This window comes from Ascaphus truei, chromosome 1 (assembly GCF_040206685.1).
Source record: "Ascaphus truei isolate aAscTru1 chromosome 1, aAscTru1.hap1, whole genome shotgun sequence".
Taxonomy (NCBI): domain Eukaryota; kingdom Metazoa; phylum Chordata; class Amphibia; order Anura; family Ascaphidae; genus Ascaphus; species Ascaphus truei.
This window is the reverse complement of record NC_134483.1, coordinates 281,945,295-282,089,473: the sequence shown is the minus strand read 5'-3', so window position 1 is coordinate 282,089,473 and position 144,179 is coordinate 281,945,295.

Sequence of the window (144,179 nt, the reverse complement as noted above, 5' to 3'; positions counted from 1 at the left end):
CTCTCCCCCACACACTCTCTCTCTCTCTCTCCTCCACACTCTCTCTCTCGCCCACACTCTCTCTCTCTCCCCCCACACTCTCTCTCTCTCTCTCCCCCACTCTCTCTCTCCTCTCTCTCTCTCTCTCCCCACACTCTCTCTCTCCCCACACTCTCTCTCCCCACACTCTCTCTCCCCACACTATCTCTCTCTCCCCACACTCTCTCTCTCCCCACACTCTCTCACTCCCCACTCTCTCTCTCTCTCTCCCCACACTCTCTCTCCCCCCACTCTCTCTCTCTCCCCCACACTCTCTCTCCCCTACACTCTTTCTCTCTCTCTCTCCCCTACACTCTCTCTCTCCCCCACACTCTCTCTCTCTCCCCCACACTCTCTATCTCTCCCCCACTCTCTCTCTCTCTCTCTCCCCCACACTCTCTCTCTCTCTCCCCCACACTCTCTCTAGTGGCGAGTAGATTTTTTGGTTGGGCGAGTAGATTTTTGGGTGATTTGTCGAACACTGTATATATGTATATACATACATTCACGAACACTGAATGGGTGTATTGTATGTGATTTTGGTATGTAAATGCATTGTTTTTTAATGCTCTATTATTGCATGGCTCTTACAGGTGATCTTGCTGTACAAATATGAGTTTTAATACTAGTGTATACAGTATGAGCAGGGGGTCTCCTGAGCTGAACCGCATTGATTTCAGGTCCGGGGAACCCTACTTCAGGAGATATAGGCCACGTTATCGGGTGACGGTATCCCCTAGAGAATGTAAATGTCCCGGTCACGTGACGCGGGAGCTTTACAATTGCAGGGGATATCGGCACCCCATTACGGGGCCTGTATCTCCTGAAGTAGGGGGTCCACAAGGCTGAAGTCAACCTGCTTCAGTTTAGGAGATGCCCTGCTCCCGTGGAATGTGATTACAATCCATATATGTAACAACCTGGGAGTCACGCTGCCCTCGGCGTGCTCCCCACTCACCCGCAGCTCCGCCGGGTCCTCCCGCGCCACACAAGCAGCCTCCCTCCAGGACGCCGATTGCCGCTCCACGTGTGCGTGCGCGCGTGCACGCCAGTGTCCCTATTCTAGTGCCGGTCCTGCGGGAATGCCTGGTCACGAGCCCGCAAGCGCAGCCACACGGAGGCGCGGCCAAACGGAGGCGCACCAGCCTCTTAAGAGCACAACACACCAAACTATTGCTGCAATTACATAGTTACATAGTTACATAGTTACATAGTAGATGAGGTTGATAAAAGACGTACGTCCATCAAGTTCAACCTATGCTAAATTTAGACAACAGATACTTTATTCTATATCTATACTCACTTATTGATCCAGAGGAAGGCAAAAAAAAACCCATTAAGGGGAAAAATTACTTCCTTCCTGACTCCAAGAATTGGCAGTCGGATTAATTCCTGGATCAACATCCTTCCCATGTATACTTATTTGGTATATCCCTGTATACCTTTCCCATCTAAAAATATGTCCAACCTTTTTTTGAACAAATCTATTGTATCTGCCATCACAGTCTCATGGGTAATGAATTCCACATTTTAACTGCCCTTACTGTAAATAACCCTTTCCTTTGATGCTGGTGAAATTTCCTTTCCTCCAACCTTAAGGGATGGCCCCGAGTCCTTTGTACTGCCCGTGGGATGAATAGTTCTTTTGAAAGCTCCTTGTATTGTTCCTGAATATATTTGTATATAGTTATCATATACCCTCTTAGACGCCTCTTTTCTAATGTAAATAAATCTAATTTAGCTAGCCTCTCCTCATAAGTTAGAATGTCCATCCCCTTTATTAATTTGGTGGCTCTTCTTTGCTCTCTCTCTAGTTCATAATGTCTTTTCTAAGGATTGGTGCCCAAAATTGTACTTCATATTCAAGGTGTGGTCTTACTAATGCTTTGTAAAGGGGCATAATTATGTTTACTTCCCTTCCATCCATTGCCTGTTTGATGCAAGATAAGATCTTGTTTGCCTTTGCAGCTACTGCATGACATTGGGCACTATTGCTAAGCCTGCTGTCTACAAGCACTCCTAAATCCTTCTCCATCAAGGATTCCCCCAATATATCTCCATTTAATTTGTAAGTCGCCTTTTTATTCTTGCATCCCAAATGCATAACCTTACATTTATCTGTATTAAACCTCATTTGCCATTTACCTGCCCACGTTTCCAGTCTCTCTGAAGAGAAATTACATCCGGCTCTGATTCTATTACCTTACACAATTTAGTACCATCAGCAAAGATGGAGATTTTGCTCTCGATCCCAACCTCAAGGTCATTAATAAACAAGTTAAAAAGCAGGGGTCCCAGTACCGATCCTTGAGGTACTCCACTCACGACTTTAGCCCAACCTGAAAAAGTTCCATTTATGACAACCCTCTGTTGTCTGTCCTTTAACCAGTTCTCAATCCAGGTGCATATATTATTACTGAGTCCAATTTTCTTTATTTTGTACACCAACCTCTTGTGTGAAACCGTATCAAAAGCCTTTGCAAAATCTAAGTAGACCACATCAACTGCATTACCCTGGTCTAAATTCCTACTTACCTCCTCAAAGAAACAAATAAGGTTTGTTTGGCAAGATCTATCCTTCATAAATCCATGCTGACTATTACTAATAATTTTGTTTTCCATTAGGTATTCCTGAATATTATCCCATATTAAACCTTCAAATAGTTTCCCTACTATTGAAGTCAGGCTTACAGGTCTGTAATTCCCCGGGTGTGATCTAGCTCCCTTTTTAAATATAGGCATCACATCTGCTTTACGCCAATCTTGTGGTACTGAGCCTGTGGAAATGGAGTCCTTGAATATTAAATATAATGGTTTTGCTATTACTGCTTAACTCCTTGAGAACTCTTGGATGTATGCCATCGGGGCCAGGTGCCTTATTTACTTTAATTTTTTCAAGTCGCTTATGAACTTCTTCCTCAGTTAACCAATTGGTCATTAATATGGAGGTTGTGGCTTCCTCCTGTGGCGCTACTATTGAACTTGATTCTTCCCTGGTAAACACAGAGGCAAAGAATTTGTTTAATACCTCTGCTTTTTCCTTATCTCCAATAATCTGCCTACCCTTTTGTTACATTCCTTATAATTCTGATACGATGTCTCTGTCCCTTCTGACTTAAAGATTCTAAACGCCCTCCTCTTCTTGTCCATTTCCTCCACTACCTGTTTATTTAGCCACATTGGTTTTGACTTATTTCTTTTATACTTATTACCCAAGGGTATACACTGATACGTGTGCTTTTCTAACAATGTTTTAAAGATTGCCCATTTATCTTCTATATTTTTCCCTGCAAAAACATCATCCCATTGTATTACTAGTAGATTAGACCTCAGTTTATTAAAATCTGCCTTTCTAAAGTTTAAAGTCTTTGTTGAACCCAACTAATCTGTTTTTTGATAATTTATTTCAAATGAGACCATGTTATGATCACTGTTACCCAAATGTTCCAGGACTTGAATATTTGTTATTACTTCTACATTGTTTATATGACCAAATCCAGAACTGCCCCTCTCCTGGTTGGTTCCTCAATAATTTGGGTCATGTAATTGTCTTTAAGCACCCCCAAAAACTTGTTCCCTTTTGTTGTAACGCTAATCTCATTGCCCCAGTCTATGTCAGGATAATTAAAATCCCCCATTATGCAAACATGACCCAGTTTTGATACCTTCTCCATTTGCAAAAGTATTTTAGCTTCCTCAATCTCACAGATATTTGGTGGTTTATAGCATATTCCCACAAACATTTTCATTAAATGCAGCCTTACTACTGGGCTCTAAATCTCCTCTCCCCGGAGCCCTTCTGGACCTATCCCTGTTACAGCCTTGCCAATCCACACCCCCCACCTTGCTACCCTGCCATTGGACCCTCTCACCTATATATACCCTGCGGTGTCACTAACTCGTCGGCTGAGCATAGAACTAGTTGTTCTCATCACTCTCTGCCTCCCTAGTCCTGTCTTGTCTTGTCTTGCAGTCTTCCTCTTGTACCGAACCGGCTTCCTCTTCGACTCTCTGCACCTCCGGCATCCCGAATTTGGCATACGGCAATACGACTGTCCGCACCTCTGGCGCCCCGAACTCGGCATACGGTAAAAAGATTACATCTCTCTCTCTAACCCCGGACTTGGCTAACAGTACCCACTACTATCCGTACCTCTCCTGCCCCGGCCCGGACATCCAGACTATTCTACTCTCAAGACGTGCCCTCGTGGCTGTGGGTGGCGTTATAACTTTCCTACCTCAGCACCGTGGTCCCGCCTCGTTTGAGGTGAGCACTACCTGACATTATGCTCAGCCCAACAAACATGGACACCGATGAGGTGGAGCGTACTTTGACTTCACACACTAATCTCTTCGCCATGCTAGAAACTTATCTGGAGCAAAATGATAGGCGGATGGATTTGCTTCAGCAGAGCCTTCATTCCCTTACCATTGAAGCCCGGGCTTCCAGTCTAGGACCTTCGCCAACGGCCTCAGCTCCCTCTGCAGCTGTCTTCGCATCCCCTCCATCTGCAATGGAACCCCGAATCCCGACCCCTAACCGCTATGCTGGGGACCCCCAAGGATGTAGGGGCACCCTTAATCAGTGTTTCATTCAATTTCAACTCTCACCCTCTCGTTTTGTCTCCTCAAGCTCTAAGGTCGCTTATATCATGGCTCTTCTCTCCGACGAGGTGCTGGCCTGGACCTCCCCCATTTGGGAACAACAGTCTCCCATCACACAGGACATCAACCTCTTCGCCCGAGAGTTCTGAAGGGTCTTTAACACACCTGTAAGGCAATTAACGGCAGCTTCCTCTCTCTTCCACTTAACCCAGGCAGATCATCCAGTCGCCCGGTTCGCTGTGAAGTTCCGCACCATTGCAGCTGAGACGGGGTGGAACAATGAAGCACTATCTTCGGCATTTTGACAGGGTCTGTCGGAGCCCCTAAAGGATGAGCATTCGGCGCAGTAACGTCCTACAGACCTGGAGGATTTGATCGCCCTATGTATCCGAGTGGACCAGCGTCTGCAGGAGCGGAAGACTGAGCGTTCTCGTCACCGTCTACGGGTTTCAAGGTCTCTCGTTCCACCGTTCGTTTCCCCAGCGCCTCCGTCTTTGGACGTCCTGGAACCAATGCAATTGGGAGGGAATAAGCTGTCCTCGGCTGAAAAACAACGCCGGCGCAGTGCTGGTCTCTGTATGTACTGCAGAAATTCCGGTCACTTGGTGCTCCAGTGTCTCCACAAGCTGGGAAACGCCAAATCCCAATGAGATCCCGGGGAGTCTCATTGGGAACACTGCCCCTCTCCCCCATCATCAAGGCTGTCCCTCCCACCAGGATCTTGCTGCTAGTGACGCTGTCTGGAGAGGGGTTCCATACTCAAGCACTGGCATTCGTGGACTCAGGCTCCGCAGGCAATTTCATTGATCAAGCCTTTGCAGAATGGAACAAGATTCCACTTACCTGCAAGAGGATTCCAGTGGGCCTGGAGGCCATTGATGGTCGACCACTACAGCCGGCCTTCATCACGCTGCAGACGGTGCCTCTTCAACTGCAGTTCGTCGGGGTTCATATGGAGACCATTACCCTCGATGTCATTCACACTCCTTCTGTCGAGCTGATCCTGGGTCTTCCTTGGCTCCAACTCCCTAATCCTCACATCGACTGGCCCAACCGGGAACCTATCAAGTGGGGTGCTCAATGTGCCAAGACCTGTACCAGGCTGCCCCAGAGGGTAGGAGGTTTGTGTACCATGCCAGAGGAGGTCAACTCTTACCCGTAGTTTATTTGGAATTCCGCGATGTTTTTGACAAGGCACGATCCGAGGTCCTACCTCCGCACCGATCCTTTGACTGTCCTATCGACCTGCTGCCCGGCGCAGTCCTTCCCAGGGGGCTATCTTATCCACTTTCTCTTCCAGAGACTAAAGCCATGAACAGTTACATTGCGGAGAATTTGGAGAGGGGTTTCATCCGAAAATCTTCTTCCCCAGTCGGAGCGGGCTTCTTTTTTGTAAAGAAGAAGGATGGGTCTCTTCGCCCATGCATCGATTACCGGGGCTTGAATAAAATCACGCGCAAAAAACGCTACCCGCTGCCTTTGATTTCGGAGCTCTTTGACCGCCTTCAAGGAGCAACCATTTTTTCTAAATTGGACTTATGGGGCGCTTACAATTTGGTAAGGATACGCGAGGGGGATGAGTGGACGACTGCATTTAACACCCATGACGGCCATTACGAATACCTTGTCATGCCGTTTGGCCTGTGCAACGCGCCAGCAGTCTTTCAGGACTTCGTCAATGAGATTTTCCGGGATATTCTTAACAAATTTCTCATCTTTTACTTAGACGACATCCTAATCTTTTCTAAATCCGTCCAAGAGCACATTAAACACGTTCAGCAGGTACTGTTACGCCTCCGGGAGAACCATCTCTTTGCGAAATTGGAGAAGTGCCAATTTCATCTGACGTCCGTGGCGTTCCTGGGAAACATTATCTCTGTCTCCGGGTTCACTATGGATCCAGCAAAACTAAAGGCCATTCTGGGTGAACAAGGGGATGACCCCTAAATTGGGTGCTCTAAAGAAAACCTTGCTGGCAAGTCTGAATTGTTTTTAAGTGTTAAACACGCGGAGTACTCTGTCACCTAAGGCAAACGGTAATAAGTGATAAGCAGTATGCAGTCAGTCTATAGCAGTGAGTTAAGTGACCCACACACGGACATGAAGCCTTCTAACCTGACCGGTGAGCGTGTATCCAACCGGCGGTCCCTTCTCTGGTGGGCCTCTCTGTGTTCCGTGGTCTGCGGTATCCTGCAGCACTCCATACAACTGCTTCCTGTCCGGGGATCCTGTCCTCCACTGGCGGTCCTTTCTGGCAGCCCTCGAGGTACACAGCGACCTGTGACCCCCGGATGTACCTGCTGCTGCTGCTTCCGTATCCTGTACTGCAGAGAATAGCTCCGCTCCACTGCGTGCGTCCGTCCCGATGAAGGTATAGTAGAAAAAAGAGGGGGGGGATACGAGCACTGCAAAAAAGACACTCTGGCTAGGGCATGTGCAAAAACATAGAAAAAGGCTTTATTGTGGCTAAAGCGCCATTAAAATTACATGTACACCGTCCTCTGACGCGTTTCGTTCCCAACGGAACTTTATCAAAGAGTATTCCTTGTGTCTGCCCGACTCCTCATTTATAGCCCTAATTGTTTAATTGAAGCAGGTGGAGGGTGTTGCCCATGTATGGCTTCACATGATGAGTCATTGCATTATTGCAGTCCCATAGCTTATGTGTTATTGCCTCATATACGTAGTGATGTATAATTACAGCACTCAGGGGGTTAAAAAATATATATAATAATGAAGAGGCATAACTAAAAGTCCTCAATTTCATCTTGGTTCTAACTACAAGTTGTTTTGGCAATATATAAACAGCTATGATGGTACCTACATAGGCATATAACGTTGGAGTCTGGTTTCTACAGGAATATGATACAAGGAGAATACATAAGTTTAAAACAATATAGGATACTTGCAAAGAATCCATTATAAAAGACGTCCCCATAACAGAGAAAGACACTAATAAAATAAAATAAAATCAAATCATCAAGACTGTTGATTAAACAGAATAAAGATATTATAAACAGATATAATCATAAGTACAAGACAAAAAAGAAAAACATATTATAGAAAAATAAGCAAATACATGAAAAAAATGAAAAAGACTAATAAGAAAAATTATTAAAAACCATTGTGGACAACAGACCCTCCTACATTATTATAACTGATTACAGATAATAATGCTCTTAACAGAGACTGTAGAGTGGAGATTTGTTGTTTTATTATTTTAGAGGTGAGGAGCTACATTTAATTGCATATAGGGTTTATAGAAGAATACCTATTACATTACCTGACGCTACATAATTCTACTTTTATATTTTTGTTACATTTTTGCTTATATAATACCCTCTTAAATGCATAAGAAATAGTGTATGTCATGTCATACTTCTAATTCCTATTGGGGTTATATTTATAATTATAATTATTAATATCTGGTTTTGTTTTTATCGGTTCCTCACTCTCAACTCTTTCCACCCTTAACTGTCATTTACAGGAAATGGACTAGTTCCCAGTCTACATTTAATCCAGAGGGGTGGAGACTATTCATACAGTAGATCCACATCATTTCTCTTTTATTCAACTGTTTTAGTCTGTCCCCTCCCCTCTTTGCCACTGGTACGTGTTCCAGGCCTGAAAAGGAGAACCCCTCAAGTCCACCCTTAGGGCACATATTAAAGTGTCTTGGAACGGGGTGCAACGTGTCATTTTTCTTTATAAGCCGCACGTGCTCTTGGATTCTGAGCTTTAGAGCTCTTGTTGTGCGTCCGATATAAATCATGTTGCACCTACACGTGATCATATACACCACGTGACTGGTATTACAGTTGATAAATGTCTGTATTTTTTTGGTTCCCTTAGGTGTGTTACATTTAATCTCTTTCAATGCATTTGAGTATTGGCAGATATTACACCGGCTGCATTTGTAGAAACCTTTAGGTATGTTTCGTATACCATCGGAAACTTTTGATGAAAACAGACTCGGTGATAGATACGCTGCCACGGATTTCGCTTTGCGGAAGACTATTTTTGGTCCTTTCTCAGTGATTGATTTAAGATCTTGGTCTAGTTTGAGCGTGTCCCAGTGTTTCTCCACTATTGATCTAATAATGTGTGATTGTTTACTCTGCTGAGTAATGAAGAGTGGTAATGGTGTGCCGCCTTCCTTACCCCAATGCTGGCAGAAAGAATCAGTGGGGTAAGGAAGGCGGTACACCATTACCACTCTTCATTACTCAGCAGAGTAAACAATCACACATTATTAGATCAATAGTGGAGAAACACTGGGACACGCTCAAACTAGACCAAGATCTTAAATCAATCACTGAGAAAGGACCAAAAATAGTCTTCCGCAAAGCTAAATCCGTGGCAGCGTATCTATCACCGAGTCTGTTTTCATCAAAAGTTTCCGATGGTATACGAAACATACCTAAAGGTTTCTACAAATGCAGCCGGTGTAATATCTGCCAATACTCAAATGCATTGAAAGAGATTAAATGTAACACACCTAAGGGAACCAAAAAAATACAGACATTTATCAACTGTAATACCAGTCACGTGGTGTATATGATCACGTGTAGGTGCAACATGATTTATATCGGACGCACAACAAGAGCTCTAAAGCTCAGAATCCAAGAGCACGTGCGGCTTATAAAGAAAAATGACACGTTGCACCCCGTTCCAAGACACTTTAATATGTGCCCTAAGGGTGGACTTGAGGGGTTCTCCTTTTCAGGCCTGGAACACGTACCAGTGGCAAAGAGGGGAGGGGACAGACTAAAACAGTTGAATAAAAGAGAAATGATGTGGATCTACTGTATGAATAGTCTCCACCCCTCTGGATTAAATGTAGACTGGGAACTAGTCCATTTCCTGTAAATGACAGTTAAGGGTGGAAAGAGTTGAGAGTGAGGAACCGATAAAAACAAAACCAGATATTAATAATTATAATTATAAATATAACCCCAATAGGAATTAGAAGTATGACATGACATACACTATTTCTTATGCATTTAAGAGGGTATTATATAAGCAAAAATGTAACAAAAATATAAAAGTAGAATTATGTAGCGTCAGGTAATGTAATAGGTATTCTTCTATAAACCCTATATGCAATTAAATGTAGCTCCTCACCTCTAAAATAATAAAACAACAAATCTCCACTCTACAGTCTCTGTTAAGAGCATTATTATCTGTAATCAGTTATAATAATGTAGGAGGGTCTGTTGTCCACAATGGTTTTTAATAATTTTTCTTATTAGTCTTTTTCATTTTTTTCATGTATTTGCTTATTTTTCTATAATATGTTTTTCTTTTTTGTCTTGTACTTATGATTATATCTGTTTATAATATCTTTATTCTGTTTAATCAACAGTCTTGATGATTTGATTTTATTTTATTTTATTAGTGTCTTTCTCTGTTATGGGGACGTCTTTTATAATGGATTCTTTGCAAGTATCCTATATTGTTTTAAACTTATGTATTCTCCTTGTATCATATTCCTGTAGAAACCAGACTCCAACGTTATATGCCTATGTAGGTACCATCATAGCTGTTTATATATTGCCAAAACAACTTGTAGTTAGAACCAAGATGAAATTGAGGACTTTTAGTTATGCCTCTTCATTATTATATATATTTTTTAACCCCCTGAGTGCTGTAATTATACATCACTACGTATATGAGGCAATAACACATAAGCTATGGGACTGCAATAATGCAATGACTCATCATGTGAAGCCATACATGGGCAACACCCTCCACCTGCTTCAATTAAACAATTAGGGCTATAAATGAGGAGTCGGGCAGACACAAGGAATACTCTTTGATAAAGTTCCGTTGGGAACGAAACGCGTCAGAGGACGGTGTACATGTAATTTTAATGGCGCTTTAGCCACAATAAAGCCTTTTTCTATGTTTTTGCACATGCCCTAGCCAGAGTGTCTTTTTTGCAGTGCTCGTATCCCCCCCCTCTTTTTTCTAAAGGCCATTCTGGACTGGCCCCGTCCGACCACCCTTAAAGCCGTGCAACGTTTTCTAGGTTTCGCAAACTACTACCGTCGCTTCATTCGCAATTTTTCCACCACGGTATCTCCCATCACTGCTCTAACAAAAAAGGTGTTGATCCCTCATCGTGGCCCGGAACCGCCATTCAAGCATTCAATCTTTTCAAGAAGGCTTTCGTGTCCGCCCCTATCCTCACCCACCCAGATCCTAAACTCCCGTTTACCCTGGAAGTGGATGCCTCTGACGTCGGGGCTGGCGCCATTTTGTCTCAAAGGTCTTTGCCCTTAGCCAGATTACACCCTTGTGCCTTCTTTTCAAAGAAATTTTCTTCCGCAGAATGGAATTATGATGTCGGAAACCGGGAACTCTTGGCAATCAAGTTGGCATTAGAGTAAAGGAGACACCTCTTAGAAGGCACAGAATCGACCATAATCATCCTCACTGACCATAAAAATCTGCTCTACTTAGAAGGCACGACGACTGAGCGCCCGACAAGCCCGCTGGGCATTATTCTTCTCCCAGTTCAATTATTTCATCTCCTTCATTCCAGGCTCCAAAAACCTGAAGGCAGGTGCCCTGTCTCGACTGTTCCTTGCAGAGGATAGGTCTGAAGAGCGGCTAGAGATGATAATTCCTTCCAAGTTTATTGTATCCGCCAACTACTTTGATGTCATGGACAAGATCCGATCCGAGCAATCACAGGCTCCTATGGGTCTCAAGGTCCTGGAGGGAAGACTCTACATCGCACCGCAACATCACAAGAGAGTCCTCGAGTGGTGCCATTCCTCTAAATCGGCAGGACACCCAGGGATGCGGAAAACTAATGACCTCATCCAACGAATCTTCTGGTGGCCAGGGATGTCTAAAAATGTGGAGGAGTTTGTGAAGGCGTGTGGCACATGTGCTCGCAACAAAGTACCCCGGGTTAAACCTGCAGATCTTTTTCTTCCATTACCCATCCCAGATCGTCCTTGGAACCATATTTCTATGGATTTTATTGTGGATCTTCCAACTTCCAAAGGGATGAATACTATTCTTGTTGTTATTGATCGCTTTTCCAAGCAGATTCACCTTGTTCCCTTGAGGGGTCTTCCGAATTCCCCCAGACTCACGAGATGTTTTCATCCAGGAAATCTTTCGTCTACATGGAGTGCCGTCGACCATCGTCTCGGACAGGGGGTCCCAATTCATTTCAAAATTTTGGCGAGCCTTTTCACAAAAAATGGGCACTTCATTACAATTCTCCTCAGGATACCACCCACAGACCAATGGGCAGACAGAGAGAGCCAATCAAAACCTGGAACAATACCTTTGATGTTTCGTAACCGATACACAGGATGATTGGGTGGATCTGCTACCTAGGGCCGAGTTTGCCCTCAACTCCCTACATAATGACTCCACTCAAGAATCACCCTTTTTTGTAAATTTCGGGTTTCACCCACCCCGCTTACCCTCCTCTCCCTTATCCTCTGGGGTTCCAGCGGTTGACAAACGCATCACCTGCCTAAAAAACATACTGTATGGAGGAAGATTCAGGAGAACCTAAAAGTGGCCACTGGAAGACAGAAATTCCAGACAGACTGTCATCGATGCCAAATTCCGGAATTATCCCCTGGAGACAGGGTGTGGCTTTCATCAAAGAATATAGGACTAAAAGTCCCCATTATGAAGCTGATACCCAGATTCCTTGGTCCCTTTTCCGTGGTTAGGAGGATCAATCCGGTGGCGTATCACCTGCGTCTTCCACCCTCAATGAGGATTCCCTGGTCTTTCATGTATCCTTGCTAAAACCAGCATTTCAGAGTCCTCGTTTTTCCAAGACCACTTCTCCTCCACTTCCTCTTCTGATCCAAGGTCAACAGGAGTATGAGGTCCAGTTTATTCTGGATTCTAGGATCTGCAGAGGAGGAGTACAGTACCTGGTCCATTGAAGGGGGTTCGGACCTAATGAACGCTCATGGGTTCCCCACCGAGATCTTCACGCCCCTCCACTCGTCCAAGCATTCCATCGTAGGAATCCCTCCAAACCGTGCCATGGATGCCCGGAGGTCGTCCCTGAATGGGGGGTACTGTAACAACCTGGGAGTCACTCCGCCCTCAGCGTGCTCCCCACTCACCCGCAGCTCCGCCGGGTCCTCCCGCGCCACGCAAGCAGCCTCCCTGCAGGACGCCGATTGCCGCTCCACTTGGGCGTGCGCGCACACACCGGTGTCCCTCTTCTAGTGCTGGTCCTGCGGGCATGCCCGGTCACGTGCCCGCAAGCGCAGCCACATGGAGGCGTGGCCACATGGAGGTGCACCAGCCTCTTAAAAGCATAACACCCCAAACTATTGCTGCAATCAAATGCAGCCTTACTACTGGGCTCTATAGCTCCTCCCCCCGGAGCCCTATCCCTGTCACAGCCTGGCCAATCCACACACCCCCACCTTGCTACCCTGCCATTGGACCCTCTCATCTATATATACCCTGCGATGTCACTAACTCGTTGGCTGAGCATAGAACCAGTTGTTCTCATCACTCTCTGCCTCCCTAGTCCTGTCTTGTCTTGCAGTCTTCCTCGTGTACCGAACCGGCTTCCTCTTCGACTCTCCGCATCTCTGGCATCCCGAACTTGGCATACGGCAATACGACTCTCCGCACCTCTGGCACCCCGAACTCGGCATATGGTAAAACGATTACATCTCTCTCTCTAACCCTGGACTTGGCTAACAGTACCCACTACTATCCGTACCTCTCCTGCCCCGGCCCGGACATCCAGACCATTCTACTCCCAAGACGTGCCCTTGTGGCTGTGGGTGGCGTTTTATCTTTTCCCACCTCAGCACCATGGTCCCGCCTCGTTTGTGGTGAGCACTACCTGACAATATATTATTGTTGGTAATATACGTGAAATGAATTAATTTATTACTGTTGTGTCCCGTAAGGTTCGTGTATGTCCTTTTTTTCCCACGGTTTATCTGTGTGACAGTCTATGGAAGGACTCAACCACTTCACTATAATTATATTTGTACTTCTTTTAGATATGTTTTAGTTCACAGCATAGCTATAGTACTATAGGGGTTAAGTGCTGAACTGTTTATCTGGTGAAATGAGGAACTGATTAAATGAGGGAAGCACATGTGAGAATTTATATAGTAATTACACTTTGGCGGGAACATTTCTAATACACCCTATATAAGCCGCCCATTTTCTTACTTTTATGTCGGTGCTGTTGGGAGTGAGTGTGAGATAGACTGGACTTTGTGGTATTAGGAGAGATTCGTGAGTTGCTTGTTTCTGATTTCTGAGTGAGTTGTCTTTTGTTGTTCAAATTTGTTTGATACTTTATTGTCTTGTTAGTGTGAAAGTCATTAGTTATTGTGTTGTTTTTGTTGCCTGTGTGCCTGTGGGCTTGTGTGACTGTGTGACATGGAGAGGAGGAGTGGACATGGGGGTGGTGGAGTGGAGGAGCGTGGGAGTGGTGGAGTGGAGGAGGCTGGAGGAGTGGTGGAGGAGGCTGGAGGAGTGGTGGCGGCGGTGGCTAGAGGAGTGGTGGTGGCGGTGGCTGGAGGAGTTGAGGAGCGTGTGAGAGGAGTGTCACGTGCTGGTACATTCCGCGCTAGCAGTGCAGCTACGTCCCGCGCTGGCAGTGCAGGTACATCCCGCGCTGGCAGTGCAGCTACGTCCCGCGCTGGCAGTGCAGCTACATCCCGCGTTGGCAGTGCAGCTACATCCTGCGCTGGCAGTGCAGGTACATCCCACGCATGCAGTGCAGCTACATCCCGTGCTGGCAGTGCAGGTACGTCCCACGCTGGCAGTGCATGTGTGGGAGTGCAGGTGGGGGAGGGTCGGAGGAGTCGACAGAGATAGAGGAACAGTGTCCAGCATCCAAGCATAGAGGCAGAGCAGCATAATGATGATGATGATGATGATGCTGATGATGATGATGACGACGACGATGACCCTACAACCTCCATGCATCGGGTTGAGCGGATACGCAACCCGCGTTTCACACACAGAGAGAATGATATCCTTGTGGAAGGTGTTATTGCGTCATTCCCTAAACTGTACGGCTCATTGGCAGGTAAGAGTATTAATCAGCAAATTAAGTGTACTCATTAATAATGTGAATTCTCTAAACAGTGACAACTTAAAATGTAATACACTTATTAATGTAACATTAATATGTACAAATGTTTTTACATGCATGTCAAACTCCAGTCCTCTATGACCGCAAACAGGCCACATTTTATGGATATCCCTACTTCAGCACAGCTGCCTTAATTGTTGGGTCGTTATGAGTGAGTCAGTAATTGAGCCAGCTGTGCTGAAGTAGGGATATCCATAAAATGTGGCCTGTTTTGGGCCCTCGAGGACTGGAGTTGTCCATGCATGAGCACATCATATATGCGGGAACTTAGTAGTGCTGATGTATGGATACTTTTTCAAAGATACTATTAATCATTAATCAAATTAAATCAAGTTATGTGTCTGTAACTACATGTACATTTAATTTGGGATACATATACTCGTAGTAGCTGTTCCAACATCGCTTTCATATTGCTATATTTCATATAGTGACAATTATGCAAACGATTACTGTACATTGACAGTAGCCTATGTATTTCGTTGTAATAATTTCTAACATATTTATCTTATCGGGTATATTTGCCCCAGATATGCAGCATGAAGACATGAAGGCAATGCAAAGGAGACTCATCACTAGTACTGGAACAGGACCAACTTTAAGACCTGGTGAATCCTCAGTGTAGAATCTCCACATGCCTCCAGCATCTCTCCACCTGCAGTCATATGAGCAGAAAATGTACTGTATTATGGATCACCAACTAGTATTTGGGATAGGAGGTGACAGGGATATCGGCCCTACAATTTCCCAGCAGTCCCAAAGTGAGTACTATATTAAATATGTTTCATTTATGCTTAATTCGTGGTGCTATAGTCAAGAATGTGTTAATTGCGCTAATCTTCACTGTAGTTAGCATTATGATGTGAACTAATAGAACAATTAAGCTGGTCATTATGTCAACTTTGTGTTTAACGTGCTTGTTTAATTAAACATCTATGAAGTATGTATATGGTCATGGTTTGACCATTGTACGTTTACCATAACATTAGTGATGTCTGCAATCTGAAACAAGAAACAGTAGTATGTATGTGAAACACACAGAACCCTTAAAGTTGTTGTTGAAGACCTGAGCCAGCAGACTAAAAGTGAATAGTAAATATATATATAGATATACATATATATCACAAAGGAGTGCAACAGAGTATTGCGGATGCATAAAACAAAGATAAAAAGCCCAATTCCACAAATAGTCCAAAAATTTTTCTCTTTAACAAATATATGGTAGTGCTGGGACCTGTGAGCATTGTCTGACTTCATGTCTCAAAGGCTTAGGAAACTATGTCCAAAGTGTTAAATGAAGAGACCAGTAAGTAGGGATATCCTGAAACCCTGGCCTGTTTGCGGCCCTCGAGGACTGGAGTTGTGCAGGCCTGGTATAGTGTCACTCAGCACTGTAGCATGTGCGGCGCGTGAGTTTGGCGGGGGCATGGACATGAGCTCCAGCGCATGTTTCGGCCTGTGTGTGAACCGCTGTTGTGGGCGTGGCCATGACTCCATCGCAACAAACACAATCGCTCGGGTGCGCGCGAGACAGACGACTATGCACAGTACCATTGAAGTGCTAATTGTTCGCACGTCTCTGCGTGCGCTGGAAAACACACTGAGGCCGCAGCATGGGTTTCACGGAATGTGAAAGTTTATTATTACAAAATAGCTACATGTGCAACATTTTTTTCATTACTATATTGTTCAGCTTATGTCAGGTGAATAGCATATGCACATACAAAATAACAATAAATATGTCAATGAAGGTTTATTAGATGATACAATGCATAACAATATGTTCACTGCAGAACTAAGAACCCTCTACCATATAATTAGTTTGTCATCATGTGAATTAAAAAGTATATTTTTTAAGTTATAGTTGTAGATGAGGAAACAGACTCTGATGTATCGACTCAAATTCTGGGCGACTTGCAAAATGAGGAAATGCTTGATGAGCCACAACAACTTCATCGTGTGGAGGAGCCCCAACATGAATATTCCGAGCCCCCCGGGAACATGATGTGCCTGACCCCGATTACACTACACCCCAAGTGTTTGGTGAGGGTTACAATCGGGAACTGGATCTAACAGATCCTGAAATTGAAGATGAAGACAGTGAGCCTCTACAGCCAGGTCAAGGTGATAATGTGTGTGCAGCTGAAATGGCATCATTAAAATCTGCAGAGCAACTTTTTTTCAGAGTGTGGCAGCCAACCAGCAGTAAACAAATCGTCTACTTTGTGAAGAACTGCTAAACATGCGAAGCATTTTCAACCAACAACTGGACACTCTCAAGGCAATTTCACATAGTTTAAATATTATAGCACAATGTATTGCAATGCAAATGCCCCAGCCAATGCAATTGCCAGAGCCAATGCAAATGCCACAGCCAATGCAAATGCCCCAGCCAATGCAAATGCCCCAGCCAATGTAAATGCCCCAGCCAATGTAAATGCCCCAGCCAATTCAAATGCCACAGCCAATGCAAATGCCACAGCCAATGCAAATGCCACAGCCAATGCAAATGCCCCAGCCAATGCAAATGTCACATGGAATGTTCGAAGCCCTGACACAGGCCCTGGGACTGGCACACCCAATGCAAGTGCCATATCTACATGAAATGGGAATGCCACAGCAGACATATGTACACGCTGAAGCAGCGCCAATGCCACAGCAGACATATGTACACACTGAAGCAGCGCCAATGCCACAGCAGACATATGTACACGTTGAAGCAGCGCCAATGTCACAGCAGACATATGTACACGCTGAAGCAGCGCCAATGCCACAGAAGACATATGTACACGCTGAAGCAGCGCCAATGCCACAGCAGCAAAATTTACACGCTGAAGCAGCGCCAACCAGCCAAACAACTGTTGAGGCCCCACAAATAGCAGGTGTAGCCGAAATCTGTGACACACCAAGCACTTCCACACCTACCCCTGACAATTCCACCAGACCAAGGCGTAGCAGACGGTCTTCAACCAAAAAGTTGAGCCAAAAATAGTCTAGCATATCTTATTCAATGTCCCATTACATATTCTTTGTGAGCATACAATATTTAAACCTGCTGTCCCGTTAAATTATGAACTAAGCGTATCCTAAATATCTTGGATTAGCTCTATTGTTGTTATTGCGAAGTTTATTACAAACACCTTTAAGGGACTACATTGTATGATATGTGTAATGAGAACAAACAGTAATTAATCTCCTGATTGAAGCATGTCCTGATTAGGTCTACTGTATATCCAAATTTGATTTGGTAATATTATTTGGGATACTTCATGTATGACTGATAGCTTTTAAGTGTATACACAGTGAAGTGTTCAATGCTCAATATTTGACACATTAAAGATTCACTTACTTAACAATTGTATCATGCTAAAGACACAATTTATGCCAAATCATTCCTTTAAGATTATGTCATATTTCATGTGCACATATGTAAACTAAACAGGATAGCAAGTCATGTCAACGCTAATTATGTTGACATGTGCAAGATGTAATGATTCTGAACACAGATAAACATAACAATTTTTGAAGTTCATTTTCCATATTTGCTAATACAATATTCTTAGTCAGAAATGTATGCCTCTGAGTTTCTGTGAAAAATTGAATGTGTGTGGGAAATGTATGGAAGTAGCCTGAACACATGTATGTGGGAGAAGATATCATGGACACTTATTCCTTTGTGTATCGACCTTGGACCGTGTGTAACACATTCCCAGCAATTTGATACTTTTGCACATAACATTAATTGAAAGTAAGACTGCGTTATTTTACCCCATTCCATGAGAAAACATGCCGTTAGAAATGTCAACTCTAAAGAAACCTCCGTTCTGCTACGCCTATTTAATATATTGCGCTATTCAATACCGAACACAGAGAAGAGCTGCTGTATCGGACATATTTGATCATATCTCCTCAAATTATCCTTTTTATAAAAATCATCCAAAGCCAAAAGTTTGGCGCAGTTCGATCAGACGAACTTTATCAACCAATGATTGTTTTATTTGGAACCCACCAACTGGCGGAAACAGGGGTGGCTGTTGGGCAGTGCATGCATCAAGTATGCGTATGTTTGCAATTGGCAATTTAAGAAGAAGAGCCCGAAATCGCAGACACAACTACAATGATATAGGTTCCCGCAGCGGTGCCTTAAATGTCCAGTAAAATTGATCATATTTTCAACCAGAGGTGTACAACCTATACCACAACAATGCCGGAGCTAGCTATGACGCTAACATGCATAATAACTACCTTGCTGAAGCACATGAAATGCCAGAAAGTAACTATCTGTATCCGCCTCAGTACATGACACAATATTCAAACTTTGACGGATCAAGCTGGAACACCAACGAGATGAACACACCGAAAAACCAATTGATTGAAAACACCAGCTACCTCGAAAACAGCACTTGCATGGCAGCTCCGAATATGAATGATATATAATGCAGGTAACTATAAACAATTCACTTTTAACAATCTGTGATTCTCTTGTTTCACAATGAAACGCATATGTGTTCCACCCATAACGCATGCGCGTACCATTGCGAAAATGTTTTTTTTTCTTTTTTATTTCTATTTCCGTTTTACCTCTTCTTCGTTATGTGTTTACATTACAGAAATCACGTCGTGAAGCGCAACAGATGCCGAGACATGTTTGTGAAAGAAGGTAAGATACACTTAACGATCTCCGTGCCAGATAGTGAAATGTTCAGGGCAATGTCGCATGCAATTAGAGGTAGTCCTGCGCATCCATTACATGTCATGATACAAGGTGTACGCCTCTGTGTTGTAAAGAAAAAAAAATTACGAGATTTGCTAAAATAATTTAAGACATGGCATATGTTACCAAATGGCGTAGATAGTATTAAGATTGGAGTACTTTGCGTATGTAAACATGAGGATATGTTAGATCCGCTAAATGTGTTAGTCAGTTACATAAATTATGATTAAAGCGCCAGAATCACTGCTAATATGTAACATTCTCACGGGAAATTATGTGGGCTTGCATTGTGTTTTGATAACTTTTGCAGTGTTAGTATATGTGAGAAAATGTATTTTTGTACAGGCATACTGTAATTTAAAATTGTTGTAGAATTGCATATTTTTGGGACATACTGCTCCGACAAAGTTTATTAGAGCAAAAACCGCACGGCAGGATGCGTGGCGGCAGCGTGGAGAAGCGTTGAGAAGCGGCTCGTTCGCGTGACGTCGGTGACGTCACAGTCACGTGCGTGCCCGGCTTCCCCGGCTTCCCCGGCTTCCCCGACTCCCCTGAAGGTTTGAAGTGAGTAAGCGGGGGAGCGGGGAAGCAGAGGGGCACAGCAGGAGCAGCTAGGGGGTCGGGAAGGTGTATAAATTGCGCGCGGATTGGAGGGGGGGGGAACGGAGGGGACGCGGCTGGATGCGGCTGGCGCGCTGACTATTCTCAGCACCAGCCGGAGTAAGTCCCGGTCACTTTTGCTCGAATAAACTTTGTCGCCACTGTAAGGTTATCAATATGTATTTTTTTTTGTTTCAAATGGTTTTATTAGGCATTTATACAACATTTGTCATCATACAATCAACATAGCCTAATTCGTGAACAGTTTTACAGTTTTTTGGGGGAAAGAGTAGACAACCTGAATTGTCATAGTGAGGGGGGAGCCTTCAGAGAAGGAAGGCAGAGGGGAGGGGGTAAGAAAAGAAGGGGGGAGGAGGGGGAGGAAGGAGGGAGGGGGGGAGTGGTGCCCACCCTGGCAGTCGGGGGTTCCTATTCACTTGTTTTGAAGACAAGATTTTCTACATCTCTATTCTTTCTGTCTGGGAGGACAATGTTTCTATCTGTGTGACTCCCGGCGCGCTCATCTAGTAAATAGAATCCAAGGCTCCCAAATCGTGTAGAACACAAATAGGTTTTGTTTGAGGGTAGCAGTTAGCTTCTCCTAGAGGATCACCTCACTGATCCTCTTTTTGATCATCCCTATAGCGCAGGAGTGGTTATTCTCTTCCAGGAGGCTGCTATTCCACATCTAGCCGCGGTAAGAATAAAGGAGATTAATTTCCTAGTTGGCCGGTCGATTCCGGGCATCGGCCTAGCCAATAGGAAGGTTAGTGGTTTGATAGGCAGTTCCAGGTCAGAGACCTCTTTTATCAAAATTTGGACCGTGGACCAATATTTCACAATTTCCGGGCATGTCCATCAGATGTGGGCCATGTCCCCTCTATGACCACAACCTCTCCAACATAGATCTGATGCCAGGGGGTAGATTTGGTTTAATCGTGCTGGGGTAAGATACCGGTAGAACATGATTTTATAAATATTCTCTTTTGTTGTGGTGCATATAGAAGTTTCTGAGGCTGCCTTCCAGATTTCTTCCCACGTCTCCCTGTCTATATCAATATTCATATCTGCCAGCCATTTGACCATATTGTCGTGTACTAGAGGGGTCAACGATCTTTCCAACTCACTGTATATTTCCGAGATTAGACCTTTTTGATGGGTCTTAGTTGTACAGAGATATTCAAACTTTGTGAGAGGAGGGAATTCCGGGAATGTGCATTTTTGAATAAAATGTCTGATTTGGAGGTACTTAAATGTGTCTAATTCTTTAATGTTATATTTGGCCCTTAAATCTTGATAGCTCAGAAGCTTCCCAAGGCTTAAAAGATCAGCAATCGCCCCAATTCCTCCCACACTGAGTTGGTCGAACAGCTTGGATCCGCATCCTGGTGGGAATTTTGGGTTATTTAGGATGGGCATCAATTGGGAACTAGAGGTGGACAGACCGTATCTAGTCTTACATTTAGACCAGACTTTCCACGTATGTATCGTAGCCTTTAATTTGAGGTTATGGGATTGTTTATCTCCTCTGTCCAGGCTCCAGAGGCAGGCTAATAGAGAAGGCAGTTTGGCATAATAGGACTCTATTTAAACCCAGCAACAAAGGGCTGGGTCTGTGTTCCACATTACTGCCTGTTTTAGTTGGACGGCTTGATAATATTTATTTATATCTGGTACCCCCATGCCCCCTCTGGAACGTGATGCCAACAGGATCGATCTCGCGATTCTGGGTCTTTTACCCTGCCAAATAAAGTGATACAACCTGTTTTGAATGTTTTTTAGATCAGTGCCAGGTACATGGACCGGGAGTGTTTGAAAGAAATACAATAATCTTGGGCGTATGTTCAACTTTTTGAACCTTCCCACTGATCCAAGTCTCTTTTGATCTTTTCCCATAATGCTGGGTAGTTATCTCGATATAGTGCTTGATAGTGTCTTGAAACATTAACTCCCAGATATTTAAGGTGTGAAGGACACCACCTATAGCTAAAATTTAATTTGAGTAGTTTTACTTCGGGGTCTGGGAGGCTAAGATTAAGGGCCTCTGATTTGCCGCTGTTTATTTTGTAGCCTGAAATCTTTCCAAAGTCCGCCAGTTGATTTTGAAGGTTAGAAAGGGAAGTTTGGGGGTTGATTAAAGTTAGAATGATATCGTCAGCGAATAGTGAAATGTTATAATTCGTTTTTTCAATGTGTATGCCCTGGACATTTGGATTATTTCGTATTTTGGACGCTAGTGGTTCAATCGTGAGGGCAAAGAGGAGGGGGTACAAGGGGCAACCTTGGCGGGTACCGTTTTTAATGTGGAACCTCTCAGAGTTTCCGCCAGGGAGTCTAACCGTGGCAGATGGATTCTGATAGAGTGCCCTGACCCCCTGAAGAAATTAATCTTTGAAACCAAATTTTATCAATGTTTGATCCAGGAAAAGCCAGTCTATTCTGTCAAATGCCTTCTCCGCATCCAAGCTTAGTAACATTGCCTTTGACCCTGACATATGGACATGGTCGACTATATTTATGATTTTCCGGGTATTATCCGAGGCCTGGTGGCCCGAGATAAACCCGACCTGGAAAGTGTGGCTTAATCTAGGTAAGATGGGGTTGAGCCTGATCGCCATTGTTTTGCTATACAATTTCAGGTCATTGTTCAGTAATGAAATTGGTCTGTAGCTTCCGCATTGGGTTGGGTCCTTCCCTTCTTTATGTATTTTGGCCAGATTAGCTGTTGACATTGATGGTGGGATAGGATTACCTTCTAAAAATGAATTGAATTAATTCAGTAAGTGAGCGGACAATATGGGTAACAATTTCTTATAGTAGACATTTGTGAAGCCATCAGGGCCCGGCGTTTTGGAAATTTTTGATGCTTTTACAGCTGCTTTCAATTCTTCTAGTGATATTTTAGCGTTTAGAGTGGCCTGTTCCAGCTCCATAAGGGAGGGGAGCTCACATGTATCCAGGTAATCTACTATAGGCGCTAGTTCGTCGTTATTTAGGTTAGCAGGGTGAGCCCTCAGATTATATAATTTGGTGTAAAATTTACTGAATTAATTCTTCTGCTATTTTTTTCTCATTATAAAATATTTCACCAGATCTATTTTTAATCGCCGTTATTTGAAGTAAATCGGCCTTATTCCCCTTATCATAATACCTCTGACCCGTCCATTTGACAGCTTTTTCTACACTTTCCAATTGGATCTCCTTCAAATCTGTTCTAGCAGATGTCAGCCATTTATAAATTTTCCGAGAGGAATTTGATTTGTGTTGCTGCTCTAGTTTGATAATTTTTTCTGTAAGCTCTTTAGTTAATTTACTGCTGCGGCAGCCTTTATTCTAACAAATCACCGTTTTTTCCCTGGCTTGTTCCTGGAATACGACGCTGTTCACCCGGAGCATGCCGCATTCCTTTTGCGTTCCCAGCCACGGGTCATGCCCGGCTGACGTGCGGTTGATGCGTTTATTGATAATGGTTCAGGATTTAATAGGCTGCAATGCTTCGCATGTCCGCCAGATGGCAGAAATTCATGAATTGTAATGCAGTATATATATATATATATATATAAACAACCCCTATAACCCCTAACATACACATACAGTACTGTATATGCACATAAATGATACTATAGGCCAGCGGGGGCGAGATGTGTTTGCAGCAGAGAGAGATCCGCTGCTCTCTGCGCAAACATCGGCACATTAAAAATTATTTAAAATATATTTTTATTCATAGTGTAGATGTGCAGGGGGTCTCCAGAGCTGAACCGCATTGGTTTCAGGTCCGGGGACCCCCTGCTTCCCGAGATACAGGCCCTTTATGGGGTGCCAGTATCCCTCTGCATTTAAAGATCCCGATCACGTGACCGCGGAATGTAAACAAAGCAGAGGGATACTGGCACCCCATAAAGGGGCCTGTATCTCAGGAAGCAGGGGGTCCCCGGACCTAAAACCAAAGCAGTTCCGCTCCGGAGACCCTCTGCACATCTACAGTATGAATAAAACACCCATATCAATAAACACTCGTTCCTTACCTTTGCGGCTATGTGCTATGGTAACGAAGCAGCATGAATGTATTTTTAATAATATTGTACAGTGAGCAGGGGGTTCCCTGAGCCACAAATCAAAGCTCAGGGGACGCCCTGCTCCTGCACAATATTATTAAAATACAGAAATGCGGCTTCATTATCATAGCTGATAGCCGCTAAGGCAATGAAGGGGTTAACCCACCGTGCCCGCTTTATTGTGGGTAGCGGGGGTGGGTGAAGGGGGTATTTGGCCTTTGGTGTGAGTTTAGGACTTGCGGGGGAGTTGCGGGTGCACTTAACCCATTCACGACCGTAGCAGTTAATACCGCTACGGTCATGAAGGGGTTAACCCCCCCGCTACCCATCCCGCACGCCCTAAACAACCACCGTTGGGGCTAATACCCCCATCACCCACCCCTGCTACCCACAATAAAAAAAAATCACACACAGCAGCCCCACAATAAATAAATAAATCTAAATAAATAAATAAATACATGAAAATAAATAAAAATGTATATATATATATATAAAACAACAACCCCTATAACCCCTAACATACACATACTGTATATGCACATCAATGATACTATAGGCATGAATGTATTTTTAATAATATTGTACAGTGAGCAGGGGGTTCCCTGAGCCACAAATCAAAGCTCAGGGGACTCCTGAGCACAATATTATTAAAATACAGAAATGCTGCTTCATTACCATAGCTGATAGCCGCTAAGGCAATGAAGCGTTAAGGCAGAATAGCATGTTTGTTGGGGACATTTGCCCCCAATAAACATTGCAATAAACAACATACAGTACACCCCCTGTGTATTTAAAATACATAAACAACAATAAATACATTAAATACATATTTTTAACATAACTGTTCCCTTTTGGTTATAACCCCACCTCCTTGACTGTAATCTGTGTAAGGCCCCCTCCCCCTAATTTGTCTGTTAAATTTCCCTGCCTTGAATGTAATCTGTGTAAGGCCCCCTCCCCCTAATTTGTCTGTTTAATCTCCATGCCTTGATTGTAATCTGTGTAAGGCCCCCTCCCCCTAATTTGTCTGTTAAATCTCCCTGCCTTGACTGTAATCTGTGTAAGGCCCCCTCCCCCTAATTTGTCTGTTAAATCTCCCTGCCTGTGTTCCTGTGAGTGCAGTTTATGTAAATGTGGGGAGGGGGAGGGGGATCCCGATGTGTATATAATGCAGCGCCTCACTGCCAATGGCCCACCCCGTGAGGCCTAACCACCCTCACCCACTACCCACAAGGGAGGCCTACCCACATACCATTGCCCCCCCCAATCCCCCATCCTGCCCATGGCCCCTCCGCTGCTGCAAAACAGACACAAAAATTAAAACATCCAAAGTAATGTCCCCTAACCCCTTAATCACCATAGCGGTTATTAACCGCTACAGTCATTAAGGGGTTAACCCACCCTCACCCACCACTCGGGACGCCTACATACCCTCCCACACTAACGCCCCACCCCGTGAGGCTTAACATCCCTCACCCACTACCCACAAGGGAGGCCTACTCACATACCGTTGGGGAACCCCCCCCCCACCCCCAGTACCCACAAAAAAAGCAATACAGTGACCCACAATAAACATCATTATATTTATTAAAAATACATTTCCCACCCCCTGTGCCCCCCCATAAATACAAGATTTATCCTTTTACAAACAGGGTTCATAACGCAGCCCCATGCGAGTCCCCGGTGGGCTGGCGGGGCACCTGACAGACCTACAGGGTACCAGCAGCCCTTTTCAAACAGGTTCTCGAGACCTGTTGGTGGGTCCCGCCAGCACCATGGCCCCCAGGTGGTCTCCTTGGGAGCACCGTGGGCCACAATTGGGTCCCCACGGTAGGCCCGCAGATGTCTGGGAGCCCCGGGTCAGACCCACAGGTGTCTGTGGGGCCTCGGGTGGTTCCCACGGGGGTCTGGGGAACTCACGAGTGCTCACTACTGGCCCGTGGTGCCCCCACAGAAGTGGGACCACCGCTTCATCCCCGCACCTATGGGTCGGCAGTGCCCTCACAGATGTGAGGCCACCGCTTCATCCCCGCAGACTATGGTTCTGCGGTGCCCCCACAGATGTGAGGCCACTGCTTCAGCCCCGCATGTGTCACCCGTGGAACCACCAGCCTGAAACCCGTGAGATACCCGAGGAGACCCGCAGGTGGTCTCCAGAGGTCCCACGCAGAACCACGGAACAAACCCTGAATGTAAAAAAAATAAACCTGGCCTATACATTCAATACATACACCCCCCCCCCCAACACCTACAGTACAATAATGTGCAAATAACTATTATCCAGATATGGATATTAGATTAATTGCCCATTATTAAAAACATTAACTAGCATATTCAAATAAATAAAGTACTACTGACCTCATCAATAAGAAGTCTCTGTCGCCAGCAACATGCTTGTCTTGCCCACAAAATACATAGCAAATACAAAGCCAATACATTGCAAGTACATTCAGATATCAATTAACCCCTTAAACACCTAATCGGATAATAACCGCAAAGGTAATTAATGGGTTAAGCCACACTGGCCCGATACCCACCCTTCACCCATGAATTTGTACAGTGGCTTCATCATGCAACTATATATATATTTATATATATATATATATATATATATATATATATATATATATATATATATATATATATATTGTGACAGAGTCACTGACTCAGTAGGCTGGAATAGTGAATGGAGAGACGCTGCAGCCAGTTCACAGAGTGTTAATCTCCTCAGACAGAAGGAAGCACACCTGCAGCCTAATTAAGCTGGAGGCCTGAGAGACTGCAGGTTTAAAAGCAGGAAGTGACACACACACAGGGAGCTTGTTTTTCCACAGGAAGGTGGAGAGAACTCTCCCGGCTGGGAAACCGTTGCTGTTGCTCTGGTCCCCAGTCCTGCGAGGAGCTAGGCTGCTGGGACCAGCTGGAACCCCAACCCAGGATAAAGATACAAAGCCAGGGTGTGCAGCGCACAGCAATAAGGAGGAGCAGGTCTTGCAGAAAAATAGTCCTTTATTTAATTCACGGTGTGGGACAACAGCAAACCTTCAACGCGTTTCGTTCAAGGAACTTTATCAAGAAGTGCTGTTTTAGGTTAAAAGCTACAGTTTATATACAGCTGACTGCCTTATTTTCGCGCCAAATCGTGACGTCATGTTTAATGTCTAAGCCACTAAGAATCGTTATACTCGCGCATGCGCGCGGCGCCAACAACTCTATCATAATCTCTATGGTATTCTGAGTCCTCCGCGCATGCGCGCGGCGCCAAGGTATCAGGGGGTATGCTGCTGATGTCCGCCGAGTATTCCAGCTTGTACACGTACACGGCGGACATCAGCAGCATACCCCCTGATACCTTGGCGCCGCGCGCATGCGCGGAGGACTCAGAATACCATAGAGATTATGATAGAGTTGTTGGCGCCGCGCGCATGCGCGAGTATAACGATTCTTAGTGGCTTAGACATTAAACATGACGTCACGATTTGGCGCGAAAATAAGGCAGTCAGCTGTATATAAACTGTAGCTTTTAACCTAAAACAGCACTTCTTGATAAAGTTCCTTGAACGAAACGCGTTGAAGGTTTGCTGTTGTCCCACACCATGAATTAAATAAAGGACTATTTTTCTGCAAGACCTGCTCCTCCTTATTGCTGTGCGCTGCACACCCTGGCTTTGGATCTACACCTTAATACAGCTGCACGCTCTGGAGGGGAGACTGGAGAAAAAAGAAGATTCAGTGAGTACTAAACTTGGGGCTACCTAATGAGGAAAGAGAGGGCTGTCTTTGGCAACCCACTCCTACCTTCAGGGTACCTTATGCCCAATTAAAGGGACAGTGCCATTGTAAAATATTATTATCACCCAGTGTACTCCCCTCCTTCAACATAGTCCCAGCACTGTTGAGCACCATCACAAATACGCTATTACAGGATAAAGATACAGATTGCTGCGAGGCTGGACACAGCCTGCTCCCCGGAACCGTGTTCCTGTTTGCTGCTGGAGCTGCTATAAGATAAGACTTTATTCTTATTATGCTTATTGGTTATCGTTTGTGTAGCATGTTTTGGGCATGACCAGATTAGCTGGCTGTCCTGTTAGTAAGGGCTCAAGAAGTGAGTTAGTGTCCCTAACGGGACTAGGATTTAATTTTCAAGAAAGTAGTTTCTTAAAGGGACAGTGCACCCGTACTTATTTTGGTTGTGGCTAATAAACCACTAGTGTTTAAAGTTTCCCATCGTGTCTAGCGTCTTACTGACCCCGCCGCGAGGCCGTCCTGCCACAGGTGGTGTCAGAAGTGGGATGCTACGCCTCTGGGGGTCAGTAGATGAAGATGTGTTGAGACACTGAACTCAAGCGAAAAAAAAAAGGATTTTTGCTGAAGCATGGAAGTTACAGCCAGCAAGCACTGAGTGTAAATTTTGCCCGTCGGGTATGAAAGGATTGCTGTGTAAAGCCACTGCCTTTTGCTGAAGCGAGTGAATTTGCAGCTAGCAAGTGCTGTGAGCAAAGGTTGCCCTGTCTGGTAAAAAAAGAAAGTGAAAATGAATTTTTGCAAAGAAGTTGCCCTAAGAAGAACCCAGAAGGTTCAAATATTGTAAAGCAAGAACAACTTACGTGTGTTGTGCAAAGTCTGCCTCGTCGGGCGTGAAAAAAAAAAAACGGGGTTTTAAAATGGCCGCCGTCATTTGTCAGTTTTGCAATGTACATAACCATACAAAACAGTGTCCCTTCAGGCCATATGATGATTATGATGACGACGCATATGTGGCCCCGAGAAGAGAGACGAACCCGCAGATGGAAGCTGCAAAAGTGTCCAGTGTGTGTGTGCCCAGTACCACTGATGTCTCTGGAACTAATAAAACAAAGAGAAAGAAGAAAAATAAAAATATTTCTCAAGTCACAGAGGAAGTGACCGAACCACTTGAGCCTGCGATATCAGGACAACAGGCATCAGCAAAGCCACCGAGATGTGCTGCAGTGATGGGCAGAATTGTCACAGGAACGGTGGCAAAGGAAAAGGAGGAGCAAAGGGAAGCTGAATCCTTGATCCAGGGAAAAGAGGCCTTAATTTCTGCACTCCAAACTGCCCAGCGTGATTATGATGTCTTGCAGAAACAATTGAATAGGGAGCGAGAAGCTAATGCAGAGGTACAGAGGTGTGTACTCCCAGCTATACAAGAGTATGCGGCTTTAAAGAAAACAGAGCAACTCTTGCGGAGTGAGTTGGAGGAGCTGACGACAAGCTTGAATAAAGCCAACACCGCAATTGCTAACATGGAATCAGAGAGAACAAGTCCTGACTGGAGACTGTGCTATCAGATGTCCCAGAGAGATGTGCAAAACTTCATCAAAGACTTAGAAGTTTCTCACCAAGAAGCTAGCGCGCTCAAAACAGAGCTGGGTACTTTGAAGAAAGCCAATGAGACAGTCCTAAGAGATATAGAGAATGTGAAAATGGAGAATATAAACCTGAAAGAAGAGTTTTTAAACCTGACCGGTCAGGTCAGTGATGGGACTGAGAAGCTTCACCAAGCGCAGAAAGTGAAGGCGCAATTGGCGCAAGAAAAATTAGAGGTGCAGGAAGCACTGCAGAATGCAGAGAGGATGCAACGTGTCTCCCTGGAGCAGCACACACAAGCAGCGCACCTATGGCAGAGCCAGCTGCAAGAGCTACATGCAAGTCTGCAAGCGGCCAAGGAGAAGCAGCAAGTGCTACAGGAACGGCTGAGTACCCAGTATGTCCCCACAGAACAGCATGAGGAGCTGAGGGCCACGCTGTACGCCACAAGAGCATCGCTGGGGGCGGAGCTTGAAAGCCAGGTGATTCTGTGTGAGAGGGAGCGCAAAAAGGTCCAGAGACTGGAGCAAGAGCTGGAGAAGCAGAGAGGCAACTCCATCTCCATGTGTCATTATGCCAAGGAGAAAGAAGCCTGGAAAACAGAAGCAGCGGCGATACTGGCGACAAAAACTACAGAGCTCCAAAAGATGAAGGCGGCGCTGACGCAAGCCCAGAGCAAGCACCGGGAAGAGGTGAAGGCCCTAAGAGGGGATTTGCAGGATCAAATTGAAGAGCTGCAGACGCAGATTGCTGAGCGCAAAATACAACTCGCCGAGAGGGAGGAGGTGACCGTCCGTCAGGTGGCTTGCCTGACATTGCGCTATGAAATCGAGATGGCTGATACCCACAGGCTGCTGGACGACATGGCTAATGAGAGGGACCGACTGCAGCTGGAGCTGGACAAGGTCTGGTAGGAGCACAGGCAATTGCAGGTCAGAAATAGAGGAAAAGAAACAGATTTAAGCCTTGCGCTGAACCTGCTAAGAGATGTGGAGTCGCGACTCAACGCCAAAGAGGATGAACTGGCAGCGGCACTGAGTGAAAAAAGATATGCAGAAGGACAGCTTCATGACCTGAGGAAGGACCTGGAGTCTGAGCGTGCTGGCCGCAAGTTGGCGGAGAAACAAAAGCGTTACCTGGACGAGATACTCGAGGCCCTAAAGACTGAGCATGTGGCTATGTTGGACACCGCTCAGTTGGAAAATAAGATGAGAAAGACATCACAGGTTATCCAGCAACACTCCCAATGGAGTAAATTAAAGGGACAAGAAAGAAAGGCCCAAGCCTACGAGTCTGCCGACGGTAATAGAGCGGCATCATGGGGTGCACTTAGGGTTGATAAGACCCCCACCCAAATTGAAGTTATAAAGATAAATGAGGTGAAAACCAACACTAAAAATACGCTGATGGAGAAAGGTCCAGAAGCCATCACCACTGAAGCGGAGTTACTGTCTTCACAAGAGAAGGCTAAGCTTCAAGGTAGCCCTCTAAGGAAGCTTTTCACTAGATCTGGTTTAAAGAAGCTTTCAGGCAAGAAGCATAAAGGAAAGAAGGAAGAAGAGACAAAGGCAGAGGATGTGACAGAACAAGTACCTGTCTCATTGGAGTCTCGTGATCCTGCAGAGGTAGATGGAGGAGACATTTCGCCCTCTTCTCCTGATGAGTCTATAGAGACCTCTCCTACAGAAAATGTAATGGGAGACACAGCACAGACTGTTGAAACAGAAGGTGACGGGGCCACTTCTGATGGAGAAAGAAAAAAGGAATGCATTACACCATGGGCCTCTTTTAAAAAAATGGTCACCCCTAAAAAGCGTGCAAAGCTGCCTTCTGAAAGTGACAAAGAAGATGAGGTTGAAAAAGCAAAGAGTGCTACCATGTCCTCTACTGGTAGTGCTGGTTCTGTTGAAAATCAAGAGGAAGCTAAAGAAAATGGTGAGGAACAAAAGCTGGAAAAGAGCCCGGAAGATAAGAAAAAGGTTGACAGCTCTGTATCATGGGAAGCTTTAATCTGTGTGGGTTCTTCTAAGAAAAGGGCCAGGAAGACTTCTGATTCAGACGAAGAAGTACAAAAAACCTTTGAGGAAGGTCAAAAAACAGAGGGAGAAGCAGGACAAGCACTGGTGAGTGAATACTATGAGCTAACTGAGGTCTTGGCTCTTCTACAGGGTAAGGGAGACTCTGAGCCCAAGAGGAAGAAGGCAGAGATAGCTGATAGACAGCAGGAGGCTTGGGGACATTTGCAAAAGGGGACACAACAAAGGCGGAGCTTCAACCCTAAACTCAGGACGGCACAAGAGAAAGAGGTAGAGAAGGATGAGTGTTCAGGCCCAGATGGCCTGGTAATTACCCCCAAAAAAATGCCTAAAAAAAAGGGGGAGGGAAGGGCCGACGTCAGACATTTTCGCCAAAAATGCTGGTGCACGGGAATGGTGCACGGGCCGCTCCACAGGACAATGTTTCGCTGGGTAGAGGGATATGTGACAGAGTCACTGACTCAGTAGGCTGGAATAGTGAATAGAGAGACGCTGCAGCTAGTTCACAGAGTGTTAATCTCCTCAGACAGAAGGAAGCACACCTGCAGCCTAATTAAGCAGGAGGCCTGAGAGACTGCAGGTTTAAAAGCAGGAAGTGACACACACACAGGGAGCTTGTTTTCCACAGGAAGGTAGAGAGAACTCTCCCGGCTGGAAAGCCGTATCTGTTGCTCTGGTCCCCAGTCCTGCGAGGAGCTAGGCTGCTGGGACCAGCTGGGACCCCAACCCAGGATAAAGATACAGATTGCTGCGAGGCTGGACACAGCCTGCTCCCCGGAACCGTGTTCCTGTTTGCTGCTGGAGCTGCTATAAGATAAGACTTTATTCTTATTATGCTTATTGGTTATCGTTTGTGTAGCATGTTTTGGGCATGACCAGATTAGCTGGCTGTCCTGTTAGTAAGGGCTCAAGAAGTGAGTTAGTGTCCCTAAAGGGACTAGGATTTAATTTTCAAGAAAGTAGTTTCTTAAAGGGACAGTGCACCCGTACTTATTTTGGTTGTGGCTAATAAACCACTAGTGTTTAAAGTTTCCCATCGTGTCTAGCGTCTTACTGACCCCGCCGCGAGGCCGTCCTGCCACAATATATATATACACACAGAGAGAGAGAGATATATATACAGTATATACACACACATGATGAACCAATATACAAATAAATGTAGAAGGGTTATCAAAACCATACTGTACTACAAATAACATTTCTCCATACTGACACACTACATTAAAATTAATTTCCTTTAATAATCCTAACTGATCTTACAATCTAAATCATCAAATGCCAATGAAAAACCTCACATTCCAATCAATACATTGCATTTACATTGTATATATGATGCATAAAATCTATGCACCATATACATTCTGCAAATGAATGTTAACAATATCATTGCAAGCAAAATACAAATACCTCCAAACAAGTAAACTATTTTAACCTATCAAGTAAACACAAATCAATTAGCATTCATTATTTACATCCCTAAACAATTGACAGTCCATCTCGAACAATAAAACAATTAACTAATTCAAGCCTGGAGCAGAACAATTTAGCATGTGAAAAAATATAAGTACCAACCAGAATACAAAATTTGAAACCAAGGCTAACCCTGACCACAAGCACACAATACAATACCAAGGATTACATCTATCTAATTGTAAAAAACATTATACACACATTGAAGCATAGCAGCATAGTCAAATTAATTTAAAACACATCAAATCAAGCTTTTAAAATAACAACATTTCTTACCCTTTATGTATATATCTCTCTAGACATATATACATACATACATACATAAAGTGGCAAGAACTGATATACCACAAATAAATAAATACACAAGTTAAAAAAAACTTTTAAAAAAATTACAAGCACAATTTAATACATTTCTTTAGTTCACTTACCATTACTTGGCCCCACCGACTCCCGTTGAACAGCTTACTCACGTACAAAACCACCAGGCACAGGAACCCATAAGATAATAAACCATAAAAAAATAAACATTAAACTAAAAATCCAAATCAATCCACGGGTCTTCTACTTGTAATCCATCTTCATCTGTATTCTTCTTTCTTCTACCTTCTTCCGGGGTCTTCTTCCCGTCTTCGGCCACACCCTGGCCTTCTTCTTCTGTAGGAGGTCCTTCCTCCTCGGCGGCTGGCTTCAAAATGAGACGACATAGGCTTTTAAAGGCCTATGACGTCACATTTTTATCATATGGTTCCCACGGCCCTGATTGGGCTGTGAAAACCCTGTGTTTTGGCCGATAAAAATAAAAATGATGACGTCACTTAAAGGCAATGAAAGCCCAGCCAATCAGAATGGCTTTGCTTCAATTGCCTTTAAGATGACGTCATGAAAAGAAACATGGCTGTCCTCACATGGTACGGTAGCCAATCAGAGCGTGGGAACTCCATCCCTACTCTGATTGGCTCTAGTACCATGTGACAAGCTTTCAATGACGTCACATCCGTTCTCCCCGTTCCCCCAAGCCTCTGTCACATGGCCTCATAAAGGGGCCTGTATCTCGGGAAGCAGGGGGTCCCCGAACCTGAAACCAATGCGGTACAGCTCCGGAGATCCCCTGCACATCTACACTATGAATAAAAATGTATTTTAAATCATTTTTAATGTGCCGATGTTTGCTCAGAGAGAGCAGCGGATCTCTCTCTGCTGCAAACACATCTCATCAGCGGACGGCTTCTCGGCTTCAAAGACAACAGCTCGCAAACGCCCCCATGAGTTTTTACACAGCATTGCAGTATTGCAGACAGCGGGAATAAAATGCTTAAATCACAGCCGCGAAAATAACGTAATTCACCCCGGGCGAAAACGACACAAAACCGCACATAACCGGGATAATCTGAAATTCGCGGAGCTAGCCGAGTTAGAATAAAGGTTGTCGCCACTGTAGCTTTAACTTTTTTCCTGTGGGAGGCTATTGAGATTAGATTTCCTCGAATTGTCGCCTTATGGGCTTCCCACAGGATTGCTGGAGATGTGACCGAACCTACGTTTATTCTAAAGTAATCCTTAAGGGACTTCTTAATCTCCTTTTTTATCTCGGGATGGTTCAATAAGGAGTAATTTAATTTCCAGCTATATGAGACTACTTTGACAAATGGAATAGATAGGGTCAGGCTGATGGGAGCATGATCCGACCACGTAATGGGACCGATCTCTGAGTTAGCAGCGGCCTCTAGGACATTCTTGGTTGCAAGGAAGTAATCGATATGGGAATAGGTCTGGTGCGGGGCCGAGTAAAAAAGTGAAATCTCTTTGCCCCTGGTGTTGTGCTCTCCAGATGTCCACCAAAGAAAAGTTCCCCATAATATCTTTAAAAATTTTCCCCAGTCTTTGGGATTGGGTTGATTGAGGACGTCCTGGGGTAGACGATTTGTCTTCAATCGGATTGAGAGCCATGTTAAGGTCTCCTGCTATGAGTAGCGAGGACATGTAAGCTGGGTCAATTTCTTCCAGAACTTTTTTTAGGAAATCTGTCTGGTTCTCGTTTGGGGCATAGAGGTTAATTAGGGCGATTGCAGTTCCGGAAAGTGAGCCATAGACCACAATAAATCTACCCTCTGGATCCGTCTTTATTTTTGTTAGATTAAATGGAGATGCCCTGATGAATCAGAATAGCAACTCCCCGACGTTTACTACTAAATGATGAAAAGTAGCTCATCGGATATGCGTTTTGGAATGTTTTGGGCGGGTCTTGAGATGTGAAATGCGTCTCCTGCAAGAAAACAATGTCCCCGCCTGACTTTTTTATTTCCTGAAGGGCAAGTCTCCTTTTCCGGTTATTATTCAAACCTTTTACGTTCAAGGAAACGACTTTAATTGATCCTTGACACGCCATTTTGCCTGTACTGTTTATTGAGATTTAGAATCTGTCCCTTCCCACTAAGGACAGGCGGTTTTAGTTTTATGCTTGAAGTAAGCGTTATACGATGAGAATCAGTGTACTTCTTTTCTAGCCTGAGTTTAGAGTCGATTGCAAACAAAATCCGGGCGATTACCTTAAATGTTAGGTCAGGGTGGAGGGTATAGTTAATACAAACCAGTGAATGTAGTCTCTCGCAATGGAGTCTGTTATTCCTAATGGGTCCCTCTGCTCAAACCCTGAAAGGGGTATCCATAAACCCTTATGGAATGTGAAAAGAAAAGGAGAATAGGGGGAGCAAAGGGTTAGAGCATCATAACAGCATCAACAGTAATTTGATAATACATTTTGAGCCTGAGGAAGTCGTTTTTTTCACGGCGAAACGCATTGCTCTAATTCGTTGGACATTTTTGAACTACGGGGGCTTCCGTAGCTAGCGGTCACAGCTGCGCCAGGAGCTACCATCCATTCCGACTCCGGACGCGGAGGAGAGTGCGGCCAGGGAGCGAGTGCAAACCACAGCCACAGGAGCACGCCGGAGATGAACATTTACATGTAAGTGCATTTGTTGTGGATCTTATTTATTGTTAATAAACGTTTACCATTTTAAAGACAACCTCTGATCCCCTGCTGTCATCTTACCTCACTCACTCCACCTTGCTGAACCGGGGAGGGAAGGAACCTCTGAACGGGAGGATCGTGAAGGGAAATCCCCATTTATCCCCCTGCCTGCCAGCAGTTACGTGCGCAGCACCCCTGGGACCACCTTGGACTGGCTATTTAGGTGTACACCACAGATACCTTTTAGTGACTGTGCTTACACATGGCCGTGTAAGTATTTATGGTTATTGCCATATTTTACTATTTCACACCCCCAATCCATCTTACCACTTGGGTAGACATGACTCTGCAGCAGCAAGATACCCGTACGTACCTTTGCTCACACAGGGCCGTGTGAGTATTGGATTAGCATTATCTAGATTCACTTTACCCACTTCAGAGACAGTGACCTTAATTATCAAATTACTGTTGATGCTGGTTATGATGCTCTAACCCTTTGCTCCCCCTATTCTCCTTTTCTTTTGAGTTTAGAGTCGGCTAGCCAGGATGGGTAGGAAAGGAGGGGGGAGGAGAGGGGACCCGCTGGGACAGAGTCAGCGGGGTTAAAGAGAGAACGGAAATCGACCCTGTAGAGGTCTGAAGAGTTAAAGTCCGGACCAAACTAGGGACCGGCTTGTGGGTTTAAGACCCTTGGGGGGTTGGGACTGGTGTCGACCTCCAACAGGTTTGGGCGAGGTGGAGACCATGTATATGTCCAAAATGTTTTCATCCGTATCAATTTGTGTGCGGTTGTCGTGATTTTGGCATTTATTAGCTTCAGGGGAGGGGAGGAAGGGAGGATGGGGGGGGAGTAGAGTTGGGTTTTCTGTCCCTGTTTCATTCTCTGTCCAGAAGCCTTAAGTCTAGTCTAAAGGTGGGGTATTCCCATTTTTGGGGACTGGGGCAGTAGCTGTTTTGGATGGGGGGAGGCATTGAAGGCCGGGTAGGTTGGGGTGGGAAGGGGAAGGACGGTCTATGGGGGGGAAGGGTCTGGGGGGGGGGAGAAAGGGAGTGTCAGTTGTGGGCCTTTTAGGTGCAGTGCTTCGTGATCTTATTTGTGTTCTATTGGCGATGTATCCCTATTTCGTAGGCAGAAGACAGGGGGGATTCAGTAGGAGGAGAGGTGGAGATAGGGGGGTGGGGGTTAGGGGGACCAGAAATACAGTTTACTTGAATTTATATCACATAATACACTTTTCTTGAGTTTATTTCACATACAATATAGGAATTGCATCGGTTTGTTGTCGTGTGATATAGTGGCAAGCGTCCTGTCGCATCCTTGGTCCCTTCTTAATTGAAAGGACTTTTCACATATATCGTTTATTACCCATATTGAGCCTGTTGTAACTCTATTCAGCCCTCACCGAAGCGCATTTTAGTTGTAATTCTGGGAGGGGGGGGGTGGAGGGGGATTGGGATGGTAGGGGGAAGGGAGGGGAAGGGCGAAATTCAGGGATCAATGCTCTTAGATGTTAGTTGCATAGATTACAGACATGTGGCAAAGTGATGGTGAAAACAGGCGCTAATAGAATACTAGTGTTCACTAATAATAGAGTGAAAATATAATACACATATAATGGTGTTAGATTTAAAGTAACTAGAAATAGTGCAACTGTGGAAAAAAGTATATATATTAAAAGTTGTAACCCCCTGCTCAGACCCTCTGGAAGGTACTGTCTTGGCTGGTCCAAGATGATCGATACACTTTCTCTCAACCCAGGGGGAGCATGTAGGAAAAAAACAACAAGAAAAAACACACTAAGTGCAGACAATAAAGTACAATGGTGAAACTTGTATTTAAAGCTTGGCTCTTATGTGCTGCCTACTCACAAGATGTCAGTAGGGTAAAAGCAGTGACAAGATAAGTGGAATCTGATGAGTCTTTCTGGACACAGACAGGAAGCAGCTTGGACTTGGATATCAGGTGCAAATGTACATGGAGAGATAAAGAAAAACCTCCATGGTGTAGATCAATGGTATAAAGGTAATTTAATGTAATGCTAAAAAATGTGCACTTACAAGGTTAAAATACAACAATAGCGTTTATCACTTAACAAGTGAATAGGAGTGTTAAAGATGGTTGCCGCAGCTCACCGCACCACCGACGTCCCGAAGTTGCTGTATCACAGACTTTCCATGGTTCCCTCTCCACCATGCAGTGTGGGGATCACCTCCAGCAGTATCTCCGGCGCGACACGTCACTTCCGGTGGGCACGATCAGCTCCGTCGCGTCACTTCCTGTGCCGGACCGAATTTTTTTTTTTTTTTTTTCCCTCACAACTTCCCATTACAGACCCGTCAGGATAGGTGTTGTCCTCAAGTGTCTCTGAAAACTCAGCTGAACCCGGGTGGGTTAGTCTAGGAGCCACATTTTCTACTGTGACGTTAGGCCATTGTACTTTTTAGACCCTCTGTGTTGTCTGTATCTGCAACTCTGCTCTCCATGAATGGGAACGCAGGCCTCCCCTCGGCCGAGGGCGTGGGAGGGGAGCAGGATATGGTTGGTGAGGTGTAGTCAATCCAGGTCTTCATTATGCCAGGTTCTGGAAGCATCTAGTGGACCTCGTCGGAAGGTCTCTTGGGCAAGGTGTTGCTCCGCGAGGGCGTGAGAGGCGCCTCAGTGTCGGCGGCATCAGGGAGTAGAGCGGGAGCATCATCTAGTAGGTGGAGTGTAGTCCCTTGGGTCGCGGTCGCACTGCTCACCAGAGGTACTTGTATCTTTAGGCGATACTGCGTAGGGGTAAGTATCATTGGGGGAATCCTCATTTATCCCTTGTCTGTCTCTGGCCCGCCAATCTCATTGAGGCCCTTACCGGTAGGTCTTCCATTTCACGGGACTGGGCTCAGTCTGGGTCATGAGCTCGGGGCCTCTCGAGGGCCAGACCGAGAGCTTTCGGCAGGTGCTCCATGTCGTCGGGGTATCGGAGTGTATAGTATTTCCCTTTTTTGTTAACGATTAGTTTGAAGGGAAAGCCCCATTTGTATTTTTTTTTCAACATTCTGTTTATTGTGTTTTTCAAAGTATAACATACAGTTGTCACATTGTCAAAATAAAAAGCTTTCCATGGGACAAACAACATTCATACTGCCATTCATACCAACCTGGGAGAAGGGAGACAGGAGGGTGTGGGGGTAGGAAGGGAGGGTGGGGGGGAGGCGGAGGGGGGGGGCAGAGGAATCCTTTTTGATGTACGATGTTCTCCGCTCCTGGTCCGTAGGTCAGGTGTTACATCCAACTGTTTCGGCGAGGCACCGGGTAGTGAATATAGGGGGTAATGGATCTGTGTTAGCGTCCTCCCGTGGCGGGCATACTGTCTCTCTCGTATGTGGCTGATTGCAGCTTCTGCTCGCCATCCAAGGAGAACTCACCTGCCGCTATTAAAGCCAGATGGAGGCATTGCTCACCCCTGGGATGTCTGTCTGTGCCAGCCAAGGCAACCAGACTTTTTGAAACTTTGGGCCAGTGTCGTTGACCAGACTTGTCAACTTTTCCATCTGGCAAACAAACCAAATTCTATTCCGAATTTTGTCTAATGATGGAATTGCATTCTGTTTCCACAATGCTGCAGTCTCGCATCTCATAGCCGTAGCAAAGTGTGCGATCAATTTGTTCCCTGATCTAGATACGTCTGTCGTGGGTTTGCCTAGAAGGAACACCCACGGATCTAGTTGAATTTTGAGGCCCAAAAAGAGCCTCTGTAGCCAATCTCTAATTTGGATCCATACGGGTCTAATTCGTGGACAAGACCACAACATGTGTAACAGGTCCCCCTGTTCCCCGCACTGCCTGGGTCAGAGCGGGGAAGCGCCCGGCGCAAATTTTGCCAATCTAACTGGGGTGAGGTACCACCGCATTAGTACTTTATATGAGTTCTCCTTTATGTTGTACAGATCGAACTGCTGGCTGCCGCCTTAAAAATCTCAGCCCAGTCATCGTCCTCCAGTGGCTCTGTCAGATCTGTTTCCCATTGTGTCATGAACCTGGGTTTGTGGGAACCATCACTGTCAGAACCGACCACCACCCTGTACAGAGCAGATATAAGTCCCCGTGTGTCGGTGCCTCGACCACAGAGCTTCTCAAAATTAGTTAACGGCGGTCTAATAGTGTGTTTGGTGTAAAATGCCCTGACCTGGAGGTATCTAAGAAATTCTGTGTTGGGAATGACAGTTTCTGACTGTAATAGATCAAACGGTTTAATGGTGTCGCGTCCCTCCAGGTCTTTTAGTTTGTGGAACCCCCTGTTTTGCCAAAGTGTGAAGTTTTTGCCAACTAAACCCGGAGCAAAATCTGGATTCCCGTATAATGGGGCCATTAAAGTGTGTTTAGAGGTTAATGAGTGATTAGGTTTGGCCGCTTCCCTGACCGACAGTGAGTTGAGCACGGAGGACAGAGGATCCTTTAGGTCTTTCAGTCTAGCTTTTGGGTACCAAATTAAGTTTTTGATTGCAAGTGGGGCGCAGACCTCCTTCTCTAATGCCACCCAGCGTCTCAGCTCTGGATTTCCATGCCACTGTGTGATTTGGCATAATTGGGCCGCTTTATAGTATGCCAACAAACTCGGCACTGCCAAGCCTCCTGTCTCCCTGGATCGTTGCATAATTGTCATTTTTACCCGTGGTGTTTTATTTTGCCAAATAAATTTTGTGACTGAATTTTGTAGTTCTTTAATCTCTGATCGTACCACTGGTATCGGAAGAGTGTGAAAGAGGTATAGTAAACGTGGGAGAAGGTTCATCTTAACACAGTAGATTCTACCAATCCAGGAAATTCTGTAAGTGGACCATATTTTGAGCTCCTTTGTTAAAGCCCGTAGGAGCTGTGGATAATTTGCCTGATAGAGAGTGGAGCTCTGTTTAGTAATATGTACCCCTAGATACTTTATCTTTTTCGGCTGCCATTGAAATTTAAAATTAATTTCTTTTAATTTCTCCATGTCTCTCGGCAAATTCAGACTGAGCGCCTCTGATTTAGCCTGATTGATCTTAAAACCCGATATGCTACTAAATTTTTCCAGTAGGGCGAACAGATTGGGAAGCGAGGTGAGTGGCTTTGTCAGTGTCAGGATAACGTCATCTGCGTATAGTGCCACCTTGTGTTCTTGTGACATAATTTGGATTCCGGAGATGTCCGGGTTGCTACGAATGTGCGCTGCTAGCGGTTCCACGCATAAGGCGAACAACAGGGGCGAAAGTGGGCAGCCCTGTCTGGTTCCGCTTTTGATATTAAACAGCTCTGATGGGAATCCTTGGTGTACTACCTTAGCTGCCAGGGTTGTGTATAATGCTTTAATTGCCCCTAATATTTTCCCTCTGAACCCAAATGCTCCAAGCGTAGACTCCATGTATGGCCAGTCAATCCTGTTGAAGGCTTTCTCCGCGTCTAAGCTTAGTGCTATGCCACGGAGCCCGTTGGTATTGATAAAATCAATAATATCTATTATCCTTCTGGTATTATCGGCCGCTTGTCTGTCCCTAATAAATCCAACCTGGTCTGGGTGAATAAGCCTTGGCAGGATCGCACTCAATCTGTTAGCCAGTAGTTTAGAATAAATTTTGATGTCTGAATTGATTAATGATATCGGCCTGTAACTTTGGCAATTTGTGGGATCTTTGTCCTTCTTATGTATTCAAGATATCGACGCCTGGAGCATGTGGGCCGTGAAGGGTTCCCCCGACAATACCCCATTGAACATTTTGAGCATGTGCGGCGCTAAAATCCCTACAATTTTTTTATAATATAAATTGGAAAATCCATCTGGGCCTGGGGCCTTGGAGGGTTTTAGGTTCTTAATAACCTCTACCAACTCCTCTATTGAAAAATCCTTCTGAATCGCCTCGTGCTCCAATCTGCTCAGCCTAGGGAGATCCGCTTCTCTCAGGAAAGACTGGAGTGTGGCGCTAGTTTTTGTGCTATGTGCAACCTTCTCCCCGTTATATAACTGCTCATAAAAAAGTCTAAACTCTTCCACTATTCGTTTAGGGTTGGAAGACATATCTCCTGTTTTGGTCTTGATTGCCTGAATGTTATAGTTTGGCTGCTTATTGCGGATCCGATTAGCTAGCATGGTGTCCGGCTTGTTGGCTTTTTCAAAGAATTTCCTCTTTGTCCAGCTCATGTCCCTCTCGGCCCGGGAAGTAAGGAGGAGGTTAAGTTCAATCCTTACATCTTTCAACTCCTTTAAGATATCCCCTCCACCTGATCGGCTATGGAGTATGGAGAGCTCATGTAGCCTCTTATATAGTTGGGTCAATTTGGCCTCCCTTAGATTCTTTCGTCTTGCTGCAAGACTGATCAACGTTCCCCTCAGCGTGGCTTTGTGGGCTTCCCATAACGTTATTTGTGAATCCACTGTACCCATGTTTAGTGAGAAAAACTGTCTGATCTCATCTTTAATTGTCTGCTCAATTTCTGGGATCTTAATCAAGGATTCATTTAGTTTCCAATTTGCTCCGGGACTAATGGGTCTAATTTGTGTGCATCGTAGCTCTATTGATGCATGGTCCGACCATGTAATGTCATGGATTATAGTGTCGGATATTTGGGGGACCATTCTGCCCGAGACAAAGAAGTGGTCGATCCTACTATAACTATCGTGGGGGTGTGAGTAAAACGAATAACTACGTTCGCCGGGATGCTGCTCCCTCCAGATGTCAACCAGACAACCTCTCCGTAGTCCTTCCAGCAGTGCTGTGACTCCTGCCTGTCTACCTCGCTCTTGCCTAAGGGATCTATCAATGCGGGGGTCCAGAACTTTATTAAAGTCTCCCGCTACTATAACGTTTCTGACTGCCCATCTTTGAAGTTTGAGGAAAAATGCGTCAAAGAACTGTGGGTCACGCTCACATTGGGCGTAAACGCATGCTAGGGTCACCCTGCAATGCTGCAGAAGACCCACTATAATGAGATATCGACCCTCTGGGTCACGCTTTATTCGTTCAACCTCAAACGGGACTCGGTTGTGAAATAGTATAGCGACCCCTTTTTTCTTTTCTTTAGCTGAAGCGAGGTAAAATCGTCTGAAGTTTTTGTCTATGAACCCTGGGTTTTTACTTGAGCTATAGTGTGTCTCTTGGAGGAAGAGAACATCCGCTTTCCGGCGTTTAAATTCTGCGAAGGCTATTCTACGCTTTTGTGGGGAGTTAAAGCCCTTAACATTTTGTGATATGAACGTCAGTGCCATGGGTGTGTGTATATGAAATCTAGGTCTGTAGCAGAAGGATATAACCTACCCGGGCCTCGTGTCTGCGAATACTGCCGGTGACGGCTGAGTTGAATCCATCTTGTCTTTGCCTTTGCTTTTCCTCTGGGGAGGTCTGAAGGTGGGGGGGGGAGACAACGGGGGGGGGGGGGAAACAAAAAACACAGAACCACACAAAATTCACACATAAAACCAAATTGATCCTAGATGACCTATGGTTTTCTGCCTGGGAATAGCAGTCACGCCTTGGACTCTCCCTCCCTCCTGTCCAGGCTCGTGGGGGGTAGTTCTCCCCATGCCTTCCCAGGTCTTTGACTGAGCCACGGTGTAGGACCGCAGCCCCGTCAGAAAGGCACATGCCAACAGGCGGGGACAAGGGCATTCATCTGCCCCCCTGCCTGCGATGCAACAGTAGCTGTATAATCAGTAAGCTAACTATAGTGTTAGCCAAAACTTAACCCATACTCACTATTGAGCAATCCCTTGTTAACGCAGCTGTATAGTTAACTGCCCTGTACTGCCTAAAGTGACACTCACTTGCTACCCCCTTGACTGTGTAAAGGTGTCAGCCTAAACTGCGGTTGACCCTGTCTCCCTTTGAAGTTTCAATACCTATCACTATATTTATATATTTAACCATATATAACATTTTTAAAACTTTTAGAACAGTTCCCCGAGCTCCCCCCCCACCCCCCCCCCCGACCGGAGCGCACTCTGCGCACCGGCAAGAATCTGTCAGCACCCCACCCCCCGCCCCCCACCCACTTATTTAAAGAGCTGCCGAGCTTAAACCCGGCCATACTGCTGCGGCCGAGTTTATTCGAGCATTTGCCCGTTCTCGGCCGCAGCAGTAACCTGGCGCGCGCCAGAGGGTGCCGGGCGTGCGCCGAAGACACGGAGGAGCGCCCTCCGATCGGGGCTATCTCCCTCCCGCTGCCGGGTCCGCCGGGTCCCCTGGAACCCCCTGCCATCGTCTCCCACATCGCTGGACACCAGGGCTCCCTCGGGGACGCGCGTGCAGGGGGCGCAGGCACCCGATGATGTGTGACCGCGCGTCGATGACGCGCGGCACGCCGAGGGAGTGCGGCTAGCATGCCGGGGCATCCCCAGGCTTGCGGAGCTAGCTGCACTCAAATAATATGTGCCGCCTCTGTAAGACCTCAGCCAGTCCCGGGACCTGTCACGTTGTTGTTTCCTTCCGGGATCTTGTCCCTTTCTCCAGCTTCTTCGCGGGGGAATGCGCGTACCCCCTAAGAGCCCCCTCCGTCGCCTTCCATGGCTGTCAGTGGGACTCATCCGCTTATGCGGCTGTCACTTCCGGGTCGTCCATGGTCTGGGTGGGTCCGCCCCCTGACGTCATCGCGGCAGCGTCCTCATATCCGCCCGCGAGCAGCAGAGAGGGAAGGCGTGCCCTGCAGGTGGAGCCGAGCGGAGCTCCCAGACTTCGCGCCAAAACAGCTCCTCTATTGCTCTTTCGCGCTTCTTCACCAACCTGACCCTCGTGTGCTGCTGGGCCGCCATCTTGGTGAGTGGAAACGCTTATTTGTTTGGATTTTTTTTATTTTATCCACTTTTGTCCTGTCCGCTCTGTTGTGGCGGGTTACAGATTTTGTTAAGCTGACCGGGTCATCGGGTGATTCGCAGGTGGGACGGGGGGACGGACGGAGGGGAATGGAGCCGAGCCAAGGGGAACGGGGGGGGGAACCGGAGGAGGCAGAGGGAAGCCATTCAACGTGGCCTTCCCATCCTCACCCCCATCTTCAATGGCCAACGGGGGAGCAGGCCAGGGCCCGGGGCAGGCAACATCCTGTAACTGTGATTATTGTCCTGAACCTCAGACTGGTCTCGACGGACCTGCTTTGTCTCTCCGCTGACCGCTCGCTGCTCCCACCCTCTTCCACTCAGCGGGACGGGGAGGGTATGTCTCTGGTGCCTCTGGCAGCTGCAGCGTGTCCGGGAGCCCCAACCTCTTCAGGAACTCTGGCCCATCAGCTAGATATTTCAGAGCCTGGGTCCGGCCATTCTGCACTACGACCAGCGCAAAAGGGAAGGCCCACCTGTATCTGATCTCCTTGTCTCGGAGGAGTTTTGTGATGGGTTGGAGGGCCCTCCTTCGCGCTAGTGTGACTGGGGAAATGTCCTGAAAGATGGCCATTTCTATCCCCTCGAATGGCACCAGTGGGGTAGCCCTGGTCAGACGGCAGATTTCCTCCTTGGTGGTGAAATGATGCAGGCGGAGTATGATATCTCTGGGAGGGTTATTGGGCAATGGGCGGCCTCGCAGTGCACGGTGACACCGGTCCATAACTAATTCGGCCTCAGATTTCCCTGGCATTATAGATGTCATCCACCTGTTAATCAGCCGCTCCGGGTCCAGGATTTCCTCCGGTATGCCCCTGACCCGTAGGTTGTTCCGCCTGTCCCGGTTTTCACTGTCTTCGTGGCGTTCCTCCAGCTCGGCCACCCTCCGTTCCAGCTTAGCAATTTGTGCTCCCATCTCTCCTTGGCACTAGGAAGTCTCCTCCACCCTCTCCTCCAGTGCGTTCGTGCGGTTACCGATGCCCAGTATGTCCTTTCTCAGCTGGTCCACCTCCCCTCGGAAGAAGGTCTTTAAGTCGGAGAGTAACTGTGCAATCTCCTGTTTGAGGGAACCCGTGGGCTCCTCCGTAGTCATCTCTATCTCCGGTGCGGAGTCAGAGTCAGATGCCGCCATATTAGCTGTCTCCCTGGACTTTTTTGCGCCGGTGAAATAGGTGCGCACATCTACCCTCTGCTTAGGCTTTTTGTGGGTCGCTGCCATTCTTTTGTGTCCAGCGCTGTTAGCTGAATCAAGGGTGAGATTTTATTTTGGGTTTTTATGGGTTTTTGTCACTTTATTTTGCTAAATATCGCCGGCGGGACACGGAGCACTCAGATCAAGCCTCCATCTCCGAACCCGTCGCGCATGCGCCTCGCCCCATTTGTATTTGATGCCTTTCTCTCGTAAAAGAAGAGTGAGTGGGCGTAATTCCTTCCGCCGGTTTATCGTCAGTTTAGATAAGTCATTATAAACTTGGAGCGTCTCCTCACGAAATTGAAGAGTGTCTCGCTCTCAGCAGGCCCCAATGATTCTTTCCTTGGCCGTATAACTACTGTATGTAGGCAGATTATCACATCCCGACGGCGGTTGGTATCATCCGATCTTGGGCCCAACGCGCGGTGGGCTCGGTCTATCTCTAGGTCTCGTTGATCCAGGTCACTGCATATCGTGGTGAATAAATCCGTCAGATATTCTTTGAGCTGACCAGGCAGAACCGCTTCAGGGATGCCGCGGATTCTTATATTCTGGCAGCGATCCCGGTTCTCCTGGTCCTCTAGTCCATCTCTCAGCGAGTGGATTTTGGTGCCCAGTCAGATTATTTCTTCATCAGCGTCGGCTTTATGTCTGAGGGCCTCCTCCAGTCTGCTCTCTAGAATTGTGGTCCTTTCCGTTAGCCCTGGATGTCCTGTTTAATTTCAAACACTGACTCTTTAAGATCAGCCTGTAGTGATCTATACAGCTTACCGTCGAGTTCCTCCAGGTAGGATTTAGTTATTCCCTCGTACGGGGGGGAGGCTGTCGGCAGGTCTCTCTGGCCTTTCAGGATCGGGTGGCCCAGGTTTAGCACCTCGTGTGCCAGGCGGGGATCCGCCACCTTGTTTTCGTCCTCCCGTGTCGGAGCCCTGCCGCGCGAGATCAAAGTATTCGGTCACTCCCTGTGCGGGCTGATTTTTTTACTTCTGCGACATCTCTGTTATATCAGGGGTGGGGAGGGCACTTTTGGGAACTTTGTGTGCCGGATGAAAGCGCTTTTATTGCGGGTTATATGAGCGGGTCTCCGGAGCTCTCCTGTTACCCGTCTGCTACGGATGACGTCATTGGCACGACCCTCCATCAATATGTACTTTTAAGATATTATCTAATTAGAGTAAGATCAAAATTGTCATAACACAACTGTTACTAAACAGTAACACGCATGATGTGTGTTTAGATGCTGATTAAAAATTGTTCTATAACATGTACATTTATAATTTACATTTCATATCTACTTTCACAGATGTTCACATCTCCATTCCAGTGCCATAAAAACATATGAATGGAAGGATCCAAACACACAAGAAGTTAAACCCTTGACATCCTGCAAACATCATGAATTTTTTTTTTTACTTTGTCTCATAGCATAAGTGACACCCTTCACTTTGTAGGAGAATTTAGTATTTTACACGGGCAAACATTTATATCATGTGTATTAGAATTAGTTTCACTAAACTATGAACGTTACTTAAACAAATTACAATACTGTACATACAAATTACTTCGGTCACTTTTCACAACATTTGAACATTGTGAACATAGTGTATGTGCATTATTTCTGTTCGAGATGATGTTCAACTATGGTGTGTGAACAATTACACAATGTGTTAGCCTCTATATTTAATGTATTCATGAAAGATCAACATGAGTAAATGTATCAAGCTTTCACATGTAATATGACTATTGCAGTGTGTGAAATTAACATCAAAATAATGACATTATTGTTAGTGACACATAGGACATTCAAGATACAACATATGAACATGTAATTAGCTCACAGTCATGCAGCCATCTAGAAGTAATGTATGTTGTAATTTTTAATTAAGCGTCATTTAGCCAATTGAAGTTCATCATGTGAACAATAAAATGTTGAAACATATTTACAAACACAACTCTAAATATTTGACGTGACTTTTTGGGGTGTATTTTTAAGTGTCAAAGGTGATAAACATTTAATATGTCAATGTTCAGTACTTGCCAAGTCCAAATCTAACAACACTCTGCATTGCATGATGTCCACAAAGGGTGGGTGACATTAATTTGAGATGGAAAAATAAGTTCAACACTCACATACCGTGGTCATGTTACGTTGTGTGAATTCTTGCGACAATGGCCCTTCACAGTCATAGAGCAGGATCCTATGATTACATACACACAATAAAATGTGACACACATAACGAGATGAGGATAGATTGTCTTACATGAAAATAATTATCTTACATGTCAATAAGAATCTTACATGGAAAATAAGTGTCGATGACAGTTCGGCGGGTCTCCACCCCACTGGCTGTATGCACCCTAACCCCTGCAGGAGGCACGGGAGGATCCTCCTCTATATCTTGCCTAATGTTGGCAGGAAGATTATAACGTATTGCAATGTTGTGCAAAATGCAACAACAAATCACTATGTCGGCAACCTTCTCTGGCGAATACTGAAGAGACCCCCCAGATTTATCCATATATCTAAAGCGACTTTTTAGCACTCCAAATGTCCTCTCAATCACCGAACGTGTGGACACGTGGGCCGCATTTTAACGTTCTTCTGCAACCGTTAGTGTATTGCCCAGTGGGGTCAGGAGGAGGCCCGGCTTCCATTTCCCGAGTCGCCTATAACACAGTTAAAACACATGAATGTTGAGATAGTATTTGAAAAAACTACAGCACATTGCCTATTGACTTGTAGTACTACATGAACAGGATTCACCTATGTACAACACAACTTCACTACTGTGTGATGAATCATTGAACAAAATGCTAAAGTGCCTAACATGGATTATATTTTGTGTATTGAAAATAGAACGAGAACATTTGACATATTATTCTTGTAACATGACATGTAAATACCCCAAAAAATACATATGGACGTGACAAATAACTTAACATTAGTGCAATTAGTATTACATTGACTGACCCAATAGCCAACCGTCCTCGAATTGGCCTTATTCAAATGCATGGAACACTGATGAATTCAGCAGGATATGTGAATCATGGCAGGCACCTGGGAATAGGGCTACCACACTCATAATTGTCATGTTTGCGTCACATACAATTTGCACATTCAGCGAGTGGTAATGTTTCCTGTTACGGAAATTCCTCTCAATTTCACGTAGCGGGGTCAACGCAACATGTGTGCAATCTATAGCACCCATCACATTGGGTAGCCCTGCTACATTATAAAATGCATTCTTCAGTGCCTGCCACTCTGTTTGCTCACTAGGAAAATGTATATAATCCCTAGCACGTCTAGTCAGTGCACATAGAAACTGGCTAAGGAGCAGCGAGAATGTTGGTTGCGAGAGCCCGCCTACTATGCCCACAGTTGTCTGAAAAGATGTAGAAGCAAGAAAATGTAATGAGCTCAGAAACTTAACAAGGCCAGGCACTGCATGACTCCTGTCTGTTGTTGGCTCTAAATGTTCTCTTAACACTTCATACATAGTTACATAGTTACATAGTTACATAGTAGATGAGGTTGAAAAAAGACATAGGTCAATCAAGTTCAACCTATGCTAAATTTAGACAACTGATACTTTATCCTATATCTATACTTACTTATTGATCCAGTTCCAAGATAGCCGCTGAGCTCAATATTATAGCGACGGATGACTTCCTCCTCACTTAAACCTTCTAGGGAGCATCTTTGGCGGAAGTTGCGTGGCGCCAATGTCCGCCTTACTGCAAGTTGCCTCTCCCTCCTCTCCCTCCTCTCTCTCCTCTCTCTCCTCTCTCTCCTTTCTCTCCTCTCTCTCCTCACCTTCCATTGTAACAGAATCTCACGCCTCCTCCTCACTACAAACTGCAGCACCGCCAAATTGCCAATTACCTCCATTTAACCCTCGAAGGGAAGTGATTGACATGTATCCTTTAAATAGGCGGAGTCAACAACAAATTAGTGTTAACGAGAACACGTGATGTATAGTATGAAGAAAATGTTTCTGTGAATAATACATGCAGACATTTTATTTATACGGAGATATGTCGTTCAAATGTCAATAATGATGTAATCATCCAAAAGCGATGATGCGAGCCAATATGTAATATTTGTCAGAGAAACGCCATAATCATGACATTTGTATGTTAAATGTTCAGTCATGAAGTTGTTAAATCACAAAAAGTAAATGTTTGTTTCTCTCAATGTGGGACACAAGCCTTGATTCATGTCAGCTTGTTTTGTAAACACCTGAGTATTGCTTTCACAATGAACACCCTCCTAAGATTTAAGGTTACACATTGAAGTAGGGAAAATAGATGTCATACAATGATTATTAATTTAGAATCATTTACGTGTTCTCTTTCGATTCAATTCCTGCGAATGATGTCCATATCTCCCGGGTGAAGCTTAAATATTCAGGGGAACAGACTATGACATCCAGACACCCGTGGTCACCCCCTGGGGTGCACTGGGGTGCCTGCGAACACCTATACTTCCCACAGGGACCCCCCGTACACATATAGTAAAAATCGTATGTGTACTAAAATACATCTTTGATTGATACATGTGGGCACAGGTGTTGTGTGGCTTGTGTATTATTAAAACCAAAATAGGACAGTTTTCATTGTGGTTCGAAGAGGTGGTTAATGGAGTCGGGATCATTAATCCATTAAGTACTATAGAAGTTATTAACCGATAATGTGATTAAGGGTTATGGGATGTTAGAATGTATCTTGTTATTCTTATGTATTGTTTGTAACAACAGAGGAATTTTACGAAGATAAGGATGAGGAGGGCCTTCATCATGGCAACACAGCAGGGGTAAGTGTAAAATGTATTAAATGATTTTAAAATGCTTATAGTTGTATGTGCAAAGGCTATATTATCTATATCTGTATAAGAGTTATTTTTAAAATTAATGCACTGTATATCTTAGGGGGGAGTGGCGATGTATTAATTAAAAATAGTTTTTTGGGGGTTGGGGGCCACAACATTGTTACAGCAAGACCGCGGGACACCCGGACAATGGAGGGGACACCCCTCGTCCCGGGGGGGTGCCTGCAGAAATGTAAACAAAGACATTTTTTCTAAGTCCAGCTCCTTTTGCGCCTGCCTTTAGCTGGCGCGTTTGTTTGGCGCGTTTTTTAAGACCGAATAAGTTAGCGCTGCTTAGTGAATCTCTTGTACTGGCATAAAGCAGTGCAATAGCCTGATCGTGCACATTTTGCGGCGACGTCTAAAAAAGCCCTTTTAAGAGCGATAAAGCGCAGTTATCACTGCTTAGTGAATCTCACTGCAGCCTTATCGTGACTTGAAAGCCTCAGTGATGCCAAGGTGTTAGAACTGGAGGGGTAAGTGGAAGGTGGTCCCGTGGGGTCCGACGGCGGAGCACTGCTGTGTGAAGAAATTCGGGGCTGCACACCAGTTCCAATTAAAAGTTCATTTATTGTGTGGTCATCTGGAGTTAACAGCTAGCACTCTGACGCGTTTCAGGACAGTTGTCCCTTTGTCAAAGAGTCAAAAAAACTCTTTGACAAAGGGACAACTGTCCTGAAACGCGTCAGAGTGCTAGCTGTTAACTCCAGATGACCACACAATAAATGAACTTTTAATTGGAACTGGTGTGCAGCCCCGAATTTCTTCACACAGCAGTGCTCCACCGTCGGACCCCACGGGACCACCTTCCACTTACCTGAGATGCAGGCGTGACGCACGCACACATCTGAGTCCGAGCAGCTGTTCCAGTGAGGCTCCAGTATACATCAGGGGTATGTACTTTGGTTTTCTGGGGATTTAGACAGTGCCTTTATGGTATATATAGAGTTCTGTATAGTGTCTCCAGTTATACCTGTACACCTATTTGTTTTATCATACATAGAGCCTCACACAGCTTTATAATATATGCTCACATGACCAGATAATTGCATATTTGTATACTTCAATCAAGCTAATTCCACACACAGCTGAGCCCTGAGGATTGGGATCATTCCCCATACACACAGCCTTAGAACTGGAGGGGGACTGCAGTTATCCTTGAGTACCCACGTCCTGGGCTAACAAAGGGCTATCCGGCCACAATTTGCCTCCCAGTCATTGGAAAGGGCTCCTACAGAGGTCATTTTTGACAATTTCGTTTTAAAGAAGATTTTATTTGTTAGCCCCGTTCCCAGTAAGTGTGTTAACTGTGTAAATTGTGTTACATTGTGTGTATGTCTTTTCTTGAAATAAATTACAATTTATTTTACCTCCTTGCTTTGCTCAATCCTATGATCCCGGTATAAAAGGTGTTGATAAACCTGGTCTCCCATGACAGTTACTGTATGTAATAAAAGTATTTTTTGTGTTTTTCCCTTTCCGGGCATGCAATCAAGCAGGGATTGCTAGGGTATGAATTTCAATGGGGTTTAACGGAACAACCGTTGACAGAATGTGCCTAGGAGGTTAGGGTCCAGAGTTGTCAGTTCCCCTATAAATGTACCCGGGAATCCTGCCTGATTCTTGGATACATGTAGGCACATTGTCCCGGCAATACCTCCACTTGAAAACACAAGCACGACTCACCACCAGGGTACCCTACTTCAGCACAGCCCAGAAAGGTGAATGAGGCAAGGGATAAAACATGTATTCCTGTAGCACAGGGAATCCCTAGGTTAAGGGGGTACCCCAACTAGTGCCAAGGTGACCCACAACCAGTATAGGGTTTGTTTGGTGCCCCAACCGTATATAAGTTTGGGTCCAAACTGAGTCCAAGGGAAAGTGTTTGGGGAATAAAGCAAATGGAAATAAAATGACAAAATTTTTCCTTTTCTGTTCCCTGTCCCTCAAGACTCAGAAGTGTATTAAATTATACTTTAATGTAATGTAACATGCTTTTTACATTCATAACCAATGTCTAAACAGGCTGCCCAAGCTAACCTATAGGCGCCGGTATATCTGCAGGACATTGGAGTTCAAAGCAGCCAGAGGAAGCCCTGAGGTGTGAATAGTATTTGGTCAGCGGGGAAGGACGGAGTACCAGCTCTGGAAATCAATGGCAGTACTCCGGGATGCCACTTGCTCTGCCATACCTGGTGGAGTTTGCCCAGCGGGTGGCATTGAGATAGCCAGGGAGAGAAATGGCAGGCTTGCGCGTGTCTCTTGGCTATTTCGGATTCCCTGCTGACCTGACTTTTCTAGCCGGCTAGGCTCTGATTGGCTGCTTGGGAAAGTTCCCACACGTTGATTCGCTGCTCAGTTTTGTGAATGAAACTGAAAATACTATAAGAATTGATGAGCCAATCAGATTCGGAGTTCCCTGTAGTAAGAGCACAGGCAGGCTTTTCAAAGTTCCTTCTGTGTGAACAGCAGAGCAACCAGCTTCGATTTTGAGCCTGAAAAGCTTGCCCGCCAGAGTCAGTCCCAACTTTTGCACCCAAGTTCTCAGAAACTAACGTAGTGGACGCGGCTGGGATTTTATGCTGATTTGACTTCCATGAGATTTGGACTAACTCACGGTCTGGTGGGACCAAGTTCTCAGAAGAGAATGTGGTGGTGGCATATGGAATTTTATGCCGATTTGTGTTCCAGGAGATTCTGGGCTAAATCCCGGTCGGGGTAAAACTCTCTCATAGAGTTCCCTGCACTTAGGAAAGTCTAATTTTCGACCCCAGTCCAAAAGTAAGTGTGTCTTTCTGTCTGTATTTTGTGTATCATTGTGTTTAAGCGTATTTATGCCTAATAAATTACAATTTATATAATTACTTTGTTTTGCTTAATGAATGATACTGGTAAAAAGATGTAAATAACCTGATCTCCCATGACAATCGTCCCTTGTAAAATCGCTTTCCTATTTTCAATGCCTTTTTCCACCTCACTCTCTGTAGCATCAGGGTCTGCCAATCGACACTTGTAATGTACTTCACTTTTGAGTTCAGCCAAATCCCCTTTTGTACCCCTTTCAAATTCTATTTCAAAGGATGAGTTACTGGCAGAATTTAGAGATGCCCTAGAGCAGAGGTCTGTAACCTTTGAAGGAAGAAGAGACATTTTATTAAAAAAATTCTTTGTCTAAAATTTTCTGAGAGTCGAAACAAATGAATGAATATTACACCCCCACAAGCACATGCATATACAGTACTCACACTAATAGGTATATACTGTATAAGCATTAACATATGACAAACTTACTTTAATAAGAATTAGGAAAAATAAAACATACTGTATGTGGGGGAATAAAATGCATCTCACAATAATAAGTCTCTTTATTTAGTTTTTTTCATTGTTTTCCCGTGCAAAAGAGTTTGTCATTTTCAAATACACAATACATACATAAACATACACTACCCCCCCAAATAAACACACACTAACCCCCAAATACATGCAGACACACTACCACCCCAATACACACACACACTACCCCTCAAACACACACACACACACACACACACACACACACACACACACACACACACACACACACACACACACACACACACACACACACACACACACACACACACACACACACACACACTACCCCTTCAATTACACACAAACACACTACACACCACAAATATACACACGTACACATATACACATATATATGTAGCCCCAGGCCCCCCTTGGGCTTTTAGTGCGCCTCTTATCTCCGAGGGTGGCGAGGAGTGTGGCGGGGTTCCCCGGTGCCAGGGTTTTCCCCGATTGCATCCACTGCAGGGGGGGAGCGTGCGGGGTGAGTGGCGGGTGCCAGCGCAGCATTGGGGCGGCGACTGCATCGTCAAGGACTCCTGGCAGGGCATCGCCATCTTCTTTGTAGTCGCGCATGCGTGACCATAGGAGGTACGGCGTTCCTACCGGAAGACTTGCGCATGCGCAAACGAACCCTGCGAGTGACGCCCATTAGGAAGAGGGGCTATGCAGGGACTACAACCCCCAGCGTGCACAGGAGCAAGCAGACACATGATGCCAGGCAGCCAATCGGGTTGCCAAAATCCCCTGCTCCCCAGATAGACACATTTTGCGCGCTGGGAGAGCAAGTCAGTCAGTGCCATGAGAGGATAGGGGAGGAGGTGTAGATGCAGAGAGGCAAGTAGCCTCTGCACTAGGCCAGAACCCCCCTAGGCCCCATATAGGCCCTGAGTCAAAATATAGTTTGTGGCTGCTTTAGGGACAGGCCTTAGGATAGGGACCCTGCCCCATTAGTACTGCAGTAAGGTAAGAAAGAGGAAAGCAGCGGACGGTGAAGACCCCAGAGAGAGGTCTGAGACAAGGCCTACTTAGTCGCAAGAGAGACTTTCTTCAGGGTGGGATCACCCTAAGGGACGACAGCCGGCAGAGTCCAGGACGTCGCTGAGTAGATCGTGGATCGGTGGATCCTTTGTGAAGATCTCTACGGGCCTAGGTGCTGGAGCACTGGGCAGGTATCGTTAAATAAGTGCTCCAACCAAAGTACACACACAGTAGCAGCGCTGACCACAGGACCAAGGTGGGGGTCATATTGTGGACACTACACGGGTAGAGTGCCCTAGGGCTTTACACAGACTTTGGACACGGTGTGGGGTACACGATGGAGGGTTATGCCTTGCATGGTGCGTGGGCAGTTGTGTTATTAGGAACTCTAATAGAATGTGAAGAGTATTCATATGTCAGTAAAGGTTATTTTTATTTTATACCAAGTATGTATCATTAAGTTGTGTCCTGTGAGGGACTTCTCCCACTCTGTTGGGATCCCTCTTAGGTGGAGGCATTGCACCAAGAGTATTGTAAGTATATCACCCCAGGCTCCCAGTGGCGGAGGCTTAGGCTCCTGCGAGCCAAACAGGTATAGAACAGCATTAGTAGCTTCTGTGTTCAGGGGAAATAGTGCTACATTTGGAGGCGCTGGTGAGATCAGCCCTTGGGTGCCCTACTCAGTAGTTCAATAAGTATACTATCCGAGTCATCATGTCTACGCCCACGCCACAACAAGTGGCCGACTGGGCCGACAGACTCCAAGAGCCCCTGTGACATGTAGTCGCTGTATGAGGGGTTCCCGTCCAAGTATTCATGTTCACTGTTTCCAGTGCAGTAAACACATTACCTGATTTAGGGGGAGCCCGACTCATCAGTAAGGACTACCACCCTGACCAGCACGAGAACACCCTACTTCTGGCCGTAGAAAAAGAACTATGCTCTTACATAGCCCCTCAGGTGGTGTATCTACCTGAGACCATACAGCAAGGGTGCCCTCTCATTTACCCTGGGGCAGCCTCTACTTACGCCACTCCCCTGACGGTGGGCCCCACTTCCCCTTCCAAACATGAGGGTTTAGGAGGTAAAGATATGGCCACCAGTACTCCCGTCAGACCGGACGTACCTCTACCTCGGGTAACATTCACTTCTGATACCCGGCAGAGATGTATAAGGAGAAGTTACCGCACAGGAGCTGGTGGAGATGCTAACCCAGTCCTATACGCGCAAGGACGATGAAGACGAGCTAATGGTGCAATTCAAGGCTCTCCGCCAAAAAGAAGGAGAAGATTTGTCCGCCTTTATCTGCAGGATCCAGCTGTCCCTGGGGACCCTTCTATCCATGAACATTGTATTTGCCACAGAAGTTGACGATACCGATTCAAACAGCTACTGAAGGGTTCGCTGCCTAACCACCCCATAGCCCTAGTGATGCGGGCCGCCCTGATCACCGCAGTATGGACTTAAATGCAGCACATCAGAAGACATGAGGTGCAGCTACATTTCCACGACCCCAAAAAGACTAAAGAATCCCTAAAGAGGAACACCAGGGAGCATCCGCTCCAAAAGTCAAGAAAACTCCAAGTCGGGAGGAGGAGCCTCGAACCAAATCACCCTCCGTCAAGCCCAGACCATCAGGAAGAGCATCTCCCACGTACAAGGCTCGCCCTGAATGCAGTGAAGTTGTCTGCTATGGCTGCGGTCAGAAGGGCCACTTGTCCAGGGACTGTCCAGAGAAGGATGACCAGAGAAGAAGATAATAACCCCAGTAGAAGAAGTTCGGCTCGGTCCATGGTCTACCACGTACAGACAGCAGAGACCGAAATCTCTGGAACTCCTCCTGAACCCTCCGAGACGCCCCCTGAACCAAGCCCAGTGATGAAACTCTACCATTGGTCACTTACAGTCGGGTAGGCCCTTCGGCCATCGTGCGAGTTCTATTGGAGAGAGTCTACTCATCCGCCTTGTTGGATACTGGATCACAGGTGACCATCATACTGTATACCGAAAGCTCTATGATCAGCATCTCAAACACCACACCTTGCAGTCGGTGGAGCACATGAAGGTGAGGTGGCTAAGTAATGAGGATTTCCCCATTGATGGGATTGTGAGAGTACATTTGGAGATAATCTAGCTGAACACAGGCAAGTTGCACCCCATGGATGTGAAGCGATAGTATGTCCCGAGCCCCAAGAACTGTCCAGGTACACGATTATCCTGGGAACTAACACTGACATAGTGCGAGCAATAGTCAGGGCTTACTGTACGTACGAGAAACCAATGAACTGTCCATGTCCATTCAAAACCTCCCTCCTATCCTGTGGGAAGAGTGCAACAGGATAGCTGTGTTAGACCGTCACGGGGTCCTCTTCAAGCACCGAGCCGGGTTGACCACGATTTCACCAGGGGGAGTGCAGCTCATGGCTGCCTGGTGCTGCTAACCCGATCAAGACGAGGCCGACCATGTCTTCTCCCTGAAAAGCACGCCGGAAGAAGATGCTCAGCGCAGATACAAGCTGATACCAGAGGTACGGGAATGGCCTTCCACGATTCCAGAGCGAATTGATGTATGGGTCCACAATATCTCGCCGTACCCTATGGATTTCAATAAAGATCGACGATTGGGGAGAATATACCCTGTCACAACCGTAGAGACTATGTCTCATGTGAGTACTGCAGAGGTTGCAGAACCTCCAACAGAGATGTCCTTTCATTTCAGAGATTCCACCCTGCCAGCCGAATGGAAAGATCGACTGACGACCTGGTTGGAAGAACGCTGAGCAGTATTCTCAATGGGAGAGATGGACGTGGGCTGCAGCCGAAGTGCCCACCACACTATTCGGCTGAAGGATGCCACCCCTACCGTGAACGCTCTCGTTGCATTGCCACAAGGGATGTGGACGATGTAAGGAATGTCTTGCAAGAGTTGGAGACAGCCGGGATTGTGACCGAATCTCGAAGTCCCTACACCTCGCTCATAGTGGTGGTACAGAAGAAGAATGGGTCAGTGAGACTGTGTGTCGATTACTGAACTTTAAACAACCGCACGGTACCCGATCAGTACACTCTTCCTCGCATCAAAGAGATCCTAAACGCCCTAACCGGGAGCCAATGGTTTTGTGTCCTAGACTTACGATCCGGGTAATACCATGTGCCAATGAGTGAAGAGGACCAGTAAAAGACTGCCTTCGTCTGCCCCACGTGCATGCCCCAAGGCATCTGTGGGGCCCCGGCAAAGTTCCAGCTCCTAATGGAGAAAACTATAGGCAAGGTGCTGGACCGTCTTGGTAAAGAAGGGCTGAAGCTGTAACTCGACAAGTGTTGGTTATGTCTGTCATGCCTGTATGCCCGCAGACCAAGCTAGACCCCAGTACTGAGGTGGGAACGGTATGATACCACACACCCACAGCAGTGGGAGCAAGCCCGGAGTGTGGTATAGAGTTGCTGGGCCTGTTGGAAGAGTTGTTAGAGTATACTTGCAACGCTTGGGGGTGTCCGTGAGAATAGTCGTGTCCATTAGCCAATGTCCAAGGATCCAGAGGGTAGAGTCATCAGGGGGGCAAGCCAGGTCCGTGGAAGCCAGAGGTCAGCAAATTCGTACGTGTAGCAGAGTTCAAGGGATATCAGAGAGCAGAGTGGTCCAGGATCAGCAGGGGTCAAAGCCAGGGGAATACAAAGTAACACAGGAACAGGTAATAGCAGGAGCACAGAGAGAGCACAGCATAAGTCAGTTACACACAGGGAAACAGGAAATATGCAGAGCGAGGAAGAGGTGGACAGACAGGGATTATAAAGGAAGGTGAACCAATGACAGAGAGGGGAAGAGTAGAGAGAGAAGTGGGAGAAGTTGGAAATAGGTCAGGGGAAGAAGAGGAGGAGAGAGCAGGGGCAGTCTGGGAAATGGCCTGTACGGCTTGGGAGGCAGAGACAGGGGAAAGCAGATAAGAAGCGTCTGTGCGTGCGCCCCCTGTAAGCTGGGGGTGCGAGCGCACAGTTTGCAACACGGACGCGGCCCGCACGGAGCAGGGGAAGACTGCAGGAGGAGGATGGAGCCAAGAGGAGGGGAACGCACGCGAGGCCTGTGCCCGCGCGATGGCTAGCAAGGGCAGGGAGGAGCATGCACGCGCGTCCTCCGTGGGCTGAGGGAACGCACGTACAGGATGCATCACCAGGCGCGCGGAACGCCGCGCTGCGGGCAACACACGAGGAGGAGGCAACGGGACGGATGGCACCACGGGAGAAGGTAACGGAGCTACCACCGGGGAGATGGAGCGGGGAGGATCAAGGCGAGGGTTAAGTGGACGCGTGGGTATGCGGGACCTGCGGGGGACGCGCTGTGGTAAGGGGAGAGAGGTAGAAGGTGAAGGAGAGGAGTGAGAAGGGATAGGAAGGGTGACAGGAGATGGGAGAGAGGGACAAGGAGAGGAAGGAATCTCCTGAGTCATCACAGTATCCCTCCCTTGAGGATCAATTTCCGAGTGATCCAACCACGGTTTAAGGGGGAATTTCTGGTGAAACTGGGAAAGCAACCTTGGGGCGTGGACGTGATGTGCCAGTATCCAGGAACGTTCCTCAGGACCGTAGCCCTTCCAATGTACCAAAAACTGAAGTTTTCTTTTTTTTAAGGAACTGTATTTCATACTCCTCTTGACCCATGGTGGACACTGGAGTAGGTTTCCGCGAGGGATCTGGGAAGTGAGGGCTGGACGCAAACTTTTTGAGGAGGGACACATGAAAGCCCAAGGGGACTTTCATAGAGGGGGGAAGCTCGAGGCGATAGGCCACAGGGTTGACCTTCTCCATGATCTTAAAAGGTCCCAAGAATCTAGGGGACAGTTTGAGTGAAGGAGACTTGAGCCTAATGTTCTTAGATGAGAGCCAGACTAGATCACAAGGTTTGAAAGAAGGTCTTCTCTGACGGTGACGATCAGCCTTTGTCTTCTGATTTGCTACCGCCGATCGTAAGGACTTGAGAATCTTCTTCCAGGATTCTTTCAAGTTGGTGATATGAGAGTCGGCTGCAGGAACTCCAGAAGGAGAAGGTGAGAGAGGGAGGCTACTGGGGTGAAAGCCACAGTTGATAAAAAAAGGAGACTCCTGAGTGGACTCGTTCTTTAAGGAGTTGATGGTGAATTCGGCCCATGGTAGAAAATCCACCCAGTTATCTTGTGAGTTGGAAATGAAGCATCTCAGATACTGTTCGAGAGTTTGGTTCATTCTTTCAGTTTAGCCGTTGGTTTGTGGATGATATCCTGAGGAGAACAAGAGGGAGATACCCAATCTTTGAGAGAAAGCTCGCCAGAATTTCGAGATGAACTGGGATCCCCAGTCTGAGACGATAGAAATAGGAACTCTGTGCAGCCTGAAGATTTCCTTGGAGAATACATCCGCCAATGTAGCCGAGTTGGGAAGACCCTTGAGGGGCACGAAATGAGCCTGCTTAGAAAATCTATCAACTACGACCAAGATAGTGTTCATCCCTTTGGACACTGGCAATTCAACGATAAAGTCCATTGAAATGTGTTTCCATGGTTGTTCCGGGATGGGAAGGGGTAGCAGCAGTCCAGACGGCTTATGATGGAGGGTTTTACTCTGGGCACAAACCGGACAGGCGGATGTAAAATTGAGGATATCCTGATTCATCTTGGGCCACCAGAACGTCCGTTTAATGAGATCAGCTGTCCTCTTGAAGCCTGGATGACCAACTGCTCTGGAGGAATGACCCCAAAGTAAGATTTTATGTCGGAAACGTGGGGCCGCATAGAGACGTCCTTCTGTTACCATGAACCTGCTGGGGACATGTGCTTGTGCCTTGTGGATCTCGTCCAATATATCGAAGTTGTTAGCTGAGATTATGCACTTGGCCGGGAGAATAGGTTCAGAGATTTCTTTATCCTCGGTCTCCAAGGCAAACTGACGAGAAAGGGCATCCGCTTTAACATTTTTGGTACCAGGGATATAAGAGATGGTGTAGTTGAAGCGGGAAAAGAAGAGTGACCTGCGAGCCTGGCGGGAGCCCAAGCGGCGAGAACCCTCAATATATAACAGGTTTTTGTGGTCCGTGAGAATGGCGATTGGTTCCTTGGAACCCTCTAAAAGATGTCTCCATTCCTGGAGAGCCAACTTAATGGCCAAAAGTTCACGATTACTGACATCATAATTCTTTTCTGCTGCTGAAAATTTCCGTGAAAAAAACCCACAAGGATGGAGTTTCTCTTGGGGAGAAGTTCTCTGGGACAGGACTGCGCCAGCTCCTACATCTGAGGCGTCAACCTCCAAAGTAAAGGGGAGGGAGGTGTCCGGATGATGCAGGATGGGAGCAGACACGAACGCCTTCTTGAGAGTCTCAAAAGCTGTGATGGCGTCTGGTGACCAGGATGTGACGTCGGCGCCCTTTTTGGTCAAGGCGGTGATGGGGAGAGCAATGGAAGAATTTTTTTTGATAAACTTCCTGTAATAATTAGCGAAGCCCAGGAAACGTTGCACCGCTTTGAGCGAATTAGGGAGTGGCCAATCGAGGACCGCCTAAAGTTTCTCTGGATCCACGGAGAAACCTTGGCTGAAGATGATATAGCCAAGGAAGGCCGTGGATGCCTGGTGAAACAAACATTTTTCCATCTTGGCGTAAAGGTGGTTAGAACGCAGCCTGGAGAGCACAAGTTTGGTATGTTGAATATGTTCCTCCAGATTTTTTGAAAAAATAAGGATGTCATCTAGATAGACAATGACAAAGGTTCCCAAATTGTCACGGAAGATGTCGTTCATAAATTCCTGAAACACGGCCTGGGCATTATACAACCCAAAGGGCATAACAAGGTATTCATAGTGTCCAGAACGTGTGTTAAATGCAGTTTACCACTCGTCTCCCTCTCTTATGCGAATGAGATTATAGGCACCCCTTAAGTCCAGTTTTGAAAAAATAGAAGCCCCTTGGAGACGATCGAACAGTTCAGAAATGAGCGGGAGCAGATATCTATTTTTCACCGTGATCTTATTGAGTCCGCGGAAATCTATACAAGGCCTTAGGGATCCATCCTTCTTCTTCACACAAAAAAACCCCGCACCAGCAGGAGAGGTGGAATTACGGATGAAGCCTTTTTCCAGATTTTCTTGAATATAAGTTGTCATGGCCTCGGTCTCCGGGATGGAGAGTGGGTAAGACTTAGACTTTGGTAGAACAGTCCCAGGGATGAGGTCGACCGGGCAGTCGTACGGGCAATGAGGAGGAAGGACCTCTGCTTGTACCTTGTTGAACACGTCTAAGTTGTCATGGTACACGGCAGGCAGGGACGAGCGATCGGCAGGTACGGAGTCCAGTCCAGCAAGCACAACCACAGAAGAATCCGCTGGCGTGGTATCTGCGGATGAGGGCCACTGGATGGGCCGGGTACCGGACCAATCAATGTGTGGATTGTGGAGTTGAAGCCAAGGCAATCCTAATATAATTAATACTGAAGGGGACTGGAAAACATCAAAGACAATTACCTCCGTATGACCATCAGCCAAGGTCAAGGTAAGAGGAATAGACTCCCAGATGATGAAAGCCGGCTGGAGTGGTCGTCCGTCGATGGCCTCAAGGCCAATTGGGCTCTTCCTTCTGACCTTGGGGATTTTATTCTCCACTGCAAACTGCTGGTCCAGGAAATTACCGCCCGATCCGGAATCTATGAACGCTTCGACCTTTACGAGAAGGTTGGGACCCTCCAGTGTGGCTGGTAGCATCAGCTTCTTTGGGAGAACTTTGGAAGGAGAGGGGTTAGGAGAGACAGTACCCAGTAGAAGCCCCTCTATCTTTACTGGGTGTTCCCGTTTCCCGGCTTCGAGGGACAATTCTGGATATGATGTTAAGAGGAAGCACAGTAGAAACACAGCCGGTTCTGGCGCTGCCGCGCTCTCTCAGTTGCCTGGAGTTGTTGACTGCCAACCTGCATAGATTCCAAGGCTTCCAGGGCCAGGAGAGGAGTAGTGACTGACCTGTGAGAAACAACAGAGGAAGAAGAACGGGAACACTGCCTCTCATGTCGTCGCTTTTGCGTGCGCTGATCCATGCATACGCTTAGAGTGAAGAGTTCCTCCAGGGACGTAGGCCGGGCTTGAGAGGCCAGATCGTCTTTCAACGTATCTGAGAGTCCATACCAGTATGCAGCTGCGAGCGCCTCATCATTCCATTGGACTTTGGCGGCCAGAGTACGGAACGCGATGGCGTATTTGGCAGCTGAATTTCGATCCTGTGAAACATGCAAGAGGGAGAAGGCAGCTGTCTCGTGTAGTGCAGGGGTATCAAACACAAGTTGGAATTCACGTCTGAATAAAGTATAATCTTGCGTTATTTCGCTACCACGTTCCCATAGAGGATAGGCCCAGGCAAGGGGATCTCCTGTGAGTAGGGCGTAAATGTACGCAATCTTAGCACGGCCAGTAGGAAACAGGGAGGGAGACATCTCAAACTGCACCTCACACTGGTTTAGAAAACCGCGGCAGTTGAGGGGTTTCCCATCATAACGGTTTGGAGAGGGAATCCGGGTCCCAGGGCCGGCGTAGGTATTGGCCATGGTTGGCGCAGAAGCCGTGGAACCCTCCTGACGGGTGAAGGTGGCTAATTGCTGGGACACCATGGACAGCTGTTCGCTAACAAAGCGTAAGGCCCCAATGGTAATACTTGTACCCACCTCAGGGATGTCTGCGTTTGTTGGGCGCTGCATAATGTCACGCCTGTATGCCCACCGACCAAGCTAGACCCCAGTACTGAGGTGGGAACAGTATGATACCACACACCCACAGCAGTGGGAGCAAGCCCGGAGTGTGGGATAGTGTTGCTGGGCCAGTTGGAAGAGTTGTTAGAGTATACTTGCAACGCTTGGGAGTGTCCGTGAGAATAGTCGTGTCCGTTAGCCAATATCCAGGTATCCAGAGGGTAGAGTCATCAGGGGGCAAGCCAGGTCCGTGGAAGCCAGAGGTCAGCAAAGTCGTACGTGTAGCAGAGTTCAAGGGATACCAGAGAGCAGAGTAGTCCAGGATCAGCAGGGGTCAAATCCAGGGGAATCCAAAGTAACACAGGAACAGGTAATAGCAGGAGCACAGAGAGAGCACAGCATAAGTCAGGTACACACAGGGAAACAGGAACTATGCAGAGCGAGGAAGAGGTGGACAGACAGGGATTATAAAGGAAAGTGCACCAATGACAGAGAGGGGAGGAGTAGAGAGAGAAGTGGGTCTATTTTGATCTGGTTTGAAACTGATTGGCCGGCCAAGTAGAACAAAAGATAAACCAGTCAAACAAAAATTAAATGAACCCAACAAGTGCACTGATGAAGTACACTTAAAACAGAAGGGTTAAATCTAAAGAACCCTTGATAGGGGATACCGAGCAAAGCACCCCGCCTAACGCCCACTGGGAGGCAAACTCTGAAACCGTCCCAGTAGACTCGGTGTACGAGTACTCTGCCCGAATACGGGAGTGCACCAGTGCCCGAAACATGGCCACGATGTTTGTTGGGACCCCCCCCCCTCCAAACACTGCTTCCTTGTTTTACAAATGGCTACCTTAGCCAATGCCAGGAGCAGGTTGACCAGGAGATCCCTAGGCTTATTGTTCCGGGACACTGGGCACCCAAAAATAAAAAGATGAGGGGAGAAGTCTAGCCAGCACTGCAGGAGAAGGCTCCTCAAGAAGGAAAAGAGAGGCTGCAGTCTGGCGCAACTCGAATAAATGTGATACACGGACTCCCGCTCGCCACAGAAAGGACAAGCGGCGGGGGAGTCCGTGAAGTGTGCCAAGTACTCTCCTGTGCTCAGTGCACCGTGGAGGACCCTCCAACTCAAATCCCCGGTGGGACGGGTAACCAAGGATGAATAGAGTTCCCTCCACCGGGGTCTCTCGCCCTCATTTGCAGGGAATACCCGTCTCCAGATAGTATCTGGGCGGGTGACAAGGGCGAGGTAATGCACTATATGGAGCACTAGAGAATACAGGTCTTTCCTCGGCATGCCGCGGAAACATGCCGGGGACATATCCCCCAACCTGCTGAGGTTGGGGGAAAGAGGAGCCCGAGGGGGTTGCCGTGGTTTGGGTTCCACGCAAAGATCCGGAGAGCTAGGGTTGAAAGGTTGACAAGTCTCTCCGGTCTGCATTACCCCCTCAATGAAGGGGCGCGAGTCGGGGTGGATGGCATCTTTAATCTCCCGGATCAAACGATGAGGGATGCGGGCAGTACGCCGTCCCATACGGGGCGCGAGCACCTCTGCTCTAACCCAGTCTCGCCGCTCAAAGTCCAGGAGATCCCCGACTCTGGTCACCTGCGCCAGGATTAGCCAGCGGCAAATAGAGGGTGAATCAACATCTGAGCCCCCACTGCCGGATTATACAGCAGGGGCTCGGCGAGGAAATCAACCCCCTCCGCCTGTTCCTTCCTGGTCGCGGAGACCAGTTTCCAGGCCTTAAGTAAGTCCCGGTAGTATGCCGGCAGCACCGAGAGGTCTCTACCTAAACCCTCGGGCCTGATGATAAACAGTTGCCGGTCATACCTCATATTGCGCAGCTGGCGAAAGAAACTGGTCGCCAGCTGGCACCACTGCGGATACGTATCAGCGAATAGGTATCTCTGCAGGTATTGGAGGCGGAAAGTGTGTAACTAGGAGCGGACACACACCACTCCCAGTCCACTCTCCTCCAAGGGGAGACACGCAACTCCCGCAGAGACCCAATGCTTCCCCATCCAAAGAAAATCCATCAACTTCCTCTGGATCTTGTTGATAAATTCGGGGGTTGGACCCATGGCTATCAGCCGGTGCCATATCTGACTGGCCACCAGCTGGTTAATCACCACGGTTCTTCCCCTGAGGGAAAGCATTCTCGACAGATACTGCTGCGGCCAAGTTTATTCGAGCATTTGCCCGTTCTTGGCCGCAGCAGTAGCCTGGCGCGCGCCCGAGAGTGACGGGCGCGCGCCAAAGCAGCGGAAGAGCGCCCTCCGATCGGGGCGCTCTCCCTACCGCTGCCGGGTCCGTCGGGTCCCCCGGAACCCCCTGCCGCCGTCCCGCGATCGCGGGACACCAGGGCTCCCTCGGGGAGCCCTGGACGCGCGTGCAGGGGGCGCACGCTCCCGAAGAAGCGTGACCGCGCGTCTATGACGCGCGGCACGCCGAGGGGCGGCCACTAGCAAGCCGGGAAATCTCCCGGCTTGCAGATCTGGCCGCAGTGCGATAAACTGTGTCGCCACTGTACACCCATGACCCCAGACGAGCAATGACCCGTTCTTCAAGATCACTGAAGTTTTCCAGGGCTGGGTTCTCCGCAGCAGACAGGTAGACTCCCAGATACTTGAGAGTATCGCTCTCCCACGAGACATTTCGAAATGCGGGTGGCAAGGAGTCCACCTGTAAGGGACCCACCAGAATGCCAGAGCACTTGGACCAGTTGATCCGAGCAGAAGAGGCCGCGGTGTAGACCTCTTGGCACGCTTGTGCCCGCTCTAGATCATCTAGGTCCTGGGCCACGAGGAGAACATCATCGGCATAAGCCGACAGGACTACCCGCATGTCGGCCTCCCGCAACACCAGCCCGGTGAGCCTCCTCCTCAGTAGGCAGAGGAAGGGCTCAATGGCCAGCGCGTACAGTTGCCCAGACAGGGGGCACCCTTGACGTACTCCCCGACCAAACACAAAAGGTGCTGTCAGGGACCAGTTGATCTTCACCAGACACTCTGCAGAGGCGTACAGCATCTGAAGAAAGCCCACAAATTGTGGGCCGAAGCCAAACACCTGCAGGGTCTGCATAAGGTAACGGTGATCCACTCTGTCAAACGCCTTCTCTTGATCTAGGGACAGGAAGGCGAGTGATAGACCAGTCCTCTGTGCGTAGTGCATCAGGTCCCGGACCAGAAAGATGTTGTCATGAATACTCCTGCCCGGGACAGTATAGGACTGGTCGGGGTGAATCACCTCTGCCAGCACGGACTTGAGCCTCAGCGAAAGCGCTTTGGCTACGATCTTATAGTCCATTCTGAGCAGTGAGGCCGGTCGCCAGTTAGAGATCTGGCGGAGATCTCCCTTCTTCGGCAGCAGAGACAGTATTGCCCGCCGACACGAAAGGGGCATCTAACTGGTCTCCAGGGCTTCGGCTAGGACCTCAGTGAAATCAGGTCCCAGCATCTCCCAGAAAAACCGGAAGAACTCCATAGTCAGCCCGTCAAGCCCCGGCGTTTTTCCGCAGGACGAGATTGAGGGCTTCAGAGCTCGGCCAGAGTCAATGGTAACTCAAGCTGCTCCCTTCCATCCCCACCGACCGTGGGAAGCCCCTCCCATAAGACCCTGCATTTATCTGGCTGGATGGACTCCGGAGAGAAAAGATATACATAGAAACTCCGGGTTCTGTCCCGGATGCTCTCCGGGTCAGTCAGAGGGTTACCGTCCTTTGCCAACAAGCAGGTAATATGTCTACGGTTTCCCCTCTTTTTCTCCAGCGCGTAGAAGAGGCGCGACCCACGATCCATCTCCCGAAGGAAGTGGATGCGGGATCGCAGATACGCCCCCCGAGCTCTCCGATCTTCCAAGTCCCGGAGAGCGCACTTCCTCTCCACGTACATACTCTGCAGGTATTGGTCTCCTGCCACAGACAGCCACTTCTCGAGATCGAGCACCTCCTCCCTGAGGGCCTCGATCTCAGCATCGCGCCGCCCGCTGGCACCTTTGGTGTACTCCTGACACACGAGGCGCAGATGAACCTTGCCCACATCCCACCACTGCTCTAACGTGGCAAAGTCTGACCTGCAACCTCCCTGGCCATCCAAAAGTCTCGGACTGACATCGCAAACCCCTTGTCCTCCAACAAAGTATTGTTGAAGTGCCAATATGTGGCCGAGGGTGCTGCAGGTAGCAGCGTCACCGTCACGGACGCACAATTGTGGTCCGAAAACGGCGCCAGCCTAATGGCACTGGGCTGGGCTCTTGACAGGCTGTGGCTTGAAAAATACAGCCTGTCGATCCGGGACCAGGACATCCGTTCACCCCTAAACACCCTAACATGGGTGAACTCAGTGGATGCCTCAGGATGTTGTTCTCGCCAGACGTCTACCAAGGAGTAGCGGGTGATGACCTACCGCAAGGCCGACGCAGAACACGGGTGTGGCTCCGGACCATTCCGGTCTTTCCGAGCCTCGAGGGTACAGTTAAAATCACCCCCGAGCACCACGTATTCGTCCGCGTCAACTGTCTCCAGGTATTCAGACATTCTGACGAAGAACTGCCTTCTCAGGGGTCCGGTGGCAGGAGCATACACGTTCAGGAAATTAAACGTGTAGTCCTCGTGCCGGACCCTGAGATGCAACAGGCGACCTGGAACAACAGCTTTGGCAAGCAGCAGCTCTGGTTGAAAGGACTCAGAGAACAGGGTCACCACCCCACTAGATGATGAAGTAAGGTGGCTGAAGAAGACACTGCCTCGCCACTCCAAATGCCAGCTGGCTTCAGCCTCTGGAGTGGTATGGGTTTCCTGCAGGAAACTCACAGAATACTTTCCCTTCTGTAAAAAGGAGAGTACGTGGAACCTGCGAAACCCGTCCTTACTGCCATTCACGTTAAATGTACCGATGCTCAAAGCCATTGGTAATCAGGAGTTTTCTTGTGCTTTCCACAGGCGCTCAGGTTGCTACACCCCGAGAAGCCTTTATGTGGTCTCGCATCAATTTATGAAATTTCAGGACACGAAGATGGATAGGCCCAGAGATTTTGGCCTTGTGGTTAGCCCTGATGTATACTAAGAGAGAGTGGAGAATGACCGAGGCATCCTTCCACCTTCCAAGGGTCAACTGCACCTTTGTGGTTCCGTGTTTGCAGAGGGTATCCTCCAGGAAACCATCTAGCTCCTGGGCAGGGATAATGGGGGTCAAAGAGTCCACCGCCTCCGCAGTGCCAGAGGACTCCTCACTGAGCCCCAACTCCCCGAGCTCCTCTTGACTGAAAAACTGAAGACCCCCGCCCTTCCCTGCGGGGGCCTTTCTCAGCCTAAGAGTGGGTCCCCTCCTTGGTGTTTCCACGAGGGTGTCCACTATATCCTCCACATCCAACCCCGGGGTGGGATGCTCAGGGGTAGCTGGTGGCGGTATGGCGGAGGTAGCAGTCTCCCTAGTGTCCTCGGGGGCCAACGAGGCACACAGTGCCCTCCTGGTCTCCTCTACCGCCATGCGAACAAACGGGATGCCACGGGCGTTCACATTAATCACGGGAGGACACTTTTCAGCAAGTATCTCATAGGGAGGGTCCAGCCCAGCAGTCGCCTCCAACAAAGTGCCCGACCAAAACTCCTCACCAGGAGAGCTCACATCTGGCATCTCCCAGATGCAAATACAAATACAAAAAATGTCCCCGGCGCAAAGTGTGGTGATGATAATTACAGTGAAGAGGTGTAGGTCATCGGGAAGCGCAAACCATGCAAAACAGAAAAATAATCTGATGGTGCAGTATATGTGATAAATCGTGAGTTCATATATTTATAAAGGTCTGTGTGCAGAATACTCACAAACATACTGCTGCGGCCAAGTTTATTCGAGCATTTGCCCGTTCTTGGCCGCAGCAGTAGCCTGGCGCGCGCCCGAGAGTGACGGGCGCGCGCCGAAGCAGCGGAAGAGCGCCCTCCGATCGGGGCGCTCTCCCTACCACTGCCGGGTCCGCCGGGTCCCCCGGAACCCCCTGCCGCTGTCCCGCGATCGCGGGACACCAGGGCTCCCTCGGGGAGCCCCTGGACGCGCGTGCAGGGGGCGCACGCTCCCGAAGAGGGGCGGCCACTAGCAAGCCGGGAAATCTCCCGGCTTGCGGTACCGGCCACACTTTAATAAAGTGTGTCGGTAGTGTATAGTGAGTGATGTTCACAAAAAGGTATCTTTAAATCTCAGCCCACCAAGGATGGTAATCACAAGGAGCTTCTGGAGACCTTAATCATAAAAGAAACGGACATAGTGCAGACTGGAAGGACAATTTATAAAAAGCAAGTGGTAAGGGATACACTCACATGGTAATAGAATTAAAAAAGCATGTAGATCCTGCGATCTGGATCTCGGCAAGAGAAGCGTGTGTTCTCTGCCTCCCCTGTGTCTCGGCGTGCGTGTCACTGGTGCGTCTCACCGGATCCGGAAACCGGAACTGACGTCATCCGCCTGCAGGGGCTCCACTCGCTTAGGGATCTCTCTGGTCAGCGTCACTCTACGCGTTTCTCCGCATTCGGTTTCTTCAGTCCTCACTACTTTTGACCCCAACAGCACAGTATATCAATTAAGCTGTTTCTGGTCCTGCAATTACTCAGTTAAGTGACGAAAATGATCGCCGCCCATTTGTGGGCAGATACAAGTTTTAGTGCATGTACTTAAGGCACCAGTGTACTGGACTCCTTCATCTCCTGAGGAAGTGACGTAGCGTCACGAAATGCATAGAGAGGAGGAGCCTAGTACAGTGCACGTTGTAAGCTGTCACCTGCGTTGCATCTCGTGGTGTGGGGAGAACTTCGGGCGCTGCGCCGCTGACGTCATCGGTTGGCGCGCGACGTCGTGAACAACACACCATTTAGTGGACATAGGCTGCGGACGGCATTCTTGAGCGGCATGTTTGCCCTCGCAAAATGTGAGTGTAACATCGCTGCTTTTTAACATTATTAAATAAAAAAGTACACTAGGCTGTCTTTCAATTTTCTCCAACCACGGTTTTTGCGGTGTATGCTGCTACTGGGACGACGCAGACCGAGTTGAAGAGAGCCACCTTAGGAACCACGAGGGGCCCGTGGAGATCAAGGTGGAGGAAGAGAGCTAAAGAACAGATTCTCTCCCCCGAATGAACAAGAAAATATCCTGTAAGTTGGGATTTTCCTCTTCAGGTTGGGGCAATTGAGTCTGTATACTGCGCAATGGTGTGTTTTCTTTATCTGTCATTGCAGACAACATAAGGGAACACGCCTAGAGGAAAATCTACCTCACATTGTTGATGAATCATTCTACTACCAGGACTGACTTTTCAAACAGGACTGTCTTTCGATATGGTACTGTAATTATCATCACCACACTTTGCGCCGGGGACATTTTTTGTATTTGTATTTGTATGGTATTGGATTTGAACAATCCATTGTTTATTGCCCCCTTGGCTGCATATGTAATCACATTGTAATCACACAATTGTTGTTATCACACCAATTAGTCTATCACTTGGATCAAGCGCTGGTAGAGAGTTTTTTTAGTTAGTTTTGTATTCACATCTCCCAGATGCAAAATGAAGTGCTCGCTAAAACACCCTCACCCACACCTGCCTCCACCGCTCCATCCTTCAAACCCCCAACCACGGGGGTCAGCCCAAGCCCATCCCCTTCTTCCAGTGACACTAACCGGGGCTCAGCCTCAGTTGTGCCACCCGAAGGCGGCTCAGCCGGAGGGGGATCCTGGCCGACCTCCGAGTCCCCAAAGACAACTGCGTCCGGTGCGGCAGATTCACCGAAACACAAGTCCCCGGGGGATGTTCTCTAACTGGGAGGGGTGTTGGAAGGCTCCCCAACATCCATTTCTAGGGGCAAAGCCTCATGTTGTTGAGCACTTTGATCTTCCGCCCCAGGGACACCGGGTACCTCCTCCTGCATTCCCTCCAGATCTTCGAGGGGGGGGCTGCATCTTTATGGGGTCCGGCTCACACTGTCTAATCCTAACCAGTGGGCCTGATGGAGCCACCTTGTGCGGAACTGATGTTTCGTTCCGCTTCGGAGACATCCGAGGGTGAACGTAATACGGTTCACCCTCCTTGACCTCCTCAATCACCCTCTTATTAGTTTTAAATTTGCTCTTCCTGGGGATTGATTTCCCAGGAGAGGGTGCTGCTGTCTCCCCATCAGGAGCTTTCTCCCACTCACCTTCACCCTGTACGGTGCTTACATTGGGGTTAGGGGGTTCTTGGGGGGGGGGGGGACAGCGACGACAGAGGGTGGCTGTATCTGGGTGGCTTTTTTCTTCTCTCCCTGTTTTTTGGGGAGAGGTACAGATGTCACTGTTCTGGAAGGGACAGCAACATCTCCTGCGGTCCCAGGGGGGACCTGGGCCCTTGAGGGCTTTTCCTTCTCCCTCTGGTCTTTGGGGAGAGGTACAGATGTCACTGTTCCGGATGGGACAGCGACATCTCTTATGGTCCCAGGAGGGACCTGGGCCCTTGAGGGCCCCGCTGTGGTAGGCACAGCGGTACCGGGTGTCTTGGCAGAGGGAGGGGCGGGTGCAGGAGCTAAGGTGGGATTTCTGTTCCCTTTGGGGCAACTCCTACGAGTATGCCCCAGCTCCTTGCACAGATAACACCTAACCCCCTCTGTGCCATAGAACACAGTATAATTGATGCCCTCGTAGGGCACCCCAAAAGAACCCTCCACAGATTCTGTGTTCTCCAGCAGCAGCACTTGTACCTTCCGCTTAAATGAGAGCACATGCCTCAGCGCTCTATCCCTGCAGCCCAGCGGAATTTTTGTTATGGGAGATTTAATATCTCCCAGGGCTTGCAGGCGTGGGCGCATGAGGCTGTCTGGGATGAAGGGGGGCACATTGGACAGGATGATTTTTGTGCCTAACCCCTCCATGGGTTCTATGGGGATGTAGGTCCCCCCTACATTGATGCCTTTCTGCACCAAGGTGTGGGTGGAAGCCAGCGTACGGAGGAAGAAAATGCCCCTCCCATACATGTTGCTGGCCGCCACCACAGCAGAGGGACCCACAACGTCTGCCACAGCCCTCACATAGATCTCCATTTTAAGGCCAGGTGACATTGGGCACCTAACCCCAAGCTTCCTGCTCACACTGGGCGTGGCCCCAGCGTTGTTGTTGCTGGGGTCAACGCCTGCAGCTGCCACCTGCACCCATGTTGGAACTGGGACTGCAGGGGTTAAACTGACAACAGGAGCCGGGAGAGGTGTGGCCAGGGCACTGGATGTACCAGGCCTAGGGCTGTGGTTATTGATCCTAGGGGCCCCAGTTTTTGGAGTCCGATGTCCAGGTGTGGCCCCCGTTGCTGCACTAGTCCTATTCCCCCCAGGCATGATAATATAAGCCTCTAAGTAAGGGGAGGAAATAGTGCTTAGGAAGAGAGATGCAGAGAGGAAACTGTCCCTTTAAGAACCAATTAACTATCTCTGCACAGTGAGGGGAAGTAAAACAGCTTTTTAAAACCTGCTGTAATCTTCTCTTTTCTCCCCTTATTATTTAACTCTCTCTCTTACAAGAAACCACACCACAATATTGAAGGTCTTAAAGTAAGACACAGAGCTCCCAAATGCAAATGAAAAAGAAACAAATCAGGCTTAAATTAAAGAAAATAGAAGTAAAATAAACAGCCAGGGGTGGGGAAGGTGAGAGGGGTTTGAGACTGCAGTTTATAGCCAGCCAAACTGCAGCTTATGCTGGGTTAAAACACTGCAGCCTCTGGGTGAAAACCAAAAACGGTTTTTAAACCTGAAAATACACCCAAAACCCTCACAAAACTCACAGTATACTCACAGTATACTCCCCCACAGTTCCCCACAAAAATATAACAAATAAAGAAAGAATACAACCTGATTCCATAGCAAATGCCTGGGAGCTCTGCACACACGCTTCCTGAGTGAAAAGCTGGAGATAGGTCAGGGGAAAAAGAGGAGGAAGCAGCAGGGGCAGTCTGGGAAATGGCCTGTACGGCTTGGGAGACGGAGACAGGGGAAAGCAGATAAGAAGCGTCTGTGCGCGCCCCACCTGTAAGCTGGGGGTGCGTGCGCACAGTTTGCAACACTGACGTGGCCCGCACGGAGCAGGGGAAGACCGCAGAAGGAGGACGGAGCCAAGAGGAGGGGAACGCACGTGAGGCCTGTGCCCGTGCGATGGCTAGCAAGGGCAGGGAGGAGCATGCACGCGCATCCTCCGTGGGCTGAGGGAACGCACGTACTGGACGCATCACCAGGCACGCGGAATGCCGCACCGCGGGCACCACGCGAGGAGGAGGCAACGGGACGGATGGCACCACGGGAGAAGGTAACGGAGCTACCGCGGGGGAGATGGAGCGGGGAGGATCAAGGCGAGGGTTAAGGGGACACGGGGGTATCCGGGACCTGCGGAGGACGTGCTGTGGTAAGGGGACAGAGGTAGAAGGTGAAGGAGAGGAGTGAGAAGGGATAGGAAGGGTGACAGGAGATGGGAAAGAGGGACAAGGAGAGGAAGGAATCTCCTGAGTCGTCACACTGTCACAACTCTGTGACCTATGTGGGACACATCATGTCTGCCAAAGGAATTGCCACTGTTCCGGCAAAAGTAGAAGCGGTGGTGTACTGGCCTCATTCTGAGAATCAATGTAAAGGGGGGTTAAGGCTGCACACCACAATATATAAACAAATAGATACAGTTTACCGGTGCTGCTGGTTCAAGGAAGTACCTGCCAGGAATTTCCAAAGTACACTGAGGAAAAAAGAGAGATCCAGCGCTACACGGAATTTATTGTGCCACACGACGTTTCGACCAACAGGTCTTTTTCAAGTGACAAGGCATACTCAAATGAGGGTCTACCTAGTATATATACCCTCCAACATTAATCAAACAAGTGAAAAACAAGTGAAAACAGTTACATAATCACCCCAGCTGCTCCAGTCCGCTTCCCCTGATCAGTGCTATCTCCATGCATAGCCATAACAGTCCATGAGAGTTCATTTCCGGTTCCTGTGTCAATTTCCGGTCTGTGCGTTCCAGTGATGTCACGGGACTCTTCTGCGCATGCCCATGCGTTCCAGCATCGTCATCGTCGCCCCGTCGATCTACAGTGACGTCAGTCTTCTTGCCTGAGTAGTTTATCCTTCCCTTGTGCTGCTGTGGGGGCTGTGTGTTCGCTCTATGAGCTGTAAGCCTTCCATCCTTCTGCGTCTCGATGTGGGAGGTGCTCCTGCGTCCTGTTTCTTCACTGTGAGATCTCTGGAATCTTGTAGTCCTTAATGTGTCCTGAAAATTGGGCTTTATTTCTTTTTCTCTTTTCCTGCAATAAATGTCCTTTAGTATGTGATCAGGGGTAGCTGTATATAGTGTGCTCCAGTGTCAATTTAAAATGTGCAAAATAAACATTTATTAAAAGTTTATGGAATGCTTATCAATCTATTTAGTCCTTACTCACTTAAAAGGCTTCTCACCAACAGCAGCCATGCCATATAAGAAACATATAAGAAACAGTTTTATCTCCTATCAAGAAAACAGTTGTAAGATATGTAGTCATTTAGCCCTTTAGGATAAACTGTGTCCAACGTGTATGTCCAGAATGTCTCTCGTTGTAATAAAAGTGTATCTACATCGAATCCTGTGGACTTTCTTTGTATTAGTTCTATCCTCATTACACGAAGGGATGAGACTGGGTGGTTGTGGTCTGTACAGTGGTCAATAAAAACTGTATTCTCAGATTTATTATTTATCCTGCTCTTATGCTCAATAAATCTGGTTTTTAGACTCCTTTTTGTTTTACCCACATATAAAAGCCCACAAGGACATTTAATGATATAGATGACTTGTGTGGTAGTGCAGGTGATATGCTTATTGATTTTAAATTTTGCACCACTTCTAGGATGACAAAATACATCGCCTGTCATTAAACTGTTGCATATCGAACAATTAAAACACTTGTAGCAGCCTGCTTTTGGGTTACTTAAAAAATGTGTACTCACATAGTGCTCTTTTTTATCTGCTTTAATGAGAATATCCTTGATATTCTCTCCTCTTTTGTAGGCAAATCTTGGTGTTTCTTTACAAATGTTTCCTAATATCTGATCTGTTTGAAGAATTTTCCAATGTTTTTGCATGGTTTGTTTAATAAATTTGCTTGCAGTGGTGTATTTGCTGACAAAAAGGTTATTTTATCCTCTTTAGCTATTGGCCTAGTCACCATTAGTGGTTCCTTTTCCAAAGATTTTTCCACTTTGGATGCTTTATGCCCCCTTTCAGTAAATCTGGTTTTTATATCTGCTATGGTTCTAGCTAGATGTGTAGGCCTGTCGACAATTTTTCCCGCTCTGATTTTTTGCGAATAAGGTAACATCCTTTTTAACGGGTCTGGATGAAAACTAGACCCATGCAATGTAGCATTTCTATCCGTAAGTTTACGGAAAAGGTCTGTGTGTACCTCATGTCCATCATATGTAATCATTACATCTAAATATGATATTTGAGATTTGCTCCAATTCTTAGTAAATCTAATTGGCGTAGGTATTTCTGCCAAGTATGTGAAGAACTCAATAAGTTCATTTTCTGTTCCCTCCCAGATAAAAAAGAGGTCGTCTATATAGCGACAATAGAAGAGTATTTTACCAAAGAATTGTGTGTCATAGATGTATTTTTCTTCAAAATGTGCCATGTATAAGTTAGCATAGGATGGTGCTACATTGCTCCCCATGGCGGTACCTGTGGTCTGCAAATAAAAATTGTTCTCAAACTTAAAATAATTTTTGTGCAAGATAAAGTGTAACAGTAGCATGATGTAATCAGTTGGTGGTCCTTTTTGGTGACTTAATTCTAATTTTTCCCTAACCACTTCTAAACCTTCTGAATGAGGGATGACCGTATAGAGACTAGTGACATCCATGGTCACTAGAAATACTTCTCTATCTTTAAAATCAATTGATCTTATTTTATTTAAAAAATCAAATGTGTCTTTTATATACGATCTACCCTCTCTTACTAATGGTTGTAAAAAAGTGTCTACAAACATTGACAATGGCTGGTTGATGGAACTTGTGGCAGATATGATCGGTCTACCTGGGGGATTATGCAGACTTTTATGTATCTTTGGTAGTAGATACAGCACTGGTCGGCGTGGGTGCTCCATTGTTAAGAATTCTACCTCCTTTTCTGTTAGCCATGTATTACCCAAACCCAATTGTAAGATTTGTTTTATTTCTTCTTGGTATGGGTTTGTGGGATCATGTGTTAATTTTACATAGCAGTTTGTGTCTGCTAATTGTCTGTTGGGTTCTGCCCTATACTGTTCATAATTTTGGAGAACGAGGGCCCCTCCCTTGTCTGCTCTTTTTAGGATGATCTTGGGGTTATCGGCTAAATGTTTTAAACACTGCTTTTGACTGATGTTAAGGTTGTATTGTATGCGATGTTTTTTCTTAAAATATGTGTTTATATCATGTTTTACCAAATTCATGTATGCTTGTACTGCTGAATTCTTAACAGGAGGTACAAACGTAGATTTTAATTTACATACCGTTTCTTCAGTCAAATTTTGTGTGGCTACTGATGGCTGCTGCTGTTGCATGGCCGGTCCCCTGTTGAGAAAAAAAGATTTAAGGTTTAGTTTTCTCTCCATCTTAAAAAGCTCCATCTCTAAATCAAATCTGTTTGCTATAGTGGTGGGTACAAATGAGGGTCCTCTAGACAAAACCTCCAATTCTGTGTTGGACAAAGAAAGTCCACAGGATTCGATGTAGATACACTTTTATTACAACGAGAGACATTCTGGACATACACGTTGGACACAGTTTATCCTAAAGGGCTAAATGACTACATATCTTACAACTGTTTTCTTGATAGGAGATAAAACTGTTTCTTATATGTTTCTTATATGGCATGGCTGCTGTTGGTGAGAAGCCTTTTAAGTGAGTAAGGACTAAATAGATTGATAAGCATTCCATAAACTTTTAATAAATGTTTATTTTGCACATTTTAAATTGACACTGGAGCACACTATATAAAGCTACCCCTGATCACATACTAAAGGACATTTATTGCAGGAAAAGAGAAAAAGAAATAAAGCCCAATTTTCAGGACACATTAAGGACTACAAGATTCCAGAGATCTCACAGTGAAGAAACAGGACGCAGGAGCACCTCCCACATCGAGACGCAGAAGGATGGAAGGCTTACAGCACATAGAGCGAACACACAGCCCCCACAGCAGCACAAGGGAAGGATAAACTACTCAGGCAAGAAGACTGACGTCAATGTAGATCGACTGGACGACGATGACGATGCTGGAACGCATGGGCATGCGCAGAAGAGTCCCGTGACGTCACTGGAACGCACAGACCGGAAATGGACACAGGTACCGGAAATGAACTCTCTTGGACTGTTATGGCTATGCATGGAGATAGCACTGATCAGGGGAAGCGGACTGGGAGCAGCTGGGGTGATTATGTAACTGTTTTCACTTGTTTTTCACTTGTTTGATTAATGTTGGAGGGTATATATACTAGGTAGACCCTCATTTGAGTATGCCTTGTCACTTGAAAAAGACCTGTTGGTCGAAACGTCGTGTGGCACAATAAATTCATTATCTTGAAATCCGTGTAGCGCTGGATCTCTCTCTTTTTTCCTCATCCTGAGAATGTCATGGAGCTACGATCCTTCCTTGGCTTCTGTGGCTACTACCGTCGGTTCGTGGAGAGATACTCCCATAGAGCCAAGCCCCTCAACAACCTCTTAAAGATATATCCCGAAGATACAGGACGAAAGGCCACCTCAGCCCGTCAGCCGTTTGGCGATAAGTGGATGCCAGAGTGTGAATGGGCTTTCCGGGCCTGAAGAAAAGCCTGACCGAGGCACCGGTTCTTGCCTATGCTTACCCAGAACAGCTCTACATTCTGCACGTGGAAACCAGTTTTAATGGACATGGGGCAGTCCTACATCAGAAACACCCAGAGGGCCTTCGGCCCGTAGCCTATGTCAGCCGCAGTCTGACTCCCAGTGAACAGAACTATCATGTGCACAAATTGGAGTTTCTCGCCCTCAAATGGGCAATCGTGGACAAACTCCATGATTACCTCTATGGAGTCACTTTCGAAGTAAGAATGGATAATAATCCACTCACTTACATCTTGACCACCGCCAAGCTGGATGCTTCCGGTCACCGATGGCTGGCAGCGCTATCCAACTACAACTTCACTCTGAAGTATAAACCGGACCCTTTGAACATTGGGGTCGATGCCCTATCCCTAAGACCAGGACTACGTTCTACTCCAGATGATGATCAATGAGAGGAGATCCCCGGACCAAGGATGCGAGCTATGTGCAGTACTGCTGCCATTATCAATGACTGAGTGGCCTTTTCATAACTACAGGTTGCGGACTCTTTAGGATGCCAGGCTATCCCTGCCGCTTACTGCGATCCAAAAGGGATGAATATAACGCACGACAAAGTAATACGGTGGAAAGATCTAGTGGACTACCAAGTAAGAGATCCTGTAATCGGCATCATCCGGCAAGCTGTTCAAAGGAAGAACCCGACACTCTTGAAACGTGCTCCTAGAGATCTGGTTGCTTTGCTGATGCGGGATGCAGACAAATTCAAAATCGACAACTGCTTACTCTATCGGGTGGTGCAATATCACAACCACCCGGATAGAAGACAATTGGTCCTACCTCAGAACTTGCAGCATATTGTGTTGAGATACCTACATGATGAACATGGGCATCTCGGAGTGGAAAAGACTTTTGGGTTGGTCCGAGACCGATTCTTCTGGCCGAAGATGCGAGAATCGGTAGAGCAACATTGCCGCCGGAGTTCCCGCTGCATCAAGCGCAAGACTCTCCCAACCCGAGTCGCATCCATGGCCCATCTGAAAAGTTCAGGCTCTATGGACTTAGTGTGCATGGACTTCTTGTGCATTGAGCCTGATCCCAGAGTTATATGCAACGTGTTGGTCATCACGGACCATTACACACGGTATGCCCAGGCCTTCCCCACTAAAGTCCAAAGAGCCATCACGGTAGCCAGAATCCTGTGGGAGAAGTACTTTGTACACTATGGTCTTCCAAACTGTCTTCACTCCGATCAGGGCCGGGATTTCGAGAGCACTCTGATCCGGGAATTGCTCAAAATGCTAAACATTGCTAAATCTCGGACGACTCCATACCATCCTGAAGGAGACGCTGTAACTGGGACTGACCTGTAGTACAATTTAAAATTTTTGGGGAACTAGATTGAGCACACAAGTTGAGCAAAATAAATTGTCATTTATTTCCTTACTAGACAGACACACGACAATCTCAGAATATACTTAACAAAAACACTTACTGAAGAGAGAAACGGGATAGAATGTCCAGAAAGGTGCAAAGCACCAGAATATTGTCTTTTAAATTGCAGTCCATTGCAAGGGCGCAAATTGCCAGCCCAATCCTTCTGTGAATAGTGCAAAGTTCTTTCTGGTCGGTTGGGGTCTGATAGATACCCCCAGCAATAACGGAGTCCTGGTGCAGAGTTATGTCCTTGGTTCCGATGTGATAATACTCTTTGCGTTCCGGGGTCGTTGCTGCTCTTATCCGCTGTTAAAAGCGTGATGGAAGTCCGCTCACATTGTAGAATGAAAAAACAAAAGACAACGGGGATAGCTCGGGGAGCATGTATATAGGGTTTGAGAGCCTATCTCCAACATACCCACCCAATACCTCTCGTGGGAATTTTCCTATTCACCAATCCCCAATTTGCCCACAGTTTGCAGAGTGGGCACTCTAGGGATTTCTGGCTAATACAGCGCCTCTGCAACATTGCTACCTTGACTTCTTAGTATATGTGCACTCCCCTTTCTACCTGGTGTCTCCCAGGCTGGGAGGGAAACTCAGGTTGTGAGTTAGCCCAGATGGCTAACAGGATCTCCTATTTAGCAACCACCCTGGCTAATTCACACATAATGATTCTGGGGCTTTCATATGCAACACTTCCCTAGATTCACAGGCATTGCCTCAGCGTGGGGTCTCTGAAGTCTGCATAGGAAAGTGACACAGCTCATAGGTGTTAAAACATTTGGTCCATGTGTGCATTTCAATGACAGTAGAAAAAAGCCTGATCCTGCCTGTCCATTTAAAACTGCAGCAAAAATACACTTTATTAAAAATACATGTTTCCTTTAGCTTACAATTATATTTTTAATATGTGGGGTCTTCGGGTGTTACACTGAGGCTGCATACCAAATTTCAGGTTGCTGGCCCTTTCACTTCCCGAATTATGGCTGCTTCTTGAACTGGCAATGCTGGGCTTTGGGCTCCTCACATCAATTGACTTGCGGTTACGGAATTCTCACGTCAATTGAACGAGTTCCCACGCCAATTGCTAGTTGCCTTTCAAGTATGCCATTAACCGGGACGGAGATACATTGTATCTGAGAACCACTTGAGACGGGAAACCACAGCCCTTTGATTCAATCGACTCTGCGGTTTACGACTTACAGTCTCAGTAATGAATACCTATACTCGGCAATGGAACAAAGAGACCACGCCACGCTAATCAACATAGCTTGTGGTTTAGCGCTCGCAGCGGCATCTTGTGTCCAAAGCCAGTAATGTCAGTGTACAAGGTTAAACACTGTGGCAGGCATATACACTCCTGCAAAATAGGGACCATAAGGGACAGAGGGAAAAATAATACATGTACTGTACAGTGCACATAAAATTAACCCCTTCATCCCCAAAACGAAATTGGGGTAACCAGCCGAGCATACTGCCTTTATTAATGCGCTGATTACCCACAATTTTGCCACACCTCCCCCACTCAAAGCCCAAGGTTTTCCCTGGCCACCTCCTCTGGTGGTTAGGCTGACCTGGCAGTTTTGAAGTCAGTATGTCATGGGGATTGTCCTGCCGGGAGCAGCCATCAGCATTACTGTGCTCACTGCCCTTCTTGTGCTTGATGGTGAAATCGAATTCTTGCAAGGCAAGGCTCCAGCGCAAGAGTTTTGCATTCTCTCCCGACACCCTCTGTAACCAACTTAGGGGGTTTTGGTCCGTGAGGACCGTGAATGTCCTACCATACAAATAAGGCTGTAGTTTCTTTAGAGACCATACTATGGCCAGGCACTCCTTCTCAATAGTGGCATAGGCCACTTCTCTGGGTAGCAGCTTGTGGCTCAGATAAACCACTGGATGTTCACTGCCCTCCTCCCTCACCCAGCTGAGGACAGCCCCAATGCCAAAGTCTGAGGCATCAGTCTGCACCAGAAACTTTTTTGAATAATCTGGAGCAGCAAGGATGGGTGCACTGGCCAATGCAGTCTTCAAAGCCTGAAATGCTCTTTCACAGGCTGGAGACCAGACTACCAGCACAGACAGTTGCTTCTGGGTCAAGTCAGTCAGGGGGTTTTCAATGGCACTATACTGGGGAACAAACTTCCTATAGTAGCCTGCGGTGCCTAGGAAAGCCATAACCTGCTTTTTTGTCTTGAGAGTGGGCCACTGCACTACTGCCTCTACCTTAGCTGGTTCTGGCTTGAGGTGCTCTCCACCCACCTTATGCCCTAGGTATAAGACTTCAACCATCCCTACTAAGCACTTGGTGGATTTCAAGGTGAGACCTGCCTCCCTAATGCTGGCTAGCACCGCAGCTACATGAATTAAGTGTGATTCCCAAGAGTTGCTGAACACAGCAATATCATCCAGACCTTTCAAACCCTTGCATACCCTCTAGCAATCGATTGACCAGGCATTGGATGGTAGCCGGTGCATTCTTCATCCCAAATGGCATCACTAAGAATTCATAGAGGCCACTGGGGGTGATGAAAGCCGACTTATCCCTAGCCTCCTCGGTCAATGGGATCTGCCAGTACCCTTTACTGAGATCCATGGTGGTCAGATACCTTGCCCCCGCGAGTTCATCCAGCAACTCATCCATGTGGGGCATGGGGTAGGCATCTGAAACCGTCCCTGCGTTGAGCTGCCGGTAGTCCACACAGAATCGGGTGGTCCCATCCTTCTTAGGTACTAGGAATACCGGACAAGCCCAAGGGCTCCGAGACGGTACAATTACCCCTAGGGCCAGCATCTCCTGTACCTCCGTCTCTATGCTGCCCTTAATCTCGGCTGAGACCGGTAAGCATGCTTGTGTAGGGGTCTCAAATCCCCTGTAATCACTGGGTGATCAGTGATGTGTGTCCTTCCTGGTTTATCTGTGAACAGAGCCCTATACTGTTCTAGTATAGCCATGGCCTCTGCTCTCTGCCTGACACTCAGCTGATCCCCTATCTCTACCTGCTCTATGGTGCCCCCCTGCCAAGTCTCCCCTAGGAGATCGGGCAGAGCATTGCTCGCCGGATCCCCCATCGGTGGGCTGCAAATGCCTACATACTCCTTGAGCATATTAATAAGATAGATTTTGGTCCTCCCTGTCTCAGCATCTACCTGTACAACATAATTGCACTCGTTCATTTTTCATAGTACTGGATACGGTCCCGACCAGGCAGCCATTAATTTGTTCTCCCGAGTGGGTTTCAGAACAAGTACTTGCTGCTGTGGGATGAAATCTCTACAACGGGCATTCTGATCATACCAAGTCTTCTGCTTGGTCTGAGCAGCCATAAGGTTGTCCTGCGCCAACTCCATGAGCATCTCTAACCGGTCTCTGAGATCTGCCACATATTGAAGCGCAGAAGCGTCTGTATTGGTAGTGTCCCCATCCCAACCCTCATTGTCTTATCTCTCGGTATGCAAACAGCAAGTGCTGCAGGTGAATCTCCCAGTCTTTCCCCTCTGCCTCTATAAACATTCTAAGTATCTGCTTTAAGGTACCATTGAACCTCTCACATTGTCCGTTGGTTTGTGGGTGGTAAGGGTTCGTGCGCTGGTGCTTTTCCCTGCACGTATCCCAGAGACACTGTAGTAGGTTAGGACCTCACTAGGCAAACCTACTCTAGTAAAAATGGAAATTAAAGCCTTAGCCACTGCCTTCGCGTCAATAGTAGCCAGTGCTACAGCCTCAGGGTACCGGGTGGCAAAATCCACCACCGTGAGCATGTAGCGCTTCCCTGTCCAGCTAGGGATCATAAGGGGCCCCACCAGGTCCATTGCCACCCGCTGTAAGGGTTCCCCTATCACCAGTAACGGTCTCAGGGGTGCCGTCACATGATAACCCACCTTACCTACTCGCTGGCAGGCATCACAGGAGCGGCAGAAATCTGCCACCTCGCTGGATGCCCCCGGCCAGTAGTAACGCTGCAATAGCTGGGCTCTCGTGCGTGTGACCCGCTGATGCCTCGCAAGCGGGATGGAGTGGGCAACCCGTAATAACTGTTGTTTATACACCGTGAGTACCACTAACTGTCGCTTGACAGTCCAAACCTTATCTAACCCTGTAGCCCCCTGCTCTCTATACAAAAGCCCACAGTGCCACAGGTAGTAATCAGATCCCTCACTTGGCTTAGACTCGGACGCCCGGAGTCACATGCCCTCCTAGGTGGGATCAGATTGCACCGCTTCCCTAAACTGAGTGCCTTATTCTGGCCACCCCCCGGTCATACCTGAGTCAAGCGGACAGGGAACAGGGACAGGGTACAGTAAGTCAGTGTCAGAAGAGAACTGAGTCTGGCTTACCTGTCTTGTCTCCTCAGAGACTGCTGGAACTGTAAGTCCCAAATGCAGGGGGTCAGGGGCTGCTGTGATCTTTGCAGACTGGCTCCTGGTAATCGCTGCAACCGGTGCAGCAGGGGTCATCTCCGGGGTAAAAACTCAAGTAACATGCCCCAAATCGTTGCCAAGGAGCACCTCAGCATCCAAACCGGGCAATACTCCCACCTCCCTCATGCCACAACTCACCCCCCAGTCCAAAAAGACAGCTGATTACCCACAATTTCGTTACAGATGCATTGCCAGAATGGTTCAACAGGACTCTGTTGGACATGTTAGGAACCCTGAAGGGTGCTCAGAAGACTGAATGGAGCAGACATGTGGAGGCCTTGGTACACGCGTACAACTGTACCCACCACGAATCAACTGGATTCTCCCCATACTTCCTTATGTTTGGGCGGGAAGCAAGACTGCCAGTAGATGTACGTCTTTGGGTTTCGACAGATGGGATACACAATGCCACCCATTTCAAATATGTACAAAGACTTAAGAACAATCTGTAACCGGCTTACTAACAAGCCGAGAAGTCTGCTGCTAAACTTAATGCCGACAACAAAAGGTGATACGACCATTAGGTCAAACCTCGGGAGATTCGTCCTGGGGACGCAGTGCTGCTCCGCAATTTGGGAGTCCCTGGAAAACATAAACTTGCTGACAGTTGGCACGACGGTGTCTACGAGGTAGAGTCACAGATGCCGGGCCTGTGGCACCGAAATCATCTGCTTCCCATCACACAAATAGGAGATGATGAACCCGAAATACTGGCTACACCACTGGATGGTGAGCCAGACCAATCAAATGATAGCTCCCAATCTATCCTAGAGACCACTACAGATCACCCAGCGGGTGAAGAGACTGAAGAAGAACCAAAGGAAGGACCCTCCCAAATGCACCCTCGAACTCAAAGGGCATCTCCTGGAGGAGCTACGGGTAAAGGGCTCCGTAGGCAAACAACTATTAGGGTGGCTCCCGAGTGTCAGCCTATGGACCCAAAAAGCCCATGCTTTGAACCAAACAGAGACTGTTCAGAGACATTAATCCCCTCAAGGGAAGAGACTGAGCCTCAGGACTGTACTTATTACTCCCCCGAGGGAGTTGCTGAAGAACAGCTCTGAAGGAGACAGAGACACAAGCATCCCTGACAAGGATGACCTATGATCAAATTGGGGCACCCCATTATGAGGCTCAGCAGTGGGCTCGCAATAAGGTGATATCTATAATTGCTAAGTTTACCGAGCTACACAATTTAATGTAGAGTTGTAAAATTGTACTATATGGTTTGATGCAATTTTTCATTATATAACTCATCTATTTATGTATAACTCATGTATAAGTTATGCTGTCCCAAGCGAGGTCGTTGGGGTTTTACCAGGGGGAGTGTGTAGCCCCGGGTCCCCCTTGGGCTTTCAGTGCGCCCCTTACCTCCGCAGGTGGTGAGGAGTGTGGCGGGGTTCCCTGGTGCCAGGGTTTTCCCAATTGCCTCCACTGGAGGGGGGGAGCATGCGGGGTGAGCAGCGGGTGGTGGCGCTGCGACTGCGTCGCCAAGGACTCTCAGCGGCTCCCTTTACAGGGCGTCGCCATCTTCTTTGTAATTGTACATGTACGGCTATAGGAGGTACGGCAGCCCTACCAGAAGACTTGCACATGCGCAGAGGAACCCCACAAGTGACAGCCATTAGGAAGAGGAGCTATGCAAGAACTACAGACCCAGCGTGCACAGGAGCAAGCAGACACATGACGCCAGGGAGCCAATAGGGTTTCCAGAATCCACTGCTCCCCAGATAGATACATTTTGCGCGCTGGGAGAGCAAGTCAGTCAGTGACAGGAGAAGATAGGGGAAGTAGGTGTAGATGCAGAGAGGCAAGTAGCCTCTGCACTAGGCATGAATCCCCCTAGGCCCCAGATAGGCCTTGAGTCAAAATATAGTTTGTGGCTGCTTTAGGGACAGGCCCTAGGATAGGGACCCTGCCCCATTAGTACTGCAGTAAGAGAGAGGAACGCAGCAGACACTGAAGACCCCAGAGAGAGGTCTGAGACCAGGCCTACTTAGTCACAAGAGAGACTGTCTTCAGGGTGGGACCACCCTAAGGGATGACAGCCCAGCAGAGTCCAGGACGTCGCTGAGGAGATTGTGGATTGGTGGATCCTTTGTGAAGATCTCTACAGGCCCAGGTGCTGGAGCACTGGGCAGGTATTGTTAAATAAGTGCACCAATCAAAGTACACACACATAGTAGCAGCGCTGACCACAGGACCAGGGTGGGGGTCATATTGTGGACACTACATGGGTAGAGTGCCCAAGGGCTTTACACAGACTGTGGACATGGTGTGGGGTAGACGGTGGAGGGTTACGCCTTGCATGGTGTGTGGGCAGTTGTGTTATTATTAACTCTAGTAGAACGTGAAAAGTATTCATATATCAGTAAAGGTTATTATTGTTTTATACCAAGTGTGTATCATTGTGTATGTGTTCTGTGAGGGACCTTTCCCACTCTGTAGGGATCCCTCTTAGGTGGAGGCATTGCTTCTGTGTTCAGGGGGAAATAGTGCTACATATACATACATATATACATACATACACACTTACATTGGGCCTGCCTCTCTCCTCACTGTCCTGGGGTACCTCTCCCCCTCACTGACCTGGGTTGCCTCTCCCCTCACTGTCCTGGGTTGTCGCTCCCCAGCTGCTGCCTCTCTCCCTCACTGTGCAGCTCTTGGCTGCGGTTTAGAAATAAACACATTCCACGGAATAGATTTGCATTTAATACAGCGAGGGGTTATTTCAAAGGTGCATAACCAAGCAACATAGGGGGATTTTTAAATAATCCGCCTTGATTGAAGTTTGAACAATCCATCCGCGATTTCACAACGCGGAATTGATTTTGAAGGGAAAGCTCTGAAAGATCTGGGGCATGGATTTGAACTATTCCGTCCATCTTTAGTATAGAGGAAGCAGATCACCATGCAGTTTTTGGTAATTGTACATAGAAGGTGGCTAAATCTGTACATGGGTAAATGTTAAGACTGTTTAAATGAACACTGCCAACAACTACAACCAACTGTACAAGGGAGTCAGAATTATGACATTTACACATTTGATGGGCATTATAGAAAAAAACACTCCCTGATATTTGCTCATTTGTGAGATTACCTGTGTCCGCTAATAATCATTTTGCCAGGGTTTTGTTTTGTCTAAAGAATGCCGAATTAGCAAAGGGAAGGTGTTTGCTTTGCTGGGGACCGCCACATATAGCACAGTGCTGTATGACCTCCACAAGCCCTTTAATGATTTTAGAAAAGGTGAAAAGTTAAAATATATCTCATGTGGTCTGGCCACATTGCCAGGAACTGCACTTCCATGAATGCCTCTACATATCATCTTCAGAGTAATAAAGAAATGCAGTGTAGAGGAAATCATCATCGTTCACCTGTGTTGGACACAGGTGGAAGAGTGAGCTACATTGACAGACATCCTTCTTAATCTTGGATTCCATATAATAAATTTAAGGGTAAGAGAGAAAAGTTAGAAGAAGAATATAACAAATAAAAATCAGAATTTTATAAAATAAAAGAGAGAAATTAGTGAATCTACAGCAGGCACTGTATTATACTGTAGGTCCAGTTACAACTGTTGTTAAAGAAAGCCCACAGTAATAAGTACCACTATCATATAGAGACTTCAAAGCTTCAATCATATTTTTGATTTTTTCAACAAGGCAGAAAAATGTTTTTTTAATTTTAACATGTATTGCATAATGCTAATGAAAACCTAAATCAAATAGAGACAAGTCCTGTGCATTTTTTAAGTGACTGTGATGGTAGGGGGTAGCCAGCCTTCATAATAAAGGTGAAGAAAGTAGTGAGTGAGTCAGGTATTCTCAGCTGCCTGTTCCTTTTCTTCCCACTGCTCCAAAACTCTCAGACAATCAACCGGGGCACAGCAAATATAGAACAAAGACAGGAGTGCAGAGAAGGCAGGATGTCAAAGAAATAGTTCACATTTATTTATACACATAGTATCTTAAAAACTTACAGTGAAGTTCAGCCGCTTGATCGATTCAAATCCCCTCACACCGCCGACATCATCACCACGAGATCTGCAGATTCCCCCCTGCTCCAACTAACCCGGATCACCACACGGTTGTCAAACCAGAAGTAAACCAGGGTCTGACTACCAGGAAGAACCTGTTCCTCTCGCTAGAGCTGCGTACCTAGCTATAGCAGTGCTCACAGTTGCTTATCTTTGGTGAGGTTCAAATGCCGAACTTATCCCACAGACACATAACCATATAATTTGGTTTGTGGGGACTGTATGGTACCCCTCTACACGTTTCATGCTTTCATGCGCTTCTTCAGGAAGTATCAAAGCACACTGGGATGTGTCCCTTAAATACGGTCTACACAAATTACCCCAGGTGAATCTAATGAATGGCTTGACTTTTTGGAAGACACTGATATCATAGATAACGGTTTTAATTCTCAGCCACAGATGGATGTCAGTCAAGTTAGTTTGAATAATACTTATGATAATGTCCTTTGTTTGTTCAACGAGAATGACCAGAATAAAAGTATAGTGCACATGGGATTAAACCTAAGTCTGTGTTTTACCCCCATTAGTCCAAATGACCATACTTAGAACTGTTTGGGAAATTAGTAGAGCAAGAGTTCCAAAGTCTGTGCAGCAACAATCGGTACTATGCTGTTAATGATAATCTTACACAGCACGAAAGACGAGCTCTTAAAGTTCTTAGCAAGAATGGTGATTAAATTATCCGACAAGCAGATAATGGGGGAGGTACGGTGTTACAAGATAAATCAGACTTTTTAAGAGACTCTAAAATGATGAAGAGTCATACCGTAAATTGCAATATGATCCGACTACTGAATATTCCAGGAAATTAGAGGAACTCCTGACTGATGCCAAATTGGCAGGTATAATCAGTAATAAGGAATTTCAATTTGTTTTCAATTCTAATCCCGTGTGCCTATTCTGTACCATATCCCAAAGATCCATAAGACCTTTAATTGATCTCCCAGGCCGTCCAATTGTGTCGGGTATCGACTGCATCACTGCCAACTTTCACGTTATGTTGACACATTTTTGGCACCCATGACCTTCCGCACTTCAATCATATCTTAGAGATGGCAAGGATGAAGAGGAGCACAGCAGCGTTTCCCAGCAGCTTCCAGCTAGTAGATCACCAAAAAATAAGGGTAACTCCAAGCAGGGATAAGTATTAAAAGGAGATTTAATGGTCAGTTACAAAAAACAAACAATGGCAGGAACGCACCTACGCTTTTCATCCGTAAAGGACTTTCTCAAGGTGTAAAGAGAAGTTCACAGATGCATCCTTATATCCATATACAATTTGCGCCAAAATCGCGGCATTTATGACATCATCTCCATGCGACCGTTAACCTCGTCGCTACTATGACGCGCGGTACACTCCTTACTCGCGCTCATAATGGAGAGAATACATAAAGCGCCGTGATTGGCTGGAAAAAACATAATATTGAATACGAAAACTTTAATAGAAAAAATTGTCAAAAATGCACAATTAAACAAGGAAAACTCATACAGGCAAGACCAATGGATATACGATTAAGCTTGTTCCCTTAGAAAAAAGGAAAAAGGGAGAAAGACAAAAGTAATCAATAACCAGAGAAGGAGAATATTAAAACTTACACTTAATATGTAAACCATGGTAGGAATGCCCAAAAATGATAACTAAATTACACACATCCAATGATAGGTAAATAAAAGTATAGATTGACAATCCTAATCCATGGCAGCATAAAAAGTATGGAAATAGATATATAGAAAATACTAAGGGAACAGGGAACTCTCATTCCCAATCTCAATATATTGCTATTGCAGGAATCATAAACTGAGAATAATACAGAAAAACTCAGTACAACCTATACTGCAACATATTAGTAATAGGTCATTAAATATCTGCAATGTTTCCAGCAATCAATATAGAAGATGCACAGAAATACCCATGATGAAATCATTAATAAATTGTTACATGGATAGTTAAAAAATCAAAATAAAGGGAGAAATAAATAATACAAATTGAAAATACTTTTAGAAAAAAGCTATTAGAAAAAAACTACATTGAAAAAACTATTAAAACGAACAATTGAGGAGAAAAAAGGAGGGGAAGAAAGAAAATGTGAATACCTGTGGTACATAGTAATAATATATACATATTAAATACACTTCATGCATACTACATATCACAAAAGTAAACTACAATAATAATACTTGATGCATAAATATAGCCAGTATTAGTAAAAAAGAATATGTTCTCCATAATTTACAAAAAGTTTAAAAGAACAATTAAAACCCTTAATGATGGATTGTTATACTTTAACATAAACATATATAATGAAAACATCGTACTGTGAATGTATAATCATTAGAAAAAGAGAATATAAATTTCCTCAAACATTGGAAATAGAATTACCAGAATGATCATAAGCACTTCAGACTCATATGTGTATTAAGGTAGAAAACAGAAAACTATATACAACTACGCCAAACCTATGCGTTCAGAAAACCACTGAAGGCAAGAAGAGCAAAAAAGTATATAAAATATGATCAAAAGATAAAGATATATAAAAAATATACATATATATTAACAATATTGTTTAAAGTGTATATAATAGATTCTAACTACAAAAAATGTGTGAGATCCCAGTCAATGTTCATTCCGTGAGGCACCCTGGTCCGTAATGTAAAGATCCAGAATGCCTCACGGCAATCCAACCGCAGGGTTCTGTCACCCCCTCGAATTGAGGGAGTAACCACTTCAATACCTTGAAAGGAAAAATTAGTAGGGCCCTCTCTATTGCAGCCTGAAAAGTGTTTAGAGACAGGGTGACTGAGATCCCCTTTAGATATGAGCCTGAAGTGCTCCATCATCCTGATCTTGAGGCATCTGGTCGTACGGCCTACGTACTGGCACCCGCACCCACACGTAATCAAATAGACAACAAAAGTTGAGTTACAATTGATAAACATCGTGTTTCTATGAACCGTTCTGTTCACGGTGGAAGTAAATGTTTGGCCTTGTACCATCTTTGGACAGATTTTGCATTTATTACATTTGAATGTCCCTTTCGGTAGGTTTGGGTGTTTTGCAATTACTGTGTTGAAAAGGCTTGGTGAGAGGGTATTGGCTAGAGTTCTTGCCTTTTTAAAGACAACTCTTGGGCCGGATGAGACTATTGGTCCTAGAACAGGATCTAAACAGAGAACAGACCAGTGTTTTTTCAGGATATTTTTTATCTGTTCTCCCTGCTTACTATAAGGGGTGATAAAGAGTGGGCAATCATCCAGAATGGGCTTTTTAGGGGACCGCTGGAGCAAGTCTCTCCTGTCCATAGCTGAGACCTCCTCTATTGTTTTAACCAGGTCATGGTGGTTATAGCCACGCTTAATAAAGCGTTCATATAAATCTTTAACTTGGGTATTGAAAGACTCATTAGTGGAACAGTTGCGTCGAAGTCGTATTAATTGGCCCTTTGGTATACTTCTAATTAGGGTTTTGGGTGGCAGCTGTTAGCGCGTAAGAAAGTATTCCGTGAGTTCGGTTTTCGGAATACATCAGTGTTGATATTAAGTGAATTATCAATATACAAATATAAGTCTAAATAGTGTATGTGATGATAATTGAAAGTGTATGTGAATTTAAGATTGAAATTATTAGTGTTAAGTGTGTTAATAAATAATAATAAAGTAGTGACATCACCATCCCAAATAAACAATAAATCGTCAATGAAGCGACGATAAAATAAAATGTGCTCCCTAAAAATGTTCACTTCTCCAAACACGTGGAGCGACTCCCACCAACCCATAAAAAGGTTGGCGTGTGAGGGGGCAAAACTAGTCCCCATAGCCGTTCCACGTGTCTGGAGATAGTGAACCCCATCAAACAAAAAATAATTGTGGGTGAGTAAAAACCAAATGGAGTCTATAATGAAAGCAGTTTGTGCATGTGAGAGATCAGAGCGATTTAGGAAATGTCTAACAGCTGTCACCCCTTGTGAATGGTATATAACCGTATATAGCGACGTGACATCCAGAGTCACCCATAAACAGTTCCTTTTCCATGTAATATTATCAATTTGTTTAAGAAGGTCTCCGCTATCAAGGATAAAGGAGGGTAGTGAGCGATCCAGCGGTTGCAGAAAAGAATCCACATATCGTGAAACACCATCTCCCAAAGATTCAATACTAGATATAATAGGCCTCCCTGGAGGGGAGACTAGTGATTTGTGAATCTTTGGGAGATGGTGAAACACGGCCGTGGTGGGAGTGGAGTTGTAGAGAAATTCCTTCTCATTATCAGAAAGGACACCCAAAATGAGACCCTCATCAAGTAGATCCCTCAGTTCCTTAAGAAATCTAGTTGTGGGGTCCGATTGCAGTACAGCATAGGAACAAGTATCACAGAGCTGGCGTAAAGCCTCCCTGTGATAGTCATCCCTATGCTGCACTACAACCACTCCCCCTTTATCAGCATTCTTGATAATAAGTGATGTATTAGATTTTAAATCACTAAGTGCTTTTCGTTCACTCATCGACAGATTATTACTAGAATTATCAAATGCTGGAGAGTCAAAGGTGAAACCCTTGTGTAAGAGGATAAGGTCTCGCTCAACGAGATTTTCAAATGTGGTCAAAAATTTACCTTTTATAAATGAAGGAAAGAAATGGGATTTCTTTTTCAGACACGAATCCTGTCTGCCTAAAAAGGTATCAGGATCGATGTCTTCCGTGTCAATCCCATTCAATTCCTCCATGTCTTGAATAACACATGATTCCCTGAAAGAGAGCATGTTAGACATATTATTCAGCAAATCAACACTCCCATTATCTGCACAAATAGGATTCTCCGAAGCAGTCTTGTTCTTATCTCTAAAGAACTTCTTAAGAGTACATTTTCTAATGAATTTATGTAGGTCCACTACTATATCGAATATCTGAAAGTCAGAATTGGGGGCAAACTTGAGCTCTTTGTTCAAAAGGGAGATTTCATCTGATGTCAATTCAACCTTCGAGATATTAATGATCCCATCATTTTCTGACAATTCCCCACTTAAGAGTTCATCTTGCGTTTTTTTGTGGACCCTTTGCTTCGGTCTTTTGTTGCCCCTTCTGGTAACCTTTCGTTTTTGAACGTCGATTGCCCTCAGATTCCAAATGATGCCCATCATGTTGTCTATAATCTCGGTCAGAGCCATCCCTCCCCCAAGAGTTACGTTGGCGTTGGTTTTTGTTGTTGTTGCATATCTCGTCTCTCCGAGAACGAAACAGAATGTCCCAATGTATCAGTATCAGATGTGTCATAATCAGTAATATGTAAGTCATCAGTTGAAGATGTTTTTTTGAGAATTGATTTCTTTGACCAGTATTTTTTGGCGGACTTATTATTAGGTGTAGAGGAACCTGTCTGCGGTCTATTAGGCCTTCTAGGTTGATTTACCTTTTCCCATGCATACACCTGATTGTGTTCATTGTCCAATTTATCCCGTTCATATTTAATCTGTTTTTTTTTTCTAGAGATATCCTTATCCAGGTCTTTTATGGTTTTCTCTAGAGACTGGTCATGATCTTGATAGCCCCCCATTTTGGAGAATTTCATTAGCTTTTTTTGTAGATTTTTGGCTTCCTTTTCTACAGAAATGTTTTCCTTTATTTTGATTGAAGTAATCAACTCTATCAACTTAAAGGAGCATTCATTAAGAATGGTCTTCCAGTCATTCTCGAACTCTGAATTCACAATGCCAAATGTGGGTGACTTTTTAATTCTCAATCCTCTAGGGATACGTTTAGATTTTGTGTAGTTTTCTAATGAAATAATATCCCAAAATAATCTAGTATCTGTAGACAGTAGACGTTGTAATTTAGCAAAATGGTCACTAAGGTCCGTTATGTCATCACATATGACTTCAGGTTGATTATCAAACAGTCTTTGAGCTTTAGCAGATCTAGTATTTTGGTTGAAATAATTACATGCATAATCAAGGGCATCATTTTCAGGGGAGTCTTCCTGTGCAGAATCTTGAGAGTCCATTGTATATAACCTTTGAGTATTGCTATTAACACTGTATATAATTATTTATTGAAAAACATTAAAGAAATTGTATAATTAAAATAATTATTACAAAATCTAAAAAATCAAAAAAATACTTCCAGAGCAATAAGGTTATAGTAAAGAACTGACTTTTGTCCAAAATATATTAAGGGACAAAAAAATATAATACAATCCCAGGAGTTACCCTTTCATGAAGTAAGAATAGAGCTTTAAATCTTGGGTGCAACCAATGGATATGGTAATTTCATAGATAGACAGGCAGTGTATTGGTGCATCACCATGAGTAGCTCATTAATAGTAGAATAATTCCATTTTCCATAATACTGTAGATCCAAATTCAAGGACATAGAGTATAATTCATAACATCCCAGGGTGAGAAACTAGAGGCCTGGTGGTCCCCACGCGGGTACCCCAAAATAGGTCTCCTAATAGTGGTATACTCAACCCTGGGGAAATAACTCAAATCAGTCCAGCACTGGATGGTAAGAGTATAATGGGCTATAGCCCTTTACCTTCCTTGGTGGTGTCCATTTATGCATCAAGTATTATTATTGTAGTTTACTTTTGTGATATGTAGTATGCATGAAGTGTATTTAATATGTATATATTATTACTATGTACCACAGGTATTCACATTTTCTTTCTTCCTCTCCTTTTTTCTCCTCAATTGTTCGTTTTAATAGTTTTTTCAATTTAGTTTTTTTCTAATAGCTTTTTTCTAAAAGTATTTTCAATTTGTATTATTTATTTCTCCCTTTATTTTGATTTTTTAACTATCCATGTAACAATTTATTAATGATTTCATCATGGGTATTTCTGTGCATCTTCTATATTGATTGCTGGAAACATTGCAGATATTTAATGACCTATTACTAATATGTTGCAGTATAGGTTGTACTGAGTTTTTCTGTATTATTCTCAGTTTATGATTCCTGCAATAGCAATATATTGAGATTGGGAATGAAAGTTCCCTGTTCCCTTAGTATTTTCTATATATCTATTTCCATACTTTTTATGCTGCCATGGATTAGGATTGTCAATCTATACTTTTAATTACCTATCATTAGATGTGTGTAATTTAGTTATCATTTTTGGGCATTCCTACCATGGTTTACATATTAAGTGTAAGTTTTAATATTTCCCTTCTCTGGTTATTGATTACTTTTGTCTTTTTCCCTTTTTCCTTTTTTTCTAAGGGGACAAGCTTAATCGTATATCCATTGGTCTTGCCTGTATGAGTTTTCCTTGTTTAATTGTGCATTTTTGACAATTTTTTCTATTAAAGTTTTCGTATTCAATATTATGTTTTTTCCAGCCAATCACGGCGCTTTATGAATTCTCTCCATTATGGGCACGAGTAAGGATTGTACCGCGCGTCATAGTAGCGACGAGGTTAACGGTCGCATGGAGATGATGTCATAAATGCCGCGATTTTGGCGCAAATTGTATATGGATATAAGGATGCATCTGTGAACTTCTCTTTACACCTTGAGAAAGTCCTTTACGGACGAAACGCGTAGGTGCGTTCCTGCCATTGTTTGTTTTTTGTAACTGACCATTAAATCTCCTTTTAATACTTATCCCTGCTTGGAGTTACCCTTATTTTTTGGCAATCTACTAGCTGGAAGCTGCTGGGAAACGCTGCTGTGCTCCTCTTCATCCTTGCTGTTTGTGTTTACCTTCAGAGGACAGCATGCTGGAATTGATCCATCAGCCGAGGACACCACCAAGGAAGGTAAAGGGCTATAGCCCATTATACACTTACCATCCAGTGCTGGACTGATTTGAGTTATTTCCCCAGGGTTGAGTATACCACTATTAGGAGACCTATTTCGGGGTACCCGCGTGGGGACCACCAGGCCTCTAGTTTCTCACCCTGGGATGTTATGAATTATACTCTATGTCCTTGAATTTGGATCTATTATGGAAAATGGAATTATTCTATTATTAATGAGCTACTCATGGTGATGCACCAATACACTGCCTGTCTATATCTTAGAGATGGTATGGAAGTTTTAAATTTACTTAATACTATAATTTGGGAGGATAATTTAATTTGGGCCACTTTGGATGTCAGATCACTTTACACATGTATACAACATAGATTAGCTATTTAGGCAGTTGCACATTTTTTACACAAACATAATAATTTATCAAGTGCACAACATAACTTTATCATTGATAGCATTTTATTTATTTTGCATCAATATAATTTCCTGTTTGAGGGTGAATACTTTTTACAGACCAATCGAACGGCCATGGGAACTTGTTTTGCCCCCAATTAGGCAGGTTTATTTATGGGTCTTTGGGAAGAGGAATATCTATGGAAGGATAGTGTGTATCGTCAATATTTGGTCTATTATGGCAGATATATTGAAGACATTCTGATTATCTGGTCTGGATATAGGGGAGAATTAGATGAGTTCATCACATTTTTAATGAGAATGATCAGAACATTATTCTCAGTGGAGAGGTAGATACTATAGAAATTATTTTTTTGGATCTGAATCTAAAGGCAGTAGAACATTGTATTGTGACCAAAACCCATTTTAAGAAGGTAGATGTCAATTCCTAAAGACATACAAAATGCTTGTCGCTCTCCAAACTATTCTAATTGTTCACATAAAAATCTCATGGTGCATAGGGTAGAAATAGCATGAACACAGAAATCCTAATAGGGTGTAAGGCCCCAGTAGGGCAAGAAACCCACAATTGCACTCTGTGAGAATAAACACTTGATGGGACTAAAAAATATATATCCCAGGCTAGTAGCCTACAGTGCTACAGCACGCAAAACAAAAAAGTTTTATTCAAATATACTAGGGAACAAAACAGTGAGTGTAGGGTATGAATAAAGGTGTATTAAAAATTGGGTGGTAGTGACACAGAATAGATGGTATTAGTTCCTCTCCAGCTCACCATGGAGTATCTCATATAGGGGAGAATATATGTCAAAATATCTTTAGAGTATAAACCATCAATAAGTGCCTAATAGTGAGCTGTATAGATGCTAGTTGCCTAAATAGTACTGACAGAGTATAGGGTGGAATTCCTACAGGCAAATGGGGATACTGGCACAATGTAACATCTTAGGTGTATAATATTGCATCCCCAGTTTGCTCAAAAGCACTTAGAAATGCAACATCCGTAAAATGATACAACATGTATTGATGGGTGTAGTGTATAGTAACACTAATATAGAACAGGGGAGGTGGCGCTTCAACGTATACACATAAGCATTTGTACAACATCTATCCCCTGAATAAAGTAATGGCCTATCAAGAAAATCGCAGACATTGCTATTTAACTATGCATATTACTCCTCGTGTCAGATAATAACTTTAGGCAAGAAAAACAGGTGAGTAGAAGCCAGCATTCAATACTACCAGTATCGCCGAGTTGGTGTCAGTTTGCACGGTAAACCAAAGCTCCTAGCATCACTGGTCGCCGCCACCGACATCAGAGGGATGACGTCATCTAAAACCGATGAGCCATTTCGGGTAGAAAGCTATGCTTCATCAGGGCAGGAGTGGTGAGGAACCTACTCCACTTATTCCTTAAATACCCATTCTCGCAATGAGAAGCTGGCAAGTCCCTGTCAATTAACTCTTTCTGAGGTCCCTATTAGCGGAGTCTCTAATATACAGTCCTCACTAAGAGGTTTTTTTTTTTTTTATATAACTTTGGTTTTATTGGGTGAGATAAATCTTACATGGTAACACCATCCATTGTCTACAAATATATCACCATATTTAAATCCTTCATTTGTTTTATATAAACCTTCCAAAAATTTGACAAACTAGACTCACAAGATGAACAGGGGGGGGGGGGAGACACGCCCATTAACTAATGGAGCAGGACGAGGGAGAGAGGGGGGAGGAAGGGGAGGGGGGGGGGGGGGTGAAGGGTGGGAATGCTCGATGGATGGTCCAATGATCCTCTACCAGACGGCTTCGTGTTTGTGCTTTAAATTGATTTAGGCCGCTCACACCGGAGGCATTGATCCTTTTGCTCGCACTGTGACCCCTCCGGTCGCCTCCATCTCCATGTGTCTCTCATGGCCTGGATCCCTCTTCTACTTTGGGCTTACGGTCTCTAAGTTGTCAAGGATCCCTTTCATTACCGGAGAATGCATTTGCCGGTAATCATTGCAAAATTGTGGTGATATCTATTCCCGGGATGTCTGTCTGTGCCAACCAAGGCTCCCAGACTTTTAGAAAATTTGAGCCGGTGTCGTTGACCAAACTCGTCAACTTTTCCATCCGGCACACAAACCAAATTCTGTTTCTAATCTTTGGGAGAATTGGAATCTCTGTTTGTTTCAATACTGCTGCGATCTCGCATCTGGTGGCGGTGGCCAGATGTGCGATTAATTTGTGTGTGGCGTTTGATAGCCCCTCGACTCGTCTACCCAATAGGAATAGCCACGGGTCTAAGGGGATCTCCACTTTTAACAGTCTTTGGAGCCAATCTTTAATTTCCACCCAAATCGGGGTTACCTTTGTGCAAGACCTCAGCATATGGAACAGGTCCGCTCTCTCCCCGCACTGTTTGGGGCAGAGCGGGGAGTAGCCTTTGAAAAATTTAGATAATTTAGCGGGCGTATAATACCACCTCATCAGGACTTTATACACTACCGACACACTTAATCACACTGCGGCCAGATCCGCAAGCCGGGAGATTTCCCGGCTTGCTAGTGGCCGCCCCTCGGCGTGCCGCGCGTCATAGACGCGCGGTCACGCGTCTTCGGGAGCGTGCGCCCCCTGCACGCGCGTCCAGGGGCTCCCCGAGGGAGCCCTGGTGTCCCGCGATCGCGGGACAGCGGCAGGGGGTTCCGGGGGACCCGGCGGACCCGGCAGCGGTAGGGAGAGCGCCCCGATCGGAGGGCGCTCTTCCGCTGCTTCGGCGCGCGCCCGTCACTCTCGGGCGCACGCCAGGCTACTGCTGCGGCCAAGAACGGGCAAATGCTCGAATAAACTTGGCCGCAGCAGTATGCATTCTCCTTTAATGTGGTGCAGATGGAACTTTTGGCTGCCATCTGCAGGATCCTATCCCAGTCCTCATCTTCTAATGTCTCGCCTAGGTCCGCCTCCCACTGTCTCATGTATGAAAGTTTGGGTTGGTCGTCCGTCTCCGGGCATACTACTTCCCTGTACATTCTAGATGTTAGTCCCCTTGTGTCCGTATCTCTTGAACAGAGCTGCTCAAAATTTGTTCTCCGGGGCCGAATTGGGGCTTCGTTGTAGAAGGCCCTGATCTGGAGGTATCTAAAAAATTCTGTGTTAGGTATATTTTTCTCCTTTTTAATATGATCAAATGTTTTTATGTGTGACCTGCCCTCCAGATCTTTTAAACGGAGATATCCTTCCTGGATCCATTTTGAGAAAATCGCACTATCCACCCCTGGAGCAAAGTTTGGGTTCCCCCAAATGGGAGTCATCAGCGAGTGTAGGGACGTGAGATGGCATTTGAGCTTAACTGCGTCCCAGACCTTCAAGGAGCTAGCCATGGTCCGCAGAGGTGTCTGCATAACGGCCCGACTTTTTTGGGGCAGCCAAATTCGATTCTTAATATCTATTGGTGAGCAACACTCTTTTTCTAATGCTACCCACCTACGAAGATTCGGATCAGTGTGCCATTGCACTATCTGGCTCAATTGCGCTGCTTTGTAGTAGGCGAACAAGCATGGCACCCCCAACCCTCCTCTCAAGGTCGGCCTCCTCAAGATTGCTCTGTTAATTCGTGGGTTTTTCTTATTCCAGATAAATTTTGTTATCAGGGACTGCAGCGAGAGGATATCTTCTCTTATCAGGGGGATCGGGAGGGCCTGGAAAAGGTACAGCACTCTGCACTCCGCCAATCTCCTGAGATCCTCATCAAGAGTCCGAAACAACCTGGGATAATTCGCTTTATATAAAGCCTTATATTCTTTTGTGATGTAAACCCCTAAATATTTTATCATAGAGGGTTGCCATTTAAAATTGAAATTGAGATCAATCAGTTTTTCTACTGGTTTGGGTAAATTGATATTGAGGGCTTCCGATTTGGCCTGATTAATTTTGAACCCAGAAATTTGTCTAAAGGTCCCCAGGATTAAGAAGACATTGGGCAGGGAGGTGAGAGGTTGTGATAATGTCAGGATCACATCATCTGCGTAGAGCGCCACTTTGTGTGATTGCCCTTTTACAGTTAATCCCGTAATGTCCGGGTTGTTTCTAATATGTGCCGCCAAGGGTTCCACGCATAGGGCGAACAACAAGGGGGACAATGGGCATCCCTGTCGTGTGCCGCTCTTAATTGGAAATTGCTCAGAGGAGAAACCCTGATGCCGTACCCTTGCCGCTGGCCCCTCGTAGAGTGCCATAATGGCCTCCAGGAGGCGTCCCTCAAAGCCGAATGCACCAAGCGTCTTCCTCAAATTGGGCCAATCTATTCTATCGAAGGCTTTTTCAGCGTCCAGACTTAATACCATTGACTGGATGTTTTGCTTCTGTGCCAAATCTATCAGATCTATTATCCGTCTGGTATTGTCTGCCGCTTGCCTTCCTCCGATGAACCCTACCTGATCTGAGTGAACTAACCCGGGAAGGACGATACCCACTCTGTTAGCTATTAATTTGGAGAAAATTTTGACATCCGTGTTAATCAATGAGATGGGCTGGTAGCTCTTGCAGTCTGCCGGGTCCTTTCCAGGTTTATGGATCAGGGAGATTGACGTCTGAAGCATCTGAGCTGGGAACGAGGCCCCATGTAGTATAGAGTTAAATAGCTTCAATAGGTGTGGGGCTAAAATTTCCAGGTACTTTTTATAGTATAAGTTGGAGAAGCCATCTGGCCCGGGCGCCTTGGCCGGTTTAAGTGACTTTACAACTTCCGTTAACTCTTCTAAAGAGAAGTCCGACTGTAACGCTTCCTTCTCCACCCTGCTCAGTGTCGGTAATTTGGCCTCTTTTAAGAATTCCCCGAGATTATCCCTCATCTTTTGATTGTGTATGACCTTACCTCCATCGTACAGCGTCTCGTAGTAGTTTTTAAACTCCGTTACGATCCGCTCAGGATTGGAAGTAAGGTCTTCCCCTTGTGTGCGTATAGTTTGTATATGGTAATTAGGGATTTTATTTCTCAGTTTGTTTGCTAATAGGGTGTCCGGCTTGTTCGCCTTCTCAAAGTACCTACGTCTGGACCAGCTCATCTCCTTTTCTGCCTGGGAGGCTAGCTTGATGTTCAATTGCTGTTTGATCTCTGCTAATGCCCGCAGGGTGTCCGTGGTTCTATATACTTTATGCGCCTTCGACAGGGTCGCCAGCTTGTCCTGTAGGACTTTTATCTGTTTCTCTTGATCCCTCCTGCGCCTAGCAGCTAGGCACATGAGGGAGCCTCTGAGAGTTGCCTTATGGGCCTCCCATAGGGTAGTGTCGGACGAGACACTCCCGACGTTCTCAGAGAAGAATTCTGTAATCCTGTCCCCTATCTCTCTCTGTATGTCTGGGATTTTTAGCAACAACTCATTAAGCCTCCAGTTTGCTCCAGGTCTGTCTAGTAAATTTAGTGAGCACCGCAGCTCAATGGGTGCGTGGTCAGACCACGAAATATCGTGGATCCCTGAATGGGAGACCACCGGAACCAATCTATTGGATACGAGGAAGTAGTCCAGCCGGCTGTATCGGTTGTGGGGGTGGGAGAAAAAGGTGTAGTCCCTACTTCTGGGGTGCTGTTCCCGCCAGATGTCTACTAATTGGCAATTTTTTAACCCTTGTGTGATTTGCTGGATATCTATTTTAGGGGGGGCTTCCGTAGATGTGCCTCGATCCAACTTGGGATTTAGGGTCCTGTTAAGGTCTCCCGCTATTATCATCTTTCCCTTAGCCTCCCTGTGGAGCTTTTGGAAGAAAAGAGAAAAGAAATCCGCTGAGGCTTCACATGGTGTATAGACCGACGCGAACGTAAGCGGATTCCCTTGTAGTGACCCCACTAAGATTAAAAATCTGCCATCTCTGTCTGCCAATTTCTTCTCAACTATAAAATCTAATCTATTGTGTATGGCTATTGCTACCCCTCTCTTTTTCACTTGGGCGGATGCTAGATGTACTACCCTGAAATCTTTGTCCAAGAACTTTGGATAACTGTCCCTAGAGAAGTGCGTCTCCTGGAGAAAAAGGAGATCGGCTCTGAGACGTTTGTAGTCTCTCAAAGCCAGCTTGCGCTTTGCTGGGCCATTAAAACCCTTAAGATTATGAGATATGCACCTGACCTCATTACTCATAGTATTTTATTGGTGACCTGATTCTGTTGGTGACTTCCTGAGCCATTCTGAGCCCTCTGGCAGGTGTGTAGATCCCGATTTCAGCGTCTTTCTTTCCGGCGCAGCTTTTCATCTGCGTATTGTTGGGTGGATAGGGTACGTGGGGAGGGAAAGTGGAACAGAGGGAAAAAACATTAGGAGAAATTACATACAAGTCAAAACACATATACATATATACGTATACATATATGACATAGGAACCAGGACTTCCCTGTCCTACATCCCATATCATTGCCTTTCGGATCGAGGACCTGGCGAGTCCCAGACCCTGGCCCCCTCCCTCTCTCCGAAGGACTTTAGGTGGTTCTGGGGGCCCCTCCCCCATCGCCCCCTGATCGAGGCTTATGCCGACTCCGGGGTAGACCAACTGGTTCCCACCTCGTGTCCGCGCTTCTCGTACACCCTAGGTGTTAAATGGGGTTATATCCCCTAACTGTTTAACTTGGAATGTCGGTAACTGTATTTGCCTATCTATCCAATATTGTTTTACTCCCTGTCATATCGCCTCTTGCCTTACTCTCTCTCTATTTCTCTAACTCTGTTCTTCAAACTCTAGACCTACTCCACTTGACCCTGATCCGCTCTAACTGTGCTACCCCTATCCTATTCTCACACTTCCCCCTATCTGCTTCTAACTTTCCCTGACCCTCAGCTACCCACTCTCTACTTACTTAGCGTCTCCGCCATCAATATCTTGCTCCCGTCTCTATGTTCTAAACCTTTATTCTTTCTTGTCTTTCCCACCTCTTCCTCGCTCTATCTTCCCCCAACTCTAACTAACTTTCACCTTCCTTTTCCCTTCTCCCTATTCTCACCTTCCTTACTCCCGTATCAAGTCTATAGCTTACTTCCCTTATACCCTCTCATCCGTCTCCGGCTATCGCTATAACTATTTCTCCCTTCATCTAAATATTTCCAACCTATCTGCTAGCTGTCTCCCCTTTCCTGTGTTTTCCATGGCCCAGAGTTCTCAATTATGAGCCGGTTCTGTGTGGGAGACCCTCGCGGCTTCAATGCGTCCTTTCGCCTCCTCCTGCGCGGTGCGTCTCCGAATGTTGACGTCATCTATCTCTTTTGCCACCTCCAAGATGGCGTCCGTCGCTGTGCATCCGGCTCGGAGCTGCTAGCTGGTTTCCTGTTTCCTGTTTCCGGTCGACATTTTGAGAGGTGCTCTGCCACGAGGAGGTAGGGCGCGCTTCTTCTTCCCGCCTTTGGAGTTCTTCCGCCTTCTGCGCCTCACGCTGGATCTCACCATACTCCGGCCTCGTCGCCATCTTTTGCTGAGTGAAGGTAAGTCCCCAGGAATTTTTTACAGGGTTTAAGCCGTCGTCTTGTCCACCTTGGACTGGCCATCCTCCGTTCCGGGACGGATTTGTTCCACGGGCTGCAGCTGTTACATTGCAATTTTTTAAGGAAACCTGGGGTTGACAGGTCAGGAGCGGATGCAGGTCTGGGTGAACCTGGGCTGTTAAACGGCCATTATTTTCACCAACCAGGTTGGGATTCCCGGGAGATAGATAGATGCCAGGCAGTGGAACTATGTATTTTTTAACAACTTGTTAACTTTGGATATGCGCAACCGTGCGCCTGTATAGAGGTATAGGAGCTGTATTTCAGCGCTTTTTTCCTGTTGTCTGAGGGGATCCAGGCCCTCCACTCCACTCCGGCTCCAGCACCTCCGACTCCTCCACTGCTGGTGCCGGGGCATCTCTGAGGCCCAATTTTATTAAGAACTCCGGGCCTTCTGCGGGGTCTTTCATGTGGAATGACCTCCCGTTCCTGGTTACTTGCAACCCGAACGGAAAGGTCCACCTATACCTCACATTTTGCTCCCGGAGGACCTTTGTAAAGGGGAACAGGTTGCGGCGCCTGAGAAGAGTGGCTGGGGATAGGTCTTGGAAGACTAGCATCCTGTTCCCCTCGAAGTCCACAGACGTCAGAGGCCTTGTGTGTCTTAAGATGGCTTCCTTTGTGGTGAAGTAATGCAGCCTAATAATGATGTCTCGGGGCTGTTCATTATGCACTGGACGCGCTCGGAGGCCTCTATGGCATCTATCCAATGCCAGGGCATCTTTATTTAGATCGGGGAGAAGGGTCTCAATCCAGCAGGTGATGTAGTCACTGCAGTCCTCTATCTCCTCTGAGACCCCTCGGATCCGTAGATTATTCCTTCTATCCCGGTTCTCCGTATCTTCCTGCCTCTCCCGCAGCTCGTCTATTTGCTTCTGCAGGTCCCCTGTTTTTTTTTCAGTCTTTTTTATTACTTTTATAGTCTGGTCCACCTTTCTTTCCAGATCATCTGTTCTGGTGCCTAGCTTCCCCACATCCCGTTTGACTTCCTTTATATCCGCTTGTAGGAGTGATTTGAGGTCGTTATATAACCTCTCAAAATCACATCTCCTAACCGGTAATAGTGCTTGGTCTCTGGGGAAATCTTCCTCACCTTCCATTTCATTGTCCGTGTCAGGGTTTGAAGATGGCGCCATTTCTTCTCGGCTCCCACTTGTGCTGGCGCCGCCAAAGAAGTTCCTCACATCGGCCGGTTTCGTTTTTTTCTGGGACCCCGGTTTCTTTGGTGCCATCCTGGGATGTTAAGAAAAGCTGCCCGTATTGTTTGTTATGAAATACTTTATTTTTTGGGTGTTTTTATGTTGTTTTGTGTTTCGCGCGGCACGGAGGTAGAATCCTATGCTGCCATCTCCGTGTCCGTCGCGCATGCGCCTCGATAATCCACTAGGAGGTTTTAATGTACTTTTGTGTTTTGCTGCACTTGTACAGAATTGCAGATGGCTGACAATTCTAGAAGCAGAATGAATAATGTGGGAATGAATTACAACAGACCCCCAGATATCACTATCACAAATAAATAAACTCTGACATACAGCAATAAAGGATAAATATCCTCAATTTTAATGTTATTGGGTCAGTGATGGATATATGTACAACTGAATGTGAGACTGTAAGTATGTAATAAAGATACACGCTGGCATAACACTGAATGTAAATGGTCCACTTGACCAAGGGCACTGGTGGTATATAGAATCCCTCAGAAATATTTAGCAGTATAGTTGGAGAGGGATAGAGGGAGGTAGGAGGAGGGCCAGAGTGACAACCAGCATCTCAGGTGGCTGATGGTGTAGGAGTTATACAAGCAGCATCTCAGGTGGCTGGTGGTGTAGGAATGTGAATTATACAGTGGAACCACCTCTAGTAGTCAATATAGTTCCATTAGAGTATATGGCTCTTATTAAGAATAGATCCCCGGATCCCATTCAGATCATAGGACCAAACAGACAAGCAGTATCGAAATTGACTGGTGGTGTAGGAATGTAAGCCCTTACGTGGAACCACCTCTAATAGTCAAAACAGTTCCGCTAGAGTATTTGACTCTTGTTAAAAATAGATCCCTGGATCCATTTTAAATGCGGTTAACACCGATAAGGTGAGAGTAGGTATGAGGATGTGTGATATATTTTTTAATACTAGTATCTGGATCTCATAATACACAGAGGTGGAGATTCATAAAAATGGAGTGTATATGAACCCCTCATTGAGGCCATCTGGATATAATGTCTGTAAGGTATATATCCACCGTATGTAAGAGTCAAAACAACAGGGTTGACTCATACAGTCAGTGGTTGGTGGATGGTAAAGTTATCATCTGGGTGGATCAGGTTCTCAGGAAGATATGGCCCAATGTCAAGAGAAAGAAACTGGCATAGCGCAGATCAACCAAGGTAAAAAAAAGTTTATAGCAATAAAAGTAATATACTCACAATCTAACAATAAAAAACAGGCATGTCACACTGCAATAGTGTAAGAGAGGATAACTGCAGCCAGCAGGCTCACCATCCCGCAATGCTCCCCACTTCTCTGTCTCGGCCTCCGGACAGCTGTAACACTGCTCGGTCTGGCGTCTGACGTCAGATCCGGGTCTGTCGCTGGGTAAGGGCTGGATCTTCCGAGACTCCTCTTCTGAGGGCTCCGTTCTGAATAAGACTCCCACTATACGCATTTCGCAACATGTTATCGTCGGCTTCATCAGGAGTGTGGAGTCTCATAATACAGGGCTAACTTAAATAGCTTGGTGATCCAATTAATAATCAGGAACAAGCTGTTCCTTAAAGCGCTAATGGGGTGACTAATACTGTTGTAATTCACTTATACAAAGAACACAGACATTGATGGGGCTAAAATCTCAATGTAGCAGACGTGTGTTTAAAACATATGATCAAAATCAGCATATCATAAAAGAACTCATTAAAGGGATACTATATCAATCTATGATATGTGTGTATGGCAGTGCAGACAATGGGGAAATAGTGTCCCAGTGGACAAAAACAGCTGATTGCGGGGATATACACAGATGAAAAATATGAAGCATGGTTCCTAATAGATGCATAAATGTGCAAATATACATATATGAATATATGCTTAGAATTGCAAATATATTATAGTTGAACACATACACTGGCGACACACTTTATTCGAGCTCGGCTAGTCCCACGAATTCGGGTATACCCGGGTGTATTGAGGTTTGTGACTGTTTTCTGCCCGAGTGCATTGAGGTATTTTCCAAGCAGGGATTGAAGCATTTTATTCCCGCTGGCTGCAATACTGCACAGTATATATATATATATACTGCATTACAATTCATGAATTTATGCCATCTGGTAGACACGCGAAGCATTGCAGCCTATTAAATCCTAATCATTATCATTTAACAGATCAGCCGCCCGTCAGCCAGGCATGAACCCAGGCTGGGAAGGCAAACGCAACGGGGCTTGTCAGAGGTGAGGAGCGGCGCATTCCAGGTATCTGCCAGGTACATACTGGGTATTTGCTCGAATAAAGTGTGTCGGTGCAGTACACTCACATAATATATTTGCAACTATAGTGTATGTGTTCAACTATAATATATTTGCAATTCATGGCCATTTCCCGTCGGACCCTGTTGGGGTTGAGTGATGGATTCCCCACGAGCTAGGGGCAGAAAGAATTTTATTGCTAGCTGTCCCAGAACCAAAGTTATAAACTTTAATATGTTTTGAACTTGACCTTGACCGGGTTCTCACGTGATCAAAGCCCTTTCCTTGAAATTGTAGTGGTGTTCGGATACTGCGGTTTGGCAGGCATCCAACATGGTAGTAATGTATCCCTTAGTTTTTAGACAGCGGACTCTAGGTATCCCCTATTGAAATGCATTGCCCCATTCATTTCAATGGGGAAGCTCCGCTCGTCCTCTCTGGCTCTATCTGCTGGTTTTTCTTGGTATCGGGCCCAAAATGGCTCAATCTCCATTGAATCCTATGGGGCTCCAATGGCGACCTATGGGACAGTGCCAGCAAATGGTGGGTGAAAAGGCGGGAAGGGGAACCAAGGGCTATAAACATTCAAATACAGTTAACCCTTTCCCTCCCGACCTAATTCTAGTGTATGTGCTTGGTGGAAACACTGTAGGAGCAGAAACACATGTAACCAGGGAAATACATTAAAGCCAAAGGGAAATGCATACTGTATTGAGGCAGAGGAATATAGACACATTTAACCATTATTATAGTTAACCCCGAGTCTCCCAAACGAGGGTGGGGGTTGCCAGCTGGGGGTAACCCCTTTATTACTGGGCTAGCAACCGCCCCTCGTGACACAGCACAAGCGTTACGGTATGCTCAGCCCAACGAACATGGACCCCCCTAAGGTGGGCCAAGCCCTGTCTTCTATCTCTGGGCATTTCCAATACCTGGATGATCAGATTTCCTCCCTGACTGAAAACCTGGCCACGGTTTCTCTTAAACAATCTTAATCCAGAATTATTAGACCCTGCTACTCTGTCTGTTTCTTCCCCTGAAGCCTCTATCTCTCTGGAGCCACTTCTCCGCACTCCCAATTGATATGCGTGAGATCCCCATGGATGTCGAGGTTTCCTCAACCAATGTGACATACAGTTTGAGTTAACCCCTTCCCGCTTCTCTTCTGATAGATCTAAGGTAGCGTATATATTCACTTTATTAACCGGAGACGCATTGGCATTGGCATTCCCCACCTGGGAGCAGAGACCTGAGCTTATCCAAGACTTCCCACGCTTCAAGAAGGAATTTAAGCAAGTCTTTGACACCCCTGGCAGTAAGATTACTGCTGCTTCTTCTTTGTTTCACATTTCTCAGGGTCACAGACCGGTTGCAAGATACGCTCTGGAATTTCGGACCATCGCAGCAGTGATGGGCAGGAACGATGAGGCATTATCTGCAGCTTTTTGGCAAGGTCTCAACGAGACATTAAAGATGGAATTAGCTGCTCAATAAAGACCCACGATGCTCAAGGATCTTATTGCCATGTGTATTAAGGTGGATCAACGCCTTCAAAGAAAGGAGGCTTTAGCGCCATCACTAAAGTTCTCTTACACCAACTTCTCTTCTTCCCAGTCTGTCTCCTTCTACTTTCCCAGCTCTTGAGGCTCCAGAACCAATGCAGTTAGGAAGTCACCAGCTCTCCACTTCAGAGAAACAACGTCAGAGAACTGGAGGATTATATCTTTACTGCGGACTGCCGGGTCACCTGGTGCTTCACTGTCCCACGAAGCAAGGAAACACCAACACCCAATGAGGTATAAGGGGGGCTCATTGTGTACCATTTCTTCTTCCCCTCCTATTAAGAAAGGTCTACCTACCAGGGTCTTTCTGCCAATCTTCCTTGAGGGTCCTGGCTCCCTAGTTCCTGCCTCTGCCTTCATTGACTCCGGGTCTTGGGGAAATTTTGTGGATCAAGATTTTGCTACCAAACATAAGATTCCCCCGATCAAGAAATCAATACCAGTGGGTCTAGAGGCTATCGACGGATGTCCTCTCCAGACAGCCTTCATTTAATTAGAGACTCCTACTTTTACTCTCGCCACTAGCAATGGTCATAAGGAAAAGATCTCACTGGATGTTAAACATTCAGCCTCTGTAAAGGTAAATCTAGACCTTCCTTGGCTCCAACAACACAATCCGCTTATAGACTGGATAGACAAGAGACCTATACAATGGAAGTTGCTCCTGTATCCTCGGTACAACTTATCACTGGTATATAGACCAGTACACCTCCCAAACCTATGCTTCCTGAAGTATATGCAGATTTCATTGATGTTTTTGATAAGGTTCGCTCTGAAACTCTACCTCCTCACCGTCCTTATGATTGCCCCATAGAGCTCCTGCCTGGTGCCATCATTCCTACAGGTAGATCTTATCCTTTGTCCCATCCTGAGACTAAGGCTATGTCTGAGTATATTCAGGAGAACTTAAAGAGAGTGTCCATTAGAGCTTCTTCCTCCCCAGCCGGGGCTGGGTTCTTTTTTGTTAAGAAGAAAGATGGGTCACTCCGTCCATGCATAGACTATAGGGGTCTTAACAAAATAACCCTGAAGAATCGTTACCCCTTTCCACTCATTTCAGAATTGTTTGATCCTCTACAAAGTTCTTCCATTTTTTCTAAACTTAACCTTCGTGGGGCCTACAATCTCATACGCATTCGACAAGGGGATGAATGGAAAACGGCCTTCAATACGATAGACGGCCATTACGAATATTTGCTCATGCCTTTCGGGCTCTGTAATGCCACAGCTGTCTTTCAAGAATTCGTGAATGTTTTATGTTTTGAGATGTCCTCAACATTTTTGTAATTGTCTACCTAGACGATATTCTTATTTTTTTTAAATCTATATCTGAACATATCCAGCAAACTAAGCTAGTTCTCTCTCATCTACGTGAAAATCGTCTCTACAGTATGCCAAGATGGAGAAATGTATTTTTCACCAAACATCCACTACTTTCTTGAGATACATTATCTCTGATAAAGTCTTCTCCATGGATCCTGATAAACTTAAGGCAGTTCTAGATTGGCCCCACCCCAATTCTCTTAAGGCGATTTGCCAATTATTATCGTAAATGTATCCGTAATTTTTCCGCCACAGTGGCTCCCACCACTGCCCTGATGAAGAAAGATGTGGACACTTCTTCCTGGTCACCTGTAGCATGCCAGGCCTTTGAAAACCTTAAGGAAGCATTAGTCTCTGCTCCTATCTTACGCCATCCGGACCCTAAACTTCCTTTCACGTTGGAAGTAGATGACTTGGATATTGGAGCAGGAGCCATACTCTTACAGGGACAGTCCCCTCAGGATAAACTACACCCTTGCGGGTTCTTCTCCTAAAAATACTCCCCCACAGAACAAAACTACGATGTTGGCAACAGGGAACTCTTAGTCATCAAACTTGCTCTGCAAGAGTGGAGACACCTCCTGGAGGGTACTGTGAATCCAATTTCGATTGTTACAGACCATAAAAATCTATTATATATCGAGGGTGCCCGTCGCCTCGGCTCCCATCAGGCTCGCTGGGCACTGTTCTTTTCCAGATTTAACTATATCATTTCCTACATCCTGGTACTAAGAATCTAAAGGCTGACCCTTATCCATCAGTTCGTCAGTGATGACAAATCCGAAGACATTCCTGAGACCATCCTTACAGCCAAATATGTCATTTTGGCTAACTCTTTTGATGTACTGGACAAGATCTTGGAGACTGAGACGCTCATCCCTGAGGGTATGGAGGTGCCGGAGGGTTGTTTGTATGCTGCACCTCAATTTCAGCAGAAGATACATGAGTGGGTTCACTCCTCTAGGTCTGCTGGTCACACGGGTACAAAGGCCTAACATGTTTAATGGTATCAAGGAATTCATCAACTCTTGTTCCATCTCTGCTCAAAATAAGTCCACCCGCAATAAGCTGTCTGGTCTGCTTCGGCCCTTACCCATACTGGATCGACCGTGGACCCACCTCTCAATGGACTTTATTGTTGAGCTTCCTGTTTCTTGTAGAATGAATACTATTCTCGTTATTGTTGATAGGTTTTCCAAACAGGCCAATTTCATTCCTCTCAAGGGTCTTCCTAATTCTGCCACCTTGGCAGATAGTTATATCAAAGTAATATTTCATGTTCATGGAGTCCCACTCTCTATAGTGTCCGATCGAGGGTCACAGTTCGTCTTGAAATTTTGACGTGCCTTCGCTCAAAGTTTGGAGATTACTTTTTTCTTCTGGGTATCATCCCCAAACCAACGGACAAACCGAAAGAACAAACCAGTCACTAGAGCAATACCTGCAATGCTTTATTTCTGATGCACAGGATAACTGGGTGGAACTACTCCCATGGGCCGAATGCGCCCATAACTCACTCAGAAACGAGTCCACTCAAGAATCATAGTTTTTTTAAATAAATTATGGGTTCCATCCAGCGTGCCTTCCCATCTCTTCCAATCCTACCGGAGTTCCTGCAGCAGATTCCAGAGTGAACTCGCTCCAAAATTCTTGGAAGAGGATTCAAAAGACTCTACAAGAAGCAATACTCAGACAAAAGACACAGGCGGATCGCCATCGCCATGAGGCACCCAAATTTAGGCCTGGCGACAAAGTGTGGCTTTCTTCTAAGAAAATAAGATTGAAGACACCTAAACTGAAACTGGCTCCAAGATTCCTGGGTCCATTCACCATTCTCAAACAGGTCAATCCTGTGGCTTACAGCTGCCTCAATCTATGAGAATCCAGGCAGTCTTTCACGTCTCATTGTTAAAACCTGTTGTTCAAAGTTCTCAGTTTCCTGACATCTCACTTAACCTCCACCTATCGAACAGGGTCAAGAAGATATCAAAATACAATCCATAATCGATCTCTAATACTCCAGAGGAGGTGTCCAATTCCTCGTACACTGGAAAGGTTTTGGACCAGAGGAACGATCATAGATACCTCTTCGTCAGATTCATGCTCAAGGCTTGTTAAAGCAGTTCCATGCCAGGTTCCCGCACAAGCCTTATGGGAATTGTCCTGAGGCCGATCCTCAAGGGGGAAGGTACTGTAAGGAATCGAGGAACACATCCTTTGCGATGTGTTCCCTCCTTACCTGTCATCACTCAGACCTCCACTCTGTCACCAGCGCATGCGCACACCCCCGCTCTGCTTACAGAGCGCGCACGCACAGCTTTTCTAGAGTGCCAAGGAGCTTAGCTCTGCCCCCTTGGATGTGCCGCACTTCTCTCAAGTGTGGCGTGCACATGTGACGAAGTGCACCGCTCCCCAGCTGTGTGGCAAGTACTCGTTTAGCCCACTTGTCTCCTGCAGCCAATCCTTGCCTCCGCAGAGGCCGTGCCTCACTCCGCCTCCCTTGCTACTGGTTCCTGTGTGCTACAAATACCCTGCAGTTCCTTTCCTACCTTGCTGAGCATAACTTGTTGTAGCCTTGATCTCCTGCATCTGTTGTGCCTTGCTCCTTGTCCTGTGTTCTTCTTGCAGTATGACTCTTCGTGTACCGACCCGGCTTCACCTTGGAACCTGTCTGGATATTGACCCCAGGCTTACCCTTGACTCTGTGGACCTCTCCAACCCAGACCATGGCTATATGGATCTCCATGATTCTAACCTCTCCAACCCCAGACCACGGCTATACGGACTTCCATAATTGTGACCTCTCCAACCCCAGACCACGGCTAACGGACTTTGACTATTATTAATTTTCCATTCCAAGACCTTGGCAAGTATCAACTAACCCACTCTCTCCAACCCAGACCCGGCTACGTTTGACAATCCGCCTGCCAGGCACGCTTCCGCTGCTGTATGTGCGTGGTTTGCTACTTCCCCACCTCAGTACTGGGGTTCTGTCTTGCTCATGGGCAGCGCAAGCATTACAAACCTCCCCAAAGATAAGCAACTGTGAGCGCTGCAATAGCTAGGCACGCAGCTCTAACGGGAGGAACAGGTTCTTCCTGGTAGTCAGCCCCTGATTTACTTCCAGTTTGACAACCGTGTGGTGATCAGAGTTAGTTGGAGCAGGGGGGACTCTGGGGATGTCTTGGTGTTGATGTCGGTGGTGTGAGGGGATTTGGATTGATCAAGTGGCTGAACTTCACTGTAAGTTTTTAAGTTACTATGTGTATAAATAAATGTGAACAATTTATTTGATGTCCTGCCTTCTTTGCGCTCCTTTCTTTGTTCTATAATAAAGGTAAACCTGGCTAATTACACCTAAGATCGTGGTTCCCCGGCAGCTTATCAGTACCTATAAGCTGGGGATAATGGGTATTTTAACCTCTTATGCATTATAGCTAGAAAACTGGGACTTCGGGAACGGGATCCTAATCCCGATACTGGAGGACAAAAAGGGTTAAAATATCTGTAAAATATTTTGGGACAAAGTACCGGTTGTCCCATAATTTTACCCACAAATCACGCCTCATTTGCGGGTACACGTATGCATTTTCATAATGTTATGATTCCCTATTAATATTGCCCACCCAGCTAGTTCTAGGAATTTGGTTTTAAAACTTGACTGCTAGGACAAGATTTACCAGCCGAATTACTGAGCCCAAGAGATGTGTTTTAAAATGTGTATTCATCTTTAAGGATGATGCCCCGGTAATTCGATTAGCCGGGATGCCTGCATGGAGATAGTGGATCAAAGGGGAGGATGGGAGTAGCAAGGTGTCAGGCCATCTGGTAAAGTGGGAAAGGGTGGAGAACCAGGTCCAGAGATAAGAGGACTGCCGACCAGAGTACCAGACTATTCCTAGACTTGGTCCGGTGAAAAAGAGGCTGGCTTTCCAAGGGGGCTTTGCTCGCAATAGCAAAGCACTTGGCATTGAGGTGCCAGAGAAGCCTAGCCAAGCTGAGGCCAAGTTCTAGAGATGCGGCCATGTTCTACTATCGAGCGAAGACCCGGACAGTGGGTAGGCCAGTATACAGGGTAAGCCTTCCTGAAGCAGGCGCCCTGCACCTAGTTGAGGCTAGTGTCTCCCCCCAGAGCCCCAGTTGTGGTGTATATCCCTGTTGTTGTGTTACTTTGTATGCCTGCTGGTTTAACCAGAATAAACCTAATTTTGTTCCATTACCTTCTCCTGCCTAGTGATATTGATCCCGGAACGTAAAGATGTTAAATGTACTGTACTGGTCTCCTGTGACAGTGACTAAGGCTTTTCATGGCAAAATACATTCTTATTTTGTTATGATTTTGACGAAATACAGCTTATTAATGTCAATTAGGTTTTTCATTTCTCCAGATAGGGTGTTGCAAAATAAAAATAATAATACTAATATAATAATAATAATAATAATAATAATAATAATAATAATAATAATAATAATAATAAATACTTCACATGACAACCAACAATTTGCATAGCTATGGAATTTGTGAGGTGCTGTGTCATATTTAAATATTTCTGGAGCTATATGAAGCAAGATAAATAAATTACTGTACATACTGATGGAGCAGCCGTTATTCGAACATTTAACGCGGTGAGTAGATCGGAATACCCATGCAATGGTGCGCAATTTATTTGAATCGTGCCGACTTAAACACGTGGCTTGTTTATCGTTTTGTCCGGATCAGAAAAGGGCATTTTAGCGTTGTCTTCAATACCATTGAGAAACTCAAGTGGGCAATCGCGAGTTGTTGTCATAAAAATCCAATAGCAATTCAATGTCTGTATTATACACAGAGCAGCGTGTGTACTGTATCTGTATTATACGCAGAGCTGCATGTGTTATACACAGAGCAGCGTGTGTACTGAATCTGTATTATACACAGAGCAGCGTGTGTACTGTATCTGTATTATACACAGAGCAGTGTGAAACGCATAGGCGTGTTACAGTATCACATTTCTGTGCATTAAACATTATGATGACTGTGACAGGGTAAATAAAAGCCACCAGCTATATGCCTGGCAGACATATGTTTAGTCTGCAGTGCAGCAGTGGTGAGGTTAACTTCAGCTGGGAAGCTTATGGCAATTAGTTGAATCCCAGCTGCCTAATCAAGGTGTGTTAAAAACCCCAGGATGTGCACATATGCAGTTGGCTGTTCAGGAGACAGGAGTGAGTTACTGAAGAGATTACTGATATAAGGTCTGTTTGCAAAGTACATTTTTTTGATGAACTGTTGTGTCCTGCATGCTGAAGAAAACCTGTTTTGTTTGCATGCTAAAGAGAACCTGCTTTGTTTGCCATGCTGAAGATAAGCTATTTTGTTTTTTCTGCTGAAGAAAAGCTATTTTGTTTTGTGTGCTGTATGTTTTAAGGCTGAATAAATAAGCCTTGTCAAGAGACCCCGCATGTGTCGTTGCATGTACGCTGCAACGTACGTTGCATGTACGCTCCTGCAGTAAAAGGGCCACACACACAAACAAGAATAAGAAAAATGGAAGACTTTTTTTAAGAGTTTCTGTGCGAACAGACCAGACAGCAGGGACAGTTAATGCAGGAGCAGGCCCAACTACTGTTGCAGCAGCAAACCCAGCTCATAACCCAGCAGCAGACTGGACAGAATGAGCGGATGGCCAAGCTGCTGACCCAATTCCAGGGGTCTGCCAGTCCAGAACTTGCAAACAAACCCCCGATACTCCTGAGGAAAATGGCTCCGAACGAGGATCCAGAGGCTTTTTTACTGACATTTGAAAGGGTTGCCGAAGATCAGGGCTGGGCTGCAGATCGCTGGGCAACTGCTTTGGTCCCACTCCTCATAGGAGAAGCCCAGGCCTCAGATCAGGCAATGGACTACCGACAAGTGAAAGCCGCCATACTGGATCGCTTAGGTCTGACCCCAGAGACCTACCGGCAGCAGTTCCGGAACATGAAGTACATTGCTAAGATGAGACCCCGGGTCCTCGCTCAGCAGTTATTGGACTTGTGTATGCGCTGGATACAACCTGAGGAGTGCACTAAGGAGGCAATTCTTGAGCAGGTGGTTTTGGAACAATTCCTACAAATAATACCCCCTTCTGCACGCTCGTGGGTAAAACGCCACGCGGCTGAAACCCTAGCTTTGGCGGTCCGAATCGTGGAGAACTTCCTAGGGGCTGAGGAACAGGCGAGTGTCCTAGACCAGGCAGGTCCGACTCCACCGGCACCTGCGGACACCCAAAGAGGGAGATCAGATCAACGGGGAACCTACGGCCCATCCACGCGCAACTGCCAAGTCCAACGGAAGGAGCAGTCATTCCAGCAAGGGCAGAGTCCAAATGTTGGTCCCCGCCGAGACCCTCACCTTCTACCTGATGTCGGCTTGTTGCAAAATGAGAGGAACTTCCGAGGACGTCTCCCACAAGACCCACCAGATGCCTGGTATCCAGTATCCGGTCCAACGGAGCGCTATCCATGGACCCCTCCTGCGAGGGAACCCTCTCCATGTTCCGCCTGCGGAGAACAAGGCCACCGGCAGGTGGACTGTCCACAGATGGATTGTTCCTTCAGCAGGATCATCGCCTCGGCCTTCACCGGAGAAAATTACAAGCGTTGGCTACTTCCAGCCCAGGTTGGGGGAAAAAACGTCCAAGCCCTTGTAGATTCGGGCTCTGGGAAAACTCTGGTCTTACAGGAACTGTTACCACCTAACGTGTGTTCTTTTGACTCCCCATGGAGTATAGAATGTATACACGGCGATGTAAAACGGTATCTGATGGCCAAAATCCAGCTACAGGAAAAAAGTCAGGAGGCCTACCTCGAAGTAGGAGTCGCTCCTTGGCTCCCTGCTCCCGTTGTGCTCGGCAAAGACTGGCCTTTCTTTTCGGACCTAATGGCTCTAGTCTCCCCCCGAGGAGCCTTATTCTATGGCTCAGGAAAACCCTGGTAAACTGTTCCCCTTCTCAGCAGACCTTTGTCCCAGTAGACACCGGGTTCAAAAGACTCGGAAGCAAAGACGCTCTGACAAACAGGACTGGTTGCAGAAATCTTGGTCTCAAGGTGACCATTCTAGTAGCCAGAGGTCACAAGTGATGGCTGGGGATGACCAGAGGGAGGAGGATATGGGCCCTGGAGATTTACCAGACCTGTACCTCCCTGACTCTTGCCAGAAGCAAAAGGAAGACCCAGCCCTTGCTAGACAGTGTGACAAAGTGGTGAAAATTGATGAGCAGATCTTAAATGCACAGGGGGTGATAGTATTCCCCCATTTTGAATTATCAAATGATATCCTGTATAGGGTGAATAGGCAGACACAAACAGGGGAGGTCATCAGACAGATATTGGTTCCCAAGGCGTTTGTTAAAATTGTGTTCACTTTAGCCCATACTGTCCCTTGGGGTGGTCACCTGGGCAGGGCTAAAATGTTGGACCGTATTTCGTCCCAATTCTATTGGCCAGGAATGCATAGTGTTATTGCTAACTTATGTGTGGCATGTCCGGAGTGCCAGCTATGTAGTCCGAAGGGACAAAAACCAGCCCCTTTGGTTCCTCTACCCTTGGTGTCAGTTCCCTTTGAGAGGATTGGGGTAGACTTGGTAGGACCTCTAGAACCTTCTGCGAAAGGGCACAGGTTTATTCTTGTAATAGTTGACTATGCAACAAGATATCCTGAGGCATCCTGAGGCATGATATCTCCCCCTGGGAACAGCAACGGCAAAGCAAGTAGACAACAAGTTGTTGGAACTGTTCTCACGGGTTGGACTTCCCCAGGTTATGTTGACAGACCAAGGTACAAATTTTATGGCTAAACTGATGAAGGATGTCTTAAAATTACTGGAGGTCAAGTCTGTTCGGACATCGGTCTACCATCCACAGACTGACGGATTGGTGGAAAGATTTAACCGAACTCTAAAAGGGATGCTGAGGAAATTTGTAGATTCAGAGAAGAGAGCCTGGGATGAACTTCTCCCTTTTCTGCTGTTTGCAGTGCGGGAAGTTCCCCAGGCCTCCACGGGATTCTCTCCATTTGAACTGCTGTATGGCCGCCAACCCCGGGGTATCCAAGACCTCCTAAAGGAGTCCAGGGAGGAACAGCGGTCCCCTTTCTAAAAATACCCTGCAATACGTATTGGACCTTAGGAAGTGCCTAGATGTGGTCGGGCATTTTGCTAGGGAGAATCTTAGATCAGCCCAGGACAGTCAGGAGAGACATTACAATCAGAATGCTCGCATGAGAGTGTTTCACCCGGGAGACCAGGTGATGTTGTTATTACCCAGTTGCGAGAGTAAACTCTTGGCCAAATGGCAGGGCCCATTTGAAGTACTCCGCTGCACAAGTGATGTGGATTACGAGATCGTTCAACCAGTGTCTAGGAAGGGTAAACAAATTTACCATGTGAACTTGCTGAAACCCTGGACGATGCAGCAATCTCTATTCATCCACCTGGGGGAGGAGGAAACGGACTTGGGTCCTCAGCCTCCACGGGAGAACTTCGTGGGTGATGATAAAATCCCAATGGGTAAACAATTGTCAGATAGAAAAAGGGGGTGTATGAGCCCCTAAGATTGATGCTACAACGTTGCAGTATGTGGATATATATTAGACAGTGGAGTAATACACCGCAGCAACTAGATATACATAAAATCCAATGGAATCAATAACCTCCAATGATAAACCCATAAACCTAGATGGGGGGCTTTTTAAAGCAAGGCTGGTAGAAGTACAGCGGAGCCCTGTCAGAACAGAGCCCCAAAGTAAATCAGATATCCAGCTACTGCTTGCCTCACCTGCGTCCGGTAGTGGAAGGGTTAAATCAGCTGGCCCGCATGTCCGATGAAGCTGTAAGGCAGCCAGGTGCTGTTTGAGGAAATTTGCTGCTGTTGCTGACCGCGGTGGCGTGCTCCTGCTCGTAAGTAGGTAAACAGGTTTGGTGAGAGGAAACGGCGGTCACTGCTGCTCCACAAAAAATACTCCAACCAGGCGTGTAAAAACTAAATAATTTTAATGATCAAAAACAAAAAAGAGCTTCCACATGATAGTGTACCTCTGACGCGTTTCGTTCTATACTAGAACTTTATCAAAGAGTAACACTCTCTGCTTCCTTCTCACTCTAAATACACAAAGCCCTCTCCACAGTGGTCAGAATATCTCACATGACCAGTCTCGGCCAATAGGCTGAGACCCAATCACAGTGCAGTAGCATAGACTTAATGTCTATTGGCTATAAATCATCACATGACTGTTCTCAGCCAATAGACTGAGAACCAATCAGAATCAAGAAATATCGGCTTGTATCTAGAGACAGAAGGAGGTGCTCGTGAGTGTGTACAACGAACACAATGTGTCACAAAATAGCAACATTAAAACTGAATATTGTTACAACACAAACTGACAATACAAGAAAAAGAGAGTTTAAAAACAAATACATGTGGAACTAAAGCAACATATAACCATTCTGTTGGCTCATCCCAAATATCTTGCATATGTATAACACACAGAATCCTAATTATTATAACATTAAAGCAGCTACATTTTCCTAGAATGATGTTTTTATATATGCAACTACTCAATAATCACAACAATAACCAATTGATATTTTAGAGAGCCTATACAGAAAAAATCCATATTGCAACATGATATATACATTGATATCTTATTATAAAACTTCAATAAATGCACACAATAATGGTGACGCTGATATTGAACAGTATCTCATAATTATTACATACCAAAATAATGATATGAAAACACATCTTGTATAATTATAATACTGTTACAACTTAATTCATTGATATTCACATAAACAATTTATTAGAGATGTAATAGGATATGCATAACCAATCTAAATGCAAAGATCCATATCTCAAACACAATGAATATATATGGGAAGCTAGGTGGACAAAAAATGTTTTGTTTTAGCTCCCAGTCTAAGTTTATACCAGATGGTTGAAGTGTGTTCAGGGTATGGATTTGTGGAGCAGCAGTGACCGCCGTTTCCTCTCAACAAACCGGTAAACAGTTGTCCTCTGAACAAAAAGGGGACTCGTTAGCAATAAGTACACAATTCCATGATGTTGTTATGCTGGTGCTGCCCGCAGACCAGACCCGTCCCCTGAGCTGAAGGGGGAAGTGGTAATACATGCACCCGCAGCAAAGGGAGCGTGTCCAGAGTGTGGTATAAAGTGTTGCCAGGCCAGGTGTAGTAAGGTAGACAATACTTGCCGGTACCGGTTGTAGAGATAGTGTGTAAAATGCCTTGCCGAGGTCAGGGAGTGGAGAGCGGAGATAGGTCGTAGTCCAAGCCGTGTTCAAGGGGTTACCAGAGTGAGCATTGTCCAAGGAGTGCCGAGATTGAGAGCCAGAGGGGATAGTCATACAAGCTGCGTCAGAACCTGTGAAAACACTGAGAGAATCCAGAAGTACTTCCATACAGAGACTATGTCGAGCAAAGACTGAGAGCAGAGAGGAGCTAGATAAAGCAGGAAGGTCCAATTAGGAACGGAGGCGGGACAGGAAGAGCTACAGGGAGACACTGCAGATTGGTGCAGGCATAACAGGCCAGGTGAGTCTTGTTGGTAACCTGAGTATGCCCGTGCGGTGTGCGGGGGCGGAGCCTGAGGTCCGGGGGACGGGAAGAAGAGTGTGCAGACTGAGCATGCGTGTAACGCGTGTACGCGCGTGGACCGAGCCAGTGGATGGTGCAGGTGTGTGTGCAGGAGAGCGTGGGAGCGCCCAGCGCTGAGCAGAGGAATCGCTGAGGGGAGTGATCCCGCGACGGCGGCAGGGACGGGGAGCCGTGGAGGCCAATAAGGCAGGATTGTTTGGTGTGTCCCGGGGCTCCCTGCGGGGAGAGAGTGCTCTGTGTGGGGAGCACGGAGAACGTCGATTCCTGACAGTACCCCTCTCTTCAGGAATGGCCTCAGGACGGTCCATGAACGGTTTCTCTGGAAACTTTTTCCTGGAGGACTTAAGAAGGGCCGGGGCATGAATGTCCTTTAAAGGTACCCAGGATCTCTCTTCAGGGCCAAAGCCCTTTCACTGCATCAAGAACTGGAACTGGCCCCTGGATAGGCGAGAATCCAAAAGAGAGTGAACTTCGTATTCCTCGTTATTTTGGACAGTAATGGGGTCCGGTTTACGAGTCTGATCCGGAAAGAAGTGACTGGAGATAAATGGTTTAAAGAGGGACACATGAAAGACATTGGGAATCTTCATACTGGGTGGTAGTTGTAGAAACAACGAAGGGGTGGGGAGTGATCACAGGACCATACCAATTGTATAATGTAATCAATTATGTAAGTACGGTAATCAAAAAGATGGGTGCAAACTGTGAACTGAAAAGTGAATCAGAAAAAGGGAAGGGAAACACAAAATGGATGTGCACCCTAAAAGAATTCACTTATATGCACACCAACCTAATGTAAAAATTAACTTTTAATAAGTGTCTTAAAACATATATTACCAAAGTAATGTGCAATGTGGATTAAAAATGTATTAAATCAGAAATATCTGGCATCCGTGTCTTTAATTATTAGGTCGTGCTGTCCCAGATATCCACTTAGTATTAATGGGATACTGAAGACAGAGGATGCTAGGAGTCAGGGTGTTAACCCCTCTGGAGCAACGATGAGACCCAGTAGTGATAATATATAATTGTTCACAGATAGAGCTTCCTTGCTAGTTAGACCAGTGCTACACACTGCAATAAGGGCCCTGGTGTATTGAAGTGCAAGTGCCTGGATAGTGAAGTTAACACATATAGTGTAATGATAGTACAGACACTGCAACATACAACCACCAGACTCAGCAGTGCTGGGGTGAATAGCACAAAGATAATTGTGAAGGCACCTCACATAGAGTGCAAGGAAAGCAAGCACACAAACTGTGAAAATAAATAAATAAATAAACAACTGTCTGCTAGGGTCTACAAAGTTAGAACCAGGAGACTACAGACACTGCATTAAAACAGCTCCAAGTAGGAGACTGACAAAATTGCGCGTCCAACGCGCGTTTCCCTCCAGCAAAGGAGCTTCTTCAGGGACCAGTTTGTGTGCTTGCTTTCCTTGCACTCTATGTGAGGTGCCTTCACAATTATCTTTGTGCTATTCACCCCAGCACTGCTGAGTCTGGTGGTTGTATGTTGCAGTGTCTGTACTATCATTACACTATATGTGTTAACTTCACTATCCAGGCACTTGCACTTCAATACACCAGGGCCCTTATTGCAGTGCGTAGCACTGGTCTAACTAGCAAGGAAGCTCTATCTGTGAACAATTATATATTATCACTACTGGGTCTCATCGTTGCTCCAGAGGGGTTAACACCCTGACTCCTAGCATCCTCTGTCTTCAGTATCCCATTAATACTAAGTGGATATCTGGGACAGCACGACCTAATAATTAAAGACACGGATGCCAGATATTTCTGATTTAATACATTTTTAATCCACATTGCACATTACTTTGGTAATATATGTTTTAAGACACTTATTAAAAGTTAATTTTTACATTAGGTTGGTGTGCATATAAGTGAATTCTTTTAGGGTGCACATCCATTTTGTGTTTCCCTTCCCTTTTTCTGGGTGGTAGTTGGAGCCGGAATGCCACGGGATTGATTTGTTAACAAATAGGGAAGGGACCCAGGAACTTAGGCGTCAGTTTAGGAGATGATACCTTGAGGTGGATATTCTTAGAGGAGAGCCATACCAAATCCCCTGGTTTGTAACTGGGCGCCGAACGACGACGATGATCGGCCTGTAGTTTCGATCTGTGGGAGGAGTCAAGAAGGGTAGACTGAATCCTGGACCATGCGGTTTGGAGGGAAGAAATGTGTTCATCTACGGCTGGTACTCCAGAAGGGATGTTGGGGATGGGAAGACAGGGAGGGTGGAACCCATAATTTATAAAGAAGGGCGACTCCCGGGTGGCCTCGTTTTTGGCAAAATTGACGGCATACTCTGCCCAAGAAAGGAGTTGAGCCCAATCATCCTGGAAATCGGATATGAAACATCTCAGGTACTTCTCCAGGGATTGATTGATTCTCTCCGTTTGTCCATTGGACTGAGGATGATAGGCAGAAGAGAAAGTAGAAGAGATGCCCAATCTCTTCGTGAAAGCTCTCCAAAATTTGGATAAGAACTGAGAACCTCTGTCAGAAACAATGGACGAAGGAATCCCATGAATCCGGAAAATCTGCTCCGTAAAGATATCAGCAAGGGCGGGGGAGGTGGGTAATCCTTTAAGTGGCATGAAATGGGACATCTTCGAGAACCTGTCCACGACCACCAAGATAGTGTTCATTCCTTTGGACCTGGGCAACTCCACGATGAAGTTCATCGAAATGTGGGACCAGGGGTGGTCGGGAACTGGAAGAGGTAACAGAAAACCCTGAGGCTTTTGACGGAGAGTCTTGCTTTGAGCGCACGTGGGGCAGGCGCGGGTAAACTCCAGAATATCTTGAGACATCCTTGGCCACCAGAAATTCCGACGAATGAGATCAGTAGTCTTCTTAAAACCTGGATGACCTGCAGATTTAGAGGAGTGACCCCAAGACAGGACCTCTGGAACAAATTTGGAAGGTACGAAGAGTTTGTTGTCGGGAACGACCAAGTCCTTGGGAATGCGTTTCTGGGAGTGCAAAATCTTGTCAAGATTCTTGAAAGAAGACGTGGCGAGAATCCTCTCCTGTGGATGGATAGTCACCAAAGGTTCCTCTGGTCTCTCTTCAGAAGAATATATTCGGGAGAGTGCGTCTGCCTTTACGTTCTTGGTCCTGGGGTTATAGGGAAAAAAAGAGCCCAACGAGCCTGTCGTGGACCAAGGCGTCAAGCGTTTTCTATGTAAAGAAGGTTCTTGTTGTCCGTGAGAATAGTAAACGGCTCTTTCGACCCCTCCAACAGGTGTCTCCACTCTTGAACAGCCATCTTCATGGCCAGAAGTTCCCTGTTACCCACATCATAGTTCCTCTCTGCAGATGAGAATTTCTTGGAAAAATATGCACAGGGATGTAACTTATCTTGAGGCGTGGGTCTCTGAGAAAGAACGGCACCAGCGCCGCAATCAGAAGCGTAGACCTCCAGGACGAAGGGAAGTTCAATGTTGGGATGACGGAGAATAGGTGCGGATATAAAAGCTTCCTTGAGTGTCTCAAAGGCGGAGATGGCCTCGGATGACCAAGCAGAAGGATCAGCTCCTTTTTTGGTGAGTGCAATGAGGGGTGCCACAATGGTAGAAAAATTACGTATAAACCTATGATAGTAATTAGTGAACCCTAAAAATCGTTGTATGACCTTGAGAGAATTGGGTGTTGGCCCTTCAGTGACTGCTTGAAGTTTACCGGAGTCCATCATAAACCCCTCATCGGAAATGATGTACCCCAGGAACGGAGTAGAGGTCTGATGAAAGGTGCACTTCTCCAGCTTGGCATACAAATGGTGTTCACGGAGACGGGAAAGGACGTAGGAGGTGTGGCGTATATATGGTCCTGGAGATCTTTGGAAAAAATAAGGATGTCATCCAAGTATACAATAACAAAAATATTGAGTACCTTACGAAAAACGTCGTTGATGAAATCCGGGAAGACAGCGGGAGCATTACATAAGCCGAAAGGCGTTACAAGATACTCGTAGTGTCCACTACGTGTGTTGAAGGCCGTTTTCCATTAATCCCCCTTCCTGATGCGCACCAGGTTATAGGCACCACGTAGATCCAACTTGGAAAAAATCTTGGCCCCTTGTAATTTATCGAACAGTTCGGTAATAGGGGGAAGGGGGTAATGATTTTTAATAGTTATCTGGTTTAAACCCCTGTAGTCAATGCAAGGCCTCAACGACCCGTCCTTTTTCTTGACGAAGAAAAACCCAGCCCCTGCTGGGGAATTGGAGTGCCGAATAAAGCCTTTCTTGAGATTCTCCTGGATATATTCATCCATAGCGTGAGATTCTGGTAACGACAAGGGGTAGGTCTTGGACTTGGGTAGGGAGTAACCTGGAACCAGATCGATCGGACAATCGTAAGTCCTGTGTGGTGGCAGAAGGTCTGACTGTACCTTATTGAAAATGTCCCGGAATTGATGGTAAACAGAAGGTAGAATAACTTCGGGAACAGAGGTATTGGCCAGCAGTTGATGAGTCTCGCCTGACCTAGGCCTCCAGGAAATGGGAGCAGAGGAACTCCAGTCAATGAGAGGATTGTTAAGCTGTAGCCAAGGAAGACCAAGGGTGATGGGTATCCCAGGAGTGTGAATGGCATCGAGAACTAAGATCTCCTTGTGCAGATGTGAGGACAGAAGCAAGGGGACCGTCTCTAAGGAGATGTGGGCCGGGGTAAGAGGACGTCCATCGATACCAACGAATGCGAGGGGAACCTTCTTCCTTACGAGTGGTATGCAGTTTAACCTGGTGAATTCAAGGTCCACGAAGTTTCCTCCAGCTCCTGAGTCAATGAAAGCGGCGGTAAAAGTCTTGAACTTATCGCCTGAAAGGGAGACTGGAAATGTAAGTTTCTTAGGGAGTTCACCTTTATGAAGGGGACGTGGAGACATTACACCCAGTGAGAGCCCCTCTGTACTCACTGGGTGTTCCCATTTCCCGGATGCAGTGGACATTCCCGAACCAGATGTTCCATGGATCCGCAGTAGAAACACAATCCCCCGGCGTGGCGGAACTGCCATATCGGTGTGTTGATGCGTTGTACCCCCAATTGCATTGGCTCTGGCAACTCCAGTGCAGGACGAAGAGGTGTGGTAGCACTTGGGGGAGCAGGAGTGCTGCTGGGAGTACTGGAGAATGGAACTTGAAAGTTATGGAAGCGAGTGCACTGACGCTCTGAGCGGCGTACCTGGATACGTTGATCCACTCGGGCGGCCAAATCAATGAGGACCTCCAATTGATCCGGCCTGGATTGGCAAGAGAGTTCATCCTTTTTTTTTTTTTAACTTGTCATTTTTATTGGTTTTACAAGTGTGTTACAGCCATAATACAATGCCGGATCAAAAATTGTGTCATGCATTTTCAAGAATAGATCTGTATAACGACTGTGATACATTTCATATCAGTAACATTTTGACCGTGAATATTAAAAAATAATAAATAACTTAAAGAAAAAAGGGAGCGGTAGGGATGAGGGAGGGATGAGGGGGGAGGTGCAGGGGGGGGGGACGCCAGATTGCCACGAGTCCACCTCGAGTCTTCGGGTGCGTACTGTTGACAATTATTGCCTAGGATGTGATTTTTCTCTGTTGGATCCTGTGGGTATTATATGTGAATGGGCCTTTCTGGGGTTCCTATCTGATACCGCATTATAGGAGAACGCATTTTAGCATTATCAAAGCAAAATTGTGGATCTTACTACCCTTGGGATGTCTGTCTGTGCCAGCCATGGTGACCAGACTTTTAGAAAATTATCACCAGAGTCGTTAACTAAACTTGTTAACTTCTCCATCTGGCAGACGAACCAAATTTTGTTTCGAATCTTGGAAATTAAAGGGATTTCTCGTTGTTTCCATAAAGCTGCGATCTCACACCTCACTGCTGTTGCAAAGTGAGCAATAATTTTCAGGTCTGATTTTGAGATTCCCACATGGGCTCTACCTAGCAAGAAGAGCCCTGGGTCAAATGGAATTTTGAGGCCCAAAATCCTCTCACGCCAATCTCTTATTGTGTGCCATAATGGGGCAAGCCGAGGGCAGGACCACAGCATATGTAACAGATCCGCCGGATCTCCACACTGTCGAGGGCACAGTGTGGAGATTCCTTTGGAAAATTTTGATATTTTGAGTGGGGTCAGATACCACCTCATCAGGACTTTATATGCGTTCTCCTTCAATGTTGTACATATTGAACTCTTGGCAGCTGCTGTTGCTATCTGCGTCCACGAGTCTTCATCTATAGTCTCACCGAGATCTGCTTTCCATTTTAACATGTATCCTAATTTTCTTGTGACCTTGGCTGCTGAACCGACCACTTCTCTATACATCTGCGATGTGAGTCCTTTAGTTGATGTCTCTTTAAGACAGCTGTTCAAATATTGTTAATGGGGGATGTGGGCTGGTTTTGTTGTAAAATGCTCTGATCTGGAGGTATCTAAAAAATTCAGAGTGCGGGATCTTTGTATCTATTCTGATTTGGTCAAAAGTTATAATTTTGTTGTTTCCTCCCTCCAGAACCTTAAGTCTTGAGATATGATTGTGTTTCCAAATTATAAAGTTTGCACTATCTAGGCCTGGAGCAAAGTGTGGGTTCCCCCAAAGGGGTGTCATCAATGTATTTTTGGTGGTAAGGCCACATTTGAGTTTTACAGTGTCACAGACTGCCAGCGAATTGGTCATTGAGGATAGCGGCTGTGGTATAGCTTTTAATCTCGCTATTTTTGGGGTCCACATCAGTTGGCTCAACTCCAGTGGGGAGCAGGCCGTGTTCTCGATTGCTACCCATCTTTTCGAATCGGGGTTTGTGTGCCATTGAGAGATTTGACATAATTGGGCCGCTCTGTAATATGATACCAAGCAAGGTACTGCCAAGCCACCTTCTGTCGGTTGTTTCAATAATGTTTGTTTGTTAATTCGTGCCTTTTTACCCCCCCATATAAATTTGGATAAGGTGGCTTGTAACTTGTTAATTTCTGCCAAATGTAGGGGAACTGGGAGTGTTTGGAACAGGTATAAAATACGTGGGAGTAAATTCATCTTTATGCTGTATCTTTTGCCTATCCAAGATATATTAAATTTTGACCAGCGCCATAGATCTTCTCTCAGGGTTTGAATGAGCTTGGGGTAGTTAGCTTTGTATATTTCCCGGTAGGTTCGGGTAATGAAGACCCCCAGGTATTTGATCGCATTAACTTGCCACCGGAAATTGAAGTTAAGTGATATAAGCTTTTCCTCAGCTTTCGGGATTGTGATGTTTAAGGCCTCTGATTTTGTTTGGTTGATCTTGAACCCTGATATTTTGTTAAATTTGTCCAGCAAGCTGAAGAGATTGGGGAGAGAGGTGAGGGTCTTGGACAAAATCATAAGGACATCGTCCGCATATAGGGCTAATTTGTGGGTTTGGGTGCCGATTTTAATCCCCGAAATATCCGGGTTATCTCTTACTTGTGCCGCGAGGGGCTCAATGCACATGGCGAAGAGCAGGGGGGATAGGGGGCAACCCTGTCTTGTTCCACTTCTGATCTTGAAGGGATCCGAAGGGAACCGTTGATGGGTCACTCTGGCTGTTGGGCCTGCGTATAGTGCCACTATGGCTGTGATTAACTGACAATCGAAACCAAATGCTCCAAGCGTGTCCTTCAAATATGCCCAGTCGATCCTATCAAACGCCTTTTCGGCATCTAGACTTAACACCATAACTTTTACTTTGTTGGAATTGGCTATTTCAAGCAGATCTATGATTCGTCGGATGTTATCGGCCGCTTGTCTATCTTTAACAAAGCCGACCTGATCTGGGTGAATTAGTCTAGGTAGGATCTGACTTAAACGGTTTGCAATTAATTTAGCATATATTTTGATGTCTGTATTGATGAGTGAGATGGGCCTATAACTCTTACAATCTAGGGGATCTTTCCTGGTTTATGGATTATTGATATCGACGCTTGGAGCATACTGTATGTTCGGGGAAGGGGCTGCCCGCCAAAACTGTGTTGAATACTTTGAGCAGGTAGGGGGCTAATATTTCACTATATTTTTTATAATATAGGCCTGAGAAGCCATCAGGCCCTGGAGCCTTCGATGGTTTCAGGTTATTAATAACTAGAGAAATTTCTTCTAAAGTAAAATCTCTGCCCAAAACCTCTCTCTCCTCTGCCGTCAGTTTCGTTAGGTTAGAGTTGGCGAGGAAATTTCCCCGTGCTCTATCTGTCTGAAGGTTATCCGCTATTTTATCCCCATTATAGAGATTTTCGTAGTACCTTTTGAATCCTTCTACAATGACTTTCGGGTTACCTGAAATGACACCTGCTTTATTCCTAATGGCTTGAATGTTATAGTTTGGGGTTTTGGATCTTAATTTGTTCGCAAGCATAGTATCTGGCTTGTTCGCTTTATCAAAAAACATCCTCTTTGACCAATTCAATGAAGTGTCAGCCTGGGAGGTTAACAACAGATTGAGCTCGATTTGAACATCTTTCAGGTTTTTAAGGATACTGGGATTGTGAGTTTGTTTATGATCATCTGAAAGCTGCTTTAATTTAGATTGTAACAATCAGATCTTGGCAGTTCTTATTTTTTTCTTTCTGGAGGCTAGTCCAATTAGAACCCCTCTCAGGGTCGCCTTGTGGGCCTCCCAAAGGGATAGCTGAGAATCTACCGAGCCTGTGTTGTTCTCAAAATATTGTTTTATTTCGTCTGCGATGAACTGAGAGAATCCTGGGTCTTTCAGAAGGGATTCGTTCAGTTTCCAATTTGCACCCTGTCTGTCTAGGGTTAACAGTGTGCTTCTCAGCTCTATAGATGCGTGATCTGACCATGAAATATCATGGATCCCTGTATGGGAGATCTTTGGAACCAGTCTGCTAGAGATAAAGAAGTAGTCAATTCTGCTATATGTTGAGTGTGGATGTGAAAAGAAGGTGTAGTCCCTATCATTAGGGTGCTGTTCCCGCCATATATCTAATAGGTGGTTCTTTGATAAACCCCTGTTCAGGGCCTTTGGAATAGCCTTGGGGTAATGCTGTGCTGGGCCCGATCTATCGAGTTTAGGATTAAGAGCTAAGTTGAAGTCACCTGCTACGACTAGTGGTCCTTGGGCAACTGTATGCAATTTATTGAAAAAGGTTGTGAAAAATTGTGGATCCTGGTTATTGGGGGCATATAAAGTTGCTAATGTTAAGTGTTTGGCCATTTATAGTGCCTAACAGGATTAGGTATCTGCCCTCCTTGTCTTTGAAGGTTTTCTCCATCTGGAATGGGCATTTATTATGAAAGATGATTGCTACCCCTTGCTTTTTTGTGTTAGAGGATGAGGTATAAAATTGTCGGAAGTGCTTGTCGAGGTATTTCGGTGTGTTCTTAGAGCTAAAGTGTGTTTCCTGGACTAGGATAATATCCGCCTGCCTTCTTTGATAATCTGTGCACGCTACCTTTCTCTTATTTGGGCTGTTCAGGCCTTTTACATTATGGGACAAAATAATCAACCCCATGACGAGGTGGTTTGGAGAACTATTGTAAGTAGCATCTGTGAGGTGTGGTGAGGTGTGGTGCTTTGTACCTTTACATCCATTGTCCTGGATTCGAAGAAGTCACCGAGATGGGCATCTACTTCGGTCGGGTATCGTGGCAATCCGGCAGGAAGGGGAGGGAGAGGGAAGAAGACAAAAGACAATAACGACAAAAACAACTGTGAAGATCCAATGGAGGTCATAGACCTCTGTGGATCTCTTGCCTTTGGGAGGGCAAATTGTAAGCAATTATCTGCACTCCCTGTACAGCTGCCCATGCTATTCTGGGCATGCTCCTCCAAAAGGACTTTGTGGCATGTCCTGGAATAAGACAGGACATACCATGTCAGCCTCATGGCGATAGCCAGGGAAGGGGGAGACCCCCCCTTTGACATTTTTAGGAAAGATAACCAGTGTAAACTTTGTATTTTTTTTTATTTATTTTTTTTAACAGTGATATGAGAAACCTTTTAACCTTGTAACCATTATGTTTGGGGTAGGGGAAACCATGGAACAGTTGGGTAAAATTATTTTTGACTTTCTGGGCTACAGAGACGGCATCCTGTTGATTAAAGAGCTAGCTTGTGGGGAAAGTTAGGCTAAGGGGGTCTCGGCTATGGACCCCTCAAGTATATAATGATAGGGTGGGTGTCAGTAGGCGAGTGGGCAAGGTCTAGGTTATCTAGTTCCTACTCTCTTTTCTGGTTGCCGCACTCTGTATTGCATACAGTATATAGTAAATATAATACTACATGGACCAGAGGGTATCATTATCCTGAGCCTCTCCCCTCAACTTCTTGGACAACCCTCCCACAGCCCCGCCGCCCCCCCCCTATGTGTTTCTCACTCAGCATTCCACCCCACCCCTCCCCCCCAACCCCCACGCAGACTCTATATGGTCACTTCAGGTGTGGGCTTGTCCATGGCCCCCCCTCTCGCTGAGGACAGCGGGAGATCCTCTGCGGTGGCATCCTTTTGCCTCCACAGGCTCAGCTTCTCGCAGGGCGGGGGCAGCGGGGTGCACGCATGGGGGTAGGAGGCGAGGGGCGGCCCCGTCGTCCGTGGAAGCGAGGTCCGTTAGGCGGGCTCTTTGCCGGGAGTGGAGGGAGCCCCCTCCTTCTGGGCCGCTCTGTATAGGAGTGCTGTCAGGGACCCCCAAGATGGCCGCCGCTCGTCTCAGTGTGTAGAATGGACCCGCAGGGACAGCAAGATGGCCGCCGCTCCGAGCCAGACGCTTGAAGAACCCAACTTTATCGACAACATTCGTGGACAAACGCACAGTCCAGTGGTGTTGCCCTTTTAAGGCTTAATTGGACCGTGACGGACATCAATTGAGGGACTTATCTCGTGACTTGCTGTGTTGGCGTGTCACTCTGCTCCAGCTCGGCTCAGGGGAGGCTGCTTCTGCGCCGGACAGGTGAGACATCTGTTCTTTCAGGCCCAGCTTCAGCAGGAACCGGTCCTGGTCTTCGGGGTTGCGCAGGGTGTGTGCCGTGCCATTCTTTAGGACCAGGAGGCCGAAGGGGAATACCCATCGGTACCTGATACCTCGGTCACCAGGCTCCTGCGAGACAAAGGTAAGTGTTTTGCGCTTGAGCAGGGTAGTCAGCGAGAGGTCTTGAAATATTAGGAGTTTGATCCCTTCAAACTCCACAGAGCCATTGGCTCGCGCAATTTGGCACACTGCCTCCTTTATTTTGAAGAAGTGCAGGCATGCGATAATGTCCCTTGGGGGGTCGTTCGGCTGAGGTTTTGACCTGAGGGCCCTATGACACCTGTCTAGGTGAAGATCTGCCTCAGGCCTATCTGGGAACAGGCTCGTCAGCCATTTTGTAAGGAACTCTTCAGGGTCAGCAATTTCTTCAGGGACCCCTCTCACCCTGATGTTATTTCAACGGTCCCTATTTTCGGCATCTTCTTGTTTAATGGCAAGTTCATTAATTTGTGCCTGTAGATTGGAAGTCACCTTTTCGTTTTTGCGGACCGCTTTTATAGTAGCTTTTATAGTAGCATCCAGCCGTGTTTCTACTTCATCAGTTCTGGCGCCAATTCCATTAATGTCCCTGCGGAGGTCAGAGAGTTCTGTGTGCATGTATGATTTAAGTTCATTGCAGAACTCTCTCATGATCTTTCGGGTCATCGCCTCCGTGGACCGGGGTTCCACACTTTCCTCCATATTTGAGTCTTCCTCCGACTCTGAACCTGCACGCGGCGGTGAGGGTCCCGCTCTGTGAGAGCGAGCCGGGTCAGACTTATTGAAATAAGTCGTGAGAACGGCCTTGGTTTTGCCCGGATTTGTTTTAGACTGCATCTCCGTAGGCTTTGTAGTTTTCCATTTTTTAGAGTGTAGTCACTGATTTTTGCGTGTTTTAATTGCTTTTAATCTGTCGAAGGGGAAGGAGCTCTCCTCTCACGCATCCATTCCCTTAGCCTTCGCGCATGCGCCTCCGAGAGAGAGTTCATCCTTGATGGGATCTCCCAGGCCTTGCCAGAATACGGAGACGAGAGCTTCTTGTCCCCAGTTAGTCTCGGCTGCTAGAGTCCGGAATTCCACAGTATACTGTGTCACCATTCGCCGTCCTTGAGTGATCTGGAGGAGAGAAACAGATGCCATCTCCCGATGAGCGGGTTAATCGAATACTCGTTGGAACTCGGCTTTAAATGCTGGGTAATCTTGGGTAAGGTCAGAACGTCGCTCCCAAACCGGGGAAGTCCAAGCCAGGGCGCTGCCAGTGAGGAGGTTGTAAATTTAGGCTACCTTCTTGCGATCAGTATTGTAGAGATGGGGGGCCATTTCAAACTGCACCTCACACTGGTTTAGGAAACCCCTACAATCTTGTGGTTCTAGAAGAAAACACAAAGAAAAGCGCAAAACGCAATAGTGAAGTATGTCTAATACAAATGTAATTAAAACAAGTGGTGAGTAATATGCGTACATCAAAGTTGATCAAATTGAGCCTTTATGTGCCTTAAGCACAGAGTTACCACTGTGGTCTGGATAAGAGGTAAGTCTCACTGGAACTGCTACTCTCATCCGCACGGCGTCATCAGGGTCCCTCACCAACCGAACCTCCTCGTGATCAGCGGCCCCGAGATCCAAAATCGATAGAGTTGCCCCACCGACAGAAGTGTTCATGCAGACTCGGATGCTGCGTCCAGACCGAACATGTGGTAGTCCTTCAATCAGCAGGACCCTTCAAAATTTACATTTTTGGGCATAAAACAGGTAAAATCTAATAGAAGAGGGGGAGATAGATTAAAGGCCCTCTCTGCCCAGGAATCCTTTTGGATACACAAATTAGAATGCATGGTACCCAGAGGTTTGAATGAAGAGATAGATGTGTGGGCATTCTATTAGAAGTATATAGATGCCCCTGCTTGCTAAATAGTTAACTTTTTGGTTATCTTTATGCACTTATATGTATTCATTTGTCCATTAGTAATCAGAAGTCCACTGACTCCATTGAACAACTATCTTTAAATGAGAGTATCTCAAACAAATTTTTTAAAATATTTATTTATACATTTTAACACATTGTTGGATTTATTTCCTAGTATGTAATTGTTTATTGATTGTGTGTTTTTTCCCTTCTTTGCAGAGCCGATGCATTTACACATTTTTAAAAAAAGATATTTTTAACGATGATTATTGAATAAATAAAATGTTTTAACTGTTTAACTGTGAGAAATTGATCCGATCCACAGTCACGCCCCCGGTATAAGAAATGCACTAATGATTGGCTTATTACATTAATTAGCTCACCAATCCAGGCAGCAATGGGTGTATATAATACCGGAGATGAAGACTGTGAAGTTTATCCCTGAAGAAGAAGCTTTTAGCTTTGAAACGCGTTGGATTATTGTATCGACTGTATGGTGCTTTTATTGGCATATTAATAGTGCCTTTTTAGCATTTTCGAGCCTCGCTATACGGACTAACAATCTAGCACGTCTGGCGTCCGATCCGTACAAACAATCGTGACGTCATTGAGGTGCGCGAGTGCCGGGACTGAAATGCCAGCTACACACTGAGTGATCCGGACACGGAAGGAGTGTCTCTACGCAGACGTGCACTGCTGATCGAAGGACTACCGCATGTGTGGTCTGGACGCAGCATCCGAGTCTGCATGAGCACTTCTGTCGGTGGGGCAACTCTATCGATTTTGGATCTCGGGGCCGCTGATCACGAGGAGGTTCGGTTGGTGAGGGACCCTGATGACGCCGTGCGGACGAGAGTAGCAGTTCCAGTGAGACTTACCTCTTATCCAGACCACAGTGGTAAGTAATTCTGTGCTTAAGGCACATAAAGGCTCAATTTGATCAACTTTGATGTACGCATATTACTCACCACTTGTTTTAATTACATTTGTATTAGACATACTTCACTATTGCGTTTTGCGCTTTTCTTTGTGTTTTCTTCTAGTTCTATGAGTGCTGAGCCACTCTCTGACATAGCAGCATACACCCGAATCTATGGATTTTATGGTTTGATTTACACAAACCTAATATAACGACACCTTTAATATTTTTGTAGTATAATATATAGGTGATTTAGGTGCACCAGATATTTATCTGAATTTATAGCACTTCACATTTTTTAGGTGTTCTGGGTTGCGCACCTTTACATTTGTACAATCTTGTGGTTCACCTGCATAAGGCATGGGGGGAGGAATCCTTACATCGGAGCTGCTAACTGCGCTTGCGGAGTGGGGGCTTACATCTGGCGAGGTCACGGTCGGTACTCGGTCTGAGAGTACCGCGACCTGGCGTGTAAGTGCCACAATTTGATCCGCCATGGCCTGGTTTTGCTGAAGCAGATTAGAGAGAAACTGTTGAAGTTGGGTCTGGTCTGCGTCTTGTGGGATTGACATAATGTTACGCAGGTGCTGCCCGCAGACAGGACCCGTGCCCTGAGCTGAAGGGGGAAGTGGTAATACACGCACCCGCAGCAAAGGGAGCGTATCCAGAGTGTGGTATAAAGTGTTGCCAGGCCAGGTGTAGTAAGGTAGACAATACTTGCCGGTACCGGTTGTAGAGATAGTGTGTAGAATGCCTTGCCGAGGTCAGGGAGTGGAGAGCGGAGATAGGTCGTAGTCCAAGCCGTGTTCAAGGGGTTACCAGAGTGAGTGTTGTCCAAGGAGTGCCGAGATCGAGAACCAGAGGGGGTAGTCGTACAAGCCGCGTCAGAACCTGTGAAAACACTGAGAGAATCCAGAAGTACTTCCATACAGAGACTATGTCGAGCAAAGACTGAGAGCAGAGAGGAGCTAGATAAAGCAGGAAGGTCCAATTAGGAACGGAGGCAGGACAGGAAGAGCTACAGAGAGACACTGCAGATTGGTGCAGGCATAACAGGCCAGGTGAGTCTTGTTGGTATGGAGAAACTTGTGGGGAGCGCAGGTATCACCATAAACATGTCAGGAATCGGCGTTCTCCGCGCTCCCCACACAGAGCACTCTGTCCCCACAGGGAGCCCCAGGACACACAAAACAATCCTGCCTTACCGGCCTCCATGGCTCCCCGTCCCTGCCACCGTCGCGGGATCACTCCCCTCAGCGATTCCTCTGCTCAGCGCCGGGCGTGCCCACACTCTCCTGCACGCACACCTGCACCATCCACTGGCTCGGTCCACGCGCGTACACGCGTTACGGAGCACGCTCAGTCTGCACACTCTTCTTCCCACCCCCCGGACCTCAGGCTCCGCCCCCGCACACTGCACAGGCATACTCAGGTTACCAACAAGACTCATAATAAACAAAAAGTGTGAGGCGCTACTTGTGAAGGTAAATATATATATATGAATCTCAAATATTGTATATATTATATAAATATTGTGATAATTTACAAAAGTGCTCAAATATTAAGAAAAATGGCAAACTTTTCTGATAAACCCTCTTAGGAGAAGATCCAGTTTTCTCCTATTTAGAATGGTGTGGAGAAACTTGTGGGGAGCGCAGGTATCACCATAAACATGTAGGGAAAGAATAACAAAATAGTGCAATATGTCTAAATGAATACAGCAATCTGAGCAGGAATCATGAATGAGAACTCACATTCTCCCAGTGGTATTACAGCCTGTATTTGGCAATAGATGTGGTGGGTAGATTCAGCAATGTGCAGGGGGGTCTTGCTTGTACACACTCCCTGATGATAGCAGGACGAACCCTCAATGGAAATGAAAATAAAGACAATTCTAGTGCAACACTGTATGTTCACTATGGATATATTGAAAAGGCAATAAGTATTGCACTTACATGATCAACATGTGCTTAGACACATAAAAATTGATGCGCAGCATAGGTGTACTCCATCCACCCCCCTCCCGAGGTTGCGTCACGTCACTTCCGGTTCGGCCCGTCGCGTCACTTCCGGTTTCGTCGGCGAACGCAGAATGGATCCTCACGGGTTCTGGGGCTGGTCTGGCACACTTCTGAACTGCTGCAGGTTCACTCAATGCGTTTCGCTGGCGTGGCAGCTTCGTCAGGAGTCTGATCTGAAGTGTAAGCTTCTTGGGCCATGTATATATGCCCCTACTTGGCTCTGATTGGATGCATGGTTAATTCTCCACTTCCCATTGGCTGAAAAAGTGCTCTGTGATTGGCTAGTGGGCGGGACTAACCGTGCATACTAATTTCCATGTATATTACATTGAAATACATATAAAATGACATCGTTTTATTTAATACAAATATCTTAAAATCCTAATACACATTATAAGAACTAACTCTATTATAAAGGGATGGGTGATTGACTGACTATTTCACCAAAGGGTTTATTCCTTACATTGGGTGCTTGTAATGCATATATACCACTCAGCAATGATATGCATTTAAATTGAATATAGTGGTGTGGGAGACAAGAGTAGAAAAACACAAATTAGTGCATCAAATATAAATACGTAAATATATAAAAATATACATATAAATAAATATAAATGACAGATTTGCATAAATCTTTCAAAAGATGTTTTAAAGATATTTTTAATATCCAAAAGTGGCCAATTGTAAAAACAATCAAATATAAAATGTATGTCTTAAAATTCATAACTCATTGTATTTATATTAAAAAATGTTTTTTGCCTTTTCAATATATCCATAGTGAACATACAGTGTTGCACTAGAATTGTCTTTATTTTCATTTCCATTGAGGGTTCGTCCTGCTATCATCAGGGAGTGTGTACAAGCAAGACCCCCCTGCACATTGCTGAATCTACCCACCACATCTATTGCTAAATACAGTCTGTAATACCACTGGGAGAATGTGAGTTCCCATTCATGATTCCTGCTCAGATTGCTGTATTCATTTAGACATATTGCACTATTTTGTTATTCTTTCCCTACATGTTTATGGTGATACCTGCGCTCCCCACAAGTTTCTCCACACCATTCTAAATAGGAGAAAACTGGATCTTCTCCTAAGAGGGTTTATCAGCAAAGTTTGCCATTTTTCTTAATATTTGAGCACTTTTGTAAATTATCACAATATTTATATAATATATACAATATTTGAGATTCATATATATATATATATTTACCTTCACAAGTAGCGCCTCACACTTTTTGTTTATTATGAGTCTTGTTGGTAACCTGAGTATGCCTGTGCAGTGTGTGGGGGCGGAGCCTGAGGTCCGGGGGGTGGGAAGAAGAGTGTGCAGACTGAGCGTGCTCCGTAACGCGTGTACGCGCGTGGACCGAGCCAGTGGATTGTGCAGGTGTGCGTGCAGGAGAGTGTGGGCACGCCCGGCGCTGAGCAGAGGAATCGCTGAGGGGAGTGATCCCGCGATGGCAGCAGGGACGGGGAGCCATGGAGGCCGGTAAGGCAGGATTGTGTTGTGTGTCCTGGGGCTCCCTGTGGGGACAGAGTGCGATCGAAACAGCACCTGGGGTAAAAGTACGTTCCCGTCCTTATAGGTTGCCTGAAAGTCGTAGGGCCTTGGTAGAGAAGGAGGTACAAGAAATGTTACACTTAGGAGTGATTGAGGAATCATGCAGTGAGTGGTGTAGTCCATTAGTTATGGTCCCTAAACCCGATGGGAAGGTAAGATTTTGTGTGGAACTCCGAAAGGTCAATGCGGTACCCAAGTTTGACGCATATCCGATGCCAAGGGTGGACGAGTTAATTGACGCCCTTGGTAACGCGGAATATATATACACGCTGGACTTAACAAAAGGATACTGGCAAATACCCTTAGAGGAAAAGTCCAAGTGCAAAACAGCCTTTGCCACTCCCATGGGTTTAAACCAGTTTGTGACAATGCCATTTGGACTGCATGGAGACCCAACCACATTTCAGAGACTCATAGATAAGGTGCTGAGACCCCATAGGATTTATGCCCCGGCCTACCTAGATGACATTGTTATATTTTATCTACACCTCTCCCACACCATTCATTTGTAATGGATGGCTTTCTGGCTTGAATCTTCCCGAGTGTGGCACCACATTCCTGCGCATGCATGTATGACTTCCCATTCATTTAGAAGTTAGTTCAAGTTTTAAAAATATATATAATTTTTTTATTTTTTTTTGGTTATCGACATAGGCTTGCATAGCAATTTTGGATATTATGATATTCAAGTTTTACAAATATATATTTTTTGGGGTTATCGATATGGGCTTGCATAACAATTATGGATATTATGAAAATCAAGCAATACTGTTTCTTTTTAATTCCACACTAGTCATGTACGTTCTTTATGAGGTGGGTGGCATAGTGTAGTACTGTGATTTTTATTTGGGTGTGTGGGGATCAAAACATTATGATGACCTGTAGAAAATATTTCTTTGAACTACAGATAATCCATAAAAAAGCTTTACCCCCCTCCCCCCGCATACACACAAAGCTCAAGGATTTCAACTTCTTATCGACACCTCTCACAAACCATTCATTTTCAAATGGTTGGCTTTGTGGCATTAATCTTCCCGAGCCTGCTCTCACATTTCTGCGCCTCCGTGTAATTCTCTTTGGGTGGGACCTTGTTGATTATTAATGCGCATGCGTGTATAACTTCCCATTCATTTAGAAGTTAGTTCAAGTTTTAAAAATATATATAATTTTTTATTTTTTCTTTGGTTATCAACATGGGCTTGTATAGCAATTATGGATATTATGAGATTCAAGTTTTACAAATATATATTTTTTGGGGTTATCGACATGGGCTTGCATAACAATTATGGATATTATGAGATTCAAGTTTTACAAATATATATTTTTTGGAGAGAACAGCCTCTAGGGAGGGAAGTGGAGCACAGCGCAGGGACAAATGGCTGGTTCCTTCCATTTGTCCCTGCGCTGTGCTCCACTTCCCTCCCTAGAGGCTGTTCTCTCCTGATCTTCAATCAAGCTGGATGCACGCCTACACGGATTTCCTGCTGTTTTTCAACATTAACAGTGAGTGGACTGTGTTATTATCGGCTGATTTTTGACTGTGTCATCCATACGGTTCTGTGACTTATCTGATAGTGGTTGGTGAAAAGGGGACCGTCTGCCTTTGGTAATGTGTCCCCCTAGTACCCTATAAATCCCACTGTAGGTTTTAAGCCTTATTCAGCAGTCACATATTCATGAACTTTATATTGAGATGACAATTGATGTCAATTCCTCATGAGCAGCTTGGTTTCAAATATATGCAAAGGAAAAAGAATTTTGATGTCCGTGGCTTATGGGACTTACTACATGTTATACCTGCGGAATAATTCTGTTGCACCATGATTGGACCCCATGACCTGTTTTTCGTATATATTTTTGGGGGTTATCGACATGGGCTTGCTTAGCAATTATGGATATTATGAGATTCAAGTTTTACAAAAATATATTTTTTGGGTTATCGACATGGGCTTGCATAACAATTATGAATATTATGAGAATCAAGCAAGACTGTTGCTTTTTAATTCCACACTAGTCATGTACGTTCTTTATGAGGTGGATGGCATACTGTAGTACTGTGATTTTTATTTGGGGGTGTGGGGATCAAAACATTATGATGACCTGTTGAGAATATGTCTTTGAACTACAGGTAATCCTTCCTACAGCTCTCCCCCCTCCCCTCCACCGCACACACACAAGGCTCAAGGATTTCAACTTCTTATCGACACCTCTCACAAACCATTCATTTTCAAATGGTAGGCTTTGTGGCTTTAATCTTCCCGAGCCTGCTCTCACATGTCTACCTGCCACGCATGCGCAAGTGCGATAAGCTAAGCCCTTCTAAACTTGCCTTTTCTTAAACGGTGGACTTAACAACAACTTAACACAACACACCTCCCCCCCACTAGTAATAAGATTAACATGTTGTGTGAGATACAAGCTGAGCTGCGCAAGTGCGATAAGCCCTTCTAAACTGCAATTGTACTGTAACAAAACAAGTCAGCTTGAAGTTCAAAGCTTATCAACAACACAACACCGCCCCCCCCCTTCCAACAGAGCCATACATGTAAATGTACTGTAGCGTGATTATCATGAGCTTGGCAGAAGACATGTTTGATAATCTGCTGCCTCTCCTTCCTCCATCTCCGCTCAGGACTTTGCTGACTATTTTAAGGAAAAGGTGGAATCCATATGGCAGAACATCCCCTCTGTTTCTTCCTCCCATCCTACACATCTTCCTAACTCTCCTCCTGCCTTCCTTGACTCTTTTTCCACTGTCTCAGAGGAGGATGTGTCGCTGTTGATTGCCTCTTCTCCCTCTACCACTTGCTCTCTTGACCCCATTCCCTCCCATCTCCTAAAACCTCTTGGTCCTACTATAATCCCTACGCTCTCACACATTTTTAACTCCTCCCTCTGCTCTGGAACCTTTCCATCCTCTTTCAAACATGCAACAGTTATACAATTACTCAAAAACAGCAAGCTTGACCCTACCTGTCTTTCTAGCTATCGACCTGTCTCCCTCCTGCCTTTTGCCTCTAAACTCCTTGAACGTCTTGTATTCTCTCGCTTGCTCCATTTTCTCAACACCTATTCTCTCCTAGACCCTCTACAATCTGGCTTCCGCACTGCCCTCTCCACGGAAACAGCCCTCACTAAAATAACTGACGACCTCCATGCTGCCAAAGACAGAGGTTATTAAACTCTGCTCATATTACTCGACCTCTCTGCAGCATTTGACACCGTGGACCACCCTCTTCTCCTTCACATTCTCCATACTCTTGGTATTCGGATAAAGCTCTATCCTGGATTTCATCCTACCTCTCCCATCGTACTTTCAGTGTCTCTTCTGCTAACACCTCCTCCTCCTCTATTGATCTCTCTGTGGGGGTACCCCAGGGCTCTGAACTGGGATCTCTTTTCTCTGTACACACGCTCTCTAGGTGACCTTATAACATCTTTTAGGTTTAATTATCACCTCTATGCTGACGACACACAAATTTACCTTTCAACCCCTGACCTTACACCTGCTGTACAGACCAAAGTTTCTGAATGTCTCTCTGCTATATCATCCTGGATGGCCCTCCGCCGCCTTAAACTCAACATGGCTAAAACAGAGCTCCTCATACTTCCTCCCAAACCTGGCCCTACTACTTCCTTCCACATTACAGTTGGAACGACGATCATTCACCCAGTAGCCCAAGCACACTGCCTAGGGGTCACACTCGACTCCTCTCTCACATTCGCCCCTCACATTCACAACATATCTAAAACCTGTCGCTTTTTCCTCCGCAATATAACAAAGATACGCCCTTTCCTCTGTTGCTCGACTGTTAAAACTCTGACTGAGGCCCTCATTCTCTCCCGTCTTGATTACTGTAACCTCCTGCTTTCCGGCCTTCCTGCCTCTCAACTGTCTCCCCTACAATCTATCCAAAACGCTGGTGCCAGAATCACTCTACTCTTTCCTAGATCTGTCTCAGCATCTCCCCTCATGTAATCCCTCTCCTGGCTTCTGATCAAATCCCGCATCTCACACTCCATTCTTCTCCTCACTTTTAAAGCTTTACACTCTTCTGTCCCTCCTTACATCTCAGCCCTAATTTCTCGTTATGCACCATCCAGACTCTTGCGTTCTTCTCAAGTATGTCTTCTTTCTACCCCCTTTGTATCTAAAGCCCTCTCTCGCCTTAACCTTTTTTACTGACTGCCCCACACCTCTGGAATGCCCTTCCCCTCAGTACCTGACTAGCACCCTCTCTATCCACCTTTAAGACCCACCTTAAGACACACTTGCTTAAAGAAGCATATGAATAGCACTGTGGATATTCTGAACACATGATACATAAAGCTTGGCCCCCTGCATACGCACTTACCAGAACTCCCTCCTACTGTCTCTGTACGTTCTCCCTACCTACCAATTAGACTGTAAGCTCCTCGGAGCAGGGACTCCTCTTCCTTAATGTTACTTTTATGTCTGAAGCACTTATTCCCATGATCTGTTATTTATATTATCTGTTATTTATTTGATTACCACATTTATTACCACTGTGAAGTGCTATGTACATCAATGATGCTATATAAATAAAGACATATAATACAATTCAATAACCCTTAAGGCAGGAAAATAGTATTTTTCTATAGAATTTTATTGGTTAATGAATATTGACCTGTGCATTATTAACAGAAATAATTGATTAAACAATAAAAATATAATATTTTTTAACAAACATATTTTTTGTTTTTATATATATTTTTTCCCAAACTAATGTGAAGTGCAATGCTTTGTTTAACTGTTCATAAGAATTTCAGGTCTGCAATAGGGGGTCGGTCAAAAAATACATTTAATTTTTTAATGCATAATACAGTACAAAAATACAATACAGTAGCTCTTGTCTTTCTCTTCGTTATGGCATTGCGAGATGGGGGGAGATCGGGGAGAGAGGGGGCTGCAGCTCTGAAAATACTGTATAGACATGCAAAACAGAAATAAAAACACATTTAAATTTTTTTTTTTGCACAAATGAATTTCTATACAGTAACTACTGTACTGAGAGATGGTGGGAGAGGGGGGTTGTGTAAGATACAGGCTGGTTTGTACAGTACTGTACATGAACACAGTTCTATAATCTTACACACACCCCCTTCCTTTTTTTACTGCTATAGTTCTGAAAATGAAAAGAAACAATTAATGCAGACATGGTTAGTTTGAGTGCCATATAGTACTTACAGTTTTTACTGCCATACTTACAGTACCTGTACCATACTGAACTGTGCATTATTAACAGAAATAATTGATTAACCAATAAAAATATAATAATTTTTATAAAACATATTTTTTGTTTTTATATATATTTTTTTCCCCAAACAAATTTCTATACAGTAAATACTGAGGAGAGGGAGAAGAGAGAGGGATTTGTATAAGATACAGGCTGGTTTGAACATGAACATATTACTATAATCTTACACACCCCCCCTCCTTTTTTCATTGCTGCAGTTCTGAAAATGAAAAGAAACAATTAATGCAGACATGGTTATTTTTATGGCCATACTTACCTGTATCATACTTACCTGTGCCTTATT